Below are 144,179 nucleotides of genomic sequence, written 5' to 3' on the forward strand. Positions count from 1 at the left end.
ATGCAGGTAATGTTTTTAGTAAGGCATGTTTGTTAAAACTAGTTATATTTCCTAATGAAACTAAGGTCTAGTCCTGAATTAAGCTAATCCTGGTCCGGGAAACCACCCCATAATATATATAAAATTGCAATCTAAAATAATAACGCTATATTTCTGTGTAAAAAATATTTCCAAGTAAACTTAAATCAGATCATTTATGTATAACATACGGACTACAAATGTTTTCTTATTTAAATCAGGAAAGAGTTTTGCAAGTTTTGTTTCCCAACAGTATTTCTGAGTTAGCATTTACTTACATCATCTGTTAACTTGTTGGTAAAAAATTAAAACCTTAATAAAAAAAAATAACACAATTTGTAATACTCCCAAACCTATTTAAACTGTAAAAACACTACAAGCTCATTATTATAATCGCAATTCAAGTCTAATTTTAACAACAATATCAGGGGAGAGCGCGAACGCAGTCCCCCACTACCACAAATTATGCAGTCGAGATTCCCACATTTGGGGAATTCGCAGGGGTCAGCACAGCCGAGAGTGCAATGGCTAAGCCTCACCCTGGGTGAACCACCTTCATGATCATGGTGTCTCCCCTGCCAGGTAAGTATGAGTTGTACATCGACCCTGAAGGGGAGTCACTTTAGGGAACATCAGTTTCAATGATGATAAGGGGATATGATTTAAAAAATAATCTGAACTCTGCCTACTGTTATTACTTTTATTGACTTTTACTGAACAACTATAGCATCCAGGCAAATCCCTTTTCTTAAAGGCTCTCTAAGCAAATCTGTGTGATGTTACTTCTTGTTGAGATTCAAAGTGTTGTCAAACAAAACGGAGCGTAGCTAATCCCTCCCCTCCCCCTCCCTTCCCATGCTTTCTGAACGAGTAATGAACGCGCCCAACCCCCACTCTCAAACCTTCTTGTTGTTTATTGGCTGGAACACGTTTGTTATGTTTTGCAGCCGATATAATTTAAAATAATAATAATAATAATAATAATAATAATAATAATAATCTGAACTCTGCATACAATTTCAGTTCATTCTTGAACTCTTTGACAACTAGTCTAGCTTTACCAATTCATCATTATTTTAGTATCTAACTATTTATTTTTTGTGATTGAACATAGACTGCGAAGTACAAACTCCCCCAAAACAATGTTGAAATGCATAATCATACAGGGCTTGACTTTGGCTTTTTAAGGAACTTGTCCTTCGGACAAGTAAATTTATGTTTCACTTGTCCATGCACAAAAGTCACTTGTCCGGGTAAAGATTATAATATAATTTATTTTTTGTGTTTTGCTAATCAGTGGCGGGGCAAGGGATTTTTCATAGGGGTGGCCAGGCAGGAGCCAGCAGTAACTCTGGGGTGGCACATAAAATCTCTATCATCCAACCTTAAAATACTTTTAAGTATTATAGGTGCATTAATCACAATGTATAACATACAATTGCTACAATACTTTAATTTCAATTAAAAATGAATTGAGATTAACATACAATTTATTAAATTATTAAAAAGAGAAATGTGTCTATATATGATTTTCTTTTGTTTCCACCAGATGGCGCCAAATCATTGTCTCTAGTCATTGGACTTTTAATGATGACAGAAAAAGCCATTTCAACAATGAACATTTTTGTATATAATACATTAAATCATATTGTCTGTTGTTTTGTTTAATGATTACCACATAAAATACATCTTAGTAATCTAAAAATTTCCGTGTTTACTCAAGACCAATACTATAGTACAAACTATATCACAATTAGGGCTGGGTATCGATTCATATTTTCCAGATCGATTCGATTTCGATTCACAAGCTACCGAATCGATTTGATTTCGATTCTCGATTCAATTTTCGATTCTGGTTTTTATACTCTATTCAACTCAATGAATATACAGCAGGTTACAAGTGGGTAATTAATAAAATCGATGAAGCACCTGAAACCGCCATTTTAAGCACTGAATGAATGAATGACAGGCTTGCCTCTTGCTCCTTGGTAACATGCGCTAGACAAAAAAGAGGGTGACATCTAGTGAAGAAGACTAGTTAATTCGATTAATGTTAATCTTTCGTTCAATGTTTGCAGAAATAAAGATGAAAGAAAAAAATCGATTCTGCTCTTTGAGAGTCGATTCTGAATCGACCACGTTTTAAAAAACGATTAATCGAAAAATCAATTTTTTTGCCCAGCCCTAATCACAATTGGCCACTTTTTTAGCCATTTGCCATACGCTTTTATCTAAAGTAACTTACAAAAGTGAGGAAAACAACAAAGAGAATCATCTTAGGGAAGCAATAATATGAGGAGTGCTGTACGAAGTTACGCCCAGCTAACAAACTTTCAACAACTCCGGTGGTGTCCTAGTATTACAGTGTTTCCTCTAGGATTTTTTCCAGCTGTGGCGGCAGGGGGCGCCCATGATGATTATAAATGTACATTATTTTTTTTTTATGTAGAAAATAGGCTACAGTAAACTAACATGTATTTTTTATCATTTTCATGCTGTCATTCACTTTTCCTTATATTTATAGCATATTGCTTTTCTATGTTTGATCTAAACTGTATTTTCTTAAAAATACGTAAGTTTTATAGCTTCATACGGATCTTTCATTGTAGTTTTAATGTAACTTAGTGTGCAAGTTCGTGCTCGGGTTTGCTGTTGCAAAGTCACGCACAGTCCTGTTTGATAATCCGCACCGCTGTGATTGACAGAACATTTATCCGACATCAGACAGCAGCAATTTTATTCCACACCCGGCCTGTTTGACAAAGAGCCCGACCCGGTCACACCGCAAATCGCGCAGTTATAGAAACCTTTATGCTCTTCGCAGACAGATCTTAAACACAAATAAGCACGGGGACATTTAAAAACTGTTACCTATCGGAATCGAGTCGAATTCTGTTCTTGGATGTTAGACCCGCAGTTCACGCTCGCATATTGAGTCCCGACCTGGATCTACAACGCATATAACACGTTAATATTATTACACCCGTTACATCAAATATTAGAAGTTTCCCCCGCGGGTACCCCGACCCTGTTGTTTCGTCTGAAAACAGATGAAACAGTCTCACCGTCTGCCTCCAGTTTTTATTACCAACGTCCTTCTCTTCCACGGGAATAAGTTTCCTTCCAAACAGATTCAACTAATGTCTTGCAGTCGTATGAGTAGTATTCAGTATTTAGCCTTTTGTTTTTGGACAAACATCTTATCATTTAATGTGAAACTTTGTGAGTGTCGATCTAAAGCACATAAGATTGACAGCTGAGTGGTCAGCAGTGCGCTGCGTTTATAGCCTATATTCTGAATAACTAATGTCCAGATAAGTTGATAATATGAGTACAGTGATTACAAATGAATGTCCAAAAAACTCGTAATATGTTAAATCGAAAGTTTAATCATGTCTTTTCTCGCAGCCCCGCGCTGCGTCCGTGTATATGCGCCTGTGAACAGCATACGCGTGATGACCTTGCAACTTAAATTACCCTTAATTTATTGCCAGACAGATAAAAGTAAAATAACATTCGAATCTGTAAATTGTGTATTTTTATTTATGTAAACTCACAATAAGGAGAAAACCTTGTGCTTATTTATAATCATTAAAAACACGACGTGATTTCTGCTGCTTTGGTTTTAGAGCGCATCACAAAAAAAGAACAGAAACTCAAATACTTTTTTATTCGTTTTGTCAATCTGATAATTATAACATATTTCGTGTAGACTTATTTATTTTATTATTATTTCTCAAAACAGAGATGTGGCCTAATCATCATCCGTTGATTTAAATCTATTTGTGCATGAAACTAAACCCATGGGGGAAATAATGATATTTTAGGAGATTCATTTATAAATGAGTGAACAACGCGAATCCAGAAAGGATTTTTTTTCTTTCTTGCTGGGCGGACATTTCGGTATAGCTTTATTTATTTTGCGAGCTGCCGCCGTGGGTTTTGTCTAGAAGGGATACAGAAAATGCCAAAAAGTTTAGGATTAGATTTGGAGGTAGGATTTTTAGGATGAAAACAGCGGCTCTGGCTACATGAGATACACATACATCCTACAATCCTGTGAAATTTTGTGTTTAGAGTTGGGTTTGGTTAAAGGATTAGGATAAAACAGTGCTCATCCGGCGAGATTTCGTTTGCTGTATCCCTTCTATCCACAACCACAGGCGTGGCGGGGATGTTTTAGGCGTGGCGGGCCGCCACGGTTGAATGTATATAGCGGAAACACTGTATTAGTCCTCATGATTAAAAAAAATTTCTAAGTCTAACTATCAGGATTTTAAATAACTTTTTTACAATTTTTTTTCTTAGATATCTAAATGAGGTGGAGGCTCTCCCGATGCACACATGCATCACACTTTACAAGCAACATATTTTTAGTGTTTTTTATTAACTGTTAACAATTAACTTTTTATTTAAAAAAATTATTAAATACAGCATAGATTTGCAAATTTGCAAGCTTTTGTTTGCAGTAGCAAGTTGGCATGGCGGAAACGCAAACACAGGAAACTGCCACTATGAATTAAATAGAAATGCTGTGTTTTGTCATTTAATTTGATGAATTACATAGTTTTTATAGACTGTTGTCTCTTTCCGATGTCGAAGACTAGTTGACCAATATAAATGATACATATCTGATTTCTTCCTCATCTCTTTTGTTAAAGGAATAGTCTACTCATTTTCAATATTAAAATATGTTATTACCTTAACTAAGAACTGTTGAATCATCCCTCTATCATCTGTGTGTGTGCACGTAAGCGCTGGAGCGCGCTGCGACGCTACGATAGTATTTAGCTTAGCCCCATTCATTCAATGGTACCATTTAGAGATAAAGTTAGAAGTGACCAAACACATCAACGTTTTTCCTATTTAAGACGAGTAGTTATACGAGCAAGTTTGGTGGTACAAAATAAAACGTAGCGCTTTTCTAAGCGGATTTAAAAGAGTAACTATATTTTATGGCGTAATAGCACTTTTGGGAGTACTTCGACTTGGCGCAGTAACACCCTCCCTCTCCCATTATGAGAGTGAGAAGGGGAGCGGACTTTTCAGGCGAGTCGAAGTACTCCCAAAAGTGCTATTACGCCATAAAATATAGTTCCTCTTTTAAATCCGCTTAGAAAAGCGCTATGTTTTATTTTGTACCACCATACTTGCTCGTATAACTACTCGTCTTAAATAGGAAAAACGTTGATGTGTTTGGTCACTTCTAACTTTATCTCTAAATGGCAGCATTGAATGAATGGGGCTAAGCTAAATACTATCGTAGCGTCGCAGCGCGCTCCAGCGCTTACGTGCACACACACAGATGATAGAGGGATGATTCAACAGTTCTTAGTTAAGGTAATAACATATTTTAATATTGAAAATGAGTAGACTATTCCTTTAACTTAAGACATAACCGACTGTGTTTATGACAAGCAGACTTGCCGAGGCTCATCTTTTGTTTGAAAAGGCTCATTTTTAATATATAGCATTCCTGAATAAAACCAATTAAAACGTTTATTACAGAAGTGCAAGAGCACTTTACATTTAATCAACATTGTTTAAAAAAAACTTAAAGTTGGCACACCAAAGCTCCAAACATGTCAAAATGTATTAAAGAGACTTTACGCGGCATGTGACGTTTTGAGCACGCAGGCTCACATCTGACTAACTTGATTTTTGGTTAAGCACCCATTTGAGGTTGATGTGCGTGCTTTGTAGGTAGTGTTTTTGGCAGCCCGTTTTAATTTTAGTTTTAGTCTAGTCTTTGTGTCAAGCTGGCATTTTAGTTTTTATTAGTTTTAGTCACGTTCATACTCTTTTAGTCTAGTCAAGTTTTAGTCGACTCCAGTTGATCAGCCACAGATCAGTATCGAATTAAATAACTCAATTGGTACTCTCTAAATTTGGCCTCTCACAAACCATGATAGGGCTTCTGAATACGGGCGTATTTTAAAACCATTTTTACCATGGGCGTAGATTTAGGGTGGGACGCTAGGGACATGTCCCTACCAATATTCAGAGAAGACTGAATTGTCCCTAGCAATAATTTCGACCAAACAATTAATCTGTATTTATATATAACCACTGATGTCCGTCTTATTCTTGTGTTTTCTATTTTTTACTTATATATTTTTTCAGGAATCATTTAAATGAGATTAGAAATCGTTTGCAATCCCGTTCAGTAAAAATAACGCTCTATGTGGTACACAAACGGTTAACAGCTTTCGTCTCTCTGCAATGCCCGCCTCCGAAACTCACATCGCTAATATGATTGGCTTTGCATTTCTTTAGTCCCGCCTCTCTAACTCACATTGCTAAAATGATTGGATTAGCATTTCTTGAGTCCCGCCTCTCTATTTCACATCACTTTATGATGGGCTTACTCGCTACGTGTGATAGGATGGTTTCACTTTGTGCAACGCGCCAAAGTTCACTCAACAAGACGCGCGTGATTATTCGGGCTACAGGTAAGTGAGGAAGAAAGTAATATACCCACTGTAACGGTTTCATGCACAAAAAAAGTTGTTTCACATAATGATTCAGGGACAGTGTTTTCACCAATACACGACAATCTCATGTTAACCTGCGAGGAGTTGCAAACTTGTGTCAACCTTTTATAAATGGGGTGGCAAGGTTATTTAGGGGGTCCCTAATCCATTAAAGAAAATAACCCCAACATGGTAAAAACATGAATTCATGTCATAATTGCTGAATACTTTACATTACTGCACTGTGGTTATTACTTGCACAGATGTAGACATAATGTAAGGTTGCATTTTAAACTTAAACTATTTTTTTCACACTGAATAACGGTTTGTTAATGAAAAGAAGATTTAATGTGAACTACAGAAATGTTAATAAACGTTGTTCAGGAAACAGCATGATATATATACCTACATATATGTTACAATGTGATTTTCTTTTTTTTTTAGACAAAGACTTAAACAGTTACTGTTTATTAGGCTCCAGAACATAACAAATTGTATATTATAGTACATTAAATTTGGGATGGCACCGGGGGTGGCGACTCAGATGTCACTCAGTAAAGTGCATACTGAGTTATCTGTTGTTTATGTCAAGTAAACGGTGATAAACAGTTTTTGCAATGCGACCATTTTATTTATGTCCCCACCAATGCCAGAATCAAACCTACGCCCTTGATTTTTACACAGTGGAGTATTTTTATAACCAGTCACTTTTGGTAATAATTTTGGATTCCTCTCTCTTCCTTGTATTGAAATTAATATCATGCTACAGTGTACATGTGGCTGCACGCTCCAGTCCTAACATGCAGTGCCTTCACTTCCCCAAAACACACTTTTCAAAAGGCACAACGCTATTGTATTGCTTTAAGTAGCCTAATGTTTTAAAAGTACACATATAAACACAGCAGAATGTAGATTGTATGTAAATCGTGTGAACCCATTAACGTTACCTTAAAAATTTGTGATACCATTGCCTTGCTATTGTGTGTTTCTCTGACAAGAATCGTGTGAAATAAGAGGTAATTAAGAAAGACATGAACTTGAGCACAAATGTTCTGCACATGTGCACAATGTATATTTTCCATTCGATTGAGAAAATACTATGATTCAGGCGTTTACATGCGTACATTTCTCCTGCTGATCGGATCACAGATCGGAGTACACCACCGTCTTCAATATGATCCAAATCTGCATCCGATCGTCCTCAATCGCACTGATTAAGGCGTTTACACAAGGGCTTTTCAATACAATTGAGCCACCAAACGATTACAAACAGATTATTTGGTTGCATGTAAACATACCTAATATGTTCAAATAAACATCCTTTCTTAGAGTGCTTGTACGATGCTTAATGTTGGCTCTTAGCACAATATGCTAAGGAATGGATTTAAACCTGATTAAATTTGTTGTCCAGGACAAGCGGTGCAGAACCTAATGTCGAGTTCAGACTGCATGATTTTCAAACTAGTCGGGTCACAGATGTTTTCACACTGCCTGACTATCTGGGGTAGCGTTTGGTGGCTGCGGTTTCAGACTGCATGATGGATTGGCAACAGGGGGTTTCACACTGCATGGCTTTACTGTGGGAATAATCGCCCACAAGTTTGTCCCGGATTGCAAACTACGTCTCACAACCAAACGCACGCGAGAAGGGATGCAAAGGAAACAACCAAAGGTCACGCGTGCAAGACCGGAGTTCTACCGTGAGTTTGGGATTATTAAAAAGGATAACCGCAAGTAGCTTACCATACAAATTTTAACTATTGTAACTAGGGATGTTAACAATCGACAACAAGCGTTCTTCGATCAATTGTCGAAAAAACGTAACGATTGTCGAAAAAGCAACAAGTGTATGCAGCGCCTGCACAAAGCACATAAAGCTGGTGAAATCAAGCTGAAGAAGTTAAACTAGCCATGATCACATTGATGCTCGATGCAAAACACACACCTTTTTACAGGCTTTTTAACATCATGCGAGACGAGGCTGGCTGCTAACGCAACGAAATGGCATCCGCAGTGGATCTGATAGGGTCCGATACAGAAGCAAATACGGTTAGTAGGGATGCTCCGAACGATCGGCCACAGATCGGTATCAGCCGATAATGACATTAAATGACTCGATCGGTGTTCGCTAAATCTGCCGATCTCATAAACCGATCTTTCTGTTTACTTTTGTCATCCAAAGGATCCTGAATGCGGTTGCAATTAGAGACATTTTTTTACGTAGTGCGAGCATTTTTACAAGCCATTGCTCATGTGCGACGTGCAGATTTGTATGTCTCTCTTTGCCTTTGCAGAGATACGCATTTTCTATGAGGACGCGCTCTGCTCAACAGCGCGATGCATCTTCACATCCCCAACAAACAGCGTATACAACACATATCTATCGCGAACAACTGCATCCTCATGCCAAAAGTTTATTATGTGCATGCGTTTTAAAGTTTTGAGCGTTTAAACTTTGCGTTCAGCCGCCGCACGCACACACACACACAGCAGCCTGTCATCAGTGCACGTGAACAGAGCGATCTCTCTCACGTCTTAAAGCTGCAGTATCTTAATTCATCTCTCAATAAAATCACCCTCTGCTCTTGACTAAATAACTGTTATACTTCATAAGAATGCTTGTATATTTAATTCATACAGTAAAGACATGAGACAAACTTTTTTAAAGAGATATTAAATATCAGGGAATTTCCTATTCAGGGAAGCCTACAAGATTAGCATAGCAACGCTGCTATACGCAGGGAAGGAGAACAGAAGCCGTTTTTAGTGAACAGATAAAAATGTAATCTTAAATTCTGTCAAGAAACTAAAATGTAAACTGTAACTGACTATCGTTACACACTGAACGCCCGCAACATATCACTGATAATTATTATTGACTGGCTGAGGCACTACATGCTAAACACTGTTGCAAGTATTTTAATGGAAGGTTGAAGTCTTGTAACCGTTTAACCTCTCTCGCTCTCGTTGAAACCTACAGACATTCTTTCCACGCAGCAACTGATGGAAAAATTGGTCTTTTTGGTGCTGTTGCATTCTAACTAGAGCCCGACCGATTTATAGGGATGGGTATCGTTAAGGTTTTAACGGTATTACTACTCTTACCGGTACTGCTTAACGGTCCGGTGCTTTAACGGTATTCTTATCGGTACTTTGGCCAATGTTAACATTTGATCACGAACCTATGTTCACATGATTAAGTTAATTATGTGTCTGCATTTCATTATTACAAATTAATTTATGGATATCATTTCTAAATATTATACATATATTTATTAATGCACCAGCGTGAAAGCTGCAGAAAAAATACTCTAAATAGGATATTTAGGCTAAATAAATGTTTACATGCTGATTTTTCTTTATTTGGGATTTTAAAAAGAAGTAGAAAATATGTTGAATGCATAACGTCATTTCTCCCAAAAGAAATCAACAGAATTTCAACGTAAGGTAAGCAAACCAATTAGGGAGATTGTACATTTATTTTAAATGACGTGAACAATGTTGATTCAACATGATTTTAGCATACATGCCTGACGTTGATGCGGCAACCACCAGAGATGATGGTTGAATTTTGCAGGCTGCGACCTTCTAAGGACGTATTTTAAGACCGATTGCGTCACAGCAGCGCGACTTGAGGCTGTGACTTGTGTTAATATTATTCTGTTTATGTTGCGTATTTCTAAGGTTGATTAATTTTATATACTGTTGAATAGTTTAATCTACATCAACATGTCATATTTTCTAAAATAAATGAATATTTTTCTGATTCCATATTTATTTAAATAAGTCAGAAACGTCTCCGCTGTGTCCTGCTGACAGGCGCGGTGGGCGCGTGCAACAGGTGACGCAAATTATAGGTCCTCCGAGGGTTAGACTGTCTCATTTCAGTTCTCTTCGCGGACTTCTGAGGCTGCCACCTTGAAAGACAGAGTGCTCCCCTTTTAAGGTTGTATGCTTAGAACGTCGCAGCCCTTGAATTGGGACACAGCTTCTTTCTGCACGTAATACACTTTTGAAAGATGCTTTGACAGATTGCTTGTGTTTCCGCCCTTACATGCAAACATCTTGTTGCACTTAACCTGTATGACAACGAGCGTTGTCTGCATCAACTCTAGTGAAGTATAACCACACTTTTGAATGTTTTGCTCTATCCGCCATCGACACTCTTTGTATTAAGCGGTAGTTTTCGTGCTGTTATGCGTGTGCGTGCGCCGCGCTCGTTGTTGTGGTTGTGTTTGACAGACAGCCAGCCTCCGCGGCGCGCATGAGAGATCTCGCAGATCTCACAGACAAACGTCTTAATCGCAAATTAGAAATGTTTGGTGAGATAAAATGTGCACGAAAACATTATTAAGCAAGAATACATAGTACATTTATTTTTATTTTTTCTCCAGGACCGAAAGCAGAACCGATAGCGTCAGATCTTACTGATACTACGGTCTTTCATAATTTAGCCCCGGGGCCAGTTTAATACCGGGTTTCGGTACCCATCCCTACCGATTTATCGTTTTGCCGATTTTAATCGGCTGATATGAGCCTGTTGCAGATATATCTGTATCGGCGTATAAGCCGCAGATATGAAGCCGATATGAACGTTCCTTACAGAAGACATTAAATGCTTTTGAAAGATGTAAGAACTTGTTTGTCCAGCAGAGTGCGCCCTACGGGTTGCTAATGGTGACCCAGGTCACTCACTGTAGTGACACCAGCCAACCCCCCTTCACTTCAGTCAGTCTCTCAGTTCTGGTGGAGGCAGCCACGCGGTTTCTTCACAACATTTTACACCTGGTATTAAGACGCGCTGTGGTCGATTGGATTATAAGTGGGCGAGAAAGACACATTCCTGTTTACATTTGGTGTTTTTAATCCGTCTCTTTTGTCCACTTGCGAGTTGTTTAAAACGCAAGCAGAAGAAATGAAGCGAGGGGGAGAAAGGACGCGCTTTAACTGACGCGCAGTCTGTGGGAGTACATCTGCTTGTGCTGTTACTGAACATGCTCATTTTAAAGCAATTGATTAAATAAGCTCGCGCAACTTTACACCCTCGCTAAATTAAAGAGGCGGAGAGCAGCCCTTTAGTTTTATAAAAGTTTAAAGTCCCGGCAGAACACTGTGGGTTTGTGTTATAAAAACGTTGTGCAGTACATTAAACATAAGCCTACATCAAATAAAGCTAATAAACAATGACTTTATAAGTTTCCATTTTCAAAATAAGCCCAATATAACATTATTCTCGTCAAAACTGACAATCATTTAAGTTATATGTATTTTGTTTTGTTTGTGTTTTAAAGTTATTTATAATTAGTCAAGTTTACTGTTTTGTGCACTTATTAGAATCATTTTGGATAATAAATTTTATTGTTAACTTGTAAAACACACCTGCCTATATTACATATCTTTGTCACGTCATTTTAAGTATTTGATCACCACATTTGTGAGTGATCATTGCAAAAAAAGTATTTATATATAGTATATTCTGTTAATGTATATAGTGTATTAAATGTACAGTAGCCTGCTGTAGTATAATATACTGTAGTATATGTGTACTGTACTATAATATATACAAAGAATATCGGCCGATATATCATTATCTGTCTTTTTTTACTCCCTAATATCTGTATCGGCATCGGCCCAAAAAAATGCATATCGGTCGGGTTCTAATTCTAACTGCAAAAATGACATATATACAAGTTCTTGAATCATTCTTGAGTCTTGTCTTGGCTCTCTTCAACCTTTAAAATATCTGGCTGCAATTTAAAGTGACTGCATATGCAGATTCAATCTTTATTTTACCTTACAATGAGCGAATTAGTTAAAGGAGCGGTGAATCAAATACTCAATTTTAACTTGATAATTTGTTATATAAGAGGTCATCATACTTAAATGAACATCCTGCAAGTTTCAGAACTGAAAACGTCCGTGCTACTGAAATATAACAGTTTTTGGCACCAAGCCAGCTAAACACTCCAGTGTGGAATTCGGAAATCTATGACGTCAAAGTAGAATTGAAACACCTCCCCATAACCAAAAGGACACGTCTACTTTTGTAGTCCCGCCCACAGCTTCGCGTGACACACGTGTGTCTCAACAAGTAAACATGTCTTTAAAGATTGACAAATGTAACCAAAATGACTTTTAAATACATTTTTTCTGAGAGACTTTCATTTTGACGCGGTGATCTGTTATGATACCATGGAAACGCATTTTCGGTTGTGGAAGAACCGCGTGGGAACAACACAGAAGCTAAATACTTCAATTCGGAGGCTTGGAACATAACATTAAATGCGTGGAAAAAGTTTGCTTTTGAAGAAGTTCCAGCTCGTGTGGGGAGTAGGGATGCTCATATCAGTTAATTTTCCCGACCGACAACCGTAGCTTCTAAACCGAACATTAACCGTTAACTGATAAGATTTTAATATGAAATTGTCATTGAGTAAAAATACAGTTGACGGTTGTCTGTGAACTAGTAAAAACAAAACATTTAATTTGAACGTGCAAACAGCAGCCACAGATCAACAACAGAACCAGGATTCATACATTATCAGATATTCACGCAACATTACCTTATTAAAAAGCACGCGATCGGTCCAGTAGATTAATATCCAAAGGACAGATTGACTCCGTTTCATCTACCACAGTGGTCATTTCTAAAGCAGGACGCTTTTCAGAAAGTTTTGGTTTTGCGTCGTCTTTGGTTTTACGTCGTGCAAACAGCAGCCACTGATCAAAAACAGAACCAGGATTCATACATTATCAGATATTCACGCAACATTACCTTATTAAAAAGCACGCGATCGGTCCAGTGGATTAATATCCAAATGGCAGATTGTCTCCGTTTCATCTACCACAGTGGTCATTTCTAAAGCAGGACGCTTTTCAGAAAGTTTTGGTTTTGCGTCGTCTTTCTCCGTTTGTCCAAAAAGAGCTAGATGTTTATGATTAGGGTCAGAGGCCATCAGCGAACGTCTGTCCGGATGTGCGCAGACGGACCGCGTCATCTTGCGCGGACACGCGCGCGTCTCCGTTCAGCTTCCAAACACGCATACAAATGATTTCTCATACAAATGATTACTTTATCAGACCGTCAGGGCAGCAATCATTTGTGTCATTTACAGGACATTCACAAATTAAAGATAGAAAAGTGGCGAAATGTCTGTCGGCTCATGAGGACACACACCATGTATTAACAAATATTTTTTATTTTAACTGATAATGTTAATCGGTCATAATTTCTTACCTTCGGTTAACGGTTAAACGGTCAATGTGAACATCCCTAGTGGGGAGTGTTTGTTAATTTTGTGTACACGGATTCTAGGGCTGTGCGATTTAGGGAAAAAATCTAATTGCACTTTTTCTGCCAGGAATTGCGATTGCGATTCGATTTGCGATTAAATTTTGTAGCAGATGCAATGTGCATCTGCCTCTTTAGATGGTTAGATCTTACGGATACTGCTTATGGGTCTGGTGATTTAACTGTATTCTTATGTTTTTTTTTTTGGTGAAAATAAGGAAACAAAAACAAAGAAATTAAGAATATAATTAACACTTCTTATTGTATAAAATGTAAAATGATCTTTAGCTTGGACTAACACTGACACAGTATTTAAATAAGTGGGTTCATTATAGCTGCAACTTTAACAACAATTTAAAATATTTAAATGGGTGACTGAGTTTTACTAGAAAGATTTGAATGCATGTTTGTTTGTTTTTGTAATCAAAGAACTGTAATACTCAACTTCATAACTATCAAAATATTAAAAAGCTACATTTGGGATTTTTTAAATGAATATAAAATCCAAATGCGTTCAATGTCATGTCATTCCATTCAAGTGACATTAGCAACCCAGTTAAATGGTATTTTAGTTTGTTTTAAATAAGGAGCCAGGCTTGTAAGCATTGTTGGGCGTGTGTGTGTGTAAAATGCATCATCCGTTTTGAGAGACGCGGGCGTGAAGTCTTGAGATGCGGACTTGCGGAGACAGGCGGGAGTATTTAATAAGCATAGAGACACAGGCTGTGCGTGTGCGTCAAGTTTAAACACCTTGTCTGTTGTGGAAGACGCGCGCGCAAAGTCTTGCAATGCGGACTTGCGGAGACAGGCGTGAGTATTTAATAAGCATAGAGACACAGGCTGTGCGTGTGCGTCAAGTTTAAACACCTTGTCTGTTGTAGAAGACGCACGCGCAAAGTCTTGCAATAGGGAAACGGGCGCGAGTATTTAACAAGCATTGAGAGACACGGGCTTTAAATTGAAACCCCTCGTCAGTTTAGGAGAAGCGCTGTTTTGGTTGACGTGCCTCTCACGGAGAAAGCACAGACATACTTGCGCTCGCTCAATTGGTTAGACTGTCACAAAGCCTCTCTGCCTATTTCTCAAATCGCATCATATCGCACCCTTTCGCGATTTGCTAATCGCAACGTTGCACATCGCGATTGCGGTTCGATTTCGATTAATCGCCCAGCCCTAACGGATTCATTTGTAAAGAAGTCGATGCTGGATTTGCAGAGATTAAAAGCAACACTTATATTGGATCTGACAACAATGACACAGTGAAACGCAGTAACTTAAATAAAGTAAAATGTCTTACTGTGTATAATGCTATTGCTTTGTTAGAAGAGATTGCTTGATATGTCCTGTTGTAACATCCGTGTCTAAACACGTTTGTTTGACTGTTTTAATTTACTAAAAACATTAAACGATTAATAAAGGTACAACACTTAACAATACGACTGTAATTTAAAGGTAGAAATATACAACGTTAGTTATAAGGAAGGATTTATCAGCCGCAGTTTAGATACTGATGCCCGTTTACTGTGTTGTATACGGGCATTTAGGCGAGTTACGTTTGAAAGGTCAAACACTCAACAAACTTATTATTTTATATTATAACTGTGGTATTTAACATTATGTGAATGTAAAAGCAACCTCACAAGCACAATCGAAATATACAAAGTTATTGATAAGGATTTATTAGCCGCAGTTTAGATTCTGATGCGCGCTTACTGTGTTGTACACGGTAATTTAGTCACGTCGAGTTTTGTTTCTACTTTAATATACGTATTGTCATTTATGTGTATCATATTTAGCACCCAGAATCTTTTGTGGCTCAAACATATTTGTGTTTGGCTGCTATTTTTATCACATTAATGTTTTTAAAACATTTTCCCACATGTAATGATGGGGAATGAAGCCGTCCAATCATAGCAGTGGGTGTTTACGTCCAGGTCTTCAATGCGGCCCGCCCCTTCAAACGAAACATTTCTCCAGAGCGCCCCTAATCCATGTTACAAAATAGCCTATTACTTATTGTTTTTGATGTTTTTGAATGTAAAAACCACGCGGACATCATAAGTAGACATCAGGCAACAGTATAAAACAATAAAATCGACAAATTCACCGCCCCTTTAAAGCAACACTTAAAAGAGTTTTTGCTCTTTGCTCCCCCAACAGGTTGGAAGCGGAATTGTCCATCACCACTGTCGTAAATAATTTAGCCTACTGCAGCAAAGCTGGCTCTGATTTGATTGTAGGTCTGCAGCAAAGCAAGTTTTTGTAGTTTTCACTCGAACTACAGGACAGCGATCCGACGGTTGGAAACTTCTTTAGTGCGGTTTTGGCCGATAGCGGGCTGCAAAGCGAATGTGAAAGTGCCATTCACCCTGTTTCGAGTGGATGAACGACTGAAACTTTTTTGAAAACGTTATTTTAAGGTAAAAAAAACTGTTTGGTGTTGCTTTAAACTTACGAAGGTTAACCTCTCGACGCGCACTAGCTCGCGGACGGAAAGACGTCAGTTTTTTTAATGCTGCTAACAATATATATATATATATATAGCCTACTGTGTACAAACAACAATAATAATAACACTACTATACATCGTTTAAAAGGTCTAAGGGTTTAGCATCAGTGTATGGTGTCCGTTTTGAGATTAAATTGCTCTAGTATCATAAATATAATATATATATATATATATATATATATATAGAAGTCCAGATAACAACATGCATAATATAAACTGACTCCTTACCTTTGTCCTGGTATAAGGAACGCGAATCGAATCCAGTCTGTTTCAGATGTGTGAATAACCCATAAAAACTCTCCAACAAAGTACATCCAATGACCATTTTTGTCCACAAATGCGTATAATCCATGAAATATAGATATATTTTCCATTGTTTACATCAGATTTCAGATGCACGTCTTGTAATAGATTATAATATACAATCTGAGGACTATTTACATCGTAACACTTGTATAGGAGATCACACTCGCGTTCAAAACCAGCGCTCAAACTTGATTGTACAAGTAGGCAGGAGTATAATACATAATATCCAAACAGCGCTGTCAAATATCGTGACGTCATCTGACTCGCGCATTCCTCCAATGACTTCATGGAAAATATTGATAGACAGAACGTGTAGCCAATTAGAACACGAATTCAACGATCTTTGTGTGAAGCTTTATTTCCTGGTGTGGATACGGCATTTTATACGCTTATATAAGGATAAACAATAAAAAGAACGAACGTGTATGCATGTAAACAAAAGACTTTTATTTTGTGGCTGACTGGCACTTAGAAAAGGCACTAGTCTTACAAAAACTCTTGCAAGAACCTCATTTTTGGGTCTATTGACTTCAAACGTGAAATATAACTTCTTTAGACTTGTGGCTTTGGCCTCATTGCATTTCTAGGTTTCACACATATATTTATCATTAAGATTTTTAGTGTTAAAAAAAGATGTTATGCAAAACATTTTTTATTACAATGTACTTCAGCCTCTCTAACTTTTTTATCTTAAAATAATTTTGAAACATGGAAAACGAAGCTCAAAGTGTCTTCTATCTAATGATACCACAGTTATGCTTATACTATAAATGGTTTAGTAAAAACAGCCCTTTTAGTGAAAGTAGGTATTTTCATGGTTTCGGGCCAGAATTGGGGTGCTTTTCAAGAGGTTAATCAATAGGGCTGGGCAAAAAAAAAAAAATCGATTTTTCGATTAATCGTTTTTTTTTTAAATGTGGTCGATTTAGAATCGATTATCAAAGAGCAGAATCGATTTTTTTTCTTTCATATTTATTTCTGCAAACATTGAATGAAAGATTAACGTTAATCAAATTACTAGTCTTCTTCACTAGATGTCACCCTATCTTTTGCTTTGCGCGAGGTTACCAAGGAGCGAGAGGCAAGCCTGTCATTCATTAATTCAGTGCTTAAAATGGCGGTTTCAGGTGCTTCATCGATTTTAATAATTACCCACTTGTAACCTGCTGTTCACTGTTCTTTTTATTAGTATAGTATTTGTATTTAATCTATATTTATTGAGTTGAATCGAGAATAGAGTATAAAAACCGGCCCGGGAACCGGAATCGAAAATTGAACCAAGAATCGGAATCGAATCGATTTGACAGCTTGTGAATCGATCTGGAAAATCTGAATCGATACCCAGCCCTATTAATCAATATGCAATATATTCAAGAAATTATGGTGCCGTTTCCCAGACAGTGCTTATCCTAGTCCCAGACTAAAATGCATGTTTAAGCTGCTTTAATTTAAATACACCATACACCTTGCAATACTGGTGTAGACCTTGCAATAAACAAATTGTTTTTTGTCATGTATGTTTACAAAAATTGCTTAAATGTCCTGGATTAATCAAAACCATGTACGGGAAACTGCCCTGAAAACGTTTATGGTATTTTAGTTGTTTAAAAATTGATATACATTTTTTAATTATATTTTATGTGTAAATTCATGTTTAAATGTAAGATTGTGACTCAAAGCACACTTGGAAATTAACCTCTCTTGTATTTTAAATAAAAATACATTCATAATAGACATACTACTGAGATTAATATCTAGATACAATCAGAGGTGTAAAGTACTCGAGTAAATGTACTTCGTTACTGTACTTAAGTATTTTTTGGGCTACTTTGTACTTGTACTGAGTATCAAAAATATAGGCAACTTTTACTCTCTACTCAATTACATTTTCGATTGGGTATTTGTACTCTTTACTCCACTACATTTGAAATGACACTTAACGTTACTCGCTACATTGTTTATTCGTCAAATAAAAACGAGACGAAAGTGTCAGAGAGTGATGATGGATAGAATCTGTGGTCGCGAGGTGTTACACGCACACACACAACTGAGGGACTTCATTTGGCGCTGCGCAGAGCAATCGTATGAAATCAAAGTACTGCGAGAGCGAATCAAATGCATATGGAGAAGTCTGGTCTCGCGGTACTTTGATGTCAAACGCTGAATGGCTTGCGTTGAGCCACCGTAGCGGGACATCTGCGTGCTGCGTATGTCATAAACTGTAGAGAAAAGTTCGCGTCTGGACTGAAAGAAGAGATAAAGAGCAAACATATGGATGCATATCACATTTGCTTCAGTCAAGGGACCCTTTGTTAAACATGTGATGCTACAATCAAAACAAAAGTGAAGAGCGATTGGGTCATCCCGCAACTCAAAGGCAAGCACAAATGTTTGTATACTCTTGATGCTACTTTATCAGCTAACCTGAGTTACATAACTTGATATAACTTACTATATAAGCCAAAATAAACCAGCGAGGTCCTGTACTGATTGCCCAAGTAACTTAAGTACATTATAAGATTGATAATAAGTGTACAATTTCACTGTCCTCACATTTAATCAAGTATGCTGTAATGTATTTACTGTAAAGAGGGATGCATGACGGAAGAAATAGTGCAGTTAATGTGAGAGAGTGGTGTTACGTACTACATGTGTTTACAATTAATCTTTCAAATGAACAACTTCACGTTTTTAATATGCATTATCATATATCTGTTGGTGTAATTTTAGTTTACTGGATTTTTAAAAAATATTAAAATTATATCTTTTTTAAGATAGGCCTATATAAGAATATTTGGTAACAATTTACAATAAGGTTCATTAGTTAACAGTAGTTAATGTATTAACCAACTTGAACAAACCATGAGCAATACATTTGTTACATTATTTATTCATCTTTGTTAAAGCTCTACTGTGTACTTTATTGAGTTAATTCTTAACAAAAACCCATGTTTTCTTTCAAAAGTATGTGCTCATTCATGTGTAATTACTTCCCACCCACTAATGAAAGTATTCTCGTAAGTGTAGAATCTGCTATTTAAAATGCATACCGTCGAAGCGCTCGCTGGCTGAATCCATGTTGTGCCTCCATCTTTGAAATACATTCGCCGACGAGGGACATTCCTGAAATTCAAGCTCCGCCTTTCGCGCTTTCACTCTACACTCATGCTGGCCGATAGCTGAAGCCTCCGGAGGTTGCATGTGTAGGCGGTATACGTCATCAAGACAGTCTTATTTCAGAATATTAACAATTATAAAGCTGACAATTATTCTTAGTTAATTGTAAATTGATGTAATATGCGTATGACTTGCGAATGTAATGCTCAGTTGATTTAAATAAACCAGGCTTGATGACGTATCGTATCCAGCCTGTGACCTGCGTAGCTGAATCCTTCGGATTTTACAACAACCGCACACCGTGATGAACCTGCGATCTAATGCTTTGATTTGAAAGCCTGTTGAAGACATATTCTCGAGGACATTAAAACAAATCGCCAAGGAAGCGAAACAGGGATTTTAAACGACAACCCGACAGGAAAAACATCAAGACCAAAGTCACTATTGGAGTTAGTTTTCCAAGAGGGGGCTCAAGGGACACTGAAGTTGCACTTTCTATATTCTCCACAGGTAATTCAGCATATTCGTTTACATCTATACAGTCCATGTTGTAAACTTGAAGTTTTATAGTTCCTTGGCTAACTTTAGCATGATTATGCATAACACTTGTTAGTGAAAACATGCATGTGGTTTAATGTGTCCGAACAGACACACGCCGTCTCTCCGCCCATTTATGTAATCTGAGGTACTGAGATAAATGTTTTTCATCTTTTCTGACCTCTAGCACAAACACACGGTGACAGCGCTATTTTTAGCCTTTCATTGATAAAAGCGTCTGATCTGCGCGTCTTTCGTTTCATTTTACAAGCGTGTGAAAGTTGCGCGATCTTTTTTCACCAATATGAGAGAAAGCTCTTACATATACACGGACATGTAACGTTTACTTAAAACATAAGCATTGTACTCTGACATAATGTCTGACATAATACTCTGATAAAAGCGTCTGCTCTGCGCGTCTTTCGTTTCATTTTACAAGCGTGTGAAAGTTGCGTGATCTTTTTTCACCAATATGAGAGAAAGCTCTTACATATACACGGACATGTAACGTTTACTTAAAACATAAGCATTGTACTTTGACATAATATTAATTCGCGTCCATTTAAACCCGTCATGGTTGCTTTTTGTATGTGATTTTAAGCGGACATATCATGACAATCAGACTTTTTTCATGTTAAACATAAATCGGTGTGCTTTGATGGATCACAGGCAAAGGACATTGCAAATTGTTCATTTTTTTCTCATTGCTTTTGCTTTGTAGCTACTGGAAGCCATGTTAACCTTGGCATGACACGGCCGGGCCACCGTACGAGTTAAAACGCGTTCCGAATGGGGGGGGCTAGAAAGTATTATTCAGTTGCTTGTCATATAGACTTTCACCGCTAGATGGGAGTAGATCTTACACAGTGGAGCTTTAATGTTAGTTAATAAAAATTTAAGCTTTAATTGTTTGTTCATGTTAGTTCAGAGTGCATTAACTAATGTTAACAAGATTTAAATAAAGTATTAGTAATTGTTGAAATTAACATTAACAAAGATGAATAAATGCTGTATAAGTGCAGTTCATTATTAGTTCATGTTAACTAATGTAGCTAACTAATGTAAACTAATGAACCTTATTGTAAAGTGTTACCATATATTTATATCACAAAGTTAGGCTATATATTTTTCAGCATGGCACATTCAAGTACACAATGACACTAGACTAAAATTAAATGGGTTTAAATTAAATTTAATGTAAATATCTAGACCAAAATCTCATGGCATTTAGTTGAATAAAATTAGACTAAAGCTAAATCAATTCAGATGACAAAAATATGACTAAAACTAAATTACATTTTAGTCAAAAGACTATGACTATGTTTAATCTGTGTTTGTTCTGCCAGGTCAAAATTTTGAGGTGTTTGATTTATTTTCTATATTAGGAAATAAAACCTCATAAATAAACTTTCTTAGTTTTCACTGCCCAGACCTACAATGTCTCTTTGTGTTGAGGACTAGTGCATCTTTGAGTCAACATTCAGTACGAGTAAAAATACTTGAGTACTTTTAAATTGGGTTACTTTAATACTTTTACTCAAGTCATATTTAAATTGGTGACTTGTAACTTGTAGTGGAGTAATTTTTACAGTAAGGAATTTGTACTTTTACTCAAGTATGGCTTTCAGCTACTCTTTACACCTCTGGATACAATGTACAAACATTACTACAAACCACCAGGGTCCTAGAATTGCGGACCTGAAACTGCAGCCGCCGCTATATCATCCAGTTCGGTAGGAGGCGCTGTCACAAAAAAGTAGGGTCCTAGAACTGCAGTCGTACAACTGGGGTCCCGAAACTGCATCCTTCGGTTGTGCAAAAATAAACTATTGCATAAATCCTCAAAACCCTTCAAAAACCTCACTTCAATGGCTCTAAGGTTACCTTTCAAAGGAAGTGGGCCATAAAGATACTCACTTACGTTTGAAAGTAGATTAATCATGGAGCCGTTATACGCCATCGCCCCAGGCCCCATTATTTACCAGGTTAAAATGTTTTGACAACGGACTTTGTTAGAAGGCAATTATTACATATTCTGTGATACAAGTCTTCATATTAAGGCTTTTAACCACGTGTACATACGTTTGTTGTTTCAATTGGCAAAATGTATGACCACGCGGTAGGCCTAATTGGCCTGTCAACGCGACTAATTTTTTAAACCAAGCTTTTGAATAACATCCATGATAAGTTGTTACAGGATGTAAACCCATCCGGAATCAATTATTTTAATATAAGATCACTCATGTTTCTTAAAGCTTCTTTTTCTTACCAAGTGTATCAGTATAGAAGCTAAAATGGATGTTAATTTACGACACAAATTTTTCATATTTAGTATGTATCATTTAGCAAACGAAAGACATTTGCTTGCAACACTAATATCACTAGCGATTATCACCAACTGTGGTAACGTTAATATAAAAACAGTTGCTCCTCAAGGTGTCAAACTTACAAAAGATATTAATGCGTGAAGTTTTGTAAATATGTAACTAAAGTTTTTTTTTTTTTTTAAAATGTGTAAAATGCTTTACATACAAGTGCATAAACATTAATTTTATGACACATTAGACAATATTTAATGAAACTGATTAGCCTACTTACAGTTTGCTACTTGTCCGCCGTCGTATCCAAAACAAGTTGCACTGCTCCAAAGTTTGTTTATTTTGCAAAACAATATTCAGTAAAAAGCTCAAAACAAACAAGTTAATCCCCGAACGCGACTCGTCGTCAAAAAGTAATCTCAGCCACTTTGTAGTAACGCAACGCTCTTCTGGTGAAAATGGTGATTTGCGACACAGACAAACAGCAAAATGCTACCTCATCTTAATTTTCGCCAACATATCGTTAGGCATTTTGGTGTAATCCATGTTTCTGTAATCTTTAGATGCACTAAAACGATGCCACCTGTTCTCGTCGTCGTCGTCGTCGTCGTCTTCATCTTCTTTTGGTTTAATGGCGGGTTGCGCACCTGTTTACTGCGCACCGCTGCTAGCTGGACTACGAATCAGGTAAAGTGGGCGTTGGTGGGGCGGTCAGATGCAAATTTATTATAATTTTTATTATGAAGGTGGACATTTTTTCACTTGTGAGGGACTTCTCCACTTCCACAAGTGTCCTAAATCCCATATTGTGACAGTGGATACTGCACCGGATAAGGTATGTCGTTTTTATAATCATATTAAATCAATAGGTTTTATATAGTATGCATGTATTCCATCCTCTATGATTTTAATGCCATGTAATAAAACAGTTAAAAATGTAACTGCAAAATTATTATTTTTTTTGTCTATATAGCTAATTTTGCCCTTCATGAGAACTGTGAGGGGGGTGAATTTTTTTATAACTCATCCTTTTAAATTATATTTAGTTTTAAAGTTCTGAATAATTAAGGGCGTGGCCACTTGAGTGACAGTGAACTGCCACTGCTGTCACTACCGTCGAGCTAGGCGGGCGTGGTTTCAGCCACCAGCCACTTCAGCTTCACCCACGCCTCTTGTCTTTACCCATTTTCGGTGATGTGCTGTGACGCGATGCCAAGATGGCGACGGCAAGCCCCGTGAAAAGCTCCTCACAAATCTATGGGTAATGTCACGGACAGTACGTCCATATTTTTTACAGTCTGTGGTTTTACCATACAAAAACTGTTGAGTGCCTTGGACAAAATGTGGAGTGTGGAAAATGTAGAGGGCTATTTGTTAATTCATGCATGTATTTTAAGTTAATAATGCATCATGCAATAACATAATCTGTAGAGTATTAAAAAAAATTATGCTCAGGTCACCTCACATGATGAAATTAAAATGTCCAGCCCAAAGCCTTAACATTTTTCCACGTTAATGACTACGGTTTTTAATGGCAAAATTAATGATTGTTTCATATTTGCGAGAATGATCATGTAGGCCTAATAATTTAAATGCCAACAATAAATGCAGCATGATTAAATATGAAACACAAGAAAAGATATTAAAATATAGAAGGTAGGCTATATAACAAGAATAGTTAAACTGCATCAACAAGGATTTGTTATCACTATACTTTGTGGAAGAAACACTTTGGAGAACACCTGTATAATTAAGCACCTCCAAACATAAGCCTTTTTATAATTTGAATTAATTTATTATATTTATATGTAGTCATGCTCGCAGTAGCCTACAGAAATCAATTGTGGTCAGCCAAAAAGAGGAAAACAAAGCAGCATTTACAAGCCTTAAAATAACACTATTAATGTAATGATACAATAGCCATTTATAAAAGGAAGTTGTTATTACGAAATATGATAGGCTATAAAGCATAGCTATTTTTTATTAGTTATAGTTATTATTGATTCAATATGTGTATTTGTAACACTTGTTCTGACAAACTTCGCACTTATTACGAAATATGGTAGGCCATAAAGCATAGCTTTTCTGTTATTATTGATTCAGTATGTGTATTTGTAACACTTCTGACACACTTCACACTTATTAACCAGACGCCACTTACCGTTACATGCAATTTCCTGTGACAGAAAAAATCCAAAGCAGAAACTGCACCCAGTCTTGTGTAAACACACCATAAATGGCTCTGATACAAGCAATGTAAATAGTGTCAAGTCTCAAAGGGCATTCGGTGGTATCAGTCAGAGTCAGAGAGAAGAACCCTTCACAATTGCACTTGTTTCATTAAAGTTTACAAAACCATCACAATGTGTTGCACAGGAAAGTGTGCACGATTAGTAGGACTTATCCTACTACCCTCAGCCTTTTTGTGTATGATAGCTAATTTACTTTTGTTCTTTCCCAATGGAGAGCAGTTGGAGACAAGACAGATTTCTCTTCAGGTTTGGCTCATGGGAGGACTTCTTGGTGGAGGATTGTTTGTGAGTATTCACTTATATCCATTGTATATTATGACAGAACATAGTGTAATGATGAATTAGCTACACTGTTAAAAATGATGTGATTGATTAGTAATGACAGTTTTAAATAAATTTAACCAATCTGCAAGTTAAGCGATTTCTACTTTTTTAAGTTACAGCAACTCATTTCTACACTCTCAGAAAAAAATGGTCAAAATATGTACCCTAGCTGTTACTGGGGAGTAACTCTTTCAAAAAATACAACTACCTAAACAGTTCATAGTAGTACCTCAGAGGTACATATTGCAAATGTATACATATCTGTACCAAATGGTACATATAAGGACCTTTATAAAGGGTACTGCCCAGTGACAGCTGGGGTACATATTTTGACCTTTTTGTTGAAAGTGTAGTCAAGATTTTAAAAATTACATCAAAATTGAGTAATTTTGATAATTTTATTTAGCAACTATTTTTATACATGTGTGTATTATAGACAGTGCACTGGTTTAGTATGTAAAGAAATAGACAGCACTGTTAAAAATGTGTTTAAATGGGATATTTTTAGATCATAGACCAATCAAAGGCACAATAGCAGTGGAGATAAAGTAGCTACAATTGTAACAAAAAAAACATCCCATGAGAAATAGTGGCCAGATTCCCTGTTCATAGTCTGAGAAATATGTCAGTTATCTTTGTACTTTGGAATGTCTTCTATAGACTAATAAAAAGTAAAGATAATTGCACTTGCAATAATTGCACTTAGACACATATTGTATGCACGTACATATATCAGTTAATGTGATGTATCATCATTAGTGTAAAGTAAATATGTTTTAAAACAGAGAGGGAAATAGACAAATGTTGCGCTGTGTATACATATACTTAAATTCCAGTTGAATATACTGCTCAAACATTACAGCTGCTAATAAATCAATTTCTCACACTTTTATTCTGTAGATGTTGTGTCCAAGCTGCTCAGCCATCAGAGCTGGGGGCAAAGGCTGCTGCGGGGCAGGTTGCTGTGGAAACCGTTGCCGTGTAAGTAAACCAGTCTCAGTGAAAGACTGAAATAAAGTAAGAAGCATCATCCACAACAAGAGATTCACTAGACAGCTGTAAAATAAATGAGAAAAACTGAAATGAATAATGTCAGTTAATGCATTGTAAAAAGCTGATTATTAAAAACAAAACGGTTCATATTACAGCACAGTTTTTCCAATAATCTACATACAGTATAAAAAAATTCCTGCCATACACACTACTTACTTACTCATACTCTTTATTTGGACAGATGCTGAATTCTGTGTTGTCATCTGTATTTGGCATTATTGGATCTTTCTACTGTGCCTCCGTTGCCTCTGCAGGACTTGCTATTGGACCGAAATGCAAAGTTGAGAGTGGAGATTGGGAATATCCTTTTGAGGAATCAAAAGTGTAAGAATATTGTGTCAGACAGATGACATTAATGCAACAAAATAAAAAAATAGAAACAAAAATAAAATCTTCTATGAATTGATAAAACAGGATAAAACAGAAATTGTTTATTATGTTCATGCAGAGGTGTATACTACTTAAGTATTTTTACTTTCTACATAAAAGTACATTTTCAAGCATTCGTATTTTATCAGTGTTTTCTTTGGAAACATACATTCCAAAGCATATTATCATAATTTTTACTCCACTACATTTCATAATATCAATTTTTTGGTTTATATTTATTATTTAAGTACATTAAACATCTAGTACATTTTTTACTTTTACTTAAGTAAAAAGTACTTTTGGTACTTTTACTTAAGAAAGTAAAAGTACACAATTTTCATGCAATTAGGTATTAAATCAATTTTAATATGCAATATTAAAGGAATACACAGTATGATTCTATGCTTTAGAATGTTGTGAACATTTTTTAGTAAAGTAAAGTAAATTGTTTCCCAAGACACTCACAGATGATTGGAAAATGTAACTAAAATACTTAAGTAGTATATACCTCTGTGTTCATGGTATTTTGGCTAATTCTCTAAATATGTTGTACCCCTTTTCTTGTAACATTCTCATTTTGTTAAAAGGAATGGCATTTTGGGTTCAAAATTATAAATGTTATCTGTTATCAATTATTCTGTTGATTTACTAAATGTCCATTATAGTTGCATATAAATGACATATTTTTAGTAGATTACAATCTTACAATAAATGTCATGTATTCTGCTAAATATTTTATACATTCCCTTATGTCTGTGATTTTTTTCATTTTCTGTTAAAGCTGCTTTAAAGGGCACCTATGGTTTGATTCACGTTTTTACACGTTTTCTTGGTGTGTAAGTGTGTATTAGTACTATGTGTATATGTTAAAGTAAACGATGACGCGAGTTATCCTCTCCAACCTAAATCTCTTTTCTTGGATTACAACAAACACAGGGATTGTAGGCAACAGTTTACTTCCTGGGATTGGTGATGTAGACAAGGGACATTATCATAATGACTCCTGCTTCAGAGTTCGGACTGTAAGGGCGCACTCACACTATCCAAACCAAACCGCGTTCGGGCGCGTTTGACCCCAAAAGCCTGGTTTGTTTGACTAGTGTGATCGCTCTGTTCCGTGCCCGGGCGCGGATTGGTTAATCGCGCCGCGGCCGGGTTGCAGAGGTGGGCCGGAGCGCAGTTCACTTCTGCTCAGGCGCGGAAGGCTGTGGTGTGAGCGCAATCGTGCCTGAGCGCAATTCAAAAGGTGAAGACGTCAGTTGCGCGACCACTCACCTTCATCTGCCTCCGTAAAAACCTTTTGATGCGAGCAGCGGGTTTACGTGAATGTCCGAGCTCCACTCGTGACAGATCAACTAAGCAATATGATGACATGTGAGAGGGCTGTCTGTAATCGCGCACCAAACGACTCAGAATAAAAAACACAGACTTATCATTACGGTGGGTTCCAGTGTTAAGAGAGAGCTTTACTTCCTGCTTTTTTCAAAAGAATCGCATCTTTATGACGAAAGCGCGCCCGGACTCGGATCGATACAAAGTACAGTGTGAGTGCGTGCACCTGGGAGAGTAGGGAGGGGGGACAATCGCGCTGGGGCATGGTTTGGTTTGGTTTGGTTTGGATAATGTGAGTGCGCCCTAAGTTAACTCCTGTTAGCATTGCATTGTGACCTAATCTTTCAAACATGGTAAGAAGCGTCACATTTCCGGCTGACATCAGAGGTATTCAGGCCAATCACAACGTACAGATTAACTGGCCAATCAGGGACACAGCGCTTTTCAGATCGATACGTTACAAAATCAATGTGTTTGAGGAAAGCAGTATATTTGGAGCTACAAAAATTGACAGTATGTGGAAAATAATGTGTGTTTCATACCATAAACCACGCGAACACATTATACCAAATACACGAAATAATGTTGATTTTAGCAATGAAATAGGTGCCCTTTAAAACAACGCAACATTGCAACAGTGTGGCAGTTCTTTGTATGACCACTAGAGGAGTCACTTATCCTGCACTTCAAATGAAACTCTGTCTTAAAGTTTAACTTTCTCCTTTTCCCTCTCTTGTATCAACAGAAACAGCAGTTATCTGGTTGATAAGACACTCTGGTCACGCTGTATTTTCCCCGAGAATGCGGTTCTCTGGCACATTGTGCTGTTTTCAATAGTTTTAGGTTTGGGTCTGGTCCAGATGATCCTCTGTGGCATTCAGGTTTTGAATGGGTGCCTAGGCTGTCTCTGTGGAGACTGCCGTGACAAAAAAGAGGTACATTTTACATCTCTACTGTACAGTTTGACAAATCTCATAAAGTAATGCATGTTAAATACATTTCTATATATGAGCATTTTATGATTATTGTTTCTGTTTTCTGTAAAACAGGAAGAAGGAGGTCTCTGAGAAAAAAATTCAACACTGGTTTTATCACAGACTGGAATTCTTAAAAGAGGACCTTAACCCAACAGACTCCCAACCTAAAACATGAAGTGCTTGACTACAAAGGGATGTTGGGATGTGTTAAGTTCACTTTAGTGTGTCAATTATTACAGATTATTAAGTACTATTATATTAATACATTGTGTCAAATATCAAGCTTAAAACCTTCATATCATTCAGTGGCGTAGCAAGTCCCGGGCCCAAATGCAAAAAAATTTACGGGCCCCCTTAAGCCAAAGCCCCCCCCCCAATCTTGCCCATTGGCACTGTTAACTATGGCGTGCAGGTCTGTTAACAACATATACTTTTAATAAGGTAATCAAATATTTGTACTTCACTTTTTTACTTTAAATTGTAGATTTAAATAAAGAAAAACAAAATGTTTTGGGTAGTTTTTGACTCGTGACTAACTTCTCCGCCTTCTCTTTTCTCTTTGAGGCTCCACTTTTATGTTTATATTTGTCCATCCTTAATGTTCATGTAGATAGCCGCTATAGTAACCTCTCACACTGTGTTTTCTTTTTTTTGGCGCGGCGATGCGTCATGTAAAAAATGATGGCGAAGTAGTCTACGGCAGCCGCGGAGTGCAAAAAATAATAGAAATTAGACATTACGGAGAAATAAGAAATCACTACACATGATATGCATACAAAAATATATTTATTGCTGCCACAAATAAAAATTATATTGAACACATTTTTTTTTAATTAAAAGCGGGGGGGAGGCCTCCTATTGGCCCGGGCCCATTTGCACGTGCATACCCTGCATGCCCAGATGCTACGCCACCAATATACAGTACTGTGCAAAAGTCTTAGGCCACATTCACCAGATTTGTTGTTTTAGCACCATATTTATTTTTCACTTTTATTAAGATACAAACAGAAAATACAGGAAATATGTGCACAAAATTAAAAACAAAGCAATTTTCAGAACTAAATGTCTTCTTCAGGCATCCGTCAGTATTTAGTGTGACCTCTATTGGCACTAAACACATCTTGAGCTTTATTTGCGGAGACCTGGAGTCATTCGATTGGAATTGGAAATTAGGATTTAACTTTATTTAGGTTTAAGAGATCCTACTGCTATTGCTCAAGTGGAAGGGGAGTTTACCATAAATACTTGACACTTCACTTCAGCTTTTATACTGTTTTTAATACTACATACACATTTCGTGTATTTTTTGATTGTATTCTAATAAAGAGACTGAGAAATAATTATATATGATCACTATAACATTGCCAAAACAACAAATCTAATGTTAGCATGGTGGCCTAAGACTTTTTTCAGATGCAAAACCTTTGAAGTGCGACATGTTTTCTTGTAAATTAGCATTTCTTATCAGACTCTTATTGGATTCTGCCACCAAACCAGGATTCCTGGATGACTTTAGGCCAGGATTAAGCGTATTTGTATTTAAACATATTTTGAAAGCATTCAGTTTATATTATTAATTAATTCTCATATATGTTTCTCAATCAATGCCATGTTATGTGAACATAAACTGTGAACATGTGTTTTTGCTAACTTAAATCATTTATTGTAGTTTGCTGGCAAAGTTTATAATTTGGTAAAGGTCATTCCTAACTTAAGGGTTTTTAGAGTCAGATCACATGAAAAGGATTCTGTCCTTTTGGTATCATGGTATTTGAGTGTCAAAGTTGCCAATACTTTTGTAAAAAAAGCTCTAAAACAATAAGCTGTTTCAGTTTTCAATTTTCTGATCAGGGGTTTGACAAAAACATAGTGTTCCTTGCGTCATCCCTCGGGCACAACCGCTCCCCCTCCAGCTTGACAACTGTGTAAATCACTATTAGGCTTTTGCACTGCCTTTACTGTCACTTTCGACACCGGAATAAACCGGATCTTGCAGCACGGCAGAACTGTAGTACAGACCCCCTGGTGGTGAAAGACAGGCTCGCAGCTGTAAAAACATCCATTCAGTAAAATTAGGGAAGATTTAGGGAGCAAGGACCATGTATAAAGGAGCCATCATTTCTACTTCTATTAAAATACTTGTTTAAAAAACAAGAATTCAACTTTAGTATGCTTAATGAATGTAGTCCGTGTGCTCAGGTTTTTTGTTACCAACCCTGCACTGTAATTGCTATCTAATCCTTCACACAAACTCACAATCTCAAAACAAGTATACAGATTTTCCAACCAAATGATGCCATTTCATCAACATAAACTGCATACCCCAGCCATAAAGGAAGAAGGGCAACACCACGTCCTAGTACACCAAGCGTTCAGCCTAATACACAGAAGTCTTGTTTAAACCAGATTGGGTGGTTCTAACCAGAAATGAATGTTCTGTTCTCAATGCCATGAAGATCACACACGCGATCTGTAGGATAGGCGATGGAATATTTGGAGTATTAGAGTATAAGGAAAAGCATCAATTATACTTAATTTCAATTCAATTATTGTAATATTTGGGGTCATAATGCAAATAAAATAAAATATCTAAAAGAACGAATGTCTTATATTAAAGGCATTTGCACTTTAGTTCGGAGCCAGCAACACTTAGGTATTCTGCAGTGCATCCACACTGACATAATAGCTCTCAGACTGAGGCTAAAGCTTACACAGACACACAAACACACCAAGTTCCAGTTGGGTAGAGATCATACCAGGAAAAAGCTGAATCAGAGTGGATGAAGGACTGTTATTTAATATTTAAGGTGGAATTCCAGCTTTACATTGGATTTACATTTATGCACTTGGTAGATCCAAAGCAAACGTACACTGCATTCATACATTTTATCATCTGTTTCCTTGGTAAAGAACCTATGTCATTTGGCATTTTATTGAAAATATAATCTCATGTTACAAGACTACTTTTATTTTTTCCTTATAACAAACTTTAATTGCATTTGGGGGCTAAGCTCAAGCCACTGCTTGTTTTTGTCAGTGTGACTCATTACCTCTGAAGTGACGAGTAATATCGTAGGCGTTACTTTGAATATGTCAGTTTAGGAATTTGAGACTGACTTATGAATGTGTATAAACATCCTAACATCGTAGGGTGTGTGGGTGTATGTGCAGAGGTGGGGTTGTTGACAAGGATGAAGACAGGGGTTCATTTTTAGGGGGGGCGCGTTTTATTTTGGGTCAACAGGGCAGGGAAACTGGAATAAAGCGAATCAAGCCAGACTGTGGCAGATGTCCACTAAAGCCAAGCAGAAGCAAGTGAATTTTCTGTGAGGCTTTCGCGGTTATGGGAAAGCAAACACTCATTAAATCCCTCATCTTCCTCGGAAAGAAAGTGCAAATGTACCAACTCCAAAAGCAATGCCGGTTGTATCGCTCTTTATATGGGTATTTGCAAAGGCTTTTGTCTTTCGCTTTACAATCTATTGCACAGTTGATGTACACGTTTGTTTAACTATTTAAACAATGTTTCTGGATTGTACAAAAGGAAAACAAAAGGTCTCTGACACGGTTAGTCATTACTCTGACAGCTTAACTGTGATGTTACTACAACATGTACAGTACCAAAGAAACATTTTTACAAAATAATGTAATATGTGACCAAGAGATACATTGATCAGACATACATACTAAAAGTAGACAGCTGTATAAACTAGCCAGTGGTTAATTAGACTTTATAATACTTGGAAACCTCACAGAGAAGAGGACATACCGTAAATATCACTTAAATACCTAAGTTTTAGGAAACTGACAAAACACAGTAAAGTATGTGAAAATAATATGTTTAAAAACACACACGCACACCAAAGTCCAGGTGTATAATCTTAGGAGTTTGCTTGAAGGGTAAAATCATAGCAAGATCATTGTACCCTCTTAAAGCCATACCATGATATTATAAACAACTATCTGTAATTGACCTTAATTGTGTGATCTTACGTCTGTGATTGTTTGCACAGCTGTTATTTTTATCATGTGATATGTGTTTACCTCAACAACATCACTTAACAGTCTGGGGCTCTGTTTACACGTACATGGTTATTTTTAAAAACGGAGAGATTTACCTTCGTTTGTGCCCCTCGTTTACACGCAAACGGAGAACTCGCCTCTGAAACCGATTGTTTCTAAGAACTCCGGCCAGAGTGGAGATCTTGAAAATCTTCGATTGCACGGTTGCATGTAAAGTGAGACAAACGGATGTTTAAGCAGGCAACGTCACAGAGTATGCGCCAGAGCTCGCACCTACGTCAAAAGTGCGACCCATGTTTACATGTGACTGCTACTCTGAACGCTTCCAAGATCACATTTATGTTCGTGCAAACTCGTTTCGTGTGTTTGTATTTGCAAATACAGCTGCTCCATTATGTCGAGGAGCAGAGACGAGTGCTCTGAGGTCAGCAATTTTACGCGTGTTTGACTTCATGCGGCGCTGCAACGGATGATGTCAAAGTACCGCGAGAGCGATTCGAAATTAGACCTCTACGTATGATTCCTCAACTCTCTCTCGCGGTACTTTGACGTCATCGATCACCTACTGCAACAACTCCTCCCTCCAACATGAAGAACCAGTTCGCGTCACCACCAGCGCAGCCGGTGATTGGCTTACGTGGGCTTGAGCTTCTCTTGACGGCATATATGCACGGGTACGTGTAAATAAACACTTTTCTGAAAACTGACATGTGTGCACGATATTATTTTTGAAACCGGAGAGGTTGAAATGTCCGTTTATGAAAATAACCGCCCACGTGTAAACATAGCCTGAGGGTCAAAGTTTTACTAACATGAACATCAGTACCCCCTGATTGTTTTTTCACAGCCAATCAACTGCATTATTGAGACTTCAAACAAATAAGGTCTGTGACGAGCAGGTGGGAGGGGCTCTGTTATTGGAGCAAGCATATCATGCTCTTAAAGAGGCTCTCCCAGACCTCTGCTATTCTAATATCACATGGTCAAACATTCTTTTCCTTATGGGGTTTTGCAAGGTTTTCCATAGAGGCTTTGGGATGCAAGGGAGATGCACAGGTGCTCAGATGATTATCTTCTAAAAATTAAGCAGCACTTTGAAATTGGACCAGTTTCCAAGTTTTGTCTTCAAGTGTAACGATGAATTCGTAGCTCAAACGCTGAGGAAGAACAGTATAAGGTGAGTTTAAGAAATGCAAAATATAAAATTTCTCATACAAAATCATTCCCTGTCTTTTTCATGCAGACCTGAGATTTTTTTCAGAGTTCTTTACTTATTAAAATCTTCCAGACCATCGGTTGATTTATGTGTGTCACTCACTGGAAAGTGTCCCAGTTCAGATCAGGCTCCCATGCATGCCAAAATTAGAAAGAGAGTTTGGAGGGGCTAAACAGGAAAAACAGGTGAGATGAGGGAAGAGAAAAAGAGAAATATGGAAATAAAATTGGCAGGGAATAAATTGGGCAGAGACTCCTACATCAAAATGTATAATGCCTTTTTTTATTTAAAAGCCCAACGAGTTCAAACAATGACATTTTAAATCATTTACATTTATTCATTTAGCGTTTAATCCAAAGCCATTTACCAATGAGAACATTTTATAATATGTAATTTTACTTAAAGGGATAGTTCACTTTAAAATGAAAATTCTGTCATCATTTACTCATTCTCATGTTGTTCTAAACCTGTATAAATTATCTTTTTCTGATGAACACAAAAGAAGGTATTTTGAGAAATTATGGTAAAAACACAGCAGTAAGTGACCATTGACTTCCATAGAAGGAAAAAAATATTTTGGAAGTATTGTGATAAATGACTAAGAAAATATTTTGATAAATGATGGTAAGCACACAGTTGATGGTACCCATTAAATTTCATCATATTTTTTTTATTCCTACTACGGAAGTCTATGGTCACTTACTGGTGTGTTTAACCATTGTTTGTCAAAATATCTTCTTCTGTGTTCATAGAGGTTTATAACAACATGAGAATGAGTAAATGATGACAAAATTTTCATTTCAAAGTGAACCATCTCTTTAATCAAATTTTTAGTAAATTCAAAGCATCATAAACACTGTTCTCATAGAGGCATTTTTTTGCATCTTGACAAAAACAAGTTAAAACAGAAAATTATTTATTAAATAATTTACATTTATTCAGAGATGCTTAAATCTAGCGACTTTAAATTACACTCTGAGAAAAAAAGTACAAAAGTTGTATCATTTTGTCACTGGGATGGTTCTTTTTAAAGCAAGCGTTTTTCAATATTTTACTATGTTCTTACATCAACCTAGACAAATTAATACATACCTATCTTTTTCAGTGCGTGCACTTAATATTTGTACAGTGCTTTGTAAATGTGTTAGCATTTAGCCTAGCCCCATTCATTCCTTAGGATCCAAACAGGAATTAATTTAGAAGCCACCAAACACTTCCATGTTTTCCTTATTTAAAGACTGTTACATAAGTATTTACACAAGAAAGTATGGTGCACAAAATAAAACATGGCGATTTTTTACTACACCCAAGGTCGAAGTGCTATAAACTAAGTGCTCTTCCGCCATACAATATACTTAAAGGTTATAACCTTATAAGTGTACGCATTGAAAAAAGATAGGTATGTATTCATTTGTCTAAGTTGATATAAGAGCATAGTAAAATATTGAAAAATGCTTTGTGTTTTTTTTCCTTTAAAAAAGGGTCCTAATATGTACCATTTTACGTATACTTTTGAGGTTCTAGTATGTACCTCTACCAGCGTGTACCAATTTGTTCCCTGTATTTATATTTAGAAATTTTTTAAAGAAACCTCATATGTTTACATGTGGGACTAGCTGAAGTTATGAACAACATATAAAAAGAGAGTTTTTCACCAAACCATTAACCAAATGTATTGAAATTTTATTGCAGTCCTACATGGACGATACAAGGTAAGGAAACCTTCTGATTTATTTATAGTTAAACACTGTATAGATCAGCCTTTTGAACGCAAGACATAATGTCCTTCACAAAGGGCAAAGACTTCAAACTGCTCTCTGATCAGTGGCAAAAGGATTAACTCTATTGGTACGCAGTCACACAATAGTAATAATGGGCAATGGGGGGCCCTGTAACCCAGATTTTGCAACAGGCTTGCTGTTCAGAATTCTAATCTGTTTCTCCCTTGGAATTTGTCTCTGTAAATTTCCACTGGGGAAAAATCACTGACAACAGAAAATAAAAAAGGTATACAAATACATTTCCTATAATTTGCTGGTTACACACACAAAAGATTATTATATTTTTCTTTGTTTTTACTTAAGGACACCTTAAGACTTCATCAGGACAAGTTAAACATTGTCTTTTTGAACTACATCTATATTCTTGAAAAGCTTTCACGTAATTTACATACATTATACAACTTCCATATATTTTCTGGTAGGCCTAAGAATGGCAGAGCTGTGATAAGAGGGAAAACTGTAAAACACTTTATTAACTATAGAAAATTAAAGCCACAATAAATCCAAAGTATTACAACCTATTTTGCATTAAGATTTAAATTGCAGTGGCAGGGAAATAGACAGGTGGAGATGATAGCGTGTATTTGCATGTGTATCCCAAAGTGTAGCAGAGCAGTTAACTGTGTGAAGTGTCACAATGGCTTTCCAAAAGAACTATAATCCAATCTGTTCTATCTCTTGAGTTTGCCCATTCATTTCTTTATGTCTACAGTAATTGAATTAATCATCTATTTCTCTGTGCCTATGTATCGGTACAAAAATAAATGTTAGGAGAAATTTAATACGCTTATAGGTTGTTTAACGGAAAAAAAACCAACTACACCTAAAATTCCTTCATAGTTCAGTAAATTGTTCCTGTATATCGATAATGTTTTCACAATATTTTCTGGAGAGTTGCCAGTACAAAGCTACCGAGTAAAAGAGGAGGAGGAGGGTGAGAAAGAGGAGGAGGGCGTGCTGCTCAGATAAGCTATTTAAAGCTGAACGTCCCGTGCGTTCAGACCTGAAGCTTTCCATGCTGTCATAGCTAAATTGTATACCTACTGTAGGCTACCTATCGCCAGTGAATTGTCAGTGTGAAGATCTGAATCATCGCAAAGCAGTTTGAATAAGAACTTTCTGCACACAGAGCCAGAATAAGCGTGCGTTAGGAAAACGACTGGTGAGTCTACTGACAAATGGATTATGTATTGTTTATAATATTTAATATGCATTTATATAACACATTATGATTTATTTAACATTTATGCTGTTGTTCGATTTTATCCATTGCGTTAAAATATACAGATTTTAACGAGATTTAATTCTAAGTAGCTGTATGTTCGCTGTTGTAGGCGCTGTAGGTTGTTAAACACTGCAAGTGTGTCAAAGTGGGAGTGTCTCATAACACATATTCAAGTCAAACTTTGCTCCTGGGAATAAGATTTCCTAATAAAAACACTGCTGAGTGTCACTGTGGGTTAATGCTGTAATTAAACCGAAACATCTGTGCTAGTTTATCTCAGTATTGTTTAGACAGCATTCAATATTTGATTTTGAACTCGATTAAATCTGAATTCATCTCGCATACTTGTGAACTTTAAAGTTAAAACTTTGAAGGTTTATTTAGTCAGTGAGTTTCTCTCTCTCTCTTTTTTTTTGCATTAGAGATTTACTTTTCCCCCTGAACTCTCGGTGATCTCTTGAGATTTTATGTAACGTACTTTTCCACCAATGATGCACTCCAAGCCACAAATAGCTTTGAAGTCTGCATGAAGAATTACAAGTGGATTTGTAAACATCCTTTCATACTCAATAATTTATATTCATTCGCCTGTATAAAAGACCCACTGTCGCCCCTCTATCAGAGCGCGTCACGTACTGCACATACGCAACCCGAGTAAATGGACAGTGCGCGCGCGAGCCAAACAGAGCTTGATGATGAAGGGCTTGTGGGAGGGGCAGGGAAATTAATGATAAATTGACCGTTCTCTTTAGTTGTAGATAGAGAAACATTACGATAAAATCGCAGCAGGAACTCAGGCTGTGCTGCCGTGACGGGAATTGGCTTATTCCCAATACTTATCAATACATCAACACTGTTGAAGGTTGAATGTTTGCTTAGTCATTTCTGGAATTCTTGAACAGCATATGACTCTGTGGAGATCAATGAGAGACATGATTGCGACAGCTTTGACTTCTCTGAAGGTGTGCTACTGAATGTGTGCCTAGACAGAGACTTAAAGGGATAGTTCGCCCAAAAATGAAAATTCTGTCATCATTTATTCACTCTCATGTTGTTACAAACCTGTATAAAATTATTTGTTCTGATAACCACAAAGGAAGATATTTCGAGGAAGGTTTGTAACCAAACCGTTTGTGAGCCCCATTCACTTCCATAGTAGGAAAAATTAATACTAAAGTAATTGAGGATCGGTTTAGTTACAAACATTCCTTAAAATATCTTCCTTCGTGTTGATCAGAACAAGGAAAATGATGACAGAATTTTTATTTTTAGGTGAACTATCCGTTTAATCTCAGAAAAGTGAGAGGAGATAAAATGGAATAAAGTATACTAAACTCTGCTGTTATTTTGAAGCCTTCTATGCTTTGTTTACAACGCTTGTGTACATGCAAACATATGTTTAGTAAATTATATTGAAAGAGTAATCATGTTTGGTCTGCAAAGACCTTATAAGGATGTTTCTCTGTATGTGTGTGCGTGCAAAACGCCTGTTTTGTAATATAAACACTTCTAAATAGTATAGCCTATGTTATGTCTGGGTTTAAAAAACATTTTAAAGGTATACTCTCAGAAAAAAGGTACAAAAGTTTACACTGGGACTGTACCTTTTAAAAAGGTCCTTATATGTACCATTGTGGTACAGATGTGTACCTTTGAGATATCAGTCTATCAGTACATTTGGTATTCCAATATCCAACCCAGTGACAACTGTTGTATTCTTGTACCTTTGTTTCTGAAAGGTTAACATCTAAAGAAAAGAAGAAAGAAAAAAATCTGTTTCTCTCTGTCATTTCTCTTTACTTGTGTTTTTCTCAGCCATGAGATATTTTGCCAGAGACTAAGCACTTGAGGGATTTATTCAGAACCCATTTCCCTATCTAGACCTTGCAAATGTTTATTTAGAGTTCTAAGAGAAAGATTATTATTTTGCACATAAATGGGGATGTTTTTAAAAAATAACATGGAAAAATTCATTTTACGCAAATCTACTAAAAGATCGGTAACAATCCTTTGCCCAAAAACAGCAAGAATTCTCTTGAGTACACTTGTGCATTTTTAACTCTCAAGTAGAGGCCATAGTGGTTACAGAAGTCCTTGTTTTTCATCATGCTGAATATAGTTTTTCATGACTTGGAAATCTTAAACTGCACTGGAAATATGTATATTTGTGTGGGGATTTACTAGCAAGAGAAATGTAAAAAGTCTACTTTGGCCCCTTCACTTTAAAGATTTTGGAGAAAATCCCTGAAAACAGTGTTCTCCACACTTGATCAATGACAACCATTTTTTAATCTGTTCGTAATAGAGTTTTTTTATTTACAGTACAGACATACAGTAATAATTGGACCTGGAATCTGTGAATGTAAAATAAGAAACTTTCCCATTTATTTAAATGCATTAATTTGGTGGGACAGTAAGATGAAATGCTTTAATTTTGTGTCAGGGAGCATTATTTAAAAATAACATAAAACATTTATGACATGTGTCACTTTAAAAACCTATTTAATTTAAATAAATCTTTTTGTATTTTTAATAATAAATACAAATTATTGTTTGGTATCTCAAACTTGTAAAATGGCAGGCGGGGCCAGTGGCGGACTGGCCATCTGGAGCCCGGGAGTTACAGGTGTTACTTTGTTTTATGTTATGTTATGGTTAGTGAGATGCCATTGGCAAATAGTTCAACTGCATGATTTCTTAATAAATTTGACTTTCTTAGAGGTTTAAGCATTTATGTTTCTGAATTATGGTGTTTAAAAATAGCCTGTGCACCAATATGCAAGTATGTTGGGAACAGGGTGTGGTGAGAAAGTCCAGTGCCAATTTTTAGTCCCTGTCTGCCCAGTCCCAGTTTTTTCAACTGTTAAAAATGGTGTTTAAATTATTAAAATTCAAAAATAAAAATCTTTGGGATTATTTTATATTCAAAACCTTTCATATTAACAAACTTCATGAATATTGCTGGGATGTTAAGATAAGTGAAAAACTTTTGTCCAACAATTTGGATGTTTTCAAATGTAAAAGTACAGTACAACTGCAATCATAGGCCGTTTATTAAGAAGTTAACAAGTATATACAACAAACATGATATTTTATCATCCAGTGAAACCAAGGTGGTCCTTTTGGCTGGGTAAAAAGTTTGTATATTTCTACTTTAATGTCATGGGTGCAACCAATGAAAAAACTAGAAAAGATTATATTTTATGAAACACATTTTAATTAGTATATTGATGAATTGATATTATCCAAGCATCCAAATAAAAGAATGTAAATTCATTGCAGAGGTCAGGTGGTGCAACCAGAAATTCATCGGGTGCAACTGCTATGAATGCCATAAGAAATAAAAAACATAAAGCTAAAAATTTTAATAAGAAATTAATTTAGCTAAAAATGTTAGTTTTAATAAATGCAAGCTAAGGTTGTCTGCAATTGTTATTATACTATTAAATATTAAATTTTAAATTCATTTTAAATGTCAGTTATATGGTAAAGTTGTTTTACACTTTCAAACTATTTTTAGGATACTCATTTTAAATGCCACTTTCAAACAAACAAACAATCAGCATGACACAGGGAGCACAATAAAACTTATCTGGCAAATAGAAAATTATTTGTTGTACCACCTGACATTTTTTGAATGGGATATCAAAGATATTGTAAAAAAAATCATTAAAATTTACTGAAATGTTGTTCAAAAAACAAAGATTTTCTGACTCAAATACATTTTTAGGAGTTTGTTTGATCATTGAACGACCCAGATTTTTATTTAATGTAACGCAGAGTGCATTTTGCACTTTAAAAATTGATGTTTTTTTACCTTGTAAATATGGGACAGAACACATGCTGGGTTAAAATGACCCCATGTTGGGTTTTGTTATGCAACCATGAATTATAATAACCCTACAGTTGAGTTAAAACATCCCAGCATTGTGTCATTTTTAACCCACAGTGTGTTCAGTCCAATATTGATCCATTATGGGTCAAAAATAACACAGCCATTTTTAGAGTGTGTGTTCTCCGAGAACTGAACCCTTGACCTTTGTGTTCTTAGCACCATGTTCTACCCGTTGAGCTGCTGAAAGCCAATTATTATAAGTTTGACTCTTTAAATAACCAAGAGTGATACAAAGTGCTGCAACTCAAATCAAGTGCTCATAACTGAATAAGCATGTGAATGTATGCATGGAGATTTGACATTATTTATTCTGCAAAAAAGGAGTTCTCAAATCCGCAAAGTATTTCATTCAACATCTTTTATTTCTCAAACAGCTCAATTAAGGGTTATTTTGCTTTCAAATGTAAGAAAACCTGCTGCTTTCAACTTGTTTTTGTCTTCAGGCATATACGTTTATCAGAGCTAAACAGGTGGGAACAGAAAGTTGTGTAAAAATGAACCAAAAAAAAAAAAAAAACATATTTTTATGGCATGTGCTGACATGGTTTTGTGACACAACACGCACACACACAGTTTATTATGTGAGAAAAATGTGGGTGTGATGTGAACTTAGAAAACATGTCATGACATTTTGTCATTGATACTTATGATTTGAAGCAGTCTAACATTTGATAATAACCAATTATGGCCCAGTCCTGTAGATATTTAACTTTGTGTTGTTATGCACCTGCTAAGTCTTATCATCATTTGATTGCACAAAATTTCCAAGATGTAAAAACGTGCAGGTAAAGTGCCTTATTGCATTGGTTTCTGTGGCAGATTGGATTCATAGAGGTGTAAATGGGGAAAGGCAAGACTACTCTGCTTTGCCTTTGACCCTCTCTCTGCTGAATTTAACCAAACCTAATTGGTTCCAGTTTAACTCTTATAATCGTCAGTGTAATATTTGCTAATCATCAGTAGTAACTTGAACTTGAGTTTGGAAATCGATTATAATACAATTGCCCTACTGAAAAAAAACCTACTAAAACCACCTTAAGCAGCTGAGCCGGTTTTAGCTGGTCTCCCAGCTTGGTTTAAGCAGGTGTAGCAAGCAGATCTAAATGTGTTTTGGTCACTTTTTACGATGGTCAGACTGAACTTTGGTTATGCTGGAAGACCAGCTGACCCACCAGCTTGATCAGCTTTGTCAGGATGGGAGGACCATCTTAAACCAGCTAACGCCAGTTAAAACCTGCAAACCAGTTATAGTTGTTTTTTTACAAAAAAAGTTAAATATAAAATGCAAATGTTAAAATGTAAATGTTTTTGAACAAAGTGACACGTCGCCTACACTGCCAACAGGGAAATTAGCAGAGCAGAGAGATGTGTAGCCTACAATTATTGAATGCGTCATCAAGAAATTAAGATTAGACAGAACTCGCTTGCTCTTCTTCTGAAAAAAAAAACTTTTCAATCAGTGTTCAGAAATAACTCATAAATATATTGAGTTTGCTGAAAGTTTTTGTTATGTCCTATAGCACCATCTGCTGACATGGGTGTGAAAATGCTTCAGTGCTTCCCATTCTACAGACGCTTCAGGGAAAGGTGCAAAAGACAATGCCCTCCAGAGACAGGTAAGACATTTTAAATTAAAAATATTTTTGAATTTGAAAATATATGTTGATGGTTAAAACTAAACTTATTTCAAAATGTATTTTAAGGGCAAGCAAATACATTTCTAATTTACCACCCATATGGCAAGAAATGTATTCAAAATGTATACAGTATACTTTTATAAAGTATATTTTTGAGGTTGAAAATATATTTAATTTTAACCTTTTCAAACCTGTTATGTTTACAGGTTTGTAACATAAACATAAAAGTTTTCTTACAATATGACAAATATATTTCCTTGCTTTACTGGCAGTACTGGCGTGCATTTGATATAAAACAATGGCACTGATTTATGTTAAAGGTGCCATGTCACAAGACATAAAAGATGTAAAACAAATCTTTGGTGTCCCCAGAGTACACATGTGAAGTTCTAGCTCAAAATGCCATATAGATTATTTATTATAGCATGTTAAAATTGACACTTTGTAGGTGTAAGCAAAAATGTGGCGTTGTGGGTGTGTCCTTTAAAATGCAAATGAGCTGATGAAATTAAAACAGTGATCGCAATGATGGTGTTTTGTTGCAAACTGAAACTCAGTTTATCTCTCTCTCTTTATCTCTGCATTAAATGGCAGTGCCGTGGTTTGATAGTGCAGATCAACGGGCGGCATTATTATAATAAGATCTCCATATGACATCATAAGGACAGCCAAATTTCAATGACCTAATTTTTCACATGCTTGCAAATAATGGTTTACCCAAACTAAGTTACTGGTTTGATCTTTTTTTTCTAGGATGATAGAAGCACTGGGAATCCAATTATAGCACTTAAACATGGAAAAAGTCAAATTTTCATACCATGGCCCCCTTTAAGATGTCAGTATGAAATGTTAATAGAAGGCAGCTCAAACATGCAGTTTAGTTTGGTACTAGAATAAACCCTGTCCGCCGGGAAACCGCCCAATAAAGTTCACCCTAAATATTTTACCACAGATATATTAAAGTTAACAGCGATGAAGAACAAAAATGCTTTGAAGTGATGAAACCGTGACTGAACAGACACATTATAGCAAAACATAATATCTAGATGTTTAAAAGAGTCATGGTGATGGTTTAAAACACATTTCCATAATTGCTTTTTTTCTTTCACAGTAGAAAGAGAAGTTATGAAACCACGGTTGTCATCCACTACCTCGTGGGGCAGTGAAGGGGACAGCGGCAGCATTCTGTGTCCACAGGCCTATTTTTCCCACAAGGCCCGACTCTCTCTCCGACACCAGCTGGACAGCAACATCAATGCAGTGGATGCTACGTACTAACTTTGTCTTCCAAGTGGTCTGTTGAGAATCCTTGAAAGTAAACTTCTGCCTTTCAGTCCCAATACAGTTCACATCCCTTGAGTTTGAGGGGAACTGGAGGATGAGGCATTGAGAGGATGGGACATGCAGCATGAGAGCTATTCGCATTTGTGCTGTCACCTCTATTGAGCGTGCTCACGGGGACACACAATGTCAGCTATACACATTGTAGCGATGTGAAGATCAGCGTTTAGAGCCCTGTAACATAATGATACAGCTATGTGTAAAATGGTATAAGGGGAAATGCTAAAAAACTTGAGTGAGTGATGTTTACATAACAAGTGCTTTCTGTAGCATGAGAACAAGATAAAATGCAGCTGGATCAGATCGATCATGGGTTTCATAATTGATCATAAATTTAGTGTATACTATAAGAGCGAGTGATTGTTTCCTTTCACATAAGTGTTTTTAAAGTTAACTTTACTTTGTGTACTAGTGCCATTTACCCTACAAGCTGTACCAAGGTTTGTCAATATACAGTGAGAACTTTAATCTCATTTATAGATCTGAAGGCATTCGCTCAAAAAGGGTTTACAAAACAACGGGTTCATGGGCTCTGTGAACTTTAAGCCTTACTTACTAATGCATTAATATGCACAAGAATTTCTTATTCTTTAGAAGCTTTTCTTTGCATTGCATTTAAAAACTTAGAAAGTCAAAGGGGGATATTTGTCAAAAATTAATTGTTGCTATTGTTTTAACAAAAAATTGTGCATCTAGCCCTAATTTTGTTTTACATGTTAAATACGGTTCTTTCCGAGTACAAAGTTGAATTTCACCTCTGAACACTACTATGAACAATTTCTCTTTTGTATAGGCTACAGTGTATGTTTTTTTTTTTTAAGATGCATAAAATGAAAAATAGTAAATTATAATAAAGTCAACACAACATGTACTTTTGTTTTAACTGTCAACAGTAAAAACTAACAAATAAAAAACTTTAAAACAACAAAAAAAAGTATTTTTTAAAAGAATTGATCTATGTAGACACATTAAAACATGGGTCATTGTTTTATTAAAAAAAGTAAAGTGGTACAAAAGTGTGGTACAGTATCATTTGAAAACATATCTCATATTGAGAATCTTGAGACCCATGGCACATCCCAACCAATAAGCTGTACATCTTCATATCAGTTCAGTCATCACATGTTTTTAGGTTTGGAGATGACTCCATCGGGGTAGCGCTTCTTAAAACGTGCAACAACTTCAGGATCCAGAAGGTGAATACCGTCCAGCTGATTACCAAGAGTTACCCTGTAGGCAAAAATGGGAGTGAGTTAGATAACAAGCGAGAAAAAAACACTTTTTTTTGCAAGTGAATTGGAAACATAAATGAAAAGTTTAAATTGACTCACCAATTAGGCTGCACATTGTGTGGTCTGCCAAACAACTCAATCTTTCGTGTGCCCGGTGACAAACGTTCAATCATTCCATAGATTTCATCTGGTTTATGACTAGTGGAGCGGACCTTTCATGTGACAGATGACATGAGATCGATTAAGAAATGTATTCACTATAATTGTGAATTGATTTAAGATTTAGTATAGAGTAATCAAACACAAGCGACATATTTAGCGCAGTGATAATTGGTTATGACTAACCTCTGCCACTATGACATCACAATCAAGGCCTCTGTTAAACCCTTGAGGGTTTCCCTTTACTCCCACCTAGAATAAAGAGAAAGAGTATATGTAAGGGCAGTCAGCCAGTAAATACCTCAATGAAATGCTATAAAGCTGACTGACTGTACATAATTTACATAGCTACTTATAAATGAATAACTGCATGTTTGTCTGGTTTTATCTGAACTTAAAAGCATCTTAAATGCTTTTCTCATGGAAGGTTTGCATTTCTTAGAAATAAAATACTTCAAATCAATATTTTGTGTTCATATATTAGCTCACGTGGCAAGCTGTGGGTTAAGCAGGATAATGTACAGCTAGACGGCTGTTATCGCAAATAATCCCCCTCAGGTTTTGTTTCGCATTGGGGTCCTGATCACCCTGTCGGGATTTATTCTGCAATAACAACTGGCTGCCTGTACATCATCTAAGGGTGTGACAAGATCTCATTTAAGGAGATAAAATATGTATTGCGAAATTAATTATGTCACTAGATTTATTGTGGAGGTAAAATGCTGGCCGTTTCTCAAACAAAGGACTGCATCCTTTGGAGGTCGCTTTGTAGACGGCATACATATATTACCGAATATAGCGAATTATAAAGTTTACTGTTATATTTAGTTAATCGTAAATTGTTTTTATATTCTTATGACTTGTGAATGTAATGCTCAGTTAACTGAAATAAACCAGGCTTGATGTAGTATGCAGCCTGCACATGCGACCTCCGGATGATGCCGCTTTCTGTTTGAGAAATGGCCACTGTCCTAATATCAGCATAAAGTTAAGTTTCTGGCTAAACCTTTTTCAGGAAAATGTGCATGCATTATATTCAGTCTTTTACTGCCTGTGCTTTTTTGTTTGGGTTTCCAATAATGTTCGTCTGTGAATCGTCTGTGTAGCGCTCCCTGCAGGCATTTGTTATAATAGACAATGCTGTTTTTATTACAAAGGCTTTATATTACTGTAATGGGTTAACTTGTTTTGATGCTTTATTTGAACTAATTTTTATTGCATCGTCATTATTATGTAATTTAAAAGGTTATTGCTGGGTGTATTATTATTACAAAACAATATCAAATTACTTCATTATCATTGTTAGGGACAGTCCTAGAATAGGTAAAAAAAAAAAAAAATCAAAATAATGTGATTTCAGTTTCCCATTTTTTTATTTTATTATTGAGGATTTTTTTTAAAAAAAAAAGTAAAAATCTCGTCTTGTCACTCCCCTAAAATCATCCCTTACTTATAACGTGACAAAAATGAGACTGCAATGAAACAGTGAAATGAAACTATAAGTATAGTATAATATAATGCCACTTTAAACAGGGTTCCCACACCTTAGTCAACTTCAAATTCAAGGATCTTTCAAGGACTTTCCAGGTCCAATACCCTCAAATTCAAGGACTAAATGTGGGGACACATTTCAAGTGAAGCAAGGTTACATCGTGTCACCTTTTAAGATACATTGTTACAGTTCCCTTTGAATGAACTTGCGCTGTGTCACTGCCGTGACACTTTGGGGACGCCTCCAGGGGTAATTGTGTCTGAACGTGTATATCAAATTCAACCAATGGTGAGGCTTAACGACAAAGACAGGGTGACGCGGGAGCCAGGAAGTATATCACTATCTGAAATATTCCCAAAGACGGCGTTACAGGGATGCAGGAAGTATGGCAAGGGAGATGCAGGGCCTACAGTTACATACGTAACCCGAGACGCTTTCATTTGTAAACACAACTATGCAAAAAAGCATTTTGGTATGAATCAACATTCGCATACAGAAGATATAAGCATTTAAAGCGAACAGTTTAGCACGTGTGCTTAAAAGAGTAGGGGGTGGTTTCCCCGACAGGGATTAGCTTAAGCCAGGACTAGGTCTTATTTTAATTAGGAAATATAACTAGTTTTAACAAACATGCCTTACATGCCTTACACTGATGCCAAACCTATGAGATGGCATCAGTGTGATATCATACAAAAACACAAGCTTTTTACTTTTGAAAATTTTATAAATTTTAGTGTTTTGAAATTGACTTTTAAATGTTTGAACAATTGTGTGTCACCACTGTTTTCGGGCCTCATGGAGAGGCGTCAGGGTTCTCTTAGACCCTCCACCAGAGCCTCAGCTAGTGGGGATTGTGTGCTCCCGAAGCTAAGAACATCTTTTGGACAATCTAGCTTCTCCTTTAGAGGGGCTACACTATGGAACTCTCTCCCCACTGGATTTAAACTGCAGACCAATATTAACATCTTTATCAGAGAGCTAAAACAGTGGCTTAAAACGGGCCAAAGTTGTTCTCATGTGTAATTGTGTTTGTTTAGTATACTGTGGTTTTAGTTTGTTTTTTAGTTGTAAAAGCCTCCTATGGACAGGTGTTGAAAATTAGCACACGTGCTATAACACTTTTTATTACACGGCTCTCTGGAATGCTTGATTCTGATTGGTCAGTTGAGACATTTGCAGGTTCGTTCTTTTCGAATAATAACCGCTCCAAAATAATAACGCATAGCCGGTACTACTTTTACGAGAAAGATCGCTCCGCGCCAATAAAGATTACTGTTTGTTTGGCGCCATCTTGTGACAAACACTGGACAACCACGACAAGACACAGAGAGCTTACTGAGACTGAACTTGACAAAATAGAGCATGACAGCTACGAAGCCAACACACAAAAAAATACAGAATGGGCATTAAAACTTCTCAAAGACTGGCTAAAAGAGAAAAAAATGGAGACAGACAAGTATGAAGCAGAGGATCTTAATAAGGTATTACGATTATTTTATGATCTGTGCAAAGTTTCGCGGAAGGATAAAAAATTTTAATTTACAACAAATATGCCAATAAAATGTTTCAAATTCATATTCATGTCCAGTTTTTTTCTTATATGACAAGTAGCCGTGTAATAAGCGGGATAATGTAGAGGCAGCCGGTAGTTATCGGGAAATAAGCCCCTTCAGTGTGATACAAGACCCTCCGCTTCGCGTCGGGTCCTGATCACACTGTCGGGGCTTATTTCCCGATAACTACCGGCTGCCTCTACATTATCCCTTACATACAATGCATCTGGTTCGTCCAATGTCTATTGCTATGTCCATATTAAATTAACTAAATAAATAAATAAAAAAAAACTGTAAAAACATTACTTGTGTGCTTTTGAGGCAAAACAAAGGGCACTGATGTATTTTAAGATATGTCAGTGCAAGTTGGTTTCAGTTTGGAGAGCTCTTACATTTATTTTAGTCTAGCACTAGTCTAATCACTGTTCGGGGAACCGCCCCTAGAAATTTTATGATATTATCCTACACTACACAGGGAATAATATGTTTTTTCCAGAAAACTTATTGCATAAAATAGATTCAAGCACTTTCAATGACGTGTATCTATGCATGTATATTATTTTCAAAAACTATGTATGTTATTTACCCCAGATTCAGAAACTTTTAAAGATTTCAAGGACCTGTGGGAACCCTGTAACATGTTTTTTGGATGTGACAAACTGAAAACGCCATTTAATATCAGATTTTACAGTCAATAATATGCATGAATATACTGTAGAATTCTGTAACTGACAAGTGAGGATGAAAAACTATAAGGGACGTTTTCACAGACAAGGTCTAGATTAAGCCAACACTAGGCCTTAGCTATATTAGGACAGTCTTTACAAACATACCTTACAAAAACAATACTGGTGTGCATCTTAAGACAAAACATTGCCACTGACATATTTTAAGATATATAAGTGCAAGCTGTTTTCAGTTAAGACACTGAAAAAACATTTTAGTCTTGGACTAGACTTAAGCTCTGTCTGGAAACCACCCCTAAAAGTTTTTCTTTCTAACATACCAAGCAATGCTCTTTGCCATGATTCAGCCAGTGGCCTGTCCTTCCAGTGCGAATGATTCTCTGAAGCTGGTTGGTCTTCACCCAGATGATCTCATCTACTCGTTCATAGCTGATTCAGCGAGAGGAAATTAGTACAAATATTTCAACAATTTCATCTCACTTTGCATTTCTTAAACGTATAAGTGCTTACCCCCATAAGCTTAGACACTCTCTGCCCAGTTCCATAGCTCTGCAAAAACAAAAGTTGAACCTGGTTGACCTGATCTTGGATTGTCGCCAAGCTACCATTACATAGTTTCCTTTCAACATATTCACACCATTTATTTATAGATAAGACTATCATATGAAGCTTATAATATAGGTACTATGTATAAAACATAACTTATTTATGATTACTAATTAATACATTTTCAAGAACCATTTAAATGACGCATTTTAGTCTACATTCCATTACGGAGTAAAAGTCTGACTACACAGAGATTGTAGCATACAAAGATAATCTTTGTGTACTGCGATCCCCCAGGAGCCCCTACCTTCCTGTCACCCAGAGGAAGAGGAAACCGTCATCCTGCAGAATAGGAATGTTGAGTTTCCTCATCTCGTCATCTGTGAGCGTTCCATATGGAAGCTCCATGTGGATGTCCCACGGTGGGTCGGCCATCACCACCGCAAACTTCCCCAAGATGGACACATCCAGATAACGGATGTCACAGCAAATCCACTGAGTTGGAGAAAAGGTTATATTTATTTAAGCATATCAATATTTAATTTAAAAAAAAACATGTATATATTTATAAAAAAAAATCATAATGGGTCGGTTATCCAGACAGGGTTTAGATTAATTTAAAACTAGGCCTTAGTTATATTAGGACCTTTAAGAAGTTTTTAAAAAACACACCTTACAAAAACATTACTGGTGCATCCTAAGATAAAACAATGGCACTATTATACTTTATGATATTACAATGCAAGCTGTTTTCAATTAAAGCTCCCGTTCTTCCTGTGTTTTTGAAGCTTTGATTGTGTTTGCAGTGCACAATATAACATGTGTTCATGTTTCACATGTAAAAAACGCGATATTTTTCATACAATTTACTTATCTCTATGGTGCTGTTTTTACTGTCCTAAAACAGGCGGATGTCTTTCTTGTTCTATGAAGTCCCTCCTTTAGAAATACATATGGAGTTCTAATTGTGTAGCTTGTTTAGTGTGTTGTGATTCGAAAGCATCTTAGCTTAGCTTAGCCGTTTGAGCCAAAGCTGGCGACTGATGTATTCCTGTGGGCCGAGTTTAGTCAAAAACTGTAAAGTAGCGGGCTGAAGTCTAAACTATCCGTTCGCTGTAGGCTTTGAAAGGTGAATTCTGTTAAAGAAAATATATGGCCTATATATGGCCTGGCAGTGAACTTTGAGCTTTATCAATTTGCAGGTATAATTTATGCTCTAACAGCAACATTACACACTTACTAAAGTTTGAAAAATGGGATCAGGAAGAACGTGACCTTTAAGACACCTCAAACTTGCATTTTAGTCTTGGACTAGACTTAAGCCCCGGCTGGGAAGGTTAAATTTTTGAAATCATAACGAATACGATTTTATAAATACTTGAAGTCTGATGTTATATGTGCACTGAGAATGCCAATCTGTTTGATACCTGTGAAGGAAACAGCTTGCCCACATTGCTGTCTCCATCAGTGGAGTGAAGCCCAAGCTCAGTGCCCCCGGCCTGTGGCCCCAGTATGTCACCCTCTGCCTCCGGAGGGCTGTCAATCTCATAATGCACATATTTACAAGTGTCCATGTGGAAACACGTGTTAAGAAAGGAGCAGTCACCAAGACTTTCGTCTGTGTGTTTGTTGATTATTCGCCTGCGAAAAACAGTTACACACATTCATCAACAAATCATTAATTACAAAAAATTATTTGCTCAGATTTATTTATTTATTTATTTGGGTCCCCATTAGCTTCCACAATGTGATTGCTAGTCTTCCTGGGCCCCACAAAAGTGCTTAAACATATGTACAAATATAACATACATACGTTTACCATACATATAACATAACCACATGTATGCTTATGTCCACATATACACATTCACACACATACAGCATTTAAAAATATCAGTACCTATAACGGTCACAAATTAACTGGTATAAGACTAATAAGATTAATTGTAATTTGTTTTAGAGTCTTCTTTAAATTAAATATGTTGGATACATGCCTTAATCATATATTATAATATTCAGTAATACCTATGATTATGTGCAAAACATCTGTATTAGTAGTTAACAGATATTTTAACAAATACAGAGGCTATTTTGTCTGTTTGAGACCTGTGGTTATGCATAATGCTGCATACACACCAAACACAAAGCATTGCGTTGCATGCTCTATATTACTTGCAGAATTTAACTTTGGGTCATGCTCATTTTACTTCATGTCATGCGAGGCGAATAACGCATGTTTTTACGGCAATTGTGCTACCCAATCTGGATAATTTGCATTGCCCCACACGAGTTTGCATCTTTGCATTGACTTGTATGTAATTTACTGGCGCAAATCGTTGAATTCGCGTTTGGAGCGTACAGCCCGTAACAGTGTGAACTGATTACTGTGTGTGATATTAAGCCTGACAGAAAGTTAACAAAGAGGGTTTTACTGTGCTTATTTATTTTTGACTGTTAAAGTGAACATATTTCATAGGGGTGTGCATTGGCACTGCCCTCACAATTCAATTAAATTATGATTCACCAGGTAACGATTCAATTCAATTCGATCTACGATGCATTGCGATGCATCAGAATTGTACTGTACACAACAAGGCAAATTTTTAATCAGTCAAGTAGTAAAGTCAAGTGCAACTATTCTCAACAAAAACGGAAGCTTAGCAGCTTTAAGACAATGACAATTATATACCTAAGATGAGAATTTACACACAGGGTAAGTCTTGTCTAGTTTCCCATTAACTTCATAGAATCCGAAATGTGCCCATATGTCTACTTTCCATGGAAAAGGGTGCGTTTTTATTTACGCGTCTATCACGGTCATCTCTCCGCCTCAGCCGTTTTGATTGTTGTTGTTATGCCCCCAGAAGTAATTGAAACTTCACAACTTTATTGTCCACTCGAGGCCAGAAAATAAACAGTGACATAATCGATTATGGCACTTTGCTGCGTCATAATCGATTATGGCACTTTGCTGCGTCGATGCTGAATCGTGCATGCCCGCATTGCGATGCATTGCCGGATCGATTATTGTTGACACCCCTAAATTATTTCACTGCTAAAAACAACGTTATTTTGTGTATTTGGTATAATACAATGTGTTCGTCTGGCTTATGGTTAAAAAAACACATTATTTTCCACATACCATATATTATTGTGGCTCCAGATATACTGCTTTCCTCAAACGCACTGATTTTGTACAAATATCATTGATTTGAAATGTGATTTTCCAGCTAATCTGTACGTTGTGATTGGCCTGAATACCTCTGACGTCAGCCAGAAATGTGACGCTCCTTACCATGTTTGAAAGATTCGCTCACAATGCAATGCTAACAGGAGTTAATTTACAGGGTGTAAATTAGCGGGAGGAATTATGATAATGTTGGTCTTGTCTACATCACCAATCCCAGGAAGTAAACTGTTGCTTACAATCCGTGTGTTTGTTGTAGTCCAAGAAAAGAAATTTACGTTGGAGACGATAACTTGCGTCATTGTTTACTTTGGGGTTAGTATCGTTTGCATATTGTTAACGTATACTAATACACACCTACACACCAAAGAAAATGTAAAATCGGACCATAGTTGCTCTTTAAGCTAGAAGTATAGTCCCATTTTTACACATTCACGAGGGTCCACAGATTTTTTTTCCCCAGGTAGGTTGTGCATGCGCATATAGGAGAATGTAGTATGTAGCCCAGGTGATTCATTATATTTTGTCAAAAAGCGCATGCGTCAAACGTCTGTGTACATGTACGCGTCAAATAAACTATGCTTTGCAAAGCTGTGCATTCGACCTAAAAATAGACTCTTTTTTAAACAATTGGTTGTTGGATGACTAGTCAATCTGACTATACTAATCCATCCCAATGTGTGAGTGTGTGCTGACCTGAAGTGCAGCTTTGTGCAGGGTTGAGGCGTGTCCCCCGACTGCACACACTCTTCTTTAGTCCCATAATCACAGAACTCCTGCACTTGAGCTCTGCCTCGTGAGCGAAACTTCTCCACAATGGACTGCTCCTTTGCTGAACTCGTGTTCAAAAGCTCCAAGATCTCTTGGCTCACCTGACAAACAAAACCCCACGTACATATAAATACACATCACGCATGAAATCTGGGAAAGGTTCTGTTGACTAGCCGCTTCATTACTGCACCTTTTTACTCTGCTGTTCCTTAGTGGACTGCTGACTCAGCAGACTCTCAATCTCCATGTCCAGGTGAGATGCTGGTCCCTTACTGTTCCGCCCCTTTTTCTCAGACCCACCCCCTCCTCCTCCAGATGACGCAGTATGCTGCGAGTTTGAAGCTGGAGCCAGCGAGATAGAAGATTTCTTGGGTGGGGAAGACGGGGCTTGGAGCAAAGGAGACGAACCCCGGGGTCTTTTTTGATGAATGATGTCATCTCCTTTTCTTTTGATGCCGGTTCTCTGTGGCTGTGCTGTACTTCCAATCATAGCCCATAGTTTGGTGTGATCGACAGAAGTTACGAGGGTGAAGGATGAGGATGAGGGAGCAGTGATGGATGGCTGGCGAACCTCAATGAGCTCTTGAGCAGAAAACTTGAGTAGGAGACTCTGGATGCTGGGGTGGGAAACTGGAGAATCGGACTGAGAAAAAAAAACAAAGACGACATTGTGAGTGTTTCTGGAACATAATACATAATAAATTGAAAAAACACGTTCATATTAATTTGTGGACTGCTTTCTTACAGTGTTTAGCTGGTTAGTAATTGCGAGGGAATCAATGGGCAGAGAAAGGCTCAATTCGGACAGGTATCCCAGCAGCCTTCTCTCTAGTTCCGGATCTGGAGGCTGTTCAACTTCCACCTGTGGTTGACTCTGGACGGCTGGTCCGGGGCTATCACTCCTTGCGGACGCTCCCTCAGCACCTCCAATTTCTTTTAGAAAGACAGGAAAGGAGTTTAATGCTGGAAATTGTACATTTGCACAGTAGCTTACATTATACATTTGTAGTTTATTAATCTGTACAGTATTACAGAACTAGTGGTTGAAACTTAGTTTCTTCAAACTTTTGCGACTCGTTCAAAATTCTTCAAAGTGTTAACGTTAGTGTTTAGTACGATTTAAATGTATTATCAAACACGTAGCTAAACGATACGTTAAAACATTTTGCAAATGTTATTCTTCCATTAATTTCCGAAGTAATTCGATTTATTTAGCAAGTAATTAATATATCATTTAAAACACAGTTGCAGATCTTATATATAGATACTGTATTTAGCACAACAACATACCAATGCCCAGTTGATTGGTGTCTTTTCTTCTCCTCTGCAGCCTCTCTCGCAAAGAGTCCAGCTGCTTTTTGTGCGCCTGGATGTGACTCCACGTATCAGACATCGCTTAATTTTAGCCACATAAACTTCAACCAGAAAAAGCTACAAGTAACGAGTTTTCATTAATGATATTTTATGCAGAGTAAATAACCGCTGCGGTTCGTAAACACACCGCCAAAGCAAGTGCTATTTCAAAATAAAAGACTCCTTCCGCAAAACAATGACGCCACATTTTTAGCTTTACAATGATGCCGATAAAGAATGTCTAACATAAATGTTTGTTTTATATGCTAATACATAAACATATATTTTTTAATTTATGTACAATGCGCAAAATGTTAAGTATAAAACTTTGAAGGTAAATCTAACAGTGGAAGTCGTTCCGGTGTTGGTGAAATCATTTCCGGGAAACAAAAACAGGCGCAACGCTAACACGCTGACAGTTTGTTATTTAAATCGTACAATTTGGAGACAATCGCAAGGTACAAATCTTAAAACAACGATATAAATATTTGAACAACAATATTGGAGTTATCTCACAGTTGTCATAAAATTATATTTATAAAAACAGCCGTATTCTCAGATATAAATAATGTTTAATGTAATGTTTGTTTTTATCAGAAACCTAGGTCAATTTAAAATATCGTTTTATGTGTCGGCTGTGCATCATGATCACAGTGAGAGCTTTATTATTAACCAGATTAAACCTTGATTAACCTGGGTGTTTGGTTCTGTTCGTACTGTTTCCCCAGCATTAATAATCTGTTGACATGGCCGAGCCACGAAGTCCGGTGTCCGCATCTGTACCCCACAATCCGATCGCGATGCCCACCCCCGAGGGCTCTTCTCTGGAGATGGACCCGATGGAGTACACCCTCCGCAAGCGCCTGCCCCGCAAACTGCCCAAACGACGGAACGACGTCTATGTCAATATGAAAACGGACTTCAAAGCCCAGCTGGCGAGGTGTCAGAAACTTCTGGACACTCACAGGGAAATCTGTATACACGGGCTGGGACTGGCGATCAACCGGGCCATTAACATCGCCCTGCAGCTTCAGACGTCCAGCCAGGGTGCGCTGCAGCTGGCGGCCAACACCTCCACCGTTGAGCTCATCGACGATCTGGAGCCTGAAGATCCGGATGAGGCGGGAGAGCCGCTCACACGCACCCGCAATAATTCGGCCATCCACATCAAAGTGTTTTATCCAAGTGCGTAAAGCTAGGATCTTTTTCATTTAAAGTGAACCAACGACTTCATGAACATTATTTAATCTCGATGTTGTGAATCGGTGCTGTTTAATGTTATGCCTTTACGTATTACAGAAAAATACATGTGGTCTTTTTTGTTTATAAAATGCAAATGCTTGTTAATTCATCATCCATGTAAAATGTACGATTATTTAAGTGGAAAGTAAAAAGAAAACCATAGATCTTGTGTTGTAACAATTTATTTAGATATTATTTAGCAAAATTGTTTTGGATAGTGAGAACTGGCATGGTTAAGTTAAAACAACCAAAACATTTTTGCTGATAGACTCAGTATATTTAACAAACAATGTGTCTCTTGGATCACTTAAAAATATTTTCTTGAACCGTTATCCCCAATATTTATGCAAAAACAGAAAGATAGATGACAAAAAGTAATCTAGTAAAAAGTACTGAAGGCATTTAAAGGGATAGTTCACCCAAAAATGAAAATTTTGTCATCATTTATTCAACCTTGTGTTGTTCTAAACTTGTACGAGTATCTTTACTCTGTTGCACACAAAATAAGATATTTTGATATGTGATGGCAAGCAAATAGTTTCCACTACCCATTGACTTCCGCTTTGTTCCTATGACAGAAATTCATCAGTACTTTTTAGGATGAACTACCCCTTTAAATATCTTCAGCATGGTTCCCACGTGTCCTGGAAAACCTGAAATTCCTTGAAATTGAGTAATTTTTTCCAGTGCTGAAAAACACATGGAAAATGAAAGAAAACAGAAATTGTACTGGAAAATCTTGAAGTTGTCCTGGATTTTAACAAGTGTTCTTTTTTAAAGGGATAGTTAACACAAAACATTTGTCATGATTTACATTTAATAATTAGGCAGATGCTTTTATCTAAAGCGACCTACAATAAGTATGCACTGGGCAGCTATCACTGCAGAGCAAACAGGTGTTTTTCTTTTTTTTTTTACTTCATATGTAATGACTTATACAGAATATAAACAATCATTTGTAGGCTATGTGTTCATAAATCTCTGTTCACTAACATCTCAAGCTAGTTCAAATATCTGCCAAATGCGTATTAAAAACACACAGCGGCCTGCAAAGTACGCATGATATAACTGGTGTGCATCATAATTTAATAACATTGTATTAATCTTTATGTAATTAAGTAATGTAAAATGTAATATTTAACTGTATGTATTACCATAACCAATTGGAGCGGTTTTTGTGCAGTATTCAGCAGGATTAGTAAATATCTTCCTCAGATGATGGTCACATATTAAACAGGACAACAAGCACTGTTTTAGGATCTCAACAGTCGGCATGAAAGTATCAAACCATTTGCTTTATTTATCATCATTATAAAGGCAGATATTCTTGTCAGATCAGGTTTGTTACGGGGAGTTGGCAGCACTTTTTATCCGTTGGCTTGTTCTGGCTGAGGAACAGACTTTCAGGAAATAGGCCTATATGCAAATTTTTCTGTCAGTATAGACTGTCAGTATAGACCAATTACATTCTCTATATAGTTTGTTTGTGTTGAAACTATTTAATGATAATTATAAGCTTGATGTTAAATTGTGACTTAATAAAAATGTAAAAAATGACAAAGGTGACCAAAGAATAAGAGCATATGTCATATATCTGAAGAGTTTCATTTTGGTGTAAGCAGTAATGCGTTTGATTTTTCCTGCCTCATCAGCTTTTGAGTTAAAAAATAGATATGTATTAGAATTTATCTTTATAAGTATGATGACACACAGGGTGAAGGATTTCATTAAAGGTGCTTATAGTAAGAAATTATTTACAACGGGCCGTTGATTTATTCAAAAATTATTTACAATTAATTTAAAGGACCGGAGTCAATTATTCCCGCTTATACCACAGTTACCACATTGATTATACTGTTTGTTATTTTAAAGGGGATATTTCACAAGACTTGTTCAAGATACCAGGTAAATCTTTGCTTTCCCTTAGAGTACACATGTGAAGTTCTAGCTCAGAATATACCATATAGATAATTTATTATAACATGTTAAAATCGCCACTTTGTAGGTGTGAACAAAAATGTGCTGTTTTGAGTTTGTCCTTTTAAATGCAAATAAGATGATCTCTGCACTAAATAGCAGTGCCATGGTTGGATGGTGCATATTAAGGGGTGGTATGGTATTATACCCTTTTGACAACACAAGGATGAGTTTACCAAAGAATAGTTTACCAAAACTAAGTTACTGGGTTGATCTTATTCACATTTTCTAGGTTGATAGAAGCACTGGGGACCCAATTATAACACTTAGGGGCGGTTTCCCGGACAGGGATTATCTTATGCCAGGACTAGACCCTAGTTTAAATAGGAAATATAACTGGAACAAACATACCTTACACAAAACATTACTTGTGTGCATTTTGAGGCAAAACTAAGGGCACTGATGTGTTTTAAGATATGTCAGTGCAAGTTGTTTTCAGTTCGGACAGCTCTTACATTTATTTTTAGTCTAGGACTAGTCTAATCCCTGTCTGGGAAACCTCCACTTAAACATGGAAAACTTGAGATTTCCCCTTTAAGACGTTTGAATGGTCAGGTGTGTGTTTATCGAAAAATAATGCTTACCATGTGGAACATTTCTCAACCAATCAGAATAAAGCATTCAATAGCCCTGTGGTATAAGCATTTATAATTTTAACCAGGATGTACAGAGGGGAGATTTTGTGGTGACTAAAACCATTCATTCAGAAGAGGGACACAATATATGGCAAAACTGCAGCTTTTTAATCCATTTACAGCTTTGGCATAATGTATGCCTTACATTCTCTCTACCATTCCTACAAGTAGTTATTTCATTGAATCGTGTATTTACAGAATGGTGAGCAGTCAAGGAGATGCTTTATAAGACAGAAAGACGAACTTCCTTTCTCACTGATTTTAAAATTAGTTCTTAGCTACGAAAACACTTTGTAGTTGAACAGCAAATTACATTGTGACGGAAGAACCGCACAACAGCAAAATAACAGGAAAAAACAGCTTTGTTGCATCCAGGCAGTGACTGACAGATGTAAAAAAACAGGGTATTTTGCAAAAATACAAACACAAACAAGTTAAACAAACAGAAATGACAAACAAATTATGTCCCATGAAAGCAAATAGCTTCGTGAGTCCAGTGGAAGTGAGGCAGGATGTTCGTCACACACTAATCAATATTGTTCCTGGCGGTGGCGTTATCTGCACAAGACTGTGCTCCTCAACGTAATTCAGACGTGAGCAGTGATAACTAACGCAGAGCCTCATCAGCCTCTCACGATATTTTTCCGATTCCCAACAAAAGCAGCAATCCAGTCCTTCCTCCTTTTCACCCAAAATGACCCGTAACAAATCCCCATTTTACAACCTTCCTCCCATGACCATTTATACAGTCCCTGCAGCATTCTTAAACACACACACACACACACATATACACTTTAACAAAGTGAAATTAATATAAAATCCACAGTGCATAATTAAAACGATAAATAGTCTTTATGAACAGTTCATTGTTTGGAGGTGCTTGAGGCAGAAGTAGAAAAAGACATCTTCACATAAACATCTTCAAAGAAGAACTTGCAAAGCCAGTGATTCCAGCTCTAAGAAATACATCATCTATATAAATAATGACAATTTCATTAGCAACACAAAAAAACTTTAAGAGTCTGGGATGAATCTCCTTATTGCTGGGCAACATCTTTTGTATGGGGAAAGAGGAGTGATATTTGGCAGTTGTTTGGTTTCTGGTTGATTTTGTCAGTCAATGCAGGTGCATGGGTTTGCGAATGCTCAACACACGTAGAGTAGACCGCCTTAATCATGCCACGCAGTTAAGGCACTCTGGGGGATGTGGTGTGTGAGGGGTAGCCTATACAGAGGTTTGTCTCTTTTCCCTTACGAGTATATCTCTTTCAAAAAGTGCTACAACTTCCGATCGTTTCTCCAAACTTTGGTAATATATCCAAAGAAGTTAATCTCTGTAATAGTCCATGTCCATATAAGGAGCTCCAACTAATTTGGCCCTTTCCCTTAAGTTTTATCAGCTGACAGCCTGATGACAGACAGGTGCATTGGCAAGCAGATGGCGCACCTTTCCCCGCAGAAAGTTGATGTGGACCCGAAACAGCTCTGAAACCGAGGAGACTTTTTGTGTCTCCTGACCCTCTTCATTATTGGTTGAAGGAACATATTCCTGTAGAACAGAGAGAAGGGGTAAGCTTAACCAAAACGAAAAGTACAAATCATTAGTGACCATTATATCTATTTACCCAAGTCAAACAGCCACTGATTGTGTACACTATGACTCAACCACAGGGTGAAGGGGCATGCACTATTTCTCAAGCTGTCATAAGTGTACAACACAGCACACTGCACATTATTTGTATGACACCCATATAACATGCATTTTTTCCAGTTCCTATGGCTTGAGTTTGCACTGCCAAAGTCAGGCATGTAAGGTATTGAAAGGCACTTAAATCATCTGCAAAACACATTGAAATGTGATCCATTTGAAAAACGACATTGTTGTAGTGCTTAAATGTAGTTTAGTGTAAATGAAAAATGCTATTTCCTAAATTGCATCCCACAACAGAGACTATAAATCAGTTTGTTTGCTTTACGGATGACTCACCGGTATGCTGAGACTTCGCAGCACCTGTCTGATGCTGGCAATATTTCTAACACTGGAATCTATGTAGGTGTGTAGTACGTCCGTTTGATTATATGCCTGTAGTGAGCTGATGGCTTCGTTTAGCACCTGCAGGCCTGACTGGACCTCCTGAGCTTGCTCCTGGATCTGAAGCGACAGACATTCATAAAATCCACTTGAAAACATAAAGCAAACAAAGCTGAATGTTAATGGCATCCTAACAGCATCTATTAAAGGGATAGTTCACCCAGAAATTAAACTTTTGTCATCATTTACTCACACTTAAGTTTTCCAAATATGTATACATTTCTTTGTTCTGCTAAGCACAAAGGAAGATTTTGTAATCAAACATAAAGCGAAGTACCAGTGATGCTCCAAAACCGTTTTTTTACAAACATTGTCTAAAATATCCTTTGTGTTCAGCAGAACAAAGAAATTTACACAGGTTTGGAAATGATCTCTTTTTAAAGGTGCCATGTGACAAGACATTTTATAGATGTTAAAATAAATTGGTGTCTCCAGAGTACACATGTAAAGTTTTAGCTCAAAAGACCATATAGATAAATTATTATAACATGTTAAAATTGCTACTTTGTAGGTGCAAGCAAAAAAATCAGTTTTGAGTGTGTCCTTTTAAATGCGAAAGAGCTGATAATGCAAACACTGATCACAATAATGATGTTTTGTTGAAATTGAAACTGAATTGTTTTGTCAATTATCCTCTCTCTCTCTCTCTCTCTCTCTCTCTCTCTCTCTCTCTCTCTCTCTCTATCTCTCTCTCTCTCTCTCTCTCTCTGCACTAAATGGTGGTGCCCTGGTTGGATAGTGCAGATTAAGGGGCGGTATTATTATTATAAGATCCCCTTATGACATCATAAGGGAAGCCAAATTTCAATTACATAATTTTTCACGTGCTTGCAGAGAATAGTTTACCAAAACTAAGTTACTGGGTTGATCTTTTTCATGTTTTCTTGAAAGAAGCAGTGGGGACACAACAATATCACTTAAACATGGAAAAGGTCAGATTTTCATGCTATGGGATTAGTATCCTAGGGCAATATATTGAATATTTATCACATATTTGGTATGATTTTTCTCATGATGTATTGTTAATATTGTGATTACGGTAAAATGTATTTGGTCATCAAATTTGGTTTCATCTGTGATTAGATTTATTAGTTTCTTTATCCCTACTTGTCTATATACTTGCAAGACAGCGTAAAGACAAAGATGGCAACTTCCTTTTCATTTTTGGATAACAGTTAAATGAAACAAAATCAAACTGAATGAGAACTCTTGTGCAAATGGATGTTTTTGAGTACATACTGTTGCGTTAATGTATTGTATATAAATTGAATTTCTGCTAAATTGAATTGTGGCATTAAAGCTGGAATCCATAACTTTTTGGCTTAGAAATGAAGAAACAAAATCAGTTACTAAGCAAGTATTTTAAAGGAGTGTTGAACTGCCTCCTTACCTTAATTTAAAAGTAATAGTAAGCTTATATTACCAATAGGGGTGGCCCGATACTATATTCAGAATCGATATTAGTCTGATATTCGCAAAAATGGCTGTATCGTATATTGTAGAAGTCTGAGAGTACAATCCGATCCAATACCAACACAGACCTTGGCAACTTATGGTAAAGCGAAACTTGCTGAGCAACATGAATTTGCACAAAGTTGCACTTTAAATTGTCCAAAGTTACACCTTAAATTTCATTTTGAATTTTTGTGCTGACTAACTAAAAATTTTGCTACTAGTCTGTTTGAAACATTTAAATAAAAATGCAGCAGCAGTATTGCACAATGTTTCATTGAGTCCTGAATTTGTTCATTTGTTGCACAGTTAAACGTTTGAGTTCTGTAGCTCAAAGCTTTTTGTACAGCTAACAAATGTGTTATTTGCAGCTCAATTGATTAAAATGGCGATAGAAAGTATCTACAGATACTCAAGGTTGTGGTATCGACATCAGTACCAGACATGAAAAAATTGTATCAGCCCAGCCCTTATTACAGATTTTGTAAACTTGAGCTGTCTGGTAAGTTTTCATGGTTAGTGTCAACGTCACGCCGTTTGACTTTAATGCATGTAAAGATAAGTAAGTAAAGTAGCCTTAAATTTTATGCTTTATACAGAGATAATAGGGAGGAGAGGAGGGAGGAGAGACTGCATGCAGCTTTAATAAACATTTTAAATCTATTAGGGCAACATTTGCAATAAAATCTATATATGATTCTCACAACGGGGCATACAAAAAAAACAACTACTTACATTCATCGCTTCCCACACTTGAAAATCAACACTCGTCAGAGGAACAGTGAGATTTGTTACAATGCTGCAATCAGAGCAAGTTTTCTGCGATAAAAAGAGAACAAGCACAATGTGAGGATTCTCTGAAAATGTACAATACTGCCGTTCACAAGAAAATGAAACTTCTCTCATATATTAATCATGAAATTTTATGTGTTTAAGACCCTAATCCCTTCAAATAAACACACAAATGAATAATTTTATATTAAAATGCTGTACTTTTATCCTATATGGGGGTCAAATCTACAAAAAGCACAAACATAATTCAATATCTCTGGATATGCTATTAGCTAATGTATCAATTACTAAATATGCTCAAAATAACGCATACAACCCACCGGAGTCATTTGGATTACTTAAATGATGTATGTATGTGGTTTTGGAGCTTTATCATTGTGTCTCACATATAAGAACATAACACAATGGCATTTTAATAATAAACTATTATTATGTGTTTAACTAAAGAAAGTCATAAAGGTCACAGCCTACATCCATTGTGTACTTGTCTTACCATGGCAGCCTCTGCATCCCAGGCCTCCTTGATGAAATGGTCGAGGACGCGCAGGTCACAGATGGGGCGTAATGGGGAGGACAGGCCTGGACAGGTCCACTCCAGCACCATCAGCAGTAAGGCAAAGAGTCCTGATACAAACAAATAAACAGAAGTTGGAGAGATGCACTCATATTACCAGAATCATGAGATGTGTAATACCTGTCTGTTTACTATGCTCTTACTACTATATTCATTTTTATGTAAATATTGTCTTGTGTGTCAAATAGCCTTCTATAATTGTCCAAAATATCTAGAAGTAAGCTGAGTTTGTAGACAAATAATGACAGTCAGTTGTCTCTTTGTAGTGGCAACAATGTAATCTACAATAGGAGCCTTAATTCAATAAACTTCTAATGATACTTCTTATACTGCTGTGCTTAAGGCATGGGGCTCTATGTCTCTATTGCATTCAATTTTGAATGTACTCTTTCAGTATTCGAAAGCTATGACGCAGTAGGACTCGAATCAAAGCAAAATGCACCCTCTGGAGATGCCAAGTCATCTCGTCCTGAGGTACTTCTGAGCATCATGAGGCATTACAGGTTGGGTAAAAATGCAGACTCTGAGACAAGGCTTAGTTTGACAAATCACTGCACAGCTTTACTTATCTTGGCAGAGAATGGTGCCTTGTCACGAAGGCAGCAGAAGTTCAGATGACACTGTGACCTATCCAAAAACTAAGAAGTGTAGCAGAGCCACAGACCATGCCTGAATGCTACAGAATGCACGTCCGCCATCTAATCAGCAAATCCCTAGCAGCTTTTCCTGGAACTAGACCTATACTTTGTGTGACCAAGCCTCCAGCATTACAAAGTCATATGATTTCATTAAAAGCTGACAGTTATAAGCCAGAATGGCCTTCCACACTTAAATGTATGGATACATGGTGCTTTTTTAACCTGGGGAGTTCCTGACTCATTCATTTACCCAGTTACTAATAAGGTCATTCAGAGGCCACCATGAATATATGCATACATTTTTGAAATACCTGACTCACAGTGGTCTGGTCTTTTTTTTGGAGACTTACAATTTTGATTAGTTTACTATTATTCTAAAATGTGCTTAAATATAAATTAATAAAGAATTAGCGTTTCTAAACTTTTGAAAGGTAGTGAATGTTGGATACAATAATGGGTTAACTACAGGAACCCACTTTAAGGGCACTTGATGAAGAATGTGCTAACTCTTTATATCCCTGTGCAAACACATACACTTGACACTGTCACTGAATGGGAAAGTGATAGGAACAGGAAGAGGGGGAGAGACCCTCACGAATAGCCCTTCAGCAGAGGGCATAGTTAACCACGTGCTGGGTTTGAAGTTTAAGGACTTGAAGTTAGGATCTTAGCCAATGTAAAAGGTAACAGGGAAAGTGCCAAAGCTAAATGCCAACAACTAGAGTCTATTTTCTGCTCGCAAATAAGAGCACTAACACAATAGCAAGCTTTACCCTTGGATTTAATCAACAAACATTTCAACACCTTGACCGTTGTGAACAAAACTCCACTGCAGGTAACATGCAAGATGGATTATTAAACTCAATGGAAGTTACAGCAAAACACAACATACGTCATTAGACAATACCTTAAACTTGATCAGTGATATCACTTTCAATACAGCCCAGCATGTTGCAATAAAATCATTTATTAGTCAAGTCATTTCTTCTTCACAAGGAACAATATGAGAAGCTATTTATAGATTGAATAATTGCAAAGTCACTGTCATACTTTCAGAAGAGAATTTGCAGGTCTATTGTAAAGTTTTCATGATGCAGCAGTTTTTACATTGAGTCAGCTCTCATGGTCATGTAAAGCTCATGCAAAGGCGCCAGGTCATCAATGGGAAATTTCTTAACAATGTTTCCAATAAAACACCTGCAACCCATCAGTTAAAGATCTCAGTGAGGGGTAATCACAGTTTTTAACTTAATTTCTTTTTCTCATTTAACAAGATTAAATTATGTCACAGCTTTTTTTAAACATAGACTATTGCTTCTTCACCACAAGACATTCGCGCGTCTCATTCTAACTCTGTAAAAGTTAAAATAATATTACCCGTAGCTAAATGAAGCCATAAACGGCACAATAGCTGAGCAATTCAAATTCCATTCAATAGTTAAAGCAGGACTAAACTTAACCCAAGTAACTTTAAAACGCCGAAAAGCTATTTAAAACAAATACGCATGCACGCAAAATCCGTTTGTAGCACTTGCAAGAACTGTATGGTGTTGATAAGTACTAACAATTCAAATGTTATAAACTTGGAAAAAGATGTAATTCTGACAAAAACTTACCTGAACTGTGAAACATTCGCAAAGCAGCTTGGCATTTTTCAAACACATGATTAAAAATGACAAATATGGTGCAGAGACAGCTCAAATGGTCGTGCAAAAGACATCGATAGACGGGAACACAAACGCATCCCACCCTGCGCGCCGCTTCCAAGTACAGTCAATGAGACTCACTAACGCACGAGCAAATGCACTGACAGAAGAGGCACGTACGTCGACCCGCCAGGCTTTGCATCACCCTATTGGCAAGCTTTCTATGAATGTAAATCTACTATGACTCCACGAAGGCGATATCGCGGTTTTAGGCGAAACCGGTGGAACGCGCGCTGCGTCAGAGGTGGAGAAAAGACCTTTCAGCAGTTAGACAGACACGAAATGTTGAAGCCCACGTGAAAAAGCCCGAGGTGATTTAATTTACTCACTGGGTATCTGCATCTCAGAATCCAGTTCCTTACAGGATCCTCTCCGTTTTGACCATGGCTCCGTCTATTGCCCATTAATTGCAACCGAAGCTTTTTAAGGTATTGTCAGCACTCATCGGTTCCGTAATATTTATTTTTTTCAATCCATGACTTTGAAAATAAAATATAAACAGTAAATATAACAGTGATAGCTATCTGATAAACTTCCTGTTTTGGAAAGGTTTTGGTGTCTCATTGTTACTCACATAGCCTAATAGGCTATCTGTTTTCTCCAAAGTCGTCCACAAAAGTAAATAGTGTCCTAAAATGGGTTAGTTTAGCTTCCTCTCAGAGTGGTTTATACAAATTATCTTTTAGCCGCTTTTTTCCATTTGGGATGCTTCCTAAATAAGGGGTGCCAATAAAGAGAGAGAAAAAAGGAAGACATGTACATATTCCTTGGTTTCTCTTTAAAAATATATGTAAATCTATTTATATTCATAAGAATTGGTTCCTGTCCAAGCCTTTACATTTAACAGTTAGATACTTGGCCAAGAACATTGGCACTTGAAAACTAAAATATGGTGGTTACTGCCAACTGACTGACCAAAAAGTTGATAACCTTTCACACAAGATGCTCCAGGAGCACTGACCTCACCAAAAATAAACCTACCCCAAATCAAAAACCCTGAATAGAAAGTATTCTGCAACTGCAATTTGCTGGAGTATAAAACAAAAGTCATGGAGCATCTTCATCTACTACTGTCAATTACAGCACGTGGATAAAATAAGCAGCTGATTACCTCATTCCTGTGACATTTCTCCTATTAACTCCACCCATATTTGTAGATTTTCATTAAAGGGGCCATGTCACAAGTCTTTTTTAAGATGTAAAACAAATCTTTGGTGTCCCCAGAGTACACATGTGAAATTGTAGCTCAAAATGCCATATAGATAATTTATTATAGCATGTTAAAGTTGACACTTTGTAGGTGTGAGCAAAATTGTGGCTTTGTGGGTGTCTCCTTTAAAATGCAAATGAGCTGATGAAATATAAACACTGATCGTAATTTTGCTGTTAATTTTTTATTCTCTCTCTCTTTCTCTCTGCACTAAATTGCAATGCTGTGGTTGGATAGTGCAGATTAAGGCGCAGCATTATTATAATAAGATCTCCTTATGACATCATAAGGAGAGACACATTTCAATGACCTAATTTTTCACTTGCTTGCAGAGAATGTGAGTTACTGGGTTGATCTTTTTCACATTTTCTAGGTTGATAGAAGCACTTATAGCACTTAAACATGGATAAAGTCAGATTTTCATGCCATGGCCTCTTTAACTTGTGTACCCCCACAAGCCCATTCAGTGCAAACAGTAGGTCAAAATGATTTACTTTTATCACTCCTAATTAAGGCTATGAGCAAGTGAATCATTAATAATGAAATAATAACAGCCTATAATATTTTTTTTGCATACCAAGATTTTATATCTTTTAAAGTTGTTTTATCTGCTATTTGGAGCACTGATTAATCTCAATTAAGGCAGAAATCTTATAAGGCTTTTCATTAGTTTTAATTATAATACATACAAAGTTTTGCAAAAAAAAAAAAAAAAACTCTGTAACATTACAAATTACAACAGAACAGAACTCTATTCAATAATCTGCTTTTAATGTTGTCATCACAGAATAATGAATAATCTGTGAAGATACAGTAAGGTTTTTCATGCAGGTAAACTTACTGGTCACTGCTTAGACAAGAGTGTATTTGCAGAGTTCAAAGCTCCTAAATTTATCAATGTACCCTCAGGGATCAATAAGGTTTATCTATCTATTCATCAAGGGGGCATTTTTGCGAGAAAAAATTTTTGTTTGAGGAAGTTACGTGCTAGAATGTTTTATATTATAAATGCCACATAAATTATATTGTGCTAAATAATGTCTGATGCATTACGTCTCACTCAGTGACATCACAATTTCAAAGTGAGCAATTTATATTCAGGGCAGACCAATGTAAATTTGAGGCATTAGGCTTAAATGTTAGTTTTAGAGAGATAAGTTGCAGGGGAATCTCTTTTGATCCTTTATTAGTCACACATTGACAGAAGAAAAAAAAGTTGGATATTCCTCAATATAAACTTAGGAGGTACAATATCGATCTAATTTGGATTTTTCAATCTGTAGAAATGCTTTGTTGTCTGAAATTTTTGATACCATTTATCTGATGTTTATTTATAAGTGAACTTATTACAGAATTTTCAGTTTTCAAACACAAAATTTATTTTGTCAGCAGTGATTCCCACACTGGGACATGGCACCACAGGAAATACTTTATAATTCAAACGAGTCTTATAATAATAATAATAATAACAACCACAACAACAATAATAATGCTTAATGATATTCAGTATGGGTTAAAAGTAACAAATTAGCAATGTGGTGAAGTGTGAAAGGGTTAAGTGAAGGTTGATGATGAGGCTGTGGGGAAACATAGTAGAAATAAAAATAGGAAACAGCTTTGTGTCACCATGTTTGCTGTCATGGCACTGTTGTTCACTTATCTCTAAAAATCATTCAGATATCACAGTATATTATTTCCTCTGTTATAGTAAACATCGGAATAATACTGTGTTTGCACACACACATAGACAAGTTTTGTACTGCCAACAGTGACCATGTTTGTTTTCATGGCTCTAAGTCTTTCCGAATTGTTTGTTGTCTTGTTTGAGCAAACTACTGTTTGCTCTCTGCCTGAGCCAAACTGAGAGCGGTGAGAGACAAGGTACGTGCTTTGGAACATGTGTCATGGCTGGGGAGGGGGCGAGGGCGGGGGCGTCCCGGCACAGCGACTCCGAAGCTTGACCCTGTCTTTGAAATTGGGATGATTTAAAAAGAAAGGGGGGTTATGTGTGCAAGAAAGACCCAAGGACACCCCCAGGCGATGTAGAGAGAGAGTGTGAGAAGAGAGAGAGAATAAGCGGATGATCCGCATAGTAAACAGAGAGGGACTACGATCACTGTCGTGATTCCTGCTCGGGCAGAGAGCCAGAGAAGGTTGCTTGTTTCAGGTTCAGTGGCGCGCCACAAGACAGGAAACTCATATGAAAGAATGGGGACGGGGAGGTCGGAGCCACTAAGGTGACCTGTCGGAAGTTATTGTTTTAGACTAAAATGTATCAAGAATGAATAAGCATATGGGTTCAACGGGTATAGCGATTTCTTTGTTAAGACAAAAAGCTCATTTTTAATTGTTTTTCTTTATAATTCACAAGTTATGCTCTAAATATATATAGAGAGTGTATATATATATATATATATATATATATATATATATATATATATATATATATATAATGGTTTTCATGTTCTTTACAGTCTAAAGATTTATTAACTTTTTTTGTAACTTTGTAAATATCGTTTATTGAGCAAACGATACAACACAAATGGATATACATCATATACATTGAAATATAGAATTTCTATTGATAATATCATTGTCAAGAGTCAAACAAGACAAACCTATCTAAATTGTTTTCTGATTTTCCCTACCACAGGCCACTTTAGCACCTTGCATCACCCCAGAGACATTGTTATGTTAATGCCTAAGGATGGATTGAAAGGTGAAGCTCCTTTCTGCCAAGAGTCTGCTAGGAAACCTGCAGGCTTTGCAAGATTTTTGGCAGACTTCTCCCACAAATTACCTACTGATGGCTCTATTGCTCTAAACAACTTCAACGGACTGATTGCTTCAGGAAGACCCCTTCCTTTTGCTCTGAACCCCGCTGCCCACCCCTTCATCTTCAGCTATAAATATAACACTGCTCTTTAGGAGGTATGGGGATTTTAATAGACTGGAAAGATATTTCTAGGGTTGACTTTTGCTCTCCTCAGCAGCCAGGAAACAAAAAGATAACCCTATTTGGCACCTAGACAAGACTGAATACACTTAATTTTAAATTGCTTAACTTGCATACAATATTTTAGCTCAACATATATTTTTAAAGGGGACATATCACGAAAATCTGACTTTTTGTTTAAGTGCTATAATTGGGTCCCATGTACTTCCATCAAACTAAAAAATGTGAAAAAGATCAACCCAATAACTTAGTTTTGGTAGACTATTGTCTGCAAGCATGTGAAAAAATAGGTCATTGAAATTTTGCTCCCCCTGTGATGTCAGAAGGGGATAATAATGCCCCTTAATCTGCACTATCCAGCCACAGCACTGCCATTTAGTGCAGAGATCAGCTCATTTGCATTTAAAAGAAAACTTAAATTTTTGCCTACACCTGCTTACACCTACAAAGTGGCATTTTTAACATGTTAACATGTTATAATAAATTATCTATATGGTATTTTGAGCTAGAACTTCACATACGTACTCTGGAGACACCAAAGATTTATTTTACATCTTTAAAAAAGTATTGTGAAATGTCCTGTTTAAATTGCTGAACTTGCATTTTAGCTCAAATGATATTTGTAAAATGTGTTCAAAATACCTTCAAATAGCGATTCAACCTTACCACACCGTGAAAAGAAAAAACTTGGATCAACTTACAACATTTTTTCAACTTAAATTTTTCTCACTTTAAGTAAAAATTTTAAGATGAAAATGATTGAATACTTTAGGTGTTACCAAATGTAGTAATAAAAAAACTTTTTACTTAAAGTGAGAAAATTTATGTTTATATATTTTTTACCAACTTAAAGTAAGTTTTTTAAGTGGAGCTTTCACTTTTTACTATTCACGAAGAAATTAAAACCATTTTTTAACCATTTGCTGATATTCTCAATTTCAACAATCAATGCACACATGAAGATTTTAATAAATATTTTTTGTTCACTGAAGACCATCTCTTCTTCATTTGTTGGGTATTATTGCTTATATAAAATAATGGTAACACTTTACAATAAGGTTCATTAGTTAACATTAGTTAATGTATTAACTAACATGAACAAACCATGAGCAATACATTTGTTACAGTATTTATTAATCTTTGTTAATGTTAGTTAATAGAAATAAAGCTTTTAATTGTTTGTTCATGTTCAACGTGTCACGTTCCTATCTGTGTCCATTGCATGTTTTGAGTTTCAACTTGCTAGATTAGTTATCCTCTGTTAGTTAGTCATCATCCTCTGTTCATCTGCCTAATTGTCAACACCTGTTTATCATTAATTATCTGGTTTAGAGCCCTATTTAAGTTGTGCTTGTTTCAGTCTTCCTTGTCCGGTCTCAGTCGTGTTAGTTAACAAAGTGTGTTCATGCTGTGTTGTGAATTCATCCTGCTTTTGAAAGTAAAATGTATATGTTATTTGGAAACTACTTGTCTTCTTCTTCTTACCACACACACACACACGTATGTGACACAACGTTAACAAGATTTTAATTAGTAATTGTTGAAATTAACATTAACAAAGATTAATAAATTCTGTATAAGTGCAGTTCATTATTAGATCATGCTAATTAATCTTATTATAAAGTGTTACCAAAATAATAATTTTATCTAAAATAGTAAAAATGAGTATAGACTGATATTTTTCTGATGTCTGGACTTTATTATCAGGGCTTTAGGAAAATGTTAACAGATCGTTCAGTATATTGGTAATAAATACATTCCTTGAGAAATTCATAATGCTGGGATTACTCCAATACATCAAACAACAATCAAACAACATCATCTTAAAGATTTTCTTTATAGAACCCATAAATAATTTGTCTTTTACAGCATTGTTGTGATAGTACCACAGAGGAATTTGTAAGGAAGTGATGGTGTTCTGGCCCAATAGCCACTGGAATGAAAAGCTATAGAGAAATCTCAGAGCGTCCACCAACATAACTGAACATAAAGTTTCAGAACATACTTCTTCTCACAAACCATCAAACAGTGATTGGCATTTGGCAACATTTATAAGTAGTTAATGGACTTGAATGTCACTGTGGTGTCAGATTGGTACTGCTTGTTCTGGCTGTGGCACAGACAGCAGATGCATGTGTCACTATGCCAAATTCAGTTAAAGTAATGACAGCCAGCCAGTCGGCAAATAGATATCCTGGTGTCATTTTCTGAATAAACACAACAGAACCTAAACAATGTGTGAGGTACAGCTAACAGACAAGCCAAAGTTACAGGTAAAATAGGAAAAATCTTAACGCACAGTTCATAATACACAGCCACAAAAATATTAAACTTATGAGCCTGGTAAGATTTTGGGAAAAACGTAAAAACTATTTTTAGAACACTCAAACCTATTAGCTCCTTTAGTGATTGCTAAATATAATATATATTATTCTGTTTAATACCCTATTTTTATGCTATTTTAAACACTAAATTCAAGAAAAATTCAAGAAAAATTAGCTTACCCTATTGGGAGATATTTTGCTTGTTTAATTCACAAAATCACTTAAATTTGATATTTTTGGTCTAAAAACTAGACTTATTTTCTTGGGTAGTTTTGCTCATCAAGAAGAAGCATCTTAATTTAAGAATTTTTAGATATTTTTCCTGAAAACAAGACATTTTTTGCAGTGTGCCATCAGTTGTGGTCTTGACCGGTCTTAAAATAAAATTCCGATTCCTCTTTGTCTTGAGTCCAAGACGAGACCAAGACCTTTAAAAAGTGGTCTTGAGACCGAGACCGGTCTCGAGAACTACAACACTACTGACCCCACAGACTTGATATTTTATTAGCTTTGGAATGCTGTCTGATTTGTGGTTGTTCTTAAGTGTTCGTTGTATATCTGAGGTCAAAACAGAAAACACTACTTTTTTTCAGCATTCATACTATCCTGCACAATTGTTTTGTGGTCTATTCTTTGACATGTTTTATACTAATGTTTATAGTGTTGCTAATATCTACCTGATATGTCTGTGACCTTGTTTTAGAAATGCTTTTTTTACTTACAAGGGGTCATATATTAATTTAAAACAATATATTATTCCTCTATGGCAAATGATGCATATAGTGCCTTACACAGCAGTATGCATTGATGCATTGTTTACATTCATACAGGTTGTTTCCTTTTCTTTGACAATGGCATCCAATCCCTCCAAAGATATTTTGGGTCATCATGTATGGGAAATGGAAGAAAGGATATGCCGCATGTTTCTGGACATGAGAAATACTTTTTGGAGTAACACAATTGGTTGCAAGCTACAACTAGGAAACTTTTACGTATACGATTGGAATATTTAATAAAAATGTAAGAAACACAACACAAACAAAAGATACAATAAACTGAAAATTTGAGGAACATTTTACAATTTGCTGATTTGATCTTTGTTCTAGTTTTTGAGATGTTCATGCTTAAACTTTTTTTTAAAGATTCACTTCAAAACTAAATGTTTAAATATTGTCACGGAATTAATATAACAACATAACATACCTTGAGCCAGATAAAGCTGTACTTAAACCCAAACCTCCGAAAGCATTGGCTCCCTCTGCTGGTGCACTGACAGTAGTACTCAGGACACCTGTGACGGGAATAATTAAACTCTAGTTACACTTCTAGTTCATACTATATCATAGCTACTTTAAGTCATCTACCATACACTTACCACTTTGCCCGTTACACTAACAATTTTATGCGCTATACATGGCAACCCTTGTTATTGGTGGGTAAACAATGGAAAGTAAACATTTCTCCTGCCTTGTTTAATGTCTCCCACAAGGCATGAAATATATTTTTGAATTTGAAAATACATTTAGTTTTAATGTTCATATATTAACATATATTTCAAAATGTATTCCAGGGGCAACAAATATATTTCTAATGTTACATCCAATACGGCAAAAAAAATTTTTTTCCTGAATAAAAAAATTAAAGTTTGTATAAAATGTATAAAGTAAGTATATATATATATATATATATATATATATATATATATATATATATATATATATATATATATATATATGCATTTTAATATACTTCAAAGTTTACAAAATGCTATATTGGCAATGTTTTGTATATTTTTAAATATTTAAAATTATATTTGAATATATATATATATATATATATATATATATATATATATATATATATATATATATATATATATATATATATATTATATATATATATATATATATTTTTTTTTTTGCTGTATCCCGGAAGTTAGCGGGACACTGGTTCCCTTGCTAAAAAGTCTATTTTATTTTTTCCCATAGACTTTTGGAAGTTTGACACTGCGTTTTGTCCAACAAGTCAATATTCACGGTCTCATATGAACACAACATTTATTCATTTTGAAGTCTAAATGGGTTAACTAGAAAAAAAACTTCAAAATTCTTAAAAGTTAAGTCATATACATTTAACTATTTAAATCTGGAAAAACAAACAAACAAGGAGACTCGAAGCACGCTTCATGAGGCTTCGAAACATTTAAGAATATATTGTTTAGAATCATTGATTTGGAGCTTGTTTCAAACTGGCCAAAGTCGCGTGATTTTAGCAAACGGGCTTCATTACGTCATAACTGTTTCGAACAAGCGTGCCGCACAAGCCCTGAAAAGTGAAGCCAAAACGTCTCGATCGCCCCCCAGTGACTGGTCCCAGTATAGGTCATAAACCCCGCATCCCCATGTTATTCAATGGAACTTGAGACCAACTAAAAAAATTAATTACACTTCAATTATCTTTTTTCCGAAGCTGGTTTCTGTCATTTAATGTAGTTTTTATCACGCTGATGTACATTCAAATGTTTGTTTTTAAAATAGGTTTGTGTTTAGTTAGTTATTTAATAATATAAAAACTGTGGTGTCACGTCATGATTGACAGCTGTGATATCGTGTGATATGCGCATTCTAAGAGAGCGAGGGCGGGGTTTAGACTTCACGGCTTCACTTCCTGCTCACTACTGCGCATGACTGGTCCCGAAATCGCTACTGCGCACCCTCAAGACCCAAGATGTCAGCGCCATGTCGGGACACTGGCGGCTTCACTTTTCACTAATGGAAGAGAGCGAACAGGCGTCGTCCATCTTTTTTTACAGTCTTAGTTTCGAAACGTTTCGAAAATCCGACGATTCACCAATTAGGGAGAGTTGATCACAAATAAGGGTGCGTTCCACTACAGTTTGACACACACTTGCAAACTTCCCTAAGCACTTCCCCTCGGGGGAATCCCTGTCGCCATTTTGAAGTGCGTTCCACTTCGTCAAGTGGACGAGGGAAGTTTGTATGGACCGGGTGTGCCTCATAAGCCTTAAAAAGTGAAGCCTCTGGCTCTTTGATCGCCCCCTGGTGGCTGGCTGCAGTTCAAGTCATAAACCCCGCCCTCTCCATTCAAACGAATGGGACTCTGCTCTAAATAAAAAAATTATTTACACTTCCGATAAAAGTTTCCGAAAGATGGTTTGGTCCTTTCAAGTAGTTGTTATCACGCTGATATATGTTCAAGTCTTCATTATTGTGGTAAGTTTCATTTTAGCTTGTAATTTGATGCAATAGAAACGGGGCGTGATGTTATGATTGGCGTGGTTGATTGGTCGCGCAGGCGATTGGGCGGAAGTTTGATACCGCAGCTCCGCCTCTGGCTCCACGGACGAATCCTTCTGCGCATGCCTTGGCTCCAAACTGACGTTTTTACGTAACATGGCGGCGACCATGGTCGGACATTTTTGGCTTCAATTCATTACAATGGTGGGAGGCGACGTCGCGTCGTCCATCTTTTTTTACAGTCTATGGCAGGGGTGGGGAACCCTGGTCCTGGAGGGCCACTGATCCTGCAGAGTTTAGTTTCAACCCTAATTAAACACACCTGAAAAATCAAATTAAAGTCTTCAGGATTACATGGAAATGAAATTCAGGTGTGTTTGATTAGGGTTGGAACTAAACTCTGCAGGACAGTGGCCCTCCAGAACCCAGGGTTCCCCACTCCTGGTCTATGGTATGGACAGACCCCCGCTCCCTCGATTTTGACCGAGGGAGCAAGTCTGCTTCATATGTACACTTCATGCAGCTTCATATCCCACAATGCAACACGATTGTGACATCACTTCAGCAACTCGCGCTTTGCACATGTAGGGGGCGGTCTCCACTTTCCATGTGATCAAGGGCTTAGGGCGATCCATTTGAACCCACTTCAAGTGTTCTAGCAGTAGTGGGCACTCGTACAACGTAAGCAATGACGTACATCCGAGTGAAGACTGAGGGAAGTTAGCGAGGGAAGTTCATAAAAAATGAACTGGAATGCAGGCCGGTGTCTCTGCAGAGTTTTAACCCTAATCAAACATACCTGATCCAGCTAATCAAGGTCTTACTAGACAGACTAGATACTTTGAGGCAGGTGTGTTGAGGGAAGTTTTAGCTAAACTCTGCAGGACACAGGCCCTCCAGGACCGACTTTGGACACCCCTGGGTGAACTCGGGTCAGTTTTTTTTTTATAAAAGTTCATAAAACATTCATCCTTCTGACTATCACTACCATTTTGTCTACTTTTTGTTTATAGACAGATATAATGACAAAAATGTGCATAATTAAAAAGGGCGTTCGTGTTAATGATTTGTTTGACATAAATAAAACTAGAACCACAGAATACACTTTTAATTATGTCTTAATTAAATTAAATAATTTATTTTTCTTAAAAAGATATTTTAGAACAATCTTGCTATTATTCTGTAAAAAGTGTAAAATGCTTCAATGTTTGGACAGATCTTGCTTCACACTATTTTGACCTGCAGGTGTCGCCAGCGTGTATGGTGTTTCGAACGCTTCGAAAATCTGAATCAATTTCAGAAAAAGCTTCGTTTCTCCCATCACTAGGCAACAGAGCTGTAATTATTTTATTACAATGTTTTGTTAACCTTTGTTGTTTGCCCTTCAATAAAGTGTTTGAGCCGCTGTCAAGAGAGAGGAATGTAAAGCGGAACTGTTAGAACGTGCTGATAAACCACACGGAAGAGTTTCGCGAACGGACGTATTCTGTAAGAGATTTGTCAGGCTGTACATTTTATTCGACTTTTTCACACACATTCGGTGGTCTAGCCATGTTATTGGCTTTAAATTGGGTAGAAGAAAAGCAACCTAACAGTAGTGTGATATGTACAGACTCACTTTCAGTTCTGCAAAGTTTAGAAAGTGGATCATCTTTAGCCAGACAAGATATTTTAAACGAAACATTACAGAAGGTATATAACATAAAGCGCTTAGGGGTAAAAGTAAGGTTTTTGTGGGTTCCAGCCCATATTGGAGTAAAGGGAAACGAGGAAGTTGATAAACTGGCAAAGGAAGCATTACAAGATCCCGAAATCAACATCAGATTGCAGCTAAGTAAAGCGGAAATAAAGGGGATAATTGGGAATGAAGTGAAAAAGAGTTGGCAGAGATTATGGGACAATGAAATAAGAGGAAGACATCTATATAGTATACAAAGAAAAGTGGGTGTGGAAAGAACGATGATAAATAACAGGAAAAATGATGTAATAATAACAAGGTTACGTATTGGGCATTCGGCACTAAATCAAAGTCTATATAAAATAGGTAAACATGAAACAGGTAATTGTGATAAATGTGGATATCCAGAGACAGTAAAGCATGTATTACTAGAATGTATAGCGTACAACAGAGAAAGAATTGAACTGGTTCAGTTACTAAAGAATGGGAATGTAAGTAGTCTTTCACTCAAGGAAATATTAGGAGAAGGAACAAATTATAAAATACGTGAGGAGTTATTAAAATATTTAAAGGATACAGAACTGGTAAAAAAGATATAGAGGTAATCATTAAATATCTTTAAATAAATTAATTAATTTTTCTTTTCCTGTTTTTTTTTTTTTATCACCAAATGTATTCAACCAAGTAGTGCTCCATACTCCAATCCAGTAGGTGGCGGTAAATGCACCTTAAGTTGGTTTGCCACCCGCCATTTAAACAACAAAAGAAGAAGAAGAAGAACATTCGGTGGTCTTTGTTTGTTATGTAAACGGTACATATGGATATATTTTTGGCATTTAAGAAGTTAATCGTTTGCATTTACGCACTATAATGAGTGAGGCCGAGCAAAGAGCGCTATCTCATAAAACCGAGGGCATTGACTGGGGTGGACAAGTTTGTGGACAGACTCAGATGACGGCCAATAACAACAGCTGGAATCATGCTTTAGTAAAGAATGCACATGACGGGCTGAGTTTGCCTTCATCAGACTGTGAAAGATATTCAGTGATATCAGGAGAGTGTCTCTATTATCATTATGGTTGTGACGGAAAGGATGACAGAGGTTGGGGCTGTGGATACAGGACAATTCAGACCATGGCTTCGTGGATGTGTCTCAGTCAACCTCTCAGTGTAAGCCCCAGACCCCCACCTAGTCTTTCTGAAATACAACAAATTTTGGTAAGAATAGGGGACAAACCCGATTCATTCCTGGGTTCCAGAGAGTGGATAGGCACGTTTGAAGCCAGTCTTATTCTTGACGAGCTCTATGATGTTCCCTGCCGCATAGTGCATGTGCGCCATGGCAAAGAGCTTGAGCTAGCTGTAGAAGATCTTCATAGCCATTTTTCTACACATGGGTCACCTATTATGATGGGAGGAGATCGGGACAATTCCTCTAAGGGCATCTTAGGTGTGTGCACAAGGAAAAAGGGGAGCTATCTGCTTGTTATAGATCCTCATTACTTTGGCTGTCCCTTAGACAAAAACTCTTTGCAAAAACAGGGTTGGGTTTCATGGAAATCAGTTGCTTCTCTGGATCAGTGCTCTTTTTACAACCTTTGTCTGCCTCTTACTGTTAAGTAACAGGGGTTTTAGTTATATAATGTTGTTATCACAATGGGTATTCAGACAAATTCTCATGGTCATCATGAGAGACAGATGAAACAAGAATGGATTACAGAATTTTTTAAGCTAAACAGCCTTTGGTAAGATTTGAAATGTGTTGTGTTGTTTCTAGAGACCTTTGAAACATTAGTTAACAATTTAAAATTATTTTACATATGAAACTGTTGTTGAAAAATTGTATTCATAAAATCATAATAAAGTATGTTATTTGTTTGCTTTTAGATCATATTCACTTCTATGCTTGTTGATTTTTTTTTTATTGCCCCATGACAATACAAGTTGATGGTTATGTGTCTGAGCAGAAGACAATAAACTTTATTATCTTTCTGTTTATGCTTTAGATTCACATGTGTTTATACACCGCACTTTTAAATGTATCCTGATATGAAAGGTATAAAGTTACAGTGAAACTCAGCTGGCCTGCTAATTCTAAGCGTTTATATTACGTAGTGGGGTGGTTTCCCGGACAGGGATTAGACCAGAGTCGTATAATAACAGAGTTACGAAACGCTTTGATCTCGCCGCCGCGCGGTCACGTGATTCATGTAACGTTCTACAGTTCCAAACCAAGCAGGGCTGTCAATCTGTTTGCATAGGTTTTCAGCTATTTTAGGTAAATATTAGCTTGTAATAGGAATTGATCACTATACTTACTGTGTTTATAACGTTTTTTCTTTTACTAGGGAGTGATGGAAATACAGTAAATCAGTTAATAAAGATAAACAGTTAATTGTGACCCAAATATAACTGTGGTTATCTATACCAACTACAGCAACACAGTTTATCTTTTATTTTTGTACCAAAATATGGCTATATAAATGGCTATCAATCTGCTAAAAACATAATTCCTACACTTTTACTATATTAAAATCACAAAAAAGATCGCCAACGCGGTTATTTGTAACAGTCAAGCATAACAGAAACACACTAAATTCATATTTTAAATTCACATTAAATGTTAATATAATCATACATGATTTTCGAGGATACATCACTCGTATTACTTACCAAACACAATGAAACACATAGCAGCATTGTGAAGCAGTGTGATTTTCTTATAAGGCATTTAGCTTGTCGCTGTTGCCCCCTAGTGTTACTCGTAATATATAAAAAAGATAAGTATAAAGTAGATGGCCACCAGTAATAAAATATTAAACCATTAAATCTATATTATTCACACATTATACACAACTCATTAAAATATAAAAAATTTACTAGTTATTATTAACGATAATCATTACCTACAGCAGAGTTCATAAAATATCACTGTTGACTATATTAATGAAATGTCCGAAAATGTAAAGAGAAACGGTAATTTCATCGATTTACCAGCAGGTGCCATTGAAATGAATGGGCTTCAGTGCTGCGTTTGGAACTATGCGTCACTACCGGTCACTACATGAAACGCTGTTACTTCCGCATTCCATTCTTACAACGGACGTCTATGTGAGTGTCGTAACTCTATTATTATACGACTCTGGATTAGACTAGTCCTAGACTAAAATAAATGTAAGAGCTGTCCAAACTGAAAAACTAAAAACAACTTGCACTGACATATGTTAAAATACACCAGTGCACTTTGTTTTGCCTCAAAATGCACACAAGGAATGTTTTTAGTAAGGCATGTTTATTAAAACTAGTTATATTTCCTAATTAAACTAAGGCCTAGTCCTGTTTTAAGATAAAAAACAACACACCGTCCAATATCACAAATGTTTATTTCAATTAAGCATCTTATTTTTCAACCACGCCACATTGTTTTCTATTTCCAAAAGAATACAAAAAGACTATAAAGGTGTCATTGATACCCTACACTGTAAATAACAGTAACAAACTTGTTTTTTTTTTCATTATAATGTGATTAGTGATAGCATAACCTTGCAATAAGAATTATTTAACCATTTAAAGGATTTGAAAGCCTGTGAATCTGAGCTCATATTTTGATTTAATTGAATGGCATCATTAATTTATTAATGGCACAAAGAGGGATACAAAGGGCAAATTAAGTTTTTGTAATTTTAATTCCATACCAGTTAATTAAATGGCATAATAACTAAGTCTCACAATCAAAATGTATTAGTCATATTACAAGTTTTCTAACTTGGGTTTGTTCAAAAACAAATTAATGCATATCTCTTTTTACATTGTGTCTGAGTAACAGTTGATTCTGTACTGATTGCATTAAGCAGTCAATAATCTGCGTAAGAAATATAAATACATTGAATAAACTGTTGTGCTACTTATAGTTAATCTCTCCACCGGGGTGTTTGAAGGTCATCCTTCTTAACTCAGGCCCTCAAGATTCACTTTCCTGCAGAGTTAAGTTCTTACCGTGATCAAACTCACCTCCCTGCAATTTATTCCTAAAGACCTTGCTCAGGTGTGTTTGATCAGCGCTGGAGCTAAAATCTGCAGGAAAGTGAATCTTGAGGACCTGAGTTGAGAACCTCAATTGGTTGACACAGAACAAAACTCAAACTGTTTGGCATAGAGTGGTACACCAAATAATGTAGAGTATTGGACATTTAGGTGGTATTAGCAGGTGGCAGGTCAAGTATGAACAGATGTGTAATGTTAACCAGAAGGCACTGCTGAGCTATAAAAGTGCAAGTGCAAAATAGAGAAAACATGTTCTCCACTGACATTTACAGGCTGAGTAGCTGAGAAAGTGGTTGGACAGACTTTAGCAGAAGAATAAAGATACAGATACATGTAAGTGGTGGGAAGTTTTAAATAACGTAGAGCAAATTAAAAGACATTTTAAAGAAGTGAAATCAATTAATGTCATAATGACTGTAAATTGTATGACAGGTTGGTAAAGACATAGACTCATTTCCTGTTCTGCAGAGTAGTATAATAATGTATCACCTGTAAAATGTAAGACAAAATCTATTAGGTGACCCAGTTTACCGCAATTCATTATTTAGTTTATGGTATAAAGCACTATAAGCTACAATAACTATTACATCTAGATTTTAGCAGTACTCCTCTAAGGCACATTCAAGTTTTGAAAGGCACCTTGCTACACTGTGCCCTTCCATCAAATTAAAAGCATAAGGTGCATGGGTAAGAAACGTAGGCTACTACATCATAAAATGTACTTTGGTCAAACTGTGAAGAGCAATGGGCCATGGACAGGTGCTTCAGGGCACTATGCAATCCTTCATTTCTTTTCAGATGGTCACCCCTGAAACTGTCACCACATAGAGAACTCCATGGCATAAGTTATTCAGGCGATGTTGCACCATATCGATATATGCAGCCTACAGACCCGCCACAAGTCTATGATCTGAGGTATCCGCCTGGTACTGATCAGCGGTACTCTCGTACTCCATGCAGTCTCTCTTCAATAAGTAGGTCCGTTGCACCACTAGAGGGCTCTCGTGTTCCCACTTTCATCTGCCAGCTTTGAAAGATAACCATCCAAAAATATGTAAGTACACACGTGAACAAAATATATATCACGTGCTGGTGTTTTTAAAAATTTATTAATGAAAACATATTGTGGCTTTTAAGAAAATATGCATATAATTTTTTTCATAAGATTTAAATTAGTGATATATCTGCTCTTCATTGCAGCTATGAGCGATGTACTGGGCTTGAATTTGTCTTGCGTTTTGTTTTTGAGTCTATGTTTAACATACTTAATATTTCTAGGAGTTCTTGATAAATCAAAATAAACAAATAATAATAAAATAATGTGGCGGTGAGTAGGAGAGCAAAAGTTGCACCTTTCAGCGTTACAACGTGATCACGTGACCACAACCAGCCTAGGCGAGGCAGGTGCGTGCATGTGTTAAACTCGACAGAGCATATATAGAAGAGCACAAATTTAGTTTAGAGCTCTTTCAGTGACTTCACGCAAATGTCCACATGCAAATATCTGCCTGTAGCTACTGTCCAGTTTTGTGGGTCGACAAAGTAAATTGGAAAGGGCTGTTACCGTCTCGGTGAAGTCATACATACACATATGGATGTGTTTAAATAAGATGATAGTTGTTTTTTTTGTTATTTAGCAGCAGCATGCATTGATCAATTACTGATTCTGGGAGGGATGGTGTCCTAGATTTTTTCCATGTAGACACTGGTTACAAAATACACCGTCACAACATCTTAAACAGGGTACTTCATTTAAGTTAAGTTAGTATTCAGAGCAGGTGGTTTTATTGTTGAAAAGTGTGTGGTCAGTGTGGTTTTTTGTTTTTTTAAGTTTCGATTTAACGTTACTAGTTTCGTTTCTGGGATTTGGAACAAACCATTGAAAAGCATCTTTGCTCTTTTTTAATCACAAACGAAATGTTAAACATTATTTTGTAATTACGAGACAATGGAAACAAAACAAACGCTTTGAAGTGTAGGCTACTAATCAGAATGAAAGACACTGTCGCGATTATTTTAAATAGGTTACATACATGGTACAGTCTGTAAAACGTTACGCGTTTGATGTAGTCTGATCTGTATCCTTTTGCAGGCTGAAAACGTTTGGTGTTACAGCATTGATTCGTGGATAACTGTTGTAAGTACCATTTGAGTGTAAATTTACAAGATTTTGTGTTTTTAAATAGATGAAGAGCATTTACTTACCACTCTTATTTTTTTTGTTCATGCTAACTAGAAAAACATGAATGTTTTGTTTTTAAATTTCTTATAGTTTCAGTCTCGGACAACATGGTAGCTCAGTTAAAAAAAAATGTTTATAGTTTTATGGACGTACATAATTTCTGTGATGCACTCATATATATATATATATCGTTATTTAATAAACCTAATTCGTAAATACGTATTAATTCAGCTATTGCTCATGTGGTCCAAAACTGTAAGTGAAACCCACCAAGGCGTTTCCCCAGGAAATCTATAATGCCTTGAAATATGATACATTGCATCAGTTGTTTACTGTACAATAAAAGTATTTCCTATATAAATTGTCATTTTGTCCTCCACAAATGAGTAATATAATATTAACCAGCCAAAAGTACCATTTGGTTTGATCAGATAATTAAAGATGATGTTTAATGTGTTTTCAATCTGCTTCAAGTCTTCCTCAGTTCTGGTTTGAAGTGTAGATTTTTCACAATTAAATAAATTATTGATGGATAAAATCATATAAATGTAATGAATATGATTCATGTAAGGTGAAAGATTATTTAATATAAACATGAACTTTCATGAAACCATCATTGTAAACCAATATTCAAACTTGTTCATTTATATCTTTATTTTTGTTAGCCGATTCACTTATAAAGCTGAAAATAAAGTTGCAATGGACTGCTGCAGTGACGAAGTAAGCATTACCTCTTCGTTCTTTGCTGATTTTTGCATTCTCTTTTAGTACATTTTAGAGATTGAAGCTTTCAAAAGAATGTTAGTATTTAAAGCATTCAGTGTCACTAATTTAACTTTTATATAAAGGAACATGAAGATAAACAACATACTTCAGGAGCACTTTCTGATTCAGAAGTTCCCAGACCACCAGGTAAATAATTAAACCACATATCAGTTATGAGGCACTATTAAAATTTGTTTGCTAGCCATAATTTAAATGACTTTGTTTCCTTCAAAGGGATCAAATAAAGGATTTTATGTTTTCCTTTGTATTTGGAGCTGTTCTTGCAAATAGAAGAGCTGTAAAGTCGCAAACATTTAAGTCTCAAACCCAAAGAGCTATTTTGCAATGGCTCCCATCAGTTATTTCAGTTATGCAAAACTAAAGTCCAACTTGAATGGGCAGCGACAAATATCACTGAAATTGCAAACTAAAGTCATAATTAAACAACATATTTCCAACTAACAATTGAACCTTACGTCAAATGACATCATGGCCTGGTTTCCCAGACAAGGCTTAGCTAAAGCCAGGACTAGGCCTTAGTTAAATTAAGATGTTTAAGCATCTTTTATAAACCTGCCTTAGAAAAAGACATTACTGGTGTGGATCTTGAGACAAATCAGTGGCACTGGCATATTTTAAGATTTGTGCAAGATATTTTCAGTTGAGACACCTCAAACGTGTTTTAATCTAGGACTAGCCTTAGGCCTTGTCTGGGAAACTGGGGGCACAACTTTTTTTAAAGCTCAAATTACACTAAAAACACCTTTTATATGAAGTTGTTTCAGCTACTACACGTGTGTACTGGTTGTCAAGCGCCTCATGAGACTCTGAATAAAGCCCCTCCCCCAGAGAATCATCATTGTTTATCGATTGTTGATTGGTTCTTCTTTTAACTGGAAAGTGGACTTCTGTCGTCAGAGAAGCCATATTGAGCTAAATCGTTTTGTTTCCAATATCTTTGCTTGTACTCCCTGTTGGATCACCGGGTAAGGGATCAAACAGAATTGCCAAAGTTGCCGTGACCGGACATGTTTGTGTATCTTGTGGAAAACCTCAGCCTCTATACAATAAAACTCAAGGCATACAAATCTTTAGTCTTGACGCATACAGTTTTGTTCTCTAAGGTCATGTCTCATTTATAAAACTGTGTGTAGGATCCTTACTAAACGTGTGCCCAAAAAAACAAAAATGAAGTACGGCAAAAAATATTCAGACTTAAGCTGCGGTCACAATAGAGTTTGAGCTTGCGACATACTTTTTGGGCCAATACATCTCATAATATTTTTATTTGACTGGCCCATTGCTTAATTCATTGATGGTGCTGGGGTCTTTGAGGTGATGTAATTTCTTAAAAAAAAATTAGCATAAGATTTTTTTCATACAGACTGGCCCATTAGACATCAGCCCATTGGTTCTTTTTTATTTGACTTTTGGCAGGCCCAGTCACATTATAAAAAAAAACATTGGACTTTCTGTGAGCGTGCAGTGTCAGTGTGCATCTGTCTATATATAGCCCGATAAATGAGGAAGAAGTTAGTGGACCTAAATATCTCCTTGATAATACTAAGACAAACTAGCTATTTGCAAAATTATCTTAAGACTGCAATAAAATGATATTTTATTATTAATATTTAAAAAATAATAAAAACTCCTCACAAGTCTCTTGTGTTGGCATCTCTCATAATATTCCTTGAGGGATTTACAATGGAATCAATTGACAAACATTACTTTTGGCCGAATCGCAATTTCTGAGATTATCTTCCTTCTGATAGTTATATCAAACGAAATCTCAAGTTTAACTCTCTTCCACTTCTGTTCGGCTTTTTGGCACTCCTGTCTAAGAAAGCGGGTAACATATTAAACCATGGTTGGAAGGTTGCCTTATGTTTCTTCTTTAATTTAAAAGTGGCAGCACAATCTAGTGCAAGAGTACATTACTTAGTAAAAGCCTCAAGCAGCCCTTCAGTGTCCTCTCCACCTAAAACTTTGTCTGTAACGTTTTAGATAAAGTTCAGAAAAAAGGTTTACAGTTGAAGAGTTGATGGAACAGCATAATGTAAATGTTTAGAAGAGGTTGTACCAATATAGGAACAAACAGAATTGAATACCACTGAATAATGGTCAGAAATGCCTACATCTGAAACCATCAAATTAGATACAGAAATACCAAGTGATAACACAAGATCTAGAGCGTGACCTTTCTTATGAGTAGGACCAGTAACATGTTGTGTAAAATTAAGTCGGTCCTGGAGGGCCTGTGTCCTGCAGAGTTTAGCTAAAACTTCCCTCAACACACCTGCCTCAAAGTATCTCTAGCCGTTTCTCAATACCAAGTACGCCAAACTCTGACTTGTGTCCTTCGTAGTTCGAACTATCAAGTTCAGACTCGGAAGAACGAACTCCTGACGCGAAATGCATTATGGGAAACTTCGCTGTCATAAGTCCCATGGATTAAAGTTTTCCGTCGCTAGACGGATTTCCGTCAATTGCAAAATTATTAAATTCATTTTTCATAAAGACGACGTGTATTCACCTTTTTTTAAGTTGGATGTGATCAAAGCCTGGAGTGGAGCCAAATCACGTTCCTCTCTCCACTCTAAGCGGTCTGTAATCATACGCACAGGATCCACTCCGGGTTTTCTGACTGTATCACGTTAAGCTGAGGTAAAACTTTTTTCAGCTATGGACAAACTTGTAATGCAGAAAGGCTCCGATGTTTTGGCGGTTGATAAAGGTGTAAAAGACCAATGGAGATTGACTTGGCTTAGCGAAATGATGAAGATTGGCAAGCCTTTCATTTCGTGGGATAAGAAAATCAAACCGCCAGGTAATTTACGTGTCTTTGCGATTAGGGTTCCTGTATTTTGGGGGTAAATGATTTCTCACGTACGTGTTTACCCACGTCCCGTTTTTGACTGCTATGCTCATCAGGCCAGTTGCTGATACAACGGGTTTATTAAACTCGTGGATAAACTTTATGTGGCGCCACAAGAACCAGGAGGCAGATGACATCCATATCCCGTGAGAGCGATTTCAGGAATCATAAGAGGAGACTGCTTCTGATGTTCTCGCGTCACTTTGATGTCATCCACCTGTCGGTTCTTGCAGTTTCATTTGCGTGTGGTCTCAAAAAACGTAAAATTTGCACACATATTTAAGCGCCGCCGTTTATAAACAAGTGATATATTAAGCCATTCAAACACAAACAACAGTGCTAACGTTAAATGCATCCGCTGTTTGTGTGTCAGAGCTGAACACATAAGCCGCGCATTCGCTTCATTGAGCTTGTGAGTATTTTTGCCACTTTATTGGCCTTAAATACAAATAGCGTCAAAAATCCCGTCTTTGCAAGTATCCTCATATAAACACGACCATTTAGGTCTTAGGAGAAAGTAAACTGCAGAACCATTGCGCATAAAATAGCACATCAGCGCTGCCTCTACTGTAACATAATATTTTGTTGATAAAGGTACAGTGATCCTGTCCGCGAATTGTACACGAGTTTAACTCGAGTTACTCGTTCAGGGTTTATATTTATAACGTTACTGTATAGCTGTGACTGTAAACTGTTGTGTGAACAGAACAGACCCTGGATTATTCGTTTATGTGTACTGAATAATATGATATTAAAAAGTTGTATTTCTTCACATTAGTAAATGCATTATGAACAAATAATTTGAAATATAGAGTATATAAGCATTAATGAATTCTTGTTTATGTCATTACATTAATTGATGGTTGTTCATGGTGCATTCACTAATGTTAACAGTTTCAACTCTGATTTAAAACATTATTAGTAAATGCTAAAATAAATACATTTACAATTAATAAATAATTAATAAAAGATTCATTAAAGGTGTTGATATTCATGTTATCTTTTTATATAGTCAGTTATTTAGCTGTTTTGCCTTCATCTCTTAAATGCCATGCAAACTACAGCAACCTATATATGCCACAGGAGACTTTAATATGGAATTAATGGCAAAAAAATCTCCCCTTAAAATGCTATTGGTCTCGCCTACATAGAGTGTTAGTTAAAGGAATATGACTTGGCCTGAAAAAAATTTCAGTCAGAAGAATTTTTTTCACTTTAATCCATGAAGTCCACACAAGTCTCCTCTGATGCATCCTCGATAAAATGGGCGGATCAAGAACACATCCGGGGATTTTATGTGAACTTGGGCTTGATGCGAACTTTGATTTGGAACAGTACTTGGTCCGCGACTGATGACGTTTCACAAGTCCACAAGAACACAAGTACAGACAAGAATGCATATTGAGAAACGGCCTCTGCCTAGTAAGACCTTGATTAGCTGGATCAGGTGTGTTTGATTAGGGTTGGAATAAAACTCTGCAGAGACACCGGCCCTCCAGGAGCAGGAGTGGACACCCCTGCCATAAGAGAAAGGAATTCATTAAACAGTGGCTTTGATGGGCAGCATAAGTGAACATTAAAATCCCCAAGGACCAAAAGTTTATCACAGCGAGACACCAATCTAGAGAGAAAATCAGAAAATTGGTGGATAAAATCCTTGTTCAGTTTAGGACAGTGTTTCCTAACTCCGTTCCTGGAGGCCCCAATGCTCTGCACATTTTGTAAGTCTCTTTTATTTGACAGACTCAGTTGAGTTCATGGAGATCTCTTCTAATGAGCTGATGATTTGAATCAGGTGTGTTAAATAAGATAGACACACAAAATGTGCAGAGCTGTGGGCCTCCAGGAATAACGTTGAGAACCACTGGTTTAGGAAGTCTATATACCAAAGCACAGAAAAAAGAATCTGGAGTATCATTATTTATTAACTGTACTTCGAAACTCGAGTAGATTTCTGTAGATAGAAATCTGCATTTAAAAGTCTCTTGGGAAACAGTGTCAACACCACCTCCTCGTCCTGTGGTCCGCAGGGAATTGAAAAAGTTACAACCTGGTAGTGTCAACTCACCCAGAGCCATTTGATCACCAGGATTTAACAAAGTCTCACTAATAAACAAAATCCAACGAGCGCGATGTTAAAAAGTCATTCAAAATAAAAGCCTTATTAGATATAGAGCGTGCATTCAAGAGGCCCATTTTTATAAAGTTGATTTCTGGCGTTTCCAATGGGACACTGGCAGTATATTTTAATATGTTAGATTGTTGACAAAAACACCCCATTTTACGTCATTTCGGTCATTTGAGTGGCGATGGTGAGAAGACCAGATGACTGGAATATGATTGTAAGGGAAGTCGTCTGAATACTTCTATAATAGCGACGTGATCCCAGTGCACATACTGTGGTCGACGCGTAATTCCCAGGACAGCACACTGATCATAAACTCCGACTTGCAAGCGGAGTGCAGATTTTAAACATAGTAAATCAGATGATGAATAATTTAAAGCCATATCCAAGACCAAAAAAATAGTCTGATTATACAGACAAACAGATAGAATCTAAAAGAAATTGCCGATTATCTGCAGGGAGAATAAAAACAAAGATAAATAGTAAAAATAACATTATCAGTTTCCGCTTGCAATACAGAATTTAGTAGTAGACTTTCAATACATAGATGAACAGTTGACAGGAATCAAGCGATCTCTACCTGGTACGTGTCCATCATCGCAGATTTCAAAGAGAACAGCGACCAAACTAACACAGTCTCACCCCATGTCGTCAATATTTGACGACACTTGACCATTCGTCAATATGTGACGCGGAGGGTATACCTTTCGCGTCATTTTTTGACGAACTGGGGACTTCAATACTATTACGTCCGTTGCATTCTCTTCTCCTATTTTCTTACCAATTTCGCGTCGGTTTAGGGTTAGATTTACATAATGACATCCCTACCCAAACCTAACTCTAACTCCAACGCCAGGTGACAACTGTTTCTAACCCCAACGCCAGGTGACAACTGTTTAATTTCGCTTACACTGTTTAATTTCGCGTAGCGAAGTTTCCAAACCTGAACAGGGCAGCAGAGCACCAAGATAAACAGTAGCTAGTTTCCAAACCTTTTAAAGGAAAGTCCTTATACCCCTTTTAAGTCCTTTAAATTGTTTAAAAAATTTTAACTGTTTAAATTTTTTTAGCAAAACTTAAAAGTCTAATAACTTAAAACTTCGGAGAGCAGCAGGAGATACACAGGCCAGCGTTCCTTCAGACCAGAAGTTTTCCCGTAAACACCACCGTTTTTATATGTTACCACGTTCCCTCAACTTTAATACATGCCTGTCTTTTTTCAATGCGTGCACTTAATCTTTGTACTAGAGTACTGGTACTGGAATGCATTTTTTTGGGCCGATACAGATATTAGGGGGTAAAAAAGGCTGATAACGATATATCGCCCGATATCCTTAATCTGTATATTATAGTACAGTACACATATACTACAGTATATTATACTACAGTACTGTACATAGAATACACTATATACATTAACAGAATATACTATATATAAATAAATAATTTTTTTGCAATGATCACTCACAAATGTGGTGATCAAACACTTAAAATGACGTGACAAATATATGTTATAAAGGCAGGTCTGTTTAACAAGTTAACAATAAACTTTATTGTACAAAATGATTCTGATATAAGTGCACAAAACAGTCAATTTTACTTATTATAAATAATAACTTTAAAACAGAAACAGAACAAAATATATATAATTTAAATCATTGGCAGTTTTGACGAGAATAACGTTATATTGGGTTTGTATTGAAAAGGAAACTTATGGAGTAATTGTTTATTAAAGTTTCAAGTTTGTATTTATTTATATAGCACATTTAAAAACAGCAACCAGGGCTGAACAAAGTGCTGAACAGTACACAAGATAAAAAGAAAACCACACCAAAACAGCAACCAGGGCTGACCAAGGGGCTGAACTATATAAACAATAAAAAGAAAAACAGAAATAAAAGGCACTTCCATAGCAAACGATCACAGTGAATTAAAAGCTAATGAGAAAAAGTATGTTTTAAGAGAGGATTTAAAAACATTTAAAGGGCCATTTCACCGATAGAAACATGAATCTTTATTGAAAGTGGGTCATATTTATAGTCGAAATGTAACATAAATTTAGAATTTTGTGCCTATTTGACCGAGAAAAGACAGAACGTGACTTTAGAGCACATTTGTATGAAAAACTACAACTCCCACTATGCACCACTATGCACAGCTCTGCAAGCCACTCCGGTTAATCAGAACACAGCTCAGATATGCTATTGTGTACATAAATGCCACGTTAGTAAAACAAAGAAAATAGCCACCACTGTGTCTGACAGACACCAATCATGATTTACTTTTAAACGTGATGTTACGTTGTGTTACACACAATAACACTCTGGTCTGGTGTCTAGCAAAGTCTTATTCAAACAGTAACGTGAGGTGTCAGATCTGCAGTACCAATGTGTTTTCAAGAACTTAAAAAGGGTATGCATATTAAATGTTTATTTAGTTTTACCAATTTTCTTTTTGTCTCTTGTTTACTGTAATTACATTTGTGTTATATCAGCCTCATTGCTTTCACAATATAGACATATAAAACACCGCTCAGATATGCTATTGTGTACATAAATGCCACCTTAGTATAACAAAGAAAATAGAAACACTCACTTTACAGTCAGACGTCCGTTTATCCCTGCATCCTGCACACAAACGCGTCCCCTGTACAATATCTCCACAGACGCGCTGCCTCAACTCGGTGCTCGTAAGCCGAAACACGTCTTTAAAATAAGCAGTGCCCAGAAACATTCACAAAACAAATGTTCATATCCTTATCTGATGCAGAAATTTTATAAAGGAGGCACATAGCGAGAGTAGAGGCACTATCAGTCCGGGCTTCTCTACGCAGCAGAGGCCGATGGTTGCGGCGTCTTCCCCCAGGCTCCTCTACTCAGCCGAAGCCCAGGCTCCAGCCTACTCCTCGGGCTTCTGTTCCTCCATCTGCCTGAGCTCTTTGCTGTATTGTGGCTCATAAAGGTGCATTGAACAGTGGATTAGAGCTGCTTGCGAAATCACCCTCTTCTATATCATATTGATTATCTTCCGCTGTTATTGTAACACGAAGTCTGGCTCGCTCCACAACGTCTGTTTAGCTTTGCTTAGCGGCTGATCGTTTTTTTAGTCTGTGTTCGTATATTTTCGTAAGTACCACCCACTGATCTGTAATCGGTCTTTAGCGTGAGTGGGTCCCACCCATAGCCCCCACCTTGGAAAAATTAGGAATGAATGTCTGTAGTCTTTCACACTCAACAGAGATACAGGATTTCCTTCTTTCAATGACGCAAAAGGACGATTTTTACATCATTGAAAGAAGGAAGTGCCTCACTGAAATGAGTATTTCTCCCGTCTCAGGGGAAACTGAGGGAATGATGCACGACCATTCAAAAACATGACTGGGGTTCGATACAACGATACAAAGCTTAATGCAAATGGGTGAAGTTTCCCTTTAAAAATTGAGCCGTTCTAATGTACGTGGGAAGACTGTTCCACAGCCTAGGCCCGGCAACCGCAAAGTCTCTATCTCCTCTTTTCTTTAACCATGCCCTGGGGGAAGACAAAAGTCCCTGATCACCAGACCTCAGGTTTCGTGTGGGATTATGTGGACAGAGAAGGTCAGACAAATACGTCGTTGCCAGAATGTGAACAGATTTAGAATTTTTTTTTTTTAAAGAATTTTAAACTCAGTTCTACAATGCACCGGCAACCAACGCAATGATTTTAGGCAGAGGAGGAAAAAGTAATAAAATATTGTACTCAAGTAAAAGTATATTACTTTAATAATATTTTACTTAAGTAAAAGTAAAGTTACTGGTCTAAAAATCTACTCAAGTAAAAGTAAAAAGTAAATCATTTTAACTTTACTCAGAGTAAAAGTTACTTTTTTTTTAAGCGGGGAGAGGTGGAGGATTCTAGTATAGTTAAAAAATGACAAGGAAATATAAATCTCAAACTAGTTGTTTTTAATTGTAGGCAGGGCCGGCGCTAGCTATAGGCAGAGTAGGCAAATGCCTAGGGCCTCAAGCTTGGAGGGGGGCCTCCATAACTGCTAAATCCATGTGCGCTAGTCCGACAATCATTACTGACAGTATTAAGTAAAGTTTTAAGGTGAGTTCGACTTTATGCGGAGCTGCCGCTGCAAGAACCGCAGGCTGATGACATCAAAGTAACGCGAGAACAAGCCATAACAGCCTGAGCGCTTATGAGAAAAGGGAACAGCAGCAAAGAGTATAGCGGCTCTGATCAAATGGAGAGATAAGTGTGTGACAAGAGTTGTGTTGCGAAGAGATTTCCTGCTGTTTGGATAGTTTCTGTGGTTTATTGTGTCGGTCAGTGCCGAATAGTAAGTTTTTTCTAGTTGTCTTTAAATTAGCAGCAAGACTACCGCGTCTTTTATGTTATATTGTCAGTTATCATTCATCATGTAAATGAAGCTGTTAGATAGCGCGAATCTTCTCATTAATAGTCATGGTACCCAGTTTATATTTGTGTTAGTTTATCTTGTACACTGTTAACCCAGAAATTGTCTTTACTCAAACAATCAAGGAAAAATCATTAATATTTTCTGTTTTGAAGCCAAAGCTTAAATTGATTTATTGATTTAACTGTTAACCTTACAAAATCTATTAAACTAAAACATTCAAGTAAAATGAACTTAAAATTATTAGTTCATGTTGTGAGGAATACCCATAATCCTTTGCGCCTGAATATTTTGATTATTTTCTGCTTTTTCACAAATTAAAAACTGATAAGAACTTTCTGTACTCAAATATTTGTTAATAAAATGTCATATAGGTTCAAGCTCTTATATTATTGATGTTGTTTTGTTGAAATTATAATTTTGTGAAGTCACCGTTCAGGTGATCAGTGTTTCCTTACATGAACCCTGTTCAGAACATTTTATGGTATTTTTCTCCACAGTACTGACAATGTATGTCAAAACACATTTTTTGTGTGTTTCTGTGGAGAATCACGTTTATTCAATGACTGACTTAAAGTCATTTTTTGTTATAAAACCATTTATAACATCAAATGTAATATAAAGTAATAAAAACTAAAGTTATATGCAATGGGTTTCCTCACACATAATGTCATCGAATCTGGGTTAAGAGTGCAGGAATATTAGAAGAAATTAAAACATTAAGTACATTAAACTTAAAATTACTTGTTATTTCAACCAGGCAAAATTAACTTTTTTAGGGCAACGAGTTTCCATAAATGTTTTAGGTTCAATCAACCTGTATGGGCTTACAGTGTACATATTTATTCAGTATTATTTCCTTATATTGGAGATTGTATAGTTCTAATACTTATACAGTTATTTACCAATTCTAACAAATATAGTTATTTACTGTATGTGTTATCTGATACATGTGCTAGTCACATTTTAGAACATATGACACCATTTCGCGGTACCTTGTATATTTTTGCATATTTTGAACTTAATTACAGCTGTTAAAGGAATAGTCTACTCATTTTCAATATTAAAATATGTTATTACCTTAACTAAGAACTGTTGAATCATCCCTCTGTCATCTGTGTGTGTGCACGTAAGCGCTGGAGCGCGCTGCGACGCTACGATAGCATTTAGCTTAGCCCTATTCATTCAATGGTACCATTTAGAGATAAAGTTAGAAGTGACCAAACACATCAACGTTTTTCCTATTTAAGACGAGTAGTTATACGAGCAAGTTTGGTGGTACAAAATAAAACATAGCGCTTTTCTAAGCGGATTTAAAAGTGTAACTATATTTTATGGCGTAATAGCACTTTTGGGAGTACTTCGACTTGGCGCAGTAACACCCTCCCTCTCCCATTATGAGAGTGAGAAGGGGAGCGGACTTTTCAGGCGAGTCGAAGTACTCCCAAAAGTGCTATTACGCCATACAATATAGTTCCTCTTTTAAATCCGCTTAGAAAAGTGCTATGTTTTATTTTGTACAACCAAACTTGCTCGTATAACTACTCGTCTTAAATAGGAAAAACGTTGATGTGTTTGGTCACTTCTAACTTTATCTCTAAATGGTACCATTGAATGAATGGGGCTAAGCTAAATGCTATCGTAGCGTTGCAGCGCGCTCCAGCGCTTACGTGCACACACACAGATGACAGAGGGATGATTCAACAGTTCTTAGTTAAGGTAATAACATATTTTAATATTGAAAATGAGTAGACTATTCCTTTAATGCTGGTTATTTAAACAAATGTATATTAATGTTCTTTCATAAGGCTTTTGTTCTTGTTTATTATTTGTTGTTGCAGAACCACACAAACACAGATACTTAAGTGCATATTAATGGAAGGTTTTATGCCCATACTGCAACTGTGAATTAAACACCCATAATCCAATTATTCGTCTGGTTCTTGTGTTCTGGACTCCAGACTTTGGGTTTATTAAACTATTGTAGACATGGAGTGAACTATGTATTGTTTTTCTTTTATTTGCTGCATTCCATTTTCTGGGGAAAATCTAGAAACCGGCTCAGCAGCTGGTCCAAAAAAGGATGGAGAGCAGATTAAATCAAATTCTTTGTATGAACTAAACACTAGTTGAAGAAAAAAATATATGGGAGCGATACAGGAGCGGGAGTCAGTTTAAACAGGAGCGGGATGGGAGTGGGAGTCAATTTACCAGGAGCGGGATGGGATTATTTTTTAAACTTTGGTCTGGGAGTGGGACGGGACAAGATTTATTTCTATGGGAGTGGGACGGGACAGGAGTGAAAATCCACTCCCGTGTCATCCTCTACTTGAGAGCTGTTGACTCTGTTTAGACACTTTGAATGCATGTGCACGATAGCATCGCTTGGGGAGCTGAATATCAAAATAGTCAAGTTAAAAAAGTTTGTATTTAAGTCAAACCTCAAACAAAACTGCCGTTACCTAAAATAAACTGTCTGTATTTCTTGGAAGTCCTCTACACTTTATTTTAGTTTTCAAATCATGAAAACATGATGCATTTAAACATAAATTTTATCAATTTGTTAACTCAATAAAACAGAAGAGTAATGGGGAAAACATGTTTAATAACTGTAGTGGTCAAATGAATTCTTACAGGGTAGAAAAAAACACTTTCTCAGATTAATCTGAAAATTAAAGGGGTGTGAGGGGCCTCCAACATAAATTTTGCCTAGGGCCTCCAAATATCTAGAACCGGCCCTGGTCTTTACAATTAAAGTGCAATAACAAAAAGTTAATAAAATAAACAGCTTTTTTAAACTAAGAAACATTTAAGGAAATGTTTAATGATTTTTACATTTGAGTTATGCACTTTTGAAGGTGGTCAGCAGCTGGTAAATACAATCACTATAGTAAGGTTGTAATTGATGTATTGCTGGTAACATACATTATTTTATTAAACTATAGTTTAAATGAGCAAATAATGAGATGAGTGCCATGGCTATATACTTTTGACACGTTTATTGTCGTCTAGCTTCCCTGACCTGGGTACCTGATGTCAGACCTTTATTCTTCTCTCTCTCTCTCTCTCTCTCTCTCTCTCTCTCTCTCTCTCGGAGTGCATGCTGGGAGTGTTTTGAGAGCGGTGGTGGGTGAGACCTGAGCTCTGTATATCCTTATATTTCTACATTTTTGGATTTTTTCTGTTTCTAATTTCTTGCATGGTTTGGAAGTTTATACTTTAAGCACTTTAGTAGAGACTGCGCAGGGAGATGGCGTCTCGCGGGGAGACGCCATCGTTATCTCTGCGAAATGGTTTCAGGTGTGTACCTGAAGACGGCGTCTCAGTGGAAGACGTGCTTGTTTCCACCGGGGAAGAAGTCGGACATGAAAACATAGTGTCCGCTTCCCGCATGAATAAGGCTGTAGTGATTTTCGTAAAGGATCACAAACTTGTTAATCGTGTAATCGAAACTGGCCTAGTTATAAATGAAAATCTTGTTCAGGTTACACCTTTGTATGCTCCGTCTGCAAGAATTATTGTATCAAATGTTCCGCCGTTTATTCCCGACGATGCTTTGGAACGAGAATTGTTACGCTTTGGCAAATTTGCGAGTGGTTTTAAAACAATCCCTCTGGGCTGCAAACACCCGTCATTAAAACACGTTAAATCTTTCAGGAGACAAGTGTTTATGTTTCTGGATTCTCCAGAAAATACGATGGATGTTTCTTTTCGCGTGCGACATGACGGGAGAACCTTTATGGTATATGCGTCTACTGGACATTTGCGATGTTTCGAATGCGGTGCACCTTGGCCATAAAAAGTTTACATGCCCACATCGCGAACACGCAGCAGAGAGCAGGCCTGGTGTCTCAGGTGAGGGAAATGTGTCGGAGGTTTCAGTTCAGGGAGATGAATCCACATCATCTAAACCGGTGAGTAATACTGATGCGGCGCCGTCCGCTACAAAAACACTTGATAACGTTATTTCTTCCGATGTTAGAGATGTAAGTGAAAGTCAAAGTGATGAATGTATCAGTAGTGTTGAGCAAAACATCACAAGTGATGAACCACAAGAAAACAATGTGATGCAGGCGGGACCTAGTTCTAGTTTTGGTGTGGAAGCTGGTCATATGGAGTTGAGTCAAAAAGCTTTGGGTTCTAGAAATGACACAAGTGTAAGGGATTATGTATCGGATGACAATGGTTCTATTGATTTTGATTGTGATTCACAAGCAGGCTCTGTGTGTGGACCTGAAGGCACTTCTCAGGATATGAATAAAGATTCCTCCTTATATACATTAGAGGAAATCAATAGCTTTCTTGATGACACATTTGGAAGACAAGTTAATATTAAAGACTTTTTTCCTGATGTAGAAAAATTTGAGAGATCTGTGGCCTTCTACTATAAAAATGTAAGTCATGATCTGTTGAGTGAAAAGAAGCGATTTCGTTTGAAAAAACATATTACTTCCATTAGAAAATACAGAAAAGTGGATAAAAAGAGGAAACTAAAAGCTTTTTTGTAGACTACTAACTATGCATCACGCGGTGTTCCTTTTTTGCTGCTCTTTTCTGTTCTTTCTCTATCCCTTCCTTCTTTTGTATATGGATTCATTGAAGGTGGGATCACTAAATATTAATGGAGGGAGGGATAGGCACAAAAGAGCCTTGGTGTCTGAGATAATGCATCAAAAAAAGTTAACTGTTATATTGTTACAAGAAACGCATAGCGATATTGATAATGAAGTTGAGTGGGGAATGGTGGAAGGGTCATCATATCCTTAGTCATGGCACAAATCTGAGTGCAGGAATTGCTTTTCTCTTTATGTCAGATAAAAAGATTAGTATTTTGAAAATTGAAGAATTTGTAAAGGGTCGTCTTGCTCTTGTCAAAGTTGATATTGAAGGGCTTATCTTTTACTTTATAAATGTTTACGCACCAAATCTGGGACATGAAAGAATTATTTCCTTTAATATATTGAATAATGTTTTAAAACAAGATTTTAGTGATGGGAATATTATTATTGGTGGAGACTGGAATTGCACGGAAAAGTTTACTCTTGACCGTGTAAATGAGGAACCTCATATCGCTTCTTCTATTCTTTTGTCAAAATTAATGAGGGAAGCTGAATTGTTGGACATGTGGAGAATTAAACATCCAGTAGAGAGACAATATACTTGGGTTAAAATGTCTGACAATCAGGTTAGTGCTGCCCGATTAGACAGAATTTATGTTTCAGAGTCTTTTAATAATAGAGTTATTGATTGTTGTATTTCACCTGTGGGATTTTCTGACCATCACCTTGTGTTTATCTCAGTTAACATGATACAGTCTTTAAGAAAATCCTCATATTGGCATTTCAATGCTAAGTTGTTGCAGGATTCATCTTTTTGTGAACATTTTGTAACTTTTTGGAATCAGTGGAGAACAAAAAAGGCAGATTTTGAAAACTTAAAGCAGTGGTGGGAAGTTGGCAAAATCCATATTAAAACATACTGTCAACAATATACTGCATACTCTACTGCCATAGAAAGAGAAACAGTTCAAAGACTTGAAAAAGACATTGATTCTATAGAAACTGCAGTGTTACAAAGAAATGACACAACCATGATTAATAATTTGCAGCAGAAAAAGACGCAGTTAAGCTCTTTATTGAATGAAAGGGTGAAGGCAGCCCTGGTAAGAGCACGTTTTACATCAGTTGCCGATATGGATGCCTCAAGTACTTTCTTTCTTAATCTGGAAAGATCAGTGGCACAGCACAAACAAATGCTATGTCTGCGGCTTCCTGATGGAAAAATAACCAACAATAGTATGGAAATGCGTCGTCATGCTGTTGATTTTTATTCTTGTTTATATAAGGCTGAACAATGTAACTCTGATTGTGCTGAACAGTTGTGTCAGGATCTGCCAAAAATAGACTCTGAATCAAAGACTGCCTTGGAAGCCAACATTTCTTTTCATGAACTCAGTAATGCTGTTGGACAGTTAAAATCTGGTCGTTCCCCTGGCATTGATGGACTGACTTCTGAATTTTATAAACATTTTTGGAAGTGCATCGGTATGGACCTCTTTGGAGTTTTTTGTGAAAGTTATAGGGATGGTTCTTTACCAACTTCATGTCAGCGTGCTGTATTGTCTCTCTTACCAAAAAAGGGAGACTTAACGCTCTTAAAGAACTGGAGACCTGTCGCCTTATTAACAACAGAATACAAACTTCTATCAAAATGTATTGCTAATAGACTTAAGAAATACCTACATTTGATAATTCATCAAGACCAAACCTACTGTATTCCAAAACGATCAATAATGGACAATCTTTTCCTGGTGAGAGATGTCTTGGATATTTGCAAAACATGTAATGATGAGGTTGGGATATTAACACTAGATCAAGAAAAAGCATTTGATCGTGTAGACCATAAATACCTCTTTAATTTGCTTGAAGGTTTTGGTAAAAAATTTATAAAATGGATACAACTTTTATATAATGGAGCTTCTTGTATGGTTAAGCTTGGTGGTGGTTTAAGTAGGCCTATTTCAGTCTTAAGAGGTATAAGACAAGGTTGTCCCTTATCAGGGCAATTGTACAGCATTGCAATTGAACCATTTCTTTTTCACATACGAAAAGCTTTAAGTGGCCTATCATTACCTACTATGTCTCAGCATTTAGGAATTACGGTTACTGCATATGCTGATGATGTCACAGTGTTTGTAAATGACCAGAATGATATCAATGTTTTAACTGAGATAATTGACATGTATGAGAAGGCATCATCAGCCAAAGTAAACTGGGAAAAGACTGAAGGCTTTTGGGCAGGTAAAAGAGATGTAAAAAGGTTCCCAAAACTACCCAGTAACTTAGTATGGAACACAAGTGGACTAAAAATATTGGGTGTATTTTTGGGATCTGAGGAATATCAGAAAAAGAATTGGGAAGGGGTATTGGAGAGAGTGTGCACCAGACTGTCAAAGTGGCGATGGCTGTTGCCACAGATGTCTTATAGGGGGAGAGTTTTAGTTGCTAACAATTTGGTTCCTTCTGCTTTGTGGCACAGACTTATTGTGCTACAGCCACCTGCTGGACTAATTCAAGAAATTCAAAGGAAACTAGTGACATTTTTTTGGTCTGGACAGCACTGGGTTCGTTCAGCTGTTCTCTTTTTACCAGTTCAAGAAGGGGGGCAAAGTCTAGTTGACATCAAATCTAGACTGATGGCCTTTCGTTTGCAAGCTGCCCAAAGACTACTTTACATCAATGATAGTGCTTGGATAAATACAGCAATTGCTTTGCTAAAAAGGGCAGGAAACATGGGAATTGATAGACATTTGTTCCTTATGGACTTGAATGAAACCATTTTAAAAGATCTGACCCCTTTCTACAGGTCCATGATGGAAGCCTGGAAAGTATTTTGTGTTTCAAGATCAATGGAAACAAGTGCAGGTTTTTGGCTTTTTGAAGAACCATTGTTTTTTAATAAATTTTTACCCTCTAGACATTTACACTCCACTTTTTTGACATCACGACTGACAGCAGCTGGATGTGTGAAATTGGGCCATCTTCTTAGTATCAGTGTGGACAATCTGAGTGAAAGAACTGGGATAAAATCTACTCGATTTTTGAAACAGCTCACCGATGAAGTGCTTGGGGAACTGAACTTTGATCAGCGGCTTTTCATTAATGATTCTAATCATATTGATGACTGGAAAACTGGATGTGAATATAATTTTCCAACCCTAATGGTAGCTGCTGACTCAGGACAATGGCAGGAGGAGGAAAATCTCATATTGTCCTTCAGTACTCCTCAGCTGGGCAGTTCTCAGAGTCTGCTGTGAAAACAGCACTGTATGTGACTTGTGTCAAAGTGACCAATGCACAATCCTTGTCTGGAGTGATTTTATCTAGATGGACTGAATTTTTTAGAGATAATACCTCCCCCAAAGGCTGTTGGCGATCATTGGATAAACGGCCAATTGACAAACGAACAGGAGATTTGCAATGGCGCGTAGTTCATGGCGCAATAGCAACAAATAGACATGTGGTGCACCTCAATCCAAATACAACAGTGGGCTGTCTGTTTTGTTCTGAAAGTGAATCTGTTTTTCATCTGTTTGTACAATGTACACGGCTGGGCAATATGTTTACCATCTTAACTCAATGGGCATCAGCCTTGGGTGAAGATTTTTCTTATCAACTGTTTATATATGGACCAAAATATTCGGTCAGTCGCAAAAATGCTTTGGTTTTATTAAATTATGTGTTTGGTATTGCTAAACTGGTTATTTGGAAAACAAGGAAGAATAAGATGCTGGGCAGAGATACATTAGATCCTTTGTTAATGTTTCTGGGGTTGATGAAATCAAGACTCAAGATTGAATATGCCTACTATAAACTTACAGGTTGTTTACCAATGTTTGTGAATATATGGGCTGTAAATGAGGTACTTTGCACAGTTGATGAAAATGATGATTTAGTGATCAGCTTTTAACAATTTTTTTTGTGGATGGTTAAATGTTTCAATAATTGTGATTTGTGAAATGTAAGAATGTAGAATTGTAACAGAGTTTTTGGTCTCTCTCTCTCTCTCTCTCTCTCTCTCTCTCTCTCTCGACCTGCGCATTCTTGAGGATGTTCTGAAGTTGTGTTTGACTTGACGCGAAGCTCGGAAGATAATGCGCATGGTATTAAAAACGCGTCGTGCAAATGAGCGGTAAAAAACCCGGTCGTTTCGTACTCAAGAGCATGAATCTTACCTTTCATATGAAAGAAACACTCGCTTCGCGTCAGTGGAAAGTGGTCGCTTATATATGACCAGGGGTTTCTTTCATAAGATTTGAACTGAGGCGGGTTCAGAACTCCATGGTTCTTTTTGCGCGTTCCCCTACCCATCAATCATCTGTTGCGCGTCTTTATCACCTTGCTTTTTTAAAATATTTTTTTACTCAGTAACGGATATGATTTAAAATGTAGCGAAGTACAATACTTTAAACAAAACATACAGATTTTACGAAGTACAGATTTTAAAAACTACTCAAAGTACAAGTACACAAAAAAACTACTCAATTAAAGTAACGTGAGTAAATGTAATTCGTTACTATCCACCTCTGATTTTAGGATCGGTGAAACATGATCGAATTTATGTTTTCTTTTGAGGAACTTTGCAGCAGCATTCTGTACTAATTGGAGACGAGCAATAGAATGTTTGGATATGCCATAGTAGAGGGAGTTGCAATAATCCAACCACGATGTAACGAGCACATGGACGGCGATCTCTAAGGTTTTCTCAGAAAGAGAGGATCTGACCTTAGAGAGAAGACGTAGCTGGAAAAAACAGGAGCTAATCAACGCATTTATTTGTTTATCAAATTTGAGGTTATGATCCCAGAGAACACCTTATAAGTGTATAACACCATAAGTTCTTAATGCAAGACGAAATTGGAGGAAGATAGTCCAGATCAATGCTACTGCAATTAAAATTGTCCCGAGATTCTCACTCAGAGCCGGAAACATTGCAAACTCAAGAGACCTGTGGATCCGCGCGAGCCGTGAACTGACCCGAGATTCTCACTCAGAGCCGGAAACAATGCAGACTTGAGAGACATGCGAATCTACTCTGACTCGAGAATCTCTCAACTCGTAACCGGATGATCCGTAACCAGCTGATCCGCCGGCTGATCCGTAACCGGCTGATCTGCGCGAACTGTCTCTCTGGCTCTGGGGGCTACATAAGCAGGACACAGTTTTTTTCTATATTTTCTCTATATTATTATGCTATTGTTATTAAGCTTATTTTTTAAATGGTCGACCATTCACACCAAACCTAAAACCTATAAGCATGTTATTTCAGAAGTGAAAGGCTTTTGTTGTGGATTTGCTTTTGAGGAGACTTCAGTCGCTCTATAGATCCACTAACCGGCTCCGGCAGATCCACGCGAATCAACCGGTTAATGTATCTGTAGAGCGAGTCTCATGTCCATGGTCTGCGAGTCTGCAATGTTTCTGGCTCTGAGAATCTCGAGTCGCGTGGATCAGCCGGTTACAAGTGGGTCTGTACTGAGTTTCCTTGGCAATTTAGCAATACTGACTCAAGTGACTCACACAACCCGGATCACTTTAGTGAGTGACTCACAATAACCCGGATCCTTAAAAGGAATCGAGTTTGCCAGGCCTAGTCACCAGCATCAAAAAGAGTTTGTCAGCATTTCATAGGATATTTGTAGCTTATCGCTTTTCCATTTGCGTTCTGCTCTCCTACATGCTCACCTCAGAGAGCGGATTGTATCATTTAGCCATGGTTCATTCTTAGGTTTTGCCTTTTTAAATTTTAAAGGAGCAGTGGTATTTAAAACCATAGAGCACACCGTATTAAAAAGACTAAGATGTTCTTCAGCATCCAAGTGAGGTAAGAGTGATTCCAAGGACTGGGACAGAGACACCTCATTAAAGGTGTTTGTGATTTCATCATGGAAACAGGGAGAAAAGGCACAAGTCCAATTTGCTGTAGGAGTAATGTGTGATATTGACTGAGGAAAAGGCATAGAAAACAGTACAGGCATATGATCGGAGATCAGTGTGTCAAAAATCTGAACACAGTAATTTTAATGCCATGAGCTAGCAGAATGATATTGATGTAATTTGTTATACAATCACCCAAAAAAGCTGTAAATTCATTTATAAAGTCTTTTACTAGGTGGGGGGGGGCGATACACCAGTCGCAACAGCTATACTTCAAAACTACTGTAGATTGTTGAAGGAACAGAGTGACAATATTGACTAAATTTTTTTTTTATTACCGCTAGGCCACCACCACGGCCAGAGGAATGGGGAGAGTTAAAAAATTTGCAGCCTGCCGGAACCAACTCAGCAAAAGGACTTAAATCACCAACCTTAGTCCAAGTTTCTGTGATGCACATAAAATCCAATGCGTGTGTAGTTAAAAAAGTGATTTAGTATGAACGTCTTAATGACTAGCGACCGAGCATTAATCAAAGCCATCCTGGAAAGTTGTGCCGAGTCGGAGATCATAGGAAAGAGTACTCTATTCAGAGCGAAGACTCTGTAGAGTAGCTCCACCATGGCGAACAGGGACAGGAGGGCGATAGGGGATCGCCGATAGCCAGCGAACAGGCGGATCGAGCAAACGCCATCCGGCGTAGCACCATTTTCAGTTACCATTTTCAATAACCATTTTCATTTTGATGCTTATATAAACACAAGTAATATTAAAAAACAAAGCATTAGAGACATCAGACGGCGTGCCACATACACTGGCACCATCTTGGATCCATTGGATACATTAACTTTACAGGAAGTTATGTACTTCAAAAATTAGTTAGCAACTTATCACTAAGAAGACAATGCTTGACTGACAACATAGTACTGATGTAGGCTAATGTGTAATGTACTGCACAACGTTTTAATGACGCGAACCCTACAGTGTTCTGCCGGGACTTTAAACTTTTATAAAACTAAAGCGTCTGCTCTTCGCCTCTTTTATTTAGCGAGGAGGGTGTACAGTTGCGCAAGCTTATTTAATCCAGTGGTTCTCAAACTTTTTCGGCATGCGGCCCCCCTTGTGTACAGTGCATCCCTTCATGGCCCCCCAAAGAAAATGTATTACAAATGTATTCCAAAACTTTAAATTTGAGTTAAACAAAACATATTAAATTATAAAATGTATGGTTGTAATGTGCTGTTGGTTAGTAGCCTTATTTTTCTGAGGTTTCATTACATAGAATGTATGATATATTAATGTATTTTATAAAATGTCATAAAACTGGGACCCCCATTAGTAACTAACTATTTACTTTTTTAAAGTAACATTCCCAAACTGACCGCAACAACCCTAGTAGTTAGCAATTATTTTATTGTTTGTGCTTTCTTTTTGGGTCGAAATTAAGTAACTAAGAAAAACTCATGTATGCCCTGCCTTTTAGCCTTTTTTGGCTGATTGGTCACGTTTTTGATAAAAAAGAAACTGTGATGCTGCTGAAACCATTTGTACTGTCTGTCACTAATGCTGGAATCCTGTCAGTGTGCTTGACTATAGCTGTCTAGTGCAAGACGCGAAGATCATGTGTTTAGCGCACAGCTCGTCCGCAGTGCTTGCTGGAACTTATAGTGTAATTCTGCGCATTCCGAATTAAAGCGGGCCAAGATCAATTAAAAACCTATATCATTCCAAGCGCAAATGTGCAGCAGACCTTGTATTTGACAAATGTGCACTTCACAAACCATAAAGAGCACAAAAGCAGCATGAATTAAACATATCAAAGTCATGTGTAAAGGTACAATGGCATTGCGCTGCAAACACTCTTCTGATGTGCAGCTCAGCCGTGTGATATTATTAGATAGTAGTGCTTTGGGAGAGAGCACTGTAAAACTCCAGCTGCTACAGCTAAGATACAGCAATGGTGGACACTGTGCTTCTCACTCAGGGCCATGTCTATGCAAATAGGTTAGCGTAACCGCTGCTGGGCAGAATCTTGCATCAGAATCAAGCATTAAATAGGGGTTAGGCTGGTTGTTGACAAACACTGTGGACACACATTGATGTTCTACCACTTTATAAAAAGATAATTCTGATCATTTGTGCCCTTTAAAAATTATTTCTGTTTCCACAGAAGTCCCTGCACCAGGTGTGTTTTATGTGACGTGTACTGGGACCAGTTCAGTTAATCTTTCTTGGGATTGCCCAGTCAGCATATCCACATTTGAGTTAACTTACTCCAGTACCACAACCACAAATACCTCTACTTTTTCAAACGTCAGAGCCATAGAAATGGATGGGTTATGTCCAGAAACTGAGTACACGTTCAGCCTTGTCGCAGTATCAGAAAATGGGGATCGAAGTGTGGGAGTTGAAACGACTGCATGCACCAGTAAGTCTTGTTCATCTGCATAGAATCGACTTAACTAAATAAAGTATATTGCAAACGATTGCTTTTGTTTTCATTGCAGAGCCACTTCCACCTAAAAATGTCAAGGTTGAGAGTGTGAGCACCGTAGCAGTCACTCTTATTTGGGATGCACCCAGATGTATGGAGAAGACATTTCATGTACTCTGCTGCCAGAATAGAAACATCGTCCAGGAGAAGGCAACAAAATTAGGCACTGTGGTTATAAGTGACCTAAGTCCTGGGATTAAGTACTCTTTTCACATTACAACAGTGCTTTCAAATGGCAACCGAAGTAAAGAATCAGTGACATATGCTCAAACCAGTTAGTATCATTAAGCATGCATTACTACAGAAATTAAGCATACCTGATATTAAATGACAGTCCTGACATAGCCTGAAATTAATAATGAAACACTTGGTTTTTCAACAGAAACAAGGCTGCAGAGCCTCTTACAGGATTTGGGTTTGGAGCAGTACTACCCAAACAAACTCTCACTCAGCTCTGTCCTACAGATTGACAAGAGGGCAGTGACAGATGAGCCAGCTCAGTCTCTATCATGTTTACCATGGCTGTTCCTAAAGAAACTGATGATGGTAAATGTTACTGCAAGAAGTGTCAAATATTCTCATCTATCTGATGAGAGTGAAGACTTGTCAAGCTTAGACATTTACAATGACCCTGCAGATTTACTTAGTGATCAAAACAGCACTGTGAACCCTTTGGACATAGCAACAGCTCTTTTTCTTTGTTCAGATGGTTTCCTACAACAAGAGATGGTCTCGAAAATGTCAATGTGTCAGTTCTCTGTGCCAATGCTTATTCCAAACTGTGACACTCAACAGTGCACATTCATGCTTTGGGCATTGAGTGATATTATGAAGAGGTTTAGACCTCACTCCCTGTCAGATACAAGAGGCTTTGTGGAAGACAGAATTGTTCACAATGAGCTCCCTCTGGTGTCTTTTGTTAGACTTGGCGATTGCAGCATCCCTAAATCTCAGCTCTTAAACAAACTGCTCAGCAACCCCCAACAGTATCATGATACATTTGTACATCATGGTATGGATTGTGGAGATATTTCAAGAAGGATTTCAGATGGCTTAGTGGAGATGAGTTGGTATCTGCCTTGTGGAAACAAAAACATTGATGTCTTTCCTGAACCAGTAGCTTTTGCAAACCTGAGAGGTGACATCAGTACCTTTGAAACACAGTATACCTTCTTATGTCAGGCCTCCACTGCCATTTTTGTCTTCTTCGACAGCCTGGATACAAACCTAAAGTTTCTCACCAACCAACATGCCAAAGCACAGTTTTTTTTAGTGGGTAACAGGCAAAGCAAAGCATTGGATCTGGAGCATCTGAAAAAGATGGCCTCAGAAATGAGTCTGAAGAAAAACAACATCATTCTGAAGACTAATCAAAATGATGCCAATTTCGTCCAACAGCTCCATTCTACAATAAATCACATTATCAACAGACTCCCAAGCAAAGTATGTCTTGAGGGGATGGATGCTGTAGCTCATGAACTTGGAATTCTTGTTGATGTGGACATTAAAGAATGTCAGAAAGCCAAAGAGAATGCATATGCCATTACAAAAAACATTCAGGACACACTGCAGTTCAAAGAGAACCAACTTCCCCTTCAGGGTAAAATCTGGAAAGATTTGGCAAAATTGGAAAAAGAGGAATGCAGGCTCAGAAAGGCTGGTGAACAAAACCTAGAGACATACAAGAGCGATCTCCAGTTAAAGAAGACTGAGCTCAGGAAACAGCAAAGCCAGTGTGATATCTCAGATGCAATGACCTGCTTTGTCAGTGCACTAACAAGCTCGACCCTGGAGAGATCTTATTTCTTGAAGTGGATGCGGATGAACCTTGACAATATCTCTCGCAAAAGCCTTTCTAGTCTCCGAGAGCAGTACAAAGAAAAGTGTCAACGACTTTCAGAAAACAAAGAGGAAATTGCACGACTTGACCAACAGATCTCTGGTAGTTCTTTAGGAATGGAGCACTTCTTGCGTGAAATGGGACAACTTTATGAAGCGGCAGTGTCACTTCCAGAAAACTTAGCACAACGTAAACAAATGCTCCACTTGCCCAGACTATGCGCTGAGCTGATGTTGGATGGCTTCCCTCTGGAGCTGGTTGATGGAGATGCATCAAATATTCCTCTCAGATGGGTGAATGATGTGCTTCAGCATCTAAACTCTTTGGTGCAGCCCAATAATAAAATCATAGTGGTCACAGTTTTAGGAGTGCAAAGCACAGGAAAGTCCACTTTGCTGAACACAATGTTTGGTGTCCAGTTTGCAGTTAGCAGTGGAAGATGCACAAGAGGAGCTTTTATGCAATTGATTAAGGTCACAGAGGACATCAAAGAAGAACTGGGCTGTGATTACTTAGTAATAATTGACACCGAAGGCCTGAAGTCTCCTGAGCTGGCAAAATTAGATGATAGTCATGAACATGACAACGAATTAGCCACCCTTGTCATAGGTTTGAGTGATATCACAATCATCAATATTGCAATGGAGAACTCCACAGAAATGAAGGATATTCTGCAGATTGTCGTTCATGCCTTCCTCAGAATGAAGGAAATAGGCAAAAAACCCAAATGTCAATTTGTCCACCAAAATGTTGCTGATGTTTCAGCACATGAGAAGAACATGAGGGATCGGAAGATCCTTCTGGAGCAGCTGAATGAGATGACTGAAGCGGCAGCTAAAATGGAAAACAAGCAAGAGTATAAAAGCTTTACTGATATAATGGAATATGATCCAGAGACTTGCAACTGGTACATTCCTGGACTCTGGCATGGAAATCCTCCAATGGCCCCGGTGAATGCTGGCTACTCCGAACATGTCTATGACCTCAAAAAGAAAATGATAGAGATTATTGGGAAATGCAAACTCAAACCACAAAGAAACAGGATAACTGAATTTTTGGAGTGGACAAAAAGCTTGTGGAATGCAGTAAAATATGAAAATTTCATATTTAGCTTCAGGAATAGCTTGGTGGCAGATGCATACATGAGGCTGTGCACAGAATTCCATAAATGGGAATGGTCTTTTAAGAAGCATATGCATGCTTGGTTAACAAAAGCTGAAACTAGAGTGTCAAATTTTGAGATGATGAAACTAAAATCAGACAGGTCGGATTTGCAAGATCTCTTGCGCACACTGAAGCAAGAAGCTGTCGCAAAGCTTGACACCTTGGAAAAGACCACCATGGAAAACCTTTCCAAATACTTTGACCAAACAGAGGGTCATGTCTATCTTGTCGAAAAATACAGAGAAGATTTTGTGAGCAGTGTGAAATCTCTCAGGAGGGAAACGCAGAACTCTCTGTGGACACAGCTCGAGTCAGTGGTGGACATCAGGAGAGGAATGAATAATCTGGACAACATCAAGAAAACTTTCACTGATACAATGGAGAAAAAAGTGTTGGGTCTTCTTGAGGAGTTACGAAGAAGCAACAGCTTCAAAAGTGATGCAGATAGACAGACAACTGATAAGGACCTGGACAAATTCTTTGAAAAAATCTGGCAAGAAACTGTCAATGAGCTGTCATTTACTGGCTTGAAGAGCAGAAACGTATTTGATTGTGTGTTCTGGCAACTTCGTGAGAACATGAAACAGAAGGGAGGTTCTGTAACAGAACAACTATCTCGAGTGAATCTGCACAATTTTGGCACAGGGGAATTTCAAGTGAAAAAAGAATCCTTTTTAAAAAAATTGTGGAAGTGCTTATTCCAGGGTAACCATACTGTCGATCTACAGATCATGGCAGACAATCTAATACAAAAATGCTCTGAATTAGTCCTGGAAAAAACGATGACCCAATCAGATTATCATGACAACTACATTCAGGAGATCTTAAACCTAATTGATGAAAGACTTGCTGCCAACAAGACTATGGGATTTTCAAATGAATTTGAATTATCTCTTAAATTGCACATTTGTGGATTCTCAGCAAGAGAATTTCAACGCATGCATGAAAGTTTCATTGTGCAGAATGATCCACGTAGATGCCTTGATCAGTTTAAAGACAAATATCACAATGATTTCAAAGACCTTTTCCATGATCGTGACCAGTGTCAGAGAAAAGCTGAAGAATTCACTCAGCTGTGCTTGAGTCCGGCAGTTGAAACATACATCTACAGCTCATTGGGCCCAGACATTGTTGATGCAATGCTTCAGGGTAAAAATGCCTTTCAATTCAGTACTCGTAAATTTTTCCAGTACTCGCTCCTAAAGCAACTTCTGAATACAGACAATTTTACACAGTATGTGAAATACATCGTCAACTATGAACATTTTGTTAAAGGTTGGATTTCGGAACAAATCACTGAACAGTTTTCTAATGGAAATGAGGTGTCTAAATTGGAGGTATTTCACTTAACAGGAATCGTCAAGGAGATACAAGAAGCCATCAAAACTGCACTGAGTGAAACGGATGAGGATGGCATCAAAAGATTTATACATTGCATATGTAGGAAGCTTGGACAGAAACTTGTAATACCCAAAGATGCCCTTGAAACAGTAATGGTCCTAAACAATGCTTCTCAAGAGCCATTTGCGTGCTGCTTAACTAAATCTGTAGAGGACATGGAACAGTCAATGAAGAAACATTTGAAAGAAGGCAGCATACAGTCAAAATTGACCAAGCTCAAAATGAAACCCCAGGATGAGCTCTTCAAGCGAGTGTTTGGATGTGGCAAACAATGTCCGTTCTGCAAAGCTCCATGTGAGGCGGGCGGAGAGGCGCACACTGATCACTGTGCTTCAGTACACAGACCTCAGGGACTTGGCAGATACAGATATGAAATTGGTGAAAAGTTGGTGACTAACATCTGCTCTACAGATGTCCACAGTGACAAGACAAGGTTTAGGTGTTTTGAGACCAATTATGAATATTACCCTTACAAAAGATACAGAGTGATCTTTCCTGACTGGCACATCCCTGCAGATCCTAGTATACAGGCCTCAGACTACTGGAAGTATGTCATGACACGGTTCAGCACCAAGTTTGCTGAAGAATACAATGCTGTGCCTGCTGATATCCCCTTTGGATGGAAAATAATCACAAGGAGTCAAGCATTGGCCAGTCTGAAAGAATCTTTTAGCATTAAATAAACCATGCTTTTTCATGGAGGTACTACCTCCTTTCAGCACATTGTTAAAATGTTGGAACAGTGCTAACCAAAGTGATATATGCTGTTGTTTGTGCTAACTGATTAAAATATATAATATGTACCATTTCAAGATAATTAGAAAAATTAATACAATATAGTAAAATGTTTCATATGTGCATGTTTGTAGAAGAAGTGCTTTGTGAAAATGTACTCTTGTTTGTGGTTGTAGAACATTAGCTCATTCGTAGAGCATTACTTCATTATAAATCTGTTCAATACTTATTTCTTGGTTAACCATGAATAAAAAAATTATTCTGTAATCTCAATGGTTTTCTTTTTATGCAGAGAGGAAACAGAGTCCGATGTCTGGCTATGAACGTCTTTAATATTCCCCAGATCAGAGTCACAGCATACAGTATTTAATAACCTCTAAATAAGAACTATCATCACCTTATAGATTTTTATCTTTCTTTAAAATCCATTATTAACATGTTCTTCATCTGAAATGTGGCTGATTCTGAACACATAGTAAAACAGGGCAACAGGTGTAAATTAACTTTTAAGACCCAGTGAAATGTTTTAGCATTCTTAGGAATAGCATGTGCTTCATTTATTCGGTTCTTTTCGAAATCATCAAAATTCGCATCTTATTATGTATGCCCTTATTTCACTAGATGCTTAAAGGTGCAATGTGTAACTTTTAGAAGGATATCTTTACAGAAACACAATATAATTACACAACTATATTATCAGTGGTGTATAAAGACCTTACAAAATGAACTGTATTTTTTATTTCCATACAATGCAGGTCCCTCTTACATCAGGGGTGGACATTCCTGGTCCTGGAGGGCCACTCTCCTGCAAAGTTTAGCTCCAACCCTAATCAAACACACCTGAAAATCCTAATCTAAGGCTGTAGGATTACTTGGAAATGACATCAAGATGTGTTTGATTAGGGTTGGAGCTAAACTTTGCAGGACAGTGGCCCTCCAGGACCAGGAGTGCCCACCCCTGTCTTACATGGAAGTCGGCGTCATGTTTCTCCAGTAGGCCTAAATGGACAAACTGTTCTGTAGAGCGTGTTTTGTCACTACATTAGCCGTTTCTCAATGCCGAGGAAGGATTCTCGGAAGCCAGAATTTCAATTATGCTACGTCATCGACATCCATCGAAGGACTGTTCCAAAGTCGAGGATCCTCGGAATTGCATCCAAGGACTGAGTCCTTCGTTCGACAAATATCCCATATAAAGGAAAGGATGCATTTGTGTATCCTTCGCCCTCTTCGCATGCTGAAATCACCCACAATCCTATGCGCGCAGGGACGAAAGCACACATTTTCATTGACATAATGACGCAATGTCGTGCACTTGCTAGCCTGTTTCATTTACGTGTTCTTCGAATGCGAAAGAGGAGCCTTGCCTAGTCTCTGAAGGAAGTGACTTGTGGACTAAGTATCTTTGACATTGAGACACGGCCATTGTCTTCAATGATGCCTGTGGCAGCTACCGTAGCTTGACTATACATTTCCAAATGAAGGGGTGAGCTGCGGACTGAGCCGTTCGTTGCAATTCACAGTCTCACCACTAGATGCCGCTAAAAGTCGCACTTTGCCCCTTAATTCTTTCAAAATTATGAAATGCATACCAAGATGTAAAAACGTGACAATAAAAGCATACTTGCTCCCTTTTTTATCAAAGTCTCCAAGAATTTAATGCTACAATGAAGTTATTGCAGTAGAGATGGCCTTCGGTTTCCATTGCATAAATAAAATGAAATTTACTGTCCATCTCCAGATTTTTCATCAAAAGATTTCTCCAAGAACATTTTATGTGAACTGTCAGCTTTACTATCTGCAAAATAAGATGAGCGAAGTTGATGATGCAAGTGACATTATTATGCTACATGATACACTTTTAATGCTTAAAGGGATACTCCACTTTTTTTAAAATATGCTAATTTTCCAGCTCCACTAGAGTTAAACATTTGATTTTTATCGTTTTGGAATCCATTCAGCTGATCTGCGGGTCTGGTGCTACCACTTTTAGCATCACATAGCAAAATCCATTGAATCTGATTAGACCATAAGCATCGTGCAGAAGACGAAAATAGTCCCCTTGGTAACTTTCAATGGAAGGGGACTATTTTCGGGCAGTGCATAATATCACTACGCCTGCTGCAGCTATGTTACATCAGCAAAGTCCTTGATCATTACACCAAAATGAGAATATAGTTCCTAGCCATATCTGCCTAGAAAATCGCAACTTTTAATTTTCTGTCGGTTTAAGTACACAATGTAACTACAAAAGTGTCAAGTTTTAAATGGGAAAAATATCCAAACTCTTTAGTTATTTTTAAGCACAATGCTAATGGTCTAATCAGATTCAATGGATTATGCTAAGCTATGCTAAAAGTGGTACCGCCAGACCTGGAGATCAGCTGAATGGATTCCAAAAAGGTAAAAATCAAATGTTTAACTCAAGGGGAGCCGTAAAATGAGCATATTTTCAAAAAAGTTGAGTGTCCCTTTAAATTCAAGAACAATAAATCAATCTTCATCCAAACACCCCAAAAATAAATGAAGCAGCAGAAACATAATTTAACCTCTTTTGAATGAGATTTTCGGTTTTGCTGGTGGCTGAATTAAAACTTGCACCTGTTGTCCTGGTCACAAAGTATTTTATAATTCATTCGACCAGAAATAAAGGAAAAACAAAACGTGTTTAACATACAAGTAACTGAATATTTACAAAAATTTCAGTTGGTTTGTTCTTACACATAAAATGTACAGATAACTTCTATTTCTCATTCGCTCACTGTATGCCTACTGCAGACCCAATGAATGGCTCATTATGGATGTAGTCTTTATTTTGTATGTACAACAACATGAATGTGCATACAAAAACCAACCAGAAAAATAACAAACGATTCTGAACTTGTCTCTTAAATCAGTACGGATTATTAGAATTGAGGTTGTTTTGTACACAGATCTAGTTTCTGTATCTCCTCATAGTTGGATTAAAATGGAGCTCAGTGATGCCTACAACCACATAAAAGTCCACAGATGGTACAGTTCCACAGGTCCCGTCTATCAAGAAAGAATAGACTGTAGTTTCCCACAGTTTCCCCTCTTTTTCATGTTGTGTCTTCCACTTGGTTTTAGGTCCGATTACCATAAAGTTCTGATTGGACTGAAGTAACTCCAATATGCCCGATCAACAATCTCAATAGTTTCTTCATGTTGTAATGTATTGTGCAGCATACTGATATTGTTTCTTGCTCCATCATATTTGTCCTGTGTATGGCTGAGAGAAACATCCCGGCCATCTCAGACTCAATACACTGGCAGCTGAGCCAACAGTGAGACGCTTTTCCCCATAAGTCCTCCCATGACACACGGAGGTAACAGAAAACTAAGACTAACAAGGCATGAAAAGAAGTGATCTGATTTGAAACCATTAGTTCTTTAACCTGAAGATGTATTTTAGAGAAATTCTCTAAACACAATCTGTCTATATAAGATTTGTCTATACAGTATATAGATCCGGTTCACTGCCCCTCTTTTTGCTGTGCTTGTCATAACCAAAAAAGTCAGGTGTGCAGTGCAGATAGACGTGAGGCCCACCGAACTGATACATGAGCTTACCATGAACCCCCAGAACATCTTACAAACAATTGTATATGTTTCGTGGCCTAACACTGGGTAGATATTTCCTGTAAAAATGAGAAAGAGACAGAGAAACAAGTGACTTTTTACTAGCTATATCCTTGTCCAAATGATCTATTGTTTATCTCTCTCTCTGTCTGTCACATCTACTCATCTTGTTACCACAAAAAATCTACTCACATTAGAGGCGGATCACACAGAACGCTTTTATGACAGTGGCAGGTGCCTTTTTTTGAATTGTTTATGTTTGCCAAACGCCTCGTCTTTTTGCTGCCTGCCACGCCACGCCTTTTTGCAGAAGTGCTCTGAATGTTGAAAAGAGTCAACTCTGAGCTATGAAGTGTTTGACGTCACTAACGTTTTTCCATTGTCCAAGCGAATGCGGGAAGAGGCGTGCCTTCCGTTATGGTGACAGAAATTTAGGTTTCCAATGGAAGCGCAGAGCTTTTCAAAAACGCCAGCAGCTGGTGCTGCTGCTCGTCAATGTCACTTCTCACTCTGCCGTCCAATCACACTGGAGGAGGTGTGGGACAAATATTACAACAACCAACTGGTGCATTGTTTAACGACTGATAAACAAAGTATTATAGCAACCAAAATGCTCAGTTGAAAAAACTGGCAAGCACCTACAGTCGGCGTCCGCCAGACGTTTTTAGGTGTGCTGAGCATTTCACAGTTTCACGTTTAACATTTTTTAACACAACAAAACAAAACCCGTCAGCTGCTGGTGTTTTTGAAAAGCGCCACCCTTCCACTGGAAACAATTGAAAACATACGCCGGCTGCCGACGTAAATGCTTTGGTGTACACGGTACCGTACAGTGGCTTGGAATAACCGACTTTACTCACTCACTGGCTGTGTCCAAAATTGCAGTAGGTACCGTGACAGTAGGTACTGAATTAGATGAAGTACCTGCTCATCGACAGTTAAAACAGTACGTTCTATATAGTATGAAAATGGATACTATGAATGACTTCGGACATACTACATCTGCCTGTCACTTGACATACGTTGTCATTCAAGGTCGTTAACTGGAATGACGTTAAACTACCGCAATTTAACCACAAGGGACAGCTGTTTAATATATATAATTGCATTTGAATAGAGCTGCGTAACCCCTTTTGGACATTTTTGAATAAAACAACGCCTCTCTGTCTTCTCCCGGGGGCTCATGGGATAGCAAAGTGTCCATGGCATGGACACTGCGGGGTCTCGCCGGAAGTAGTAAGTCGTCCGGCTACTTTTCGCCTACCTATGCAATCCTATGCATTTGGACATACTACTTGCCTCGCCTACTATATAGTATGGAAGTAGGCGGACACAGACACAGTCTCCTGTGTGTTTGTGCACCTCGATCAAGGTCAGAGCAAGCGTCCTCTTTTTAACGTTTCTGCTCATATGACAGTTAACAGCAAATCAAAGTTTAAAGAGCGCTCAGCCTTCAATATTTGATTGACAGGATAGCTGCCTTGGTGGAAACGGGATAAAATGGTTAAAACACGTTCTGTGTGATCGACCACAATACAAATGTACCCCCTTTCATGGCGAGAAACCGTTGCTGAAAAATTCACTCTTCTTGTGTGTACCCACAAATTAATATAACGATGCATACTAAGCTGGCTCCTCTAATACCAAAAATGCTTTTAATGAAAAGAGAAACAATAGGGAGAGCGATATGAGATGAAAGAACATCATTTGAATTTGCCTCGCCTCCTAAAAATGTCAATTAAAAGCTAAATGCTGTATATGTACATCGTCACAGGCCTTTTCAAAGAGATGTAAGATGTTATATGCATGTAACTGGTAGTTCTGGTAGTTCACTATTGTACAGCACTATCCAGGTCAATGGTAATATCACCACCACTCTGTACGAGTAAAATATTTGCCAGTAACCTTAAATTTGCTTGGGATTGAAAGAGAGAATATCGACCTGCTGAAGACGAAGTTACAGCTTGACTGATGCTGACATCATTTTTGTACCTGTTTTAAGCACGCAAACTAAAGTGGATCAACAAATAATGTGCTGTGAAAGTTTACAGCTCAGTGTCCTTCTTGTTTGAAAAAACATTTCATGCATAGATCCCACTGAGCAAACCATGTAAATATATATCATTCTTTATATATTTGTCTATATATCTGTACATACAAAAATCTTCCTAAGAAACAACACATAGGCAAACTATAAGATGGAGAGAGAGAGATGGAGAGAGAGAGCAGGTTGGCACTTTTGTCTTCTGTCAGACATTGTCATGTTCTCTCATTCTCTGTATCTGTTGTCACAAGGTATAATTAAATACTTGACACAAGACTGCAGGTAAACACAACATATCCAGGTTTTGTTTTTTTATCGAATGCCCCTACGATTCATGTAAAACATAATCCAAGCTTACAGATCACATTTAAGCAGTGCTCACAGGAGGAGAGACGCATGGTTTGGTTGTGACAGCACTGTAATGAAAAACAAGGAAGGATAAGAAAAGAACGAAAGAAAGTAGATGGAGAGATGATATCAGCACTCTGCCACTTCAGTTCGAGAAGAAAAGTGGGAAAAATTGTATTTTCCCCCTTGTATGACATCAGATCATTAGTCAATCATTGACCAGTCAGTCGCCCTGGCTATTTAAGGGCATTGTGGATAAACAAACGGCACGTTGAATTCCGGTATGACTCGTCACTGCCGGACGAAACCGTTGCTCGCTGTAGAGTCAATAAACACACATCCATACTGTATACAACGTATGCAGGAGTAGTTCAAAATGTGGACAGAGAGAGAAAACCGGATATGCAAGAGAGCAAGTCCTCTTGTTTTGGGAGCGGTACTATACACGGGTGGTAGAGTGGGGGTGGGGAAGGGTGTTGTTGTGGCCGGTGGTTGTGGGAAAAGGGTTAAAGGCATGGAGGGGTTGCATGCTGGTGATGGTACTAGGAATCATAGTAATGGTATTCGGGGTCATTAGCGGAACATCGTCCGGTGCCCGTCTCAGTGCCAACGTGTAGTCGGGCGGGCACGCCGGGCGTAAAATATCATGCGGTCGCAACGGCTCCATGTCATGATGCGCGTCGTGCTCCGAATGCTTCATTTGGAGAGACATGATCTCCTCTTCTTGACTGTGCGCTAAATCATTAGCGGCCACGCCTCGCTGCGGGGACAGCCGGTGCCGTCGCATCTCGTGCCGTTTATCGCGTTTGTAGTAAAGTGCAGCGAAGGCAAGAATGTTGAGGAAGAGAAGAGAGGCGCCAACAGCTACCGTCACGCTCAATTCAGTGGAGTAGTCACGGGTGTCATCGGGGAAGGGTGAAAATCTGGGAGGCTCCGAACCATCTGGATCTGTTTCCGAAGGTAAGGTAGGGAATGGATGGCGTGTCGTACGGGCTCCCGTGCCCTTCCAGGATGGGGTACGGGTGGTGCCCGGAGGCAGCCGAGTTGTGGTGGAGCTAAGGAACTCGTCGTGAAGATGAGGAACCAATTCCAGCCAAAAGGCAACCTTGTTCGCACGGTAGTTGTCACGGATGCGAGGTTTGAGGCCAATGTGGAGATACTGCTTGTCTTTGGAGTTGAACTTGGTCCAGATTACTTCCTCAAAACGATTAGGCTTGGTATGGATGAACTTGGTGTCTTGAGGAACCGGTAAGTTGGGATCACTGGAGAAAAGATCTAGTGTTATTTAATGTAAAAACAGGGTGATTTAATAAATATATATATTCTTGCACATTCAGACTTACCCGGTCTTGGCAAAGTTGGTCCAGTAGGTCATGACTACAGCACTAAGCATGACATCATTTTTGGAAAAGTTACACGGGAAAAGGTCTGTGGCCCCGATCATGGGCACGCCAAACACATACGGAATCTCGTCCCCGTGTGCCGCGTCTGCCCATTCGGGTCGGGTCTCTGTTTGGCAATGATGGTAGAATGTATAAAAGTAGACGGGTGACTGGTACTCTGCATGGAGCTTGGCAGTAGCGACGGCTGGCGCCACCCACTGATGATCGGTGAATAATGCAAGGAGAGTCTTGCGCCGCATTTCCCCATTGTCTCTGTCTGCCCAATCTGTGTACATGAACTTAATGGTCTCTCTCAGAATGTCTTTACCTAGAAAAAGACATAAACAGAAGATATTTTTATGTAAAAGACACTAGAATAAAGTATGAAACAGATTTGCAGGTTTGGTTAAATGGAGATCCCCAATTAAAGGGATAATTCAACCAAAAATGAAAATTCTGTCATAATTTACTCCCTCTCATGTTGTCTTTGTTCTGATGAACACAAAGGAAGATATTTTGAGAAATGTTTGTAACAAACCATTCGTGGACCCCATTTACTTCCATAGTATTCTTTTTTCCTACTATGGAAGTGAACAGTGTCCACGACATTTGTTACAAACATTTCTCAAAATATCTTCCTTTGTGTTCATCAGAACAAAGACAACATGAGAGTGAGTAAATGATGACAGAATTTTTATTTTGGGGTGAACTATCCCTTTAAATTAACTTATGGATTAATTGGTTCTTGCACATGAATATAGATCTGGAGTGGCATTAACAATAAATAAATAAATGAACCACAGAAGTTAGAGGAATAACTTTTACACTGCATTTATGGTACAGATAACAACTCTTTTGGGTGATTTATTCCTTTAAATATTAATATTAATGCCAAAGCTAAGTGAAATCCAGTACAATACGATTTTGCTCTACAGAGGGGATGTAAGAATACAAAGGTTTCAAAGTTTTTCAAGCTGTTCTAATCCAGGTACACAAAAAACAGCACAAAGGCATTAAAAATCAGCATAAGCTGGTAGCTGGTTTAAGGTGGCTGTAGCTGGTTTAAGATGGTCCTCCCAGCCTGGAAAAGCTGGTGGATCAGCTGGTCTTTCAGTCTGACCAGCTAGGTCCAGCTAGACCAGTTTAAAAAATTACCAAAACACAGCTAGGCCAGTGAAAACCAAGCTGGGAGACCAGCTAAAACCAGCTCACTAGCTTATGCTGGTCTTAGCTGGATTTTTCAGTAGGGTGATAATGCCATAACTTGGCTTTTATCGCCCTCTTGTGGAAAAACGTGAAAATAGCACCTATAGTAAATGAGCAGACAAGGGACTTGTACAGAGTTGTAAAAAATTACTATTGTTCTTCCTTGGACACATAAATCTAATTGTTATAAAGCTTGCAAATCTGACATATATTTTAGAATGACATTATGTTATACTGTATTTATAAACTATTATATAAATTATATTGTCACACAATCCAGTAGGTATGTTTTCACAAAAAATACTTTAAAGAATTTTTCTGGGATTAAATATCTCACCTTCAGGGTATCCATAGAGGTTGTCTACAAAGTTGGAGATGGTGTAGTCAAAAGCTGCTGCTGAAATTCCTTCCTCACTCTCAGTTCCACCATCATCCACAAACTTAAGCCCCTCACCTTGATTTACACCAATGAGAAGGTCGTAGTTCAAGAATTCCCCCTAGTGGAAAATTAATGTATATATTTACCATCTCCCACCACATGGTCCAATTTGACAGTTAAAGGGTTGGTTCATAGAAAAATAAAATTCTGTCATTATTTACTCACCCTCAAGTTGTTTCAAACTTGTATGAGTTTCTTCGTTCTGCTGAACACAAATTAAGATATTTGAAGAATGTCTTACCAAGCAGATCTAGGGCAGTGGTTCCCAAAATGTTTCAGCGTGTGACCCCCCTTGTGTACGGTGCATTGCTTCGCGGCCCCCCAAAGAAAATTTGTGACAAGAAACTGTTCTAAAACTCAACATTTTAATAAAAAAAACATTAAATTATACAAAAAAGTAGTGCTTTTGGTTAGTAGCCTTATTGTTTTAGGATTATTTACACAGAATTCATGATAAATTAATGTATTTCATAAAATGACATAAAACTGGGGCCCCCCTGGCACCATCTCCCGGCGCCCAGTTTGATAACCACTCATCTAGGCACCATTGACTTCCATAGTAGGAAAAGATAATACAGATAAGTGAATGGTGCCCCACATGTGTTTGGTTATTAACATTCTTCAAAATATTTTCATTTATATTTAGCAAAACAAAGAAAGTTTGAAACAACTTGAGGGTGAGTAAATCATGACAGAATTTTAATTTTTCTGTGTCCTATACCTTTAAGTATAAACATATCACATTTATTTATAATGGTGACCATGTCATGGAACATCTTTGCTTTTTCTAAGGATTAAGATTTAATGAGTTTAATTGAAATTGAAAATCCTCTGCTTAAAACCCTGAATCTTAAGATGAAAATGTTTTGTTACCACACGCATTGTTTAAGCCTACATCTAAGATTTGGGGATTAATTACCTTGAAAAATCCTTGAAAGACTAGATGGGTAAAATTTGAACCTTTAAAAACAACCTAATTAATTGTCATCTCATGATCACCTGCTGCATCAAGATCTCAGGGTCATCTGGCACAACATCTCCATCCACAACAGGTCCAAATGCAATATGGTAGCGAGCCGGCTGGATGTCCTGATCCACCAGCTCTCTGAAGTTTTTCCTGCGGAGACAGTCCACCAGGTCTGCCGTCTCGCCGTATGTGCATCCCACTTTACGTGCCAGAATCTTGGTGTACTTCAAGGGCTGGTAATTAATGGACCAGCTAGAGATGGCTGAGCCGCTCTGAGCAATAGCTCTCTGAAATAGGCCTGGGTTGGAAGAGAGCAGAAGCAAACCCATGACTGTTATACATACACAAAATATTTTTATTATTATTTTATAGTTTATTATAAACTATTAGATAATTGGGATGTTTGTAGGAATAAGGAATTTATGAGTGCATTTATGTCAATTATTCCACCCTAATACAAAGCGGGCATTGCATCAATACAAAAACAAAGAAGAGATGAAAAGAATATGGGGGTTTTATTAATACTACAGAGCCACACATTCATGCAAAAAACATTTCTTTTCTAATATGTTGTTAACTCCAGCTTTAATTAACACAGAGTCTCGCTCCACCCCAAATGAAAGCTTTTTTCTCTCTCTTGTATTCTTTCTCTTACAAGCACTTTACAAAGTGTTTACTCTCAAGTGAAGAATAGACAGACATTACCAGAGGGCTCTTCTTTTTCCTTGGTCTGCCCTCTCTGTCTTTTTAATTATTGAATACATGTTACTGCTCCCAGAGAAATCAATATGTAGCTATTGTAGCTTTGTCTCTGCTAACACGCCTGCGCTTTTCCCTTTAACAATCGTAACACAAGCACGCACGCACGCACACACACCACAGTTAAGCTGTCTGTTATTGCCACATGTAACATTCACCCATCTATATCAACTTCTGTTTTTGCTACTCATCAATAAAAGTCCCTTATTGCTTTATTTATAAACAAAAACTAGCAACCTTATTTTCTTACCCATATACATGATGGGTGTCTCTTCAGGGGTAGTGGTTGTTATGGCTTACCTGGCATGACTGACAGCTGAGGGATGCAGGATTGATGTTAGGTGAGGAGATGACAGTGATGATGAAGATGGTGGGGGTGAAGGTGGACTTTTTTGACGAGGAATGCAGAGAACAGAGTTAAGATACAAGGGTATGGACGACACTTTGAGACACACCATTAAAGCAACACTATGTAGTTTTTCGAGCTTAAAACAATGTCTCATAAGTTATTTCAGTAGTAGAACAAGTTTTAACTTGATTTAAAATTCTCCTGCCGCTGCCACCTGAGCGGCCTCGTAGTGGCTACAGCTATACTCTGTAAGGTCCGGCCATCCCCATTGGTTCCAGCAGCTTAGTCAACAAATGTACGTGTTTTTTCCTGCTCACGGGGAGACTTATACAATGACAGTATTTATGACACTAGTAACAGACAATTGCGCTTTAATCAACCATATGGGGGAACTGTGAGCCAATGTTACATAGTGTTGCTTTAACAACAAGACAGAAGTCTGCGTAGAGAAGGTTTTAGTCTGTTAAAGCGGTAAATCACACACAGGCTTGTTACATTAGTGTGGATTTTTATTAGGATTCTTTTGTTTTCATGCCAACTTAATTATATCTATTGCCTATGGGGCGTTTCCCAGACAGGGTTTAGATTAATCCAGTACTATGCCTTAGTCATATTAGGACATTTAAATAGTTTTTACAAACAAATCTTACAAAAACATAGCACTGATATATGTTAAGATATGTCATTATGAGGTGTAAGGCAGCTCAAACATCAATTTTAGTCTGGGACTAGGATAAACCCTCTCCGGGAAACCACCCCTAAATGTCACACCGATCTGCTCCTATTATTGAGTCGGAAGTTAAGATTTGCCCTTATTCATTAGTGAGGAGTGATTCAAATTAAAACCACAATCGTGATACCGTTTCCATAGACTTGGCCCTCACAATACGCACACACATAAACACGCTTACCCTCAGAGTGGTGTGATAGGATGAGCAGGTTGACACAAGTTGCTCCAGCCCCAGAGCCAAAGATAGTGATCCGCTCAGGGTCGCCGCCAAAGTGCCCAATATTCTCATTCAGCCATCGCAGAGCTTGGATTTGATCCAACAGTCCATAGTTCCCTTTAGCCGACTGGTCTCCTGTACTGAGGAAACCTGCAGAGGAGGAGAGAAGAAATGGAATAAAGATTATTAAAAGAGTATTGTGATTATTACTTTCTTTATAGCAGTGGTTCTCAAACTTTTTCCGCATGCGGCCCCCCTTGTGTACGGTGCATTCCTTCGCGGCCCCCCTGAAAGAAAATTTATGACAAAAAAATTCTAAAATTTAACATTTTAATTAAACAAAACATATTAAGTTATACAAAGTAGTGCTGTTGGTTAGTAGTAGCCTTATTTTTTAGGTTTAATTACCCCAGTTTGAGAACCACTGCTTTATAGAATAAATAACAGCAATATTATAATAGAGTCGAGAGAGAGAGCGAGAGAGAGAGAGAGCGAGAGAGACTCTCCTGATCAAAGCATGCACACACACACACGCACGCACGCACGCAAACATATTCTTTCAAAAATACATGGGGACATATGAAGGTCCTTTAACACACTTCTTGCCTTGAACCTTGCATTGAAGTCCACCTTCACACCCCCTGTCATGACACTGCCTGAATGATATATAAAGTACTGTCTGACATTTTCAGGTTGCTGTGAGACCAGACAGGTTACATTATGCTTGTGGGGAGTTATGTGTCTTGTTACTGTCATACCTGACAGAGTGACAGCTGTGACACCCCCATACACCCCCTGTCCTCAGCCTGGTGTCCACGGATTGTCCACAGGCTGTGAACTTTCTGTCTGATGTTTGATGCACACTGAGACTGGAAAGCACGTATTTAACTAGTAAGCTCTAATATGATTTGCTTACTTCAGACACCTTTTGATTATGTGTTTTATGTATCATAATTTATGTATCACTTTTTTTTTTACAAAAGATACAAAAGGTTAATACCATAACTCTGAAATGATCAAAGTTTACCAGGTTAGTGTGAAAACTTAATATCTTGCATTTTTATTGAGGGTTTGTTGTACTAAACCTGTATTCATTTCTTTGTTCTGCCGAAAAAAAGAAAGATATTTTGAGCAATGTTTGTAACCAAATAGTTTTGAAGCACTGTTGACTTCCATACCATTTTTATATTCACTAATATCTTCCTTATATTTAATATATTAAAGGTCACGCTCTTCCTGATCCCATTTTTCAAACTTTAGTTAGTGTGTAATGTTGCTATAATAGCATAAATGATAAAGCTCAAAGTTCACTGTCAGGCGATTTATTTTCGTTAACAAAATTCCCCTTTGAAAGCCTACAGCGAACGGCCGGTTTGGACTACAGCCATCTACTTCCTGCTTTAATGACATCACTAGAACAGTTTTTTGACTAAACTCCGCCCACAGGAATACGTCAGTCGCCAGCTAAGCTTACGGTAAGCTAAACTGCTATCGAATCCCAACACAGTAAACAAATACACAATCAGAACTCGTTACGTATTTCTGAAGGAGGGACTTCATAGAACAAGGAAGACATCAGCCTGTTTTGAAGATAGTGAAAACAGCGCTATACAGATAAGTAAATTGTGTGAAAAATACTGCGTTTTTTTACACGTGAAACATTAACACATGTTATATTGCACATTGTAAACACAATCAAAGCTTGAACGGGAGCTTTAAAAAATACAGGTTTAAAACAACTTTAAGGGGAGTACATTTTTGGAGCAAACTATTCCTTTAACACTTAAGCAATTGATATTTACAAACAAATCTAAAGTATATAAATTTCTTCCGATTTATACGAAATTCTGTTCACAAAGACTTCTGTGGGACTGTTTAAATAACGTTTATTTAACATTAGACAAACCAGGCCCTAAAAGGCACGGCCACAAAATTAAAACCGTGGTTGGTCGATTTTCAATGCAATACACACATTACTTGTGCAAAATTACACAATCACAGATTTTTAGTGTGGCATTATAGGCAGATGTTTCCACTTTTGGAGTGAATTCAATGTAAGAAAAGCTGTTACAGTCTATTACATCAACCACAAATAGACATCATAAATCTCTAGTTATATGCAAACTATACAAGCTTACAGCTGTACCCAGCATACCAACTGCACTGCACAGATGCCAAACGTGCAACATAAAAGTTTGAAAGTCTCTTATTCTTTTCCCTGTTTAAATGAAGATAAATTACCATTGTTGCAACTGTTAACTTCCTCGGTAAACTGCTAAGGTTGTGTTAGCATGCAGTTAAAAAGAATTAGGTTAAAGGGCACCTATTGTCCGATTCACGATTTTACATTTTCTTTGGTGTGTAAGTGTGTATTAGTACATGTTAACGATATGCAAAAAGTACAAACCCCAAAGTAAATAATGACAAGAGTTATCATCTACAATGTTAATCTCTTATCTTGGACTATAACAAACACACAGATTGTAGGCAAGAGTTTACTGGGATTGGTGATGTAGACAAGACCGACATTATTATAATTCCTCCCGCTTCAGACTCACAGCCTGTAAATTAACTCCTGTCAGCTTTGCATTGTGAGCGAATCTTTCAAACATGGTAAGGAGCGTTACATTTCCAGCTGACATCAGAGGTATTCAGGCCAATCATAACGTACAGATTAGCTGGCCAATCAGGGACACAGAGCTTTTCAAATCTGTGCATCTCAGGAAGAGAGTGAAATCTGAAGCTACAAAAATGTAAGGTATGTGGAAAATAATGTGTTTTTTAACCATAAACCACACAAACACATTGTATTTTACCAAATACACAAAATAACCTTGTTTTTTAGCAATTACATATGTGCTAAAAACAAAAATAGGCAAAGCGAAAGTCTCAAATCAAAGGAAATGAGAATATCTGTGGCTTTTAAGACTTGTTTCGGCACCTTTAGTAGATTGCTCAGAGTAGGCAAATTTACTACGATACGACTTCTTACTGAGCATGTCTGTTGGCCTAAAATACAAATAACAAAGTTAAATTGTTTTGGGCCTAGCTTTATGAGCAGGGCCTGAAGTTAACTTTTTTGACCACCAGCCACTGTGGCAGGTGGATTTAGAAATCCACCTGCCACAGTGACTTTTTACCAGCCAGTTTTGTTTTGCCTGAATAGTGAATGATAACACTGTTTTTAATATATGAATTAAATATAATAATTTTTTAGAGCTACAAAAGTGAATTTCTCTTTGTCTTAGGTTGTTTGATTAACATTAATGACACAGACTTAAGTATGTTAATTGAGGTTACTGTCTCTTTAAGACCATCACAGACACAGTTTTTGACTCCCTATACATACACTTAAGTTAAGACATAACGAAATGTTTTATTATAATAAAAATACTGTTGAGATTATTTTGTTTATTATAGAGGGGTTGCAAGTTTACAAACATTGCAGGGTGCGCGCGCAACCAAGGGGCAGAAAGACCGATTGGTGAGCTGATCTGCTACTGCAACAACCTTAATTATTGAAGCGTTCTTTAATGTTTGTACATAAATAAGACTTGATTTTAGTTGTATCTGTTTTTCTGTCTTTATTTTTGCAGTGTTACTGTGATACATGTATGAATTATAATTTTATAATTATAATGCTAGTAACGTAATAGTCGCATCTACTGGTATGTTAACATCAGGCACCCAGCACTGACTCTGTTGGTACTATTTTCCACGCAAAAATTCCTTGGCATTTTGACTTACAGACACCGCTACTAGCATACAACACAATGCACGTCTCTTCTTTCTGCCCCTCGGTTGCGCGCGCAACCAGTTAGTGACGTCGCCGTGCAACCCGTCTATATGTGCCCTGTCAAGAGCAGAAAGACTTTATGTACGCTTGCTTTGAGGAAGGCGTCTCTCCGATGTTCCCTATTGAGTGCCCTTAAACCCGCGCGCGCGCGCACATACAGTATACGGAGGGGGCACAAACTGCGCACATAAACGCCCCACATACGTTTGTTTTTCATTACTCTATTCGCAAAATGTATGTTAATATACTACAGTATAAGACACAGAAGCGCAACTCTCTTTAAAGTTTACACATCAAGAGTTCTGATCCGTCACAGCAGCACTACACATCTGTGCAACTGTGATTATACTGTAGTCTATGTCACCATTGCATTCTCATCCCATCTCATCAACAGTTTAATACTTACTCGCACATCCAAACGTAGTCAGAGAAGTGCCTCATCTTCTTTCCAATCGCATGAACGTTGCGAAACAGCAGTCGCATCCTCTCAATTAATCACTCAATTTGCATCAGTGATATGCGCAGGTTGATAAGAAATGAGCGGTTGCCGGTTACCCAGACAAATATTTTAATGATGTTCGGGCCGCGGTCAGTCGGTCGGGTTTAAAAACTATTTTGAACAATTCCGGGCGGGTTAGTTGAAAATGTCGGTCGGGAGTGGGTTGTTTATACATTGACCCGCGCATCACTGATTCGCATTGGCTACCCGCCAATGTGGCTGGTAGATTGACAGTGTTACCCGCCAATTGCAAAATCCACCCGCATTTGGCGCGTGGTCGGGTGTTAATTTCAGGCCCTGTTTATGAGCTATTAAAAAAAGCCACGGCCATTACTAAGATTTCACCCCCCAAAACATCTTCAGCTTTAGATTTATCTTCATTATTGTTATTTCTTGGCTCTGTCAGACACATTATCCCGGTGAAGTGTGTGTGAACCCACTGCAGTCACTGTTTAAATGACTCTGTAAAATTGCCTATAAAAGAATCCTCAGCAAAAAATAAAATGAGCGCCAAGGTCCACTTCTCTGATTAGCTTCTGCGTTCCAGTGTATGTGTGTGCACGTGGCCTGTTGAACTACATTCAAGACCTTAAGTGACATTTTCTGTAATGGGTTTAAAGAGATCATTTGCATTTGCAGTACAGCACAACCAATTATTTGAGACATCATCATAAAAAGTTGAATTATGCCTATTCTATCCATTTGTGGATACATTTCTATACCGTTGGGTTTGAATTATTAAGACAGTGTCAGTAAAAAGGTGTAATACATTTTCAGTGCTTAAACTTCAATTCCAAATGAAACGGACAGACCTGCCCAAGATTTTCTATGAACAGATGCTATGTTGTCTCCTGCCATGCTTGCCAACTGTGTTGCACAAGATTTGGCTGACCATGTGCTCTTGTACAGCTCAGTGGGTAAAGCATTGCGTTAGCAGCTCAAAAGGTCATGGGTTCGACCCAGAGAACACACATGCTGATAAAAAAATGTGTACCTTGTAATGCACTGTAAGTCACTTTGGATAAAAGCGTCTGCCAAATGCATAAATGTAAATGTTCATATAAGTGTGCAAGTTTAAAATGGTGGTTATATAAATGGCAACTTTATTTAATGCACTTAAAAGTAGTACAATACTAAACACTGGCTTGGATAAAAATAATTATTAAATGGATAGTTCACCCAAAAATGAAAAAAAATCCTTGAAATGTTTCACTCTCATGTTGTTACAAACCTATATAGATGGTTTCAGCAGTAACAACATAAACAAGCGGCTTTCGTGGTCATCACGTAACTTCCGGTAAACTCCGCACAGAATAAATAACAACGAAGTAGTTTATTTATATAAAAAGCAAAGTAAACAACATGTAGATTACATTGGAACCCAAAACATTTGTTATATTCGACGAGGTATTTGTTTAAGAGTTCTGTTTCAGCAACTAGTCAGACCATTAAACAAACAGAAACCGGAAGGAAAGTTCGGACCACACGCTTAGCGCGTCACCACCGCACATGCACCCGATGAAACGGTCTATACATTATTTTTTTTCTGATGAACACGAAGGAAGATATGTTGAGGAATGTTTGTAACCAGACCAATCATGAGCACCATGCACTTCCACAGTAGGATAAAAGAATACTATGGAAGTGAATGGGGCCCATGAATGGTTTGGTTGCAAACATTCCTTAAAATATCTAGTCTTGTGTTCATCAAAACAAAGAAATTAATACAGGTTTGTAAAAACTTGAGAATGAGTTAATGATGACAGAATTTTCATTTTTGGGTGAACTATCCCTTTAATCTATTAATATGAATCTTAGCATTTGCTTATAAAACAATGACCTTATAAGGACATTTTTCTACCGATCTAAACTACTACCCTTCTACTAAACCAGTCTCTACTGTATATAGATCTAAAATAGAATATTATAAAGAACATACATTGCTGAATAACAAAAATGTTTAAATAAATAAGTACAACAGGGGCACACCTATAGTTTTATCTTTGGACCACTTTTAAAAACGTTAAAAACGTTCTGATGCTCGAATGCATTACTTGGAATCCTCTCAAGCGAGGTTTCCACCTTCTGATTGGTTGCGGCCGAACGTTTCCGCCTTCCGATTAGTTGCCGCCTATCCACATCATAAAGGTGAGCTGATTATACTCTCCTCGACGTTCACATCGTCCAAGATGCTCACGCCGCTACTTGACTTTCGGTCACTTTGACTTTCTCGCCGGTGGCGGTGTGAACGCACAGTAACGCATTGCCATATTTGAATAGCTTTGTGATGATATGCTGTGTGTAAGTGGTTTAACTTTGCGTTTGGTTGCTCACAGTTTTCTGCTGTGATTTCCACTGTGCTAACTGGGACAAGACTGAGAAAGCCAAACAGTCGCACATACATACGCACAATCCCAGATGGAGGGGATACATGCACAAGACTGCTGTAGAAACTGTTTACTTGACTCAAGGACAGAAATTTGTGTACAGATCTGTTTAATTGTTCTGTTGGAACGTCACCCGGATTGGAACCAAAATAATGAATGAAATCTTTTTCTTCTTTGTTTCTATTTTTTATGTTTAGTTCTCTCTCTCACTGGCTATTCCATTTACTCTCATTTGTGGTGCCCTCACACAATCTACTGGCCCTCCTGCCTAGGGTAATGGGGGGTGAAATAGGGGTGACAACGGGCATTTGTAGCTCAGCTGCATGATGGAACACACAAAGTCGCACACACTCATTTCCACAGGTGCCCTAAATGCCAGTGGGGCAGCCACAGTCTGTGTGGTATCAGAGCTTTATAACAGAGTGAAGGCATCATTCATTTACACACACGCGCACACACACAAAGCACTGCAGATAAAAATCAACTCTTAATTAAGCACAATCTGCCAGGCTTGAACAGATGTGCTTGCTGGCGAAGTGATGTGTGTATGTGTGTGTATCATTCCCATTGTTTCAAAATGAGTACACTTCAGCTCATGCTGGTGCCCTGTGCCTCCACTAAGCCCATCCTGTGATGCCCCTTACGTCAGTTTCCACATTTATCTTGTTAACATTCATGAACTTGAGAGCCGACTGGTCAGAGAGATAGTGTGCGGCACATCATTTTTAAATCTTTGCCAAGAATCATTAAGGCTGGATTTACACATTTTATGAATTAAATAACAAATAAAAATCAGAAAATCGGGGGGCTGAACTGAGGATGGCTAATTATTAACAATTAACATCCAAGCTCCTTTGTGCTTAACAGATGCCGGCTGAACTATAAATATCTCTTTCTCGAACTTCTCTGAACTTTTGCGCATTCCTGTCACAAATTTTTGCGGCGTTGCCACAGACTGACCCTGTGTGACCACCTCCATGCTTTAGTGACTGCCTTACTTCCTGTGATCCCAAGTTGTGTTTCCTCCCACAGCAGCACTGCACATTTCCTCCTCTTACGGCACTCAGGCCAACAGCCGCTCAAATACTCAATTGACTCTTTTTCTGATTATTCCCTTTTTTTGTTTTCTTGCCATGCAACATAATTAAAAAAATGCAAATGATATGATAAACTACAATTCATTTCGAAAGCACAGACTGTGACAGTTTGTGCCGAATGTTGCGAAACTCAAAAAAATCTGTCTGATAACAAGCTGTGTGCGTCGATAAGCATGAAACAAAGAGGGCAGTGCATACGAGACTATGGTGGAGGATAATACTAATCAGTTTTGGGTAAAGATGGGAGGATCTGCACAAAGTGAGCTGGCAGGAAGTCAAAAGGAGAGATGATGACTAGTTATGTGAAGTCTGTCAAAAGTCTGAATCGAGAAGCAGTTCTCACTTTTATCATAATAATTTTTTAGCATTTTAGCAATGAGAAAATTGTCCATATTTTCTTAATTGCATTAAGTTCAATATCATTTCTTAAAATTCTGAATAAGTTTTGTGGGATTGAGTCATTGTTTAGTAGGTAATACAATAGCCTCGAATAGACTTCATACTGAAGGTCTTGGAACCATGGCCGCTTTGAATGAAAGGCATGTAAAGCAACCAATCACTTTTCGCTTTGTGTCGTGTCATGTTTAAGAAGAAATGTCTCCATAATAACAGACCGGTGTACAACCAGTAAATCAGTTATTCACAGATGTCTCTTAAGTCCAATAACAATGTCAAATACGTTAAAGTATCTATCGTAGATTCCACTAATGACGTCTTTTGCCGTGAACCTTGCATACTTTTCGACTTTGTGTTGTTTCCAGACAGACCGTTAAAAAACGCAACATGCATGTCTCCCGGAAATCCTGTATTATTCAACCAATTAGGGGACAACTTCGAAGCTGCTGAAGCGGTTTCAATCAAGTGTGAGCCAAAAGTCCATGGCTGTGACGTCTGAGGCTGAGACTGCTGCACCCATACACTGACAATCGTACATCTTTGTCTACCTTTAGATTCTCGTCATTCCTTTTTAGTTGGTCTGTCAAAAACCTGCAGTCATATTTAACTGACTCAGAGACGTGAAGCAGTGGAGTCATGCATTCATAACTCACCCATGCTATAAATAAATTAATACAACACATTATAAATTAATGACATAATGTTTTTCTTAATTATTGGGAATATTCTAGAAAAGAATGAGAGAGAAGGAGGGGGGAGTATTCACACACAAAACGTCTGGACTCCTGTTGAGCCTTTTAGAAATTCACTAAACTTTCATAATATTTTGCAAATGGCTGACATTTAAAAATGATCATCTATAAACACAAATGGCTCATAAATACAGATTAGAATCCCCACTGTCTCATATTTCAATGGTAATACTTTACAGTGTGCTCTTATCATTTTAGTGAGAGAAAGAGAGAGATGCTTTTGCGGGAGAATAAATGCAATAAAATCGGGCTAGACACTATATGTGGTTAGAGACTGTTCACTACAGAACAGGTTTGGGTACATATAGAATGCCAGGGATAAATCATAAAGATAAGGAGAAACTATATAATATTTTTTGTATTCGCTGAGAGTAGATTTATGTGCGCTTTATTTAATAGAAAGTTTAGCTTTAACTTTTGTAACAAATTTTCTACACTTCTTTAAACTCCCCATGTAGTTGATAATTTTACCCCTTATTATTAAACAGCTCATTAGAATGCTCAATTCTGATTTGCCAGTCGTGACATTTGCAGGGTTTTTATTTCCACAACAATCTAAAAATAGTTTTAAGGGTTTGTTGTGGAAAAAAAACCCTGCAAATGTCACGACTGGCAAATCAGAATCAAGCATTAATATTATTAAAAAACATTGTAACCCAGATTATGCAAATCATTTTGACAGGTACAATTTCATATCACCAAAAATGTGATATAAATATGTCTTTTAATAATGTATATGACATTATATTTACAAATGCTTAAACCAATCAGATAGTCTTATCTTAAAACTGAAAGTAAATGGGGTTTTTCACGTGGAAGGTCTCCAATCGGTAAACTTCGCTAATAAAATATTTCAATTCAATATTTGATATTCCTTTCCTTACTAATGAGGTAAATAGCTGTGTAATAAGCGGGGTAACAGGCAGCCAGTTTTTAACATGAAATAAGCCTGTTCAGTTTGATACAAGACTTAGAGTTGGGTCCTGATCACACTGTCAGGGCTTATTTCTGCGATAACGACCGGCTGCCTATACATTAACCCTTACAAACTCATCTTTAAGCATCATAATAGCATATGCAAAAGTTTTTCTTCTGACAGTAATTTCAAAACAGCATGAATGTAACTCTATACACCCTTGCCTCATTTAGTATACATAGATCTATGAATATGCAAATTACTCCTCACCTCTCGTACCATAGATTTAAATGTGCACATTAGTCCCCGCATCCACCTCGTACCATAGATGTATGTAAATAGATGCTACATTCTTCGGTTTCAGAAACATAAATGCTAAATCTGGTTTCACACAATGCATACACTTCGACCTCGGCATGCAGTAACATCACTCCTGACTACTCCCCCTCTCGCAAAAAAAAACTTCCATCAATATTACTGTGCCCGAGATCTAAGTGCTGCAAATTAAGTGCTCTTTTTAAACTGTGGAAATAAGACTGTCTCTGGTAAACTCAAATTTTATTGCTAAGAAAATGCTCAGCAACAGTGTTGAATGATGAATTAAAAAATGGTTTGTCTTAAACATATAAAAAAACATAGACCTATAAGCATCAATTAAACACTACAGGGGAACTTTAACTCTATCCCCGCTACTGAAAGTTATCTCATCAATTAAGAGAAAACATTTGCAGAAAAACTTGTTCTTGAAGAGGTTTTATGTTAATCTGCAATAACGTGAATATCCAATAGATGTCACACTTATCCAATTTATCCAAAGAAACTGAAGCAATTTTTTGTTTAAATTTTAAACTTTGTGTATCTTTCTGAATCTGATCTCTAACAAAATTCCTTCACAAAAATGCAATTATTTATTTATTTTTTTAAACAAAAATGTAAGAGTTTATAAGCAGAGAAAAAATACAGGTAGGATGAAAGTTTTTTCCCCCGTTTTGTTTGTTTGTTTATTTATTGTTTGTTTTTTGAATGCAGAGGGTCTGTTCTTTCATGTGATGTGTATTTTTGTATGTTTTTATATTTTTAGAAGAATTTTTTTTCTGGAATGCATTTTGTGAAACTTTGTGAAAATTACAAAAAATACTGCAGGGCAACTTTTCAAAAAAAAAAAAGGCTGATTCTGTTGCTATGCCCACTTACTGTCTTTCATTTCACACAGACAAACAAATAAATATACACTTTATAATCTGCATGTTATATCCAACTACATCCCCTGAGAAAAAAATACTTCAAATGATGAGTTATGTTTTGTACAATTGCAAAAGGTTTTTATGAAACATTTACACATTTGGCAGAAGCTTTCATGCAAAGCAACTTACAGTCCATTAGATCTATACACATTATTTTTTGTTTCAGTATGTATGTTCCCAACCACTTGAGCTAGAGGAACATGTTACTTATGGATTAGGAGTAAGGGATAGAAAATATCACTAGCTCAGAATAGAAACAGTATAGTCTCCACCATCATAAAAAGTGTGTGTTACCAGCCTGGTCTCACTGTTAATACGTAGTATTTACACGTAACTTTAAACAACAAAAAACGTATTTTTTGTACGTTTAAATACATGCTAAAACGTACAATGTAGACGTATTTACAACATTTAAACGTAGCATTATTACGTTTTGACAGCTAAAAAACGTAAAACATTTACGTATCTTTCATTCCATAAAGATTACTGTATAATTTGCTTTTAACCATTGTAGCGATATGTTACCACCTTAACCCTACCCCAAACCTTACCCTAAACCCAAATCTTACCCTAAACCCAAACCTTACCCTAAACCCAAACTCTTCTTATACAAAATGTTTAAATACGTAATGTATTCTTTTTATATTATGCAATGTAACGGACAGATATGATTAGAAACATATTAGTAACAATATAGAATTCAATAGATATTTTAAGGTGCTACAGTCCTACGCAAAACAGTTTATTAAAATCATTTAACGTTACTGTTTAAAAATCATAACAGACAGACAAGTGTAATCACAACAACTTATTTATTGCGAATATTAAAATCAGTACCAAAAGTAGTTAAAATGACGATGTGCTGCAGCCGCGGTCCTCTCTGGAGTATATGAAGTAAAGTAAAGAGAAGTATTATAGTTAATCCAAGAGTTTGATCAGCGTTGATCCGGCTTCCCTCTGTCACGGCGCGCTTTTTTCATTTCAAACGTACACAAACGGAATGGAAATGACGCAAATATGTCACGTGGCACTCAAAGAGCCAATGAGCTTTTGATATCACTGCCGTAAAGCAATGTGTCGTAAAGCTTCTTGAGGCGCGAAATTTGAATTCACATTCCGTGTGTCTCAATTCGTTCCCTAGCTCCCGAGGTCGTGAATCAGTATATCGTGTACACAGGTTCGGGCACTGGTAAGGACCCTAGCTCACTTCACATTGGGACAATGTTCACTTATTTTTCTGTCACGTGGCTGCTTAAGCGCGTTGTGATTATTCACAGCTGTACTCATCAACAACCGGCAAAACCAACATCTCTCTGACTTAATTTTAAAAACAGTACATTGTGAAAATGCTGTCATTATTCTCTTACATATCTGTGCATAAAGTTGGAGGCATATAATTACATTTTAAATGTAATAAATATATTTACAATTTTAAATAAATATTATTATTTTAAATATTGAGTAGATTGTGGTCCCTTACTGTGTAGCAATGTGTGTTTATATTTACAACTAAAACAAACGTTTGTCTTTATAAAAGTTCTGTAACATTTCATAAAGTTTATTGAGTTGGATCACGTGATGTTCGGTTGGCGAGCTTCAGAAAAGGTCACGTGATTTCCGGTTAGGGAACATAGGGACCATCGATGCTCACTGGTTTTTGCGTTGCATTGTGGGAATTTTTAGGGAACGAACGTTCCAGTGCACTGAACGGATTTTGCGATTGAGACAGCCCTTAAGATGGCCGACTCCCTGATCAGTGCCCTGACTACTGAACAAGGGAGCTGATTGAGACACACGGATTAACGAACGCGTGGTCCGACTTTACGGTTACTGATGAAAACTCTGATCAATATCGCTGGATAAAGGGCTGCTGAATTTGTATCTGTTCCTCGCAATCGTATGAATTTTGAAGATGTGGATTACAGCAAATGAATAAAAGTAATATATTTTGTGGATTTATGTTGCATTTTGTTGTAATTATTGCTTAGTAGTATTAATAACGTATTGCATAAAAGACAGAAGGAGAAAACGCGCTTTTGTGTGTCATGGCAAACAAACTAAATATAAATACAGAAATGCTATTCATTTTAAAGTTTTAAAATGTTAAATATTGTGAAATTCTCTGAATATCATAATAATTTCATTAGGTAAATGGGTAAACTGTCTTAAATAAATAGGTCAGAAAATATGACTGAAAGCATTTCATTGTTATGAGTAAGAAACGCCAATGCCCGCGATTTTAATGTTTATGAATAGGAATAACTTACGTACAAATTTGTACGTTTGTAAAGCTGAAAATACGTAAAAAATTTACGTATTAGTCGTGTCAAAACGTCGATATTGTACGTTTCAGTGTGTTTTAAACGTAAGTAAATGTACGTATTGTACAACCACACTTAAACGTAAAAATACACACGTATTCTCATGAGATCACGTTGGTGTTACGGTGTGTACACAGAGAATCGAATCAAAGGTAATGTAAATGACAATAGTGATGCAGAAGCAACAGTGATGATGTAATGATAACAGTGAAGTAATGACAATAGTGCTTTAATGGTAACAGTGACGTAATATGTGACTGAAATAGTTCAGAAAGAAAAGGAATAAATAAGAGATGACAAAAGCTGAGGCACAATACTAAAATGACACACAAAGAAAAAAAGATGCAGAAATAATGAAATAGATGTTCTATTTATTTGAAGATGCAGTAGAAGCTTTTAGTGACAGGTGTAAAGAGCCCTCTTTCTCTTCAGCATACACACATGCCTGCAGCTTTTTTAGATTTGTCTTGGTTGCAGGTGTGTTCATGGTGGCTGAACACTAAAACCATGTCAACCCTTAGCCTAAGCACATATACACGTGTGGTGTGTATGGGCCAGTCTGTGTTCTGATAACCTCAACTATCAAGGTACCTGTGCAGGGTCCCACCGCTGGTGAAAGGCCAGTAATGGCAGCCACAGTTCACTGTTGCCTGGCAACCTTCCAAAACTGCTGCAAGGAGACTGTTCGCCTGTTCCGAGATATATTCCTTGTGTGTCTCCATGTGTCTCTGCCATTCTCTCTGACTCTTCATCTCTCTGTGAGTGTACACATGAGTGTGCCCAGAGGAAAACTGCATTGCTCAAAAGTTGCTGTCTCGTGGCTCAGGAGAGCACTTAGTGGAGCTCTCAATTATATTTCATTTAACCTTGCCTTTGGAGAAATAAAACTGACACAGATGTTCTGGAAATGTTCAGGAGCAAAGTCTGAGAAGCTATCTAGAAGAAACATTTAGGACATTAAGAGTGCTCACAATGATGAGTTATGACGGCAGCCTTAATTAAACAGCAAAGGGATACAAAAGTAAAAAGAGCTAGAAATGCAATAGTCTTGTGGGCGGTGCTCTGCCATTACATAACATTTTAATTTAAGTCCCAGCTCATTTTCTGTCCTTATACTTCGGTTTCCTGTCACTAAATCCTACTGTCCTGACCAATAGATGGAGAAATGCAAAATAATATAAAAAACATGAAGAAAGATCTGCCAATATAAAGAGACAGAGGATGTAAAAGAGAGATCTACATAAAGACAGAAATTATTGAAAAAGACAGAGAAAAGGTTAGAACAAAGAAGAAAAAGAAAGAGTACATTAAAAAAATAAGTATAACATAATAAGTTATGTAGAGTAGAAACAGACAGGGTGCACTCTAAAAATGCTGGGTTATTTTCAACCCAGCACTGGGTCAAAAAGGGTTAAGCCCAGCCGCTGGGTTAAATTGACCCAGAAAGTTTTCATTTTTGACCCAACAATGCATTAAAACAACCCAGCATTTTCGGTTGAAACAACCCAGCAAAGGTTAAATAACAAAGCACCAGGCTGGTTTAGTCCCTTTTTGACCCAACTATGGGTTGAAAATAACCCAACATTTTTTAGAGTGTGATCAAAACTCAGATGAGGAGCTGCTTACCACAGTATGTATTGATTTAAGATAAAATATTTTATTAGTTATTATTACATTTAAAATGTAGGTAGCACAAAAAGTATGGTCAAAAGAGTGGTCAACTTTTTTACATGGCCTGAATAAACTGCATTAAAGTGCATCTATTTCATTGCAAAAAAACCCCGTTATTTTGTGTATTTGGTATAATACAATGTGTTTGCGTGGTTTATGGTTAAAAACACATATTTTTCCAGATACTGTACATTTTTGTAGCTCCAGATATACTGCTTTCCTCAAACACATTATTTTTGCACAAAACTCATCGATTTGAAAAGCGCTGTGTCCCTGATTGGCCAGCTAATCTGTATGTTGTGATTGGCCTGAATACCTCTGATGTCAGCTGGAAATGTGACGCTCCTTACCATGTTTGAAAGATTCGCTCACAATGCAATGCTGACAGGAGTTAATTTACAGGCTGTGAGTCCAAGTGGGAGGAATTATGATAATGTCGGTCTTGTCTACATCACCAATCCCAGGAAGTAAACTGTTGCCTACAATCCGTGTGTTTGTTGTAGTCCAAGAAAAGAGATTTATGTTGGAACGGATACCTTGCTTCATTGTTTACTTTGCGGTTTGTACCTTTTGCATATTATATACATGTAGTAATACACACTTACACACCAAAGGAAATGTAAAATAGTGAATATGACAATAGTTGCTCTTTAACACCGAATTACATCCTTGCATTTGGTTTATATTGCTGCCATATATCTGCCTCCTGTAAAGAATTTTTATGACACATTACGGTGTCTAAATCATTGCAGTAAGTCACTGAGAATCTTGATACTACAGTACTTGTGGGAGAAAACCTGCAAAAGGAGCATTTGGCCCTACACTGAAAAATGGCATTGTGTACAAAGTGACACAATTCTGTTGTTTTTTTGTGTGTGTTTGTGTAATGCATTTTCTTTCATTTTTCCAGACACACATGCAGAAACAGCATAATATTGAGTTTTAAAATGATAGATTCACAGATATGACACATCGTGCTTTATAAATCAGATTTTATTCCAACCTTTTCTTCATTAAAATTAAAAATTCAACATTTTACTATCAACCTCATATTTCAAATCAGACACCCATTACCCCACTAATTAGTATGGAGTAGATCTCATTTTCACCCAAATATTAAATCAGTCTCTGATTATAATGAGAAAATTATGATACGATCATCAAATATGCTGATGATACTGATTATATCAAGACTGAAAAGGCTTCATATGTTCAATACCCAATCAATGTATGTCTGTGGGAAAGAGTCAGTTAGAGAAAAGACAGCGTGAGATTGACGCATTCATCATCACTGTATCAATAATAATCTTACAGCATGTTTAGATGCAACTTTATCAGTATTATTACTCTTAGCTTTAAGCTAGTGAATATGCATCTAGTGTTGAGCCAAAATGGTGGGTTTGGGATGAATAGCAGAAGATTGGCAGCCAAGATCTTATCTTGCTTCCTAATTACCGTGCTGCATTCAGACACCCTTATACAGCCAATGGCAACGCAGTCTGTCGCATCATAATCATAAGCTGATTTGAATATGGAGTAATTTGTGCAAAGGCTTATATTCCCAAGGCTCAAATGAACAAATTCTTGGTCATCCACGTTAAAAATAAGACAATGATGCATTTCATACTGTAAATTCAAGTTTCTTATAATCTATAAGAGTAATTTTGAAGCGAGCTGACAGGTTCGACTTGCTATGGGAGATACAATAATTGAGAATTTTGGGAACCCTCACACAGATGGACTGAAGCAAGTGACAGCTTAATCACTGTAATGTGTGGGAGTTTGTGATCTTGCTCCTTCCAAAAATTCATTATGAACTCCATTTATATTCAGTAAACAAATGTCAATGTGTTTTATATATTGGCAGCCCAAAATTGAAATGTGAAACTTGATGCGTACCACTGCAATCTTGACTTTTAAGCAGTTGTATAAGATGAGTGGGTGGTGTGTGTGTGTGTGTGTGTGTGTGTGTGTGTGTGTGTGTGTGTGTGTGTGTGTGTGCGAGTATGAAGTGTGTGTATATGTGTGCACGGCCACTGCAATCTCTCTTTAAATCTTACTTGCCTGCCAGCCTGCTGATGTCACCACATTAAGAGCTGCTGATAATGGAAGTTGGATTGAAAAGATTCCCTCCTCTCTCTCTCTCTCTCTTTCTCTATCACTCCCTGTCTTTCGTCCTCTTCCACTTATTTTCATCTATTTGATAATCTTGTTTGGCTTTCTCTCATGTTATCTTTCATCATGTGATAAGCAAATCTTAAGCACAACTCAGTTCTCTTAAAGGAGAAAGCCCCAGCAGAGGGACCTCGAGTAAACTACATCTACCAACACCGACATAACATTTAGTAACATTTCCATTTCATAGGACACATCAGTCTTAAAAAGAAACAAACTTGGTGTTCCTTGTGTTAGCAGCGCAAAAGGTCACAGGTTTGATCCCCAGGGAACACGACTACTGATAATCGCATATCTTGTAATGCACTGCAAGATGCTTTGGAATAAGAAACACATTCTGCTGAATAATATAATGCCTTAAAATGCTGAATATGAAGTGAATGTAGTATGCTTTGGAACAGAGCAAACTTAGCCCTTTTCAAACAGAGATTAAAGGCTCTCTAAGCGAATCTGCGAGACGTTAGTTATTGTTGACGTTTGAAACTGTTTTCAAACAGACAGAGCGGAGCTAACTCCTCCCCTCCCTTCCGTGCTTTCATGAATGCGCCCAACCCCCACCCCCAAATCCTTTTTGTCGTTTAATGGCTGGAATACTTTGTTTTGTTTTGTGCTGCTAGGTTTGGCCACTTGTTGATATTGCCGTTTGTGAAGCCTGGGCTGTCTACAGAGATCGCATTTTTTTACAGTTTGATCAGCGGACAGGCAGCAAGCAGATAGTGAGGAGATGTTTCCGGTATGTAACAAAAAATGTTTTATGGTCTAAAACGCTTCAATTCGCTTAGAGCGCCTTTAAGGAAAATACACGGAAAATGCGCCCCGGATCGCTTGATTTATGGGTTCATTCACACTCTGGAATCTTTGCCTGCATTCACACACATACCGTAAAGATCCTGTAAAGAAACGTGACTTATTTAAAGTCCTGCACTTGGTAGTTTTCTTTCACAGCATTTCACAAGATCATAAGAAGCATGTCAGGGCCGGCCCGAGGCATAAGGGAACTAAGTGGCTAATCGTATTTTTTTACAATAAAATAACTTAAACAAGTATTTTAAATGAATGAATGAATACAAATCGAATAAATTAATAATTCAAGACAAGAACATTTTGATTTGCAGACAACTAGCATTTGAGTCAGGCGCAATATAGACACCTCGCATGCACTGACAATTTGCACCGGCACGCAAGTGCGCGTTACTGTAATAAATGTTTAGCCATGTCACAAAAAAGGATGTATCCTTCTGGTGCCGAAAAGGGAAAGAAGAAAAGGACAGAGGAGGAGAAAAAAGAGCAAGATGAAGGTTATGTTTGCATGATTATTTACAGTATATTTAATTTGTGCAGCAGCAGCTAGTGGTGTGACAGATCGCAGTTGATCACTGATCGACCCACGGTTCGGCTCGCATGAGATTTGCAGATTAATACGCAAATTTAAGTAGGTAAAGCGCGTTTAAGTGCACTCAGTAGTGCGCACATGGAGAGACGCGTTTCAGAAGCAAGCAAACATAAACTCTTTCTGTTCTTGACAGGGCACATACAAACAAAATGATCTCCACAGTACTCTTTTTACCAATAAAAACATTTATTTATGTCTTAGGTTTATTTATAGATTAGGCAGAAACCAGGTCCGTGCTTCTCTTAAAGAGACAGTAACCTCAATTAACCTACTTAAGTCTGTGTCATTAATGCTAATTAAACAACCCAAGACAGAGAAAAAATCACTTCTGTAGCTCTAAAAAATAATAATTAAATTTAATTCATACAATAAAGACAGCACTGTAAAAAAATCAGTAAAAATTGCAGCTGGGTTGCCGGTAATTTACCGTAGATTTAAATTTATGTTATTTACTGGCAACATTTCGTTCACAGTTAAATGAACATTTAACATTTACAAGTCTTTGTCTTTACAGAGTAAAACTAAAAAAACAGCTTCAAGCAAAACATTCTGGGATACAAAATCTGAAGCAAAGAACAGAAAAAGGTTGATGATGATTTCTGGTTCCCAGAATGCTTTGCATGAGGCTGTTATTGTATAGTTTTATTCTGTAAAGATAAAGACTTGTTAATATTTAAAATGTATTTAACTTTGAACAAACTCTTGCCAGTAAATAACATAAATTTAAATCTACGGTAAATTACCGGCAACCCAGCTGCAATAACATTGTAATTTCTACGGATTTTTTTTACAGTGTGTTATGATTCATTTGATTTGATTTCTGAACCTAATGCTAATTTTAGCCCTTACTTAATGTGAAACTTTGTTCTTTTTATAAATGTTTGTAATTTCTTAAATTTTTGGTGGGGGGGCCCAAACAAATTCTGCTTAGGGCCCCCAAAAAGCTCATAACACTGGAGCGTGTGATGTGCTGTTCTGTCATGGTTTAAAGAACTGAACCTGCGATGGCTTCATGCGCATCCTCATGCCCCCTTACGGCATTGTTTCTACGTCTTGTTCACACAGAATGCTTTCCGTTAATGGGGTGGCAATGTTACTAGGTCCTCTTTACGGAACCCATCCCAGAACATGTGCCTGTCTGACAATTTTACGGAAAGTGAATGGTGTGTGAATGGGGTTATATTTTTTTGGATAACAACACCTTTCAACTAAGAAGACCTTGCACAATGAGGAGAAAAAATAACAATTAATGGAAAAATGAAGGCTTAATAAGTCAAGTCACTGTGTGCACGACATTCAAGTGGTGTATGCAGATCCAGGTATTAAGACGGACATTGATTTATCCATGTGTGGAAGGGGCTCAGCTCTGGGATGGTCATTTGTCATTGAACTTCTGTCAGACACTGCAAATGAGAAATATTTGGGTAATTCATAATTCACTTCACAGCTAGAGTTAACCTGAAGCACATGCGGATGATCAGAGGTAATGTCATTTCTGATGTGGAAACATCCGTTTCGGGCATA

General features: G+C 37.3%; 7 protein-coding genes, 1 long non-coding RNA gene and 1 other non-coding gene across 10 annotated transcripts in view; 5 read left to right on the forward strand and 4 right to left on the reverse strand.

Moving 5' to 3' along the window:
• Nucleotides 1-443: 443 nt before the first annotated feature.
• Nucleotides 444-608, reverse strand: LOC135730904 (U1 spliceosomal RNA). Its single transcript, XR_010526117.1, has one exon. It is a non-coding gene; the product is annotated as a U1 spliceosomal RNA (small nuclear RNA).
• Nucleotides 609-24,828: 24,220 nt separating this feature from the next.
• On the forward strand, nt 24,829-29,386 carry tm4sf5 (transmembrane 4 L six family member 5). The gene is made up of 5 exons (XM_065248629.1): nt 24,829-25,106; nt 26,046-26,126; nt 26,380-26,522; nt 28,645-28,834; nt 28,949-29,386. Exons 1-5 carry the CDS (start codon nt 24,933-24,935, stop codon nt 28,964-28,966), a joined length of 606 nt encoding a protein of 201 aa, XP_065104701.1. The 5' UTR covers nt 24,829-24,932; the 3' UTR covers nt 28,967-29,386.
• A 7,491-nt stretch (nt 29,387-36,877) lies between these two features.
• LOC135730727 (uncharacterized) lies at nt 36,878-44,865 on the forward strand. The gene is made up of 3 exons (XR_010526061.2): nt 36,878-37,058; nt 42,537-42,632; nt 43,765-44,865. It is a non-coding gene; the product is annotated as an uncharacterized lncRNA (long non-coding RNA).
• Nucleotides 44,866-44,962: 97 nt separating this feature from the next.
• On the reverse strand, nt 44,963-55,149 carry mettl3 (methyltransferase like 3). The gene is made up of 11 exons (XM_065269924.2): nt 54,911-55,149; nt 54,366-54,553; nt 53,811-54,263; nt 53,546-53,721; nt 51,090-51,303; nt 49,970-50,157; nt 49,627-49,665; nt 49,437-49,545; nt 45,572-45,637; nt 45,326-45,438; nt 44,963-45,224 (listed from the first exon to the last, which is right to left on the reverse strand). The coding sequence occupies exons 1-11, from the start codon at nt 55,011-55,013 to the stop codon at nt 45,113-45,115; spliced, it is 1,761 nt and encodes a 586-aa protein (XP_065125996.2). The 5' UTR covers nt 55,014-55,149; the 3' UTR covers nt 44,963-45,112.
• A 184-nt stretch (nt 55,150-55,333) lies between these two features.
• Nucleotides 55,334-56,377, forward strand: pop7 (POP7 homolog, ribonuclease P/MRP subunit). The gene is made up of 2 exons (XM_065269926.2): nt 55,334-55,431; nt 55,702-56,377. The coding sequence occupies exon 2, from the start codon at nt 55,720-55,722 to the stop codon at nt 56,164-56,166; it is 447 nt and encodes a 148-aa protein (XP_065125998.1). The 5' UTR covers nt 55,334-55,431; nt 55,702-55,719; the 3' UTR covers nt 56,167-56,377.
• A 2,549-nt stretch (nt 56,378-58,926) lies between these two features.
• epoa (erythropoietin a) lies at nt 58,927-66,665 on the reverse strand. The gene is given in 6 exon segments (XM_065269855.2): nt 58,927-60,376; nt 60,815-60,979; nt 63,107-63,190; nt 63,657-63,787; nt 66,411-66,434; nt 66,437-66,665. Coding segments are annotated over 6 exon segments (606 nt in total). The 5' UTR covers nt 66,486-66,665; the 3' UTR covers nt 58,927-60,223.
• An 11,625-nt stretch (nt 66,666-78,290) lies between these two features.
• On the forward strand, nt 78,291-79,166 carry ufsp1 (UFM1-specific peptidase 1). Its single transcript, XM_065248536.2, has one exon. The coding sequence runs from the start codon at nt 78,377-78,379 to the stop codon at nt 79,127-79,129; it is 753 nt and encodes a 250-aa protein (XP_065104608.1). The 5' UTR covers nt 78,291-78,376; the 3' UTR covers nt 79,130-79,166.
• A 4,425-nt stretch (nt 79,167-83,591) lies between these two features.
• LOC135730729 (interferon-induced very large GTPase 1) lies at nt 83,592-112,248 on the forward strand. The gene is made up of 6 exons (XM_065248633.2): nt 83,592-83,687; nt 84,398-84,452; nt 84,581-84,644; nt 106,504-106,761; nt 106,841-107,101; nt 107,210-112,248. The coding sequence occupies exons 2-6, from the start codon at nt 84,432-84,434 to the stop codon at nt 111,913-111,915; spliced, it is 5,310 nt and encodes a 1,769-aa protein (XP_065104705.1). The 5' UTR covers nt 83,592-83,687; nt 84,398-84,431; the 3' UTR covers nt 111,916-112,248.
• Nucleotides 112,249-116,280: 4,032 nt separating this feature from the next.
• The window catches only part of nlgn2a (neuroligin 2a), a 223,172-nt gene continuing 195,273 nt past the window's right edge, over nt 116,281-144,179 (reverse strand). For both annotated transcript variants that reach the window (XM_065269834.2, XM_065269833.2), the window contains 5 exons: nt 123,973-124,158; nt 121,986-122,251; nt 120,885-121,044; nt 119,303-119,669; nt 116,281-119,221 (listed from right to left, as the gene is read on the reverse strand). In XM_065269834.2, coding sequence (XP_065125906.2) covers nt 118,399-119,221; nt 119,303-119,669; nt 120,885-121,044; nt 121,986-122,251; nt 123,973-124,158 — 1,802 coding nt within the window. In that variant the 3' untranslated portion in view covers nt 116,281-118,398. The remainder of the gene's footprint in view (nt 119,222-119,302; nt 119,670-120,884; nt 121,045-121,985; nt 122,252-123,972; nt 124,159-144,179) is intronic.

This window comes from Paramisgurnus dabryanus, chromosome 2, assembly GCF_030506205.2.
Source record: "Paramisgurnus dabryanus chromosome 2, PD_genome_1.1, whole genome shotgun sequence".
In the NCBI taxonomy this organism is placed as follows: Eukaryota; Metazoa; Chordata; class Actinopteri; order Cypriniformes; family Cobitidae; genus Paramisgurnus; species Paramisgurnus dabryanus.

What these genes read in the sequence shown, in the direction of transcription:
- LOC135730729 (XM_065248633.2), top strand. Translation starts at nt 84,432, where the DNA reads ATGGACTGCTGCAGTGACGAA. An exon ending in AGAAGTTCCCAGACCACCAG is followed by an intron (nt 84,645 to 106,503) that starts GTAAATAATTAA and finishes CTGTTTCCACAG; the next exon opens with AAGTCCCTGCACCAGGTGTG. An exon ending in TGAAACGACTGCATGCACCA is followed by an intron (nt 106,762 to 106,840) that starts GTAAGTCTTGTT and finishes TTTTCATTGCAG; the next exon opens with AGCCACTTCCACCTAAAAAT.
- tm4sf5 (XM_065248629.1), top strand. Translation starts at nt 24,933, where the DNA reads ATGTGTTGCACAGGAAAGTGTGCACGATTAGTAGGACTTATCCTACTA. An exon ending in TTCTTGGTGGAGGATTGTTT is followed by an intron (nt 25,107 to 26,045) that starts GTGAGTATTCAC and finishes TTTATTCTGTAG; the next exon opens with ATGTTGTGTCCAAGCTGCTC. An exon ending in GCTGTGGAAACCGTTGCCGT is followed by an intron (nt 26,127 to 26,379) that starts GTAAGTAAACCA and finishes TTATTTGGACAG; the next exon opens with ATGCTGAATTCTGTGTTGTC.
- mettl3 (XM_065269924.2), bottom strand. Translation starts at nt 55,013, where the DNA reads ATGTCTGATACGTGGAGTCACATCCAGGCGCACAAAAAGCAGCTGGAC. An exon ending in GAGTGTCTAAGCTTATGGGG is followed by an intron (nt 49,546 to 49,626) that starts GTAAGCACTTAT and finishes TCGCTGAATCAG; the next exon opens with CTATGAACGAGTAGATGAGA. An exon ending in CACAATGTGCAGCCTAATTG is followed by an intron (nt 45,225 to 45,325) that starts GTGAGTCAATTT and finishes TTTTGCCTACAG; the next exon opens with GGTAACTCTTGGTAATCAGC.
- pop7 (XM_065269926.2), top strand. Translation starts at nt 55,720, where the DNA reads ATGGCCGAGCCACGAAGTCCGGTGTCCGCATCTGTACCCCACAATCCG.
- ufsp1 (XM_065248536.2), top strand. Translation starts at nt 78,377, where the DNA reads ATGAGTGAGGCCGAGCAAAGAGCGCTATCTCATAAAACCGAGGGCATT.